This window comes from Trachurus trachurus (genome assembly GCF_905171665.1).
Source record: "Trachurus trachurus genome assembly, chromosome: 7".
Taxonomy (NCBI): domain Eukaryota; kingdom Metazoa; phylum Chordata; class Actinopteri; order Carangiformes; family Carangidae; genus Trachurus; species Trachurus trachurus.
In genome coordinates this window covers 33,474,348-33,618,526 of record NC_139901.1, presented here as the reverse complement: position 1 = coordinate 33,618,526, position 144,179 = coordinate 33,474,348, and the positions used below count along the sequence as shown (strand labels likewise).

Sequence of the window (144,179 nt, the reverse complement as noted above, 5' to 3'; positions counted from 1 at the left end):
TTTTTCTGACATTTGCAGGAACCTTCCAGGGTCAGTTCACCGGTGGGATGCGCCATGGTTACGGCGTCCGTCAGAGCGTCCCCTATGGGATGGCGGCGGTGGTGCGCTCGCCGCTCCGTACCTCGCTGACCTCGCTGCGCAGCGAGCACAGCAACGGCACCGTGCTGCAGCAGGACGTCCCCGTCATCACCACCACCAACGCCGCCGGCGAGGAGACGCCCGTGGCCACGCCCACCCAGCTGGGCCCGTCCCGCGGCGGCTTCGCCCTCACGCTGCAGGTAGGGACGGGACCATTTACCATACTACACTGCAAAAACTCTAAATCTTTCCAAGAATATTTGTCTTGTTTCTAGTCAAAATGTAATTTCTAGTCAAAACAAATCTCATTATACGTAAAATCACATAAAAGGTAGCTTCTTTCTAGACACTTTTTACTTCTTTCAAGCATCTTTTTTACTTGAAATAAGTAGAAAAATCTGACAGTGGGGCAAGTTTTTCTTTCTTATTACAAGCACAAAAAACTTGCTTTCACTGGCAGATTTTTCTACTTATTTCAAGTGAAAATGTGTTTGAAACAAGTGAAAATGATCTAAAAACAAGTTCATTTTTAGGTGATGAGTCTTATTTTAAGTGGAAAGAGATTAGTTTTGACTAGTAATGAGACATTTTGACAAGAAATAAGACAAATATTCTTGGAAAGATTTTGAGTTTTTGCAGTGTATCGTCAATCGCGATGAAAAACACCCACAATTATATAATCGTGCAGAATTTTGAATATTTTGATAATCGCCATAATCCTGAATTTATTGTCCATTTTCCTCCTCCTGGCTAAACTCCCTGTGCATTGTGAGCTCAGATAATTTAGAGGTGAATATCACCGGCTAACGTTAGCTCACGTAGCTAAGTAAATTGATTTGCTTGTTGTGTTTTTGTTCTGATTTATTTTGTTTTGTATTTATACCTTTTATATTTGTCTACTGTATTTGTTTTTATGAGACCGAAATAAACATACTACTACTACTACTACTACTACTAAATGTCATGTGACGACGAGAGTCGAGTGAGTCGACCAGCTTGCTAATTAGCTGCTGCTAACATAAGCTCGCTAGCCAATATTGCCCCATTGTTTTCGTCACGGACAATGAGCTCACAAAATCACAGCTAATGTTACGGCCAGGCGAATCCCTCCTCTGTCGCTCACCCAGACATGTTTATCCTTGGAAAGTAGCAGAAAAAAAGAAAGAAAGCCAGCGACAGTGAGGGAGAGTCACGACTTCCTGTTTCTATCAAATTAAAAGCCCTAAAGCTTTTAATTCAGTCATGGCAGAGGCTGTAACTGTTACCCCGCTTCTAAAAGGGTTAAAGGGACAGTTCAACATTTAGTCAAATTGGCCCATTGCCATAGCAGTAGGTTCGTTACCTTTAATTGTCGGTGCAAGCTATTTTTAGAATGGCGGAGCAGAGCCGTGAGCTGCTCAGAGCTACGCTACGGAGGCTCATTATGGGATTTCTTGGTTTCCCTCATCAAACTCATCAAATACACAATCCAACAACTCCACAACGCTCTGGTGGACAAGTTGTGAGCTGCACATTCACCACGCTATGAGATAATAACACAACGAGCCGGTGCATATTCTCATTTGCCCAGGTCATAGTATTTCAAAGGAGGTTAAATCGAAAGCAACTGGACTTAGTTATTTGTCTAGGAAGACGTTTCACCTTCATCCAAGAGGCTTCATCAGTTCATGTAGCATCTGACCAGGCTGGGACTGGTCCAACTATCTGGTGTTTAACCTCTGGGGGGGGCGTTCACACCTGGGTCTCCACACTACACTAACTAAGTCCAGTTGCTTTCGATTTAACCTCCTTTGAAATAATAACACAACGTTACCAGACAGAGTTGTTTTAGAGGGAAATTCATGCAAAACCACTGATGCACGTTGCCTTCAGGGACAGTTTTTCATCATCAGTCTCTGTATTTGCCTCGAAAAACGGCTCTGTTTTGTAACGTTCCGTTATTATCTCATAGCGTGGTGAATGTGCAGGTCACAACTTTGTCCACGAAAGCGTTTTGGAGTTTTGGGATTTTGTGTTTGATGAGTTTGATGAGGGAAACCAAGAAATCCCATAATGAGCCTCCGTAGCGTAGCTCTGAGCAGCTCACGGCTCTGCTCCGCCGTTCTAAAAATAGCTTGCACCGACAATTAAAGGTAACAAACCTACTGCTATGACTATAGGGATTATGGCAATGGGCCAATTTGACAAAATGTTGAACTAACCCTGTAAGTCTGATGACTGGAAAGACAAACAAGACGTTGACAACCCGACCTCTTTACTATCGCGATAATATCGTCAATCGCAACTATTTTGGCCACAATAATCATCATCACATGAAATGTTCATATGGTCCCATCGTCTCTCACGCTGCAGGTGGACCCGGACGCGGTGAAGCCCAAGAAGAAGGGTCTGTTCCGCCGCGGCTCGCTGCTGGGGAAGCTGAAGAAGTCCGAGTCCAGCACCTCGCTGTCCAGCCAGAAGAGCAAGATCAGCTTCCTGCGCACCGAGTCGGCGCTCAGCTCCAACGCCAGCGACACCAACTCCACCATCAGCCTCGGCGGCGACGAGAGCCTGGCCGGCGCCGAGGACTTCCCCCCGGTCGAGGCCGACATCGACGCCACCACCACCGAGGTCTACATGGGCGAGTGGAAGAACGACAAGCGCTCCGGCTACGGCATCAGCGAGCGCTCCAGCGGGCTGAAGTACGAGGGCGAGTGGCTGAACAACCAGCGCCACGGCTACGGCTGCACCACCTTCGCCGAGGGGGGCAAAGAGGAGGGCAAGTACCTGAACAACATGCTGGTGAAGGCCGTGAAGAAGAGGGTCATCCAGCTGAAGGGAACCAAGATCAAGCAGAAGGTGGAGCGGGCGGTGGAGGGGGCGCAGCGGGCCGCCGCCATCGGGAAGCAGAAGGCCGAGATCGCCGCGTCCAGGTGAGACCACAGCAGCTTTAAAGGGATAGTTCAACATGCTGGCAACCAGTAGGTTCGTTACCTTTGATTGTCGGTGCAAGCTGTTTTTAGAACGGCGGAGCAGAACCGTGAGCTGCTCAGAGCTACGCTACAGAGGAGGCTCATTATGGGATTTCTTGGTTTCCCTCATCAAACTCATCAAATACACAATCCAACAACTCCACAACGCTCTGGTGGACAAGTTGTGAGCTGCACATTCACCACGCTATGAGATAATAACACAACGTTACCACACAGAGTTGTTTTAGAGGTAAATTCATGCAAAACCGCTGATGCACGTTGCCTTCAGGGACAGTTTTTCATCATCAGTCTCTGTATTTCCCTCTAAAACAACTCTGTGTGGTAACGTTGTGTTATTATCTCATAGCGTGGTGAATGTGCAGCTCACAACTTGTCCACCAGAGCGTTGTGGAGTTGTTGGATTGTGTGTTTGATGAGTTTGATGAGGGAAACCAAGAAATCCCATGTCCCATGTCTGTAACACCATCTATTGCACGTCTGTCCATCCTGGGTGAGGGATCCCTCCTCTGTCTCTCACCCTGAGGTTTCTCAGATTTTTCCCTGTTACTGTAAAAGGGTTTTCTATGGAGTTTTTCCTCAGTGGATGTGAGGGTCTAAGGACAGAGGATGTTGTTATGATGCCATGTAAAGCCCTTTGAGACAAACTGTTTGTAAAAATGGGCTATACAAATAAAATTGCCTTGCCTAGCTCTGAGCAGCTCACGGCTCTGCTCCGCCGTTCTAAAAACAGCTTGCACCGACAATTAAAGGTAACGAATCTACTGCTATGACTATAGGGATTATGGCAATGGGCCAGTTTGACAAAATGTTGAACTATCCCTTTAAACAGAGTCATGGGTCTGTCTCTGACAACATCTTTGGATATTTACATATAAACATTTTTATCCTGTTTCTCAACATTGCATAGCTGTTGAAATCTGGATTTTTCTTGACATGTAAAACTTAGGATAGATAGATAGATAGATAGATAGATAGATAGATAGATAGATAGATAGATAGATAGATAGATAGATAGATAGATAGATAGATAGATAGATAGATAGATAGATAGATAGATAGATAGATAGATAGATAGATAGATAGATAGATAGATAGATAGATAGATCCTTCTTGTGTCTGTGACCGTACAAGGTGCTGGTGTTTTCTGACCTGAGTTCAGTGTTTACAGCTCTGAGTCGTGATGAAGCACAGACGTCGTCCTGCAGACTGAAACCTAAACACTGAGCTGTGAGGAGAAGCACAGTGATGAGACCAATGTGCTGCTGTTCACTGTGTCACTCTCACACACACACACACACACACACACACACCAGTATTTACATACAGGAGGCGTTCAGGGACACGCCGGTCCAAACATACATCTTGATACAAACTCCTGAGTATAAAACACACGACACCAAAGTACAACAGAGTCAAAGGTTCAATGTCAGATTTCAGTCTTACACGTCAAATTCTGTCTGTCTTTATAAAACACGATGCATTTTATATATTAAACCACAGAAAAGCTCATTTTATTTATCCATTAGAGACATCTAGTGACAGATAAGAGTAAAAAGAAATAGTTTTAAAAGCATCAGATTTGTTCAAATGTACTTTTCGTATTCATGTCATTTGAACCATTTTTAAGTTTAAGTTTAAGTTTATTGTTGTCATAAACTTAAACTTAAACTTAAAGCAGAAGTAAGCGATATTTTTGTGTTACGTAATCTAAGTCTTAAATAGTTGTATCTTCCGACAGCAATCACTTCTATAGAGTGTTTGGTCTGAAACACGGGTCTGTTAGTCACTCTGCTCTGCTCTGAGCCCAGGAGAAAACTTTTCTCGTATCCTACAAGTTTTATCCAATGAGGAGAGAGAACGGCATAAAGGGGCAGTCCTCTCTGTGTGTGCAGCCAAGGGATGCGCCTGAATGTGGTGACGTAGGGACGAGGACCAATAGATCCATGACGAGGGCGGGGGCTGCTAACTCCATCGGCTGACAAGACGTTATGGTGCGTTCAAGGCAACTCGTAACTTGTGTTTTTCCGACCTGTGAAGTGGTACCAGTTCGATCTGGTACGAGTTCACGGGTCAGAAGTTACGAGTGGCCGTTATAGTGACTTTCACAGGTAAAACAGGTCGGAAAAACACGAGTGGGTTGCCTGGAACGCTACAAAGTCGTAAGTCGTGACTTGAAGCCGTAATTTACGGTTTCAAAAGCCTGCCTGGAACGCAGCATTAGCCAAAACGACCGGATCGCTTACTTAAAACTTAAAAATGGTTCAAATGACATGAATACGAAAAGTACAACCAAAGTCCGACTGAATGTCCCTGAAAATGTCAAATGGTTTGACCACAAAAGAATGATCAATATTAAATATCTGATCCACCTACAGTGGATTTAAGTGAACTCATACAAACAATATATTTCCTTCTGAAAACATTTAATTGAAATAGATTATTTGCTGTGTTACTATATTAAAAACACTGAGCAGGACTTTTACACACAAAAAAAAACTTTTCCTCTAAATAATGTGAAGAGTTGTGCCAAATTTGTCAAGAAACATAATGTTGCATTGTGAAAGCGAATTAACATTTATTCCACATTTGATTCCAGATTTATTTTCCTGTATGAAGTCAGATTTTTACACCAGTTGACATCGACCCACAAACACAACACTGAGTCAAACATTAGCAGCTAAAATGATGTAAAACAGTTCTTAAAAGTAGATATATTATCTGTATTATTAGGCAAGGCAAGGCATCTTTCATTATATAGTGCATTTCATACCAAGGCAACTCAATATGCTTTACTATTATTATTATTATTATTATTTATTGAAAAAAGTTCAAAAATGAGTTCATCAGAATCTTTTTTATTATTTATTTAGTCCTGTGACCCTGTGAGCTTTATTTTGAAGGAGCTAAACTCCACTGGACTGAAACTGTGTAAATAGAAGTTTAAACTAAAGATGCTGCAAGCACACAGATGCATCAGTGTTAATGATCATATTTTTTAGATAATATACTATATTTTCTTTTAGTGCAGTGTGTGTGTGTGTGTGTGTGTGTGTGTGTGTGTGTGTGTGTGTGTGTGTGTGTGTGTGTGTGACCTCTGACCTGCAGCAGCTACTGAATATTACACTGAGTTGTTATCTAAGCAGAGGAGACATGACACATCTGTTCCTGGCAGAGCTCAGCCGGGGGTAAAAATACAACCTGTGTGTGCGTGCAACCTGTGTGTGTGTCTCTGTGTGTGTCTCTGTGTGTGTGTGTGTGTGTGTGTGTGTGTGTGTGTGTGTGTGTGTATGTGTGTGTGAGGTCAGACCTGTCCGGTGTTTCCACACACACACACACACATACAGAGAGACAGACTGAGTGTGTGTGGACGTTGTTGTGCAGCGTGAACTGGACGAGGAGGAGGAACCAGTGTGGCAGCTCGGGGTGTAATTGACGCACACAGACACACAGACACACACACACACACACACACACACACACACACACACAGAGAGAGACACACACCCCGTGGTCACAGAGGAACCCTGACTAAATATGGACACACTCACTCTGCTGTATCACAATCACAGGGGAATGCAACAGCTGATTATCCTCCTCCCCCCTCTCCCCCTCTGCCCTGTCAGAGCCTCACACACACACACACACACACACACACACACACACACACACACACACACACACACACACACACACACACACACACACACACATTGTTGGACTTTTCCCTCTGTTCGTCTCTTTTCCAGTTTTAGCGGATCAGAGCGAGTCCTCTTCCTCCTGTAGCTTCAGCTGCTGCGTCGCCTCCGAACACACACACACACACACACACACACACACACTGTGAACACGCACACACACACACTGAACACACTGTGAACACACACTGTGAACACACACTGTGAACACACACACACACACACACAGAGATCGGGGTCCGTCTTGCGTCAGCACCGGTGTCAGATGGTTCCAGCTCAGATATAAATATGACACGGCTCCTCAGCCGGTCAGTGAGCGGCCTGGTGGGGATAAAGGGTTAGTTAGGGTGTATAAATGTAACACACCAACAGCTTCAGTTGTGCGTCTGCGTGTCACACACTTGTCGCTGCTGCAGCTGGACGAACATCTGTAGAAGAGTTCAGTCACTGATTCACAGAGAGAAAACACCAGAGAGGAGGAAACAGAACAGAACAGTTCAGATAGTTCAGTTTCATTTCTGTTTATTCCATTCATGGTTTTTATACATTACATGATTACACAACATAATTCAAATGGAAAGAAGAACAATGAAGAAAAATGATGATACCTGCCCCTTTCTATAGTTATACTTTATAGCTTAGATACCAAGCATTAAAGGGATAGTTCAACATTTTGTCAAATTGGCCCATTGCCATAATCCCTATAGTCATAGCAGTAGGTTTGTTACCTTTAATTGTCGGTGCAAGCTGTTTTTAGAACGGCGGAGCAGAGCCGTGAGCTGCTCAGAGCTACGCTACCGAGGCTCATTATGGGATTTCTTGGTTTCCCTCATCAAACTCATCAAATACACAATCCAACAACTCCACAACGCTCTGGTGGACAAGTTGTGAGCTGCACATTCACCACGCTATGAGATAATAACACAACGTTACCACACAGAGTTGTTTTAGAGGGAAATACAGAGACTGCTTGATGAAAAACTGTCCCTGAAGGCAACGTGCATCAGTGGTTTTGCATGAATTTCCCTCTAGGTAACGAACCTACTGCTATGACTATAGGGATTATGGCAATGGGCTAGTTTGACTAAATGTTGAACTATCCCTTTAAACTGACATTATTCTTGTACAACTTTTCAGTTCCTTGCTTTACAGTATGAATGCCAGAGTTTTACACCTGCAACAGAAAAAAACATTTGTTTGTTTAACGTTAGCCTTGCAAATGTCCAGTATGTTTAAAATGAAGCTTTAATCTGTTCTCCTCTGTCCTGTTCTTTGCTTTAAACATTATTTTTAAAGTCTGGACATCTACTAGAACGACACTTGATTAGAACAACAATCCTAAACAGAGTAAAAGTAGAAGTAGCCTATCAAAAGAGTATAATATATAGTATATAAGTGAAGCTGCTGCTGATGAGACGTGTGTGTGAAGCTGTTTGTGACGTGACCTCCCACCAATGCTGCAAATAATGAGGCTGCAATTAGCACTTAATGTATATGTGTGTGTGTGTGTGTATGTGTGTGTGTGTGTGTGTGTGATTCAATTACAGCACGAAACATTCAATCGTCTTTTTATAGAGGCTAAATCAGTCTCTCACATGCCTGAGTGACAGAGCATCAGCAGCTCCAGACCAGACACAGAACAGACGTTAGTTAGAGGAGTCTGTCCTGCAGAGAGAGGACAGAGAGGACAGAGAGACCGGAGAGACCGGAGAGCCGTTATGTGCTGCAGGTGGTTTCTCCTGAGTCTCCTGTCTCCTGAAGGACCCTGAAGGCATCACGAGTATTTAGGTCACAGTGTCAAATGTCACGTTTGGTTGCAGAGAAACAGTGAAGAGCAGCAGCAGCAGCTACAGAGACTCAGAGACGCTCTGCATTTATACAGTTTACACACGGAGTCGAATTATAATGCGTGTAAAGAAATCTACAGGTGCTTTTAATCAATATTTAATGTTTACACAAAGCTCCATACAGTATAAAGGTAGATGTTTGTGTTAAAGCTCCATACAGTATAAAGGTATATGTTTGTGTTAAAGCTCCATACAGTATAAAGGTAGATGTTTGTATTAAAGCTCCATACAGTATAAAGGTAGATGTTTGTATTAAAGCTCCATACAGTATAAAGGTAGATGTTTGTGTTAAAGGTCATACAGTATAAAGGTAGATGTTTGTATTAAAGCTCCATACAGTATAAAGGTAGATGTTTGTGTTAAAGCTCCATACAGTATAAAGGTAGATGTTTGTGTTAAGGCTCCATACAGTATAAAGGTAGATGTCCATGTGTAGTGTGATTATAAAGCAGCTCTAGGTTCTATATTAATACTGTGAAAGTATCAGAGAAATGCACACAGCCTGGATTCAGAAACTGAGGGCCCTAGTCTCGTAGACCGCGCGAAGTCTAACCTCAGCGCAGCTTCGCCGAGTCAACGGGGTGTGGTCCAGGTCCATTTCGCAAGATTGGTGGGCCGCGCAGTCAGACTTAGACCAGCGTAAACCCGCCCCTCGTCCCTCCCACCGGCGCAAACGGCAAAGAGGGAGGAGAGAGGGCGGGAGGGAGACAGGAGGAGGAGAGAAAGGCGTGGAGTGGGTTTGACACAGCCGAGTCAGATCTTCACCAATCAAATGAGCTCCTCTCCTCACCTTTAACTGCGCGGAGGGCGATGCGCGCTGCAAGTTTGTCATTTTATACTTGGACATGGACGGAGGAAACAGCGATGCCAGAGGCCGAACCTCTCCCCGGAGGAAACAGCTGTTTCCCCGGAGGTCCGAGCTCAGAGTGACCAACAATGAGTTTACTAATACAAATATCCTTAATCAGGTTTGATCTGATACACTGAGAACCCCTGCCCAATGAAAGAAACAACAACTAATAAACTAATAAAGAAACTCACATTTATTCAAACCCTGTGCAAGATGATGAGAGGTGTAATCACAACATAAACAAACACCATGCGTAACGGATGAAATCCGCGTAAAGGACGCTCTCTCTCTCTCTCTCTCTCTCTCTCTCTCTCTCTCTGTCCTCCTCTCTCTCTCTCTCTCTATCTGTCCTCCTCTCTCTCTCTCTCTCTCTTAATGAATTAATAAGTAAATAAATGAATAAATAAAGTGGATCATCACAAGGGCAGAGTGGTATCTCAACACAGCAGCGACATGCAGTCATCCACCCTCAGTCCTGCTTGGGACATCCACAGCTGCTTTTCAGTGCCAGTTCGTCCCTGCTGTGTTAATTCAGGTGGAGTTTCCATTACGCGTGCCACAGCCTTTGATCTCTGCTTTGATCTGACGTCAGATGTGACGGGACAATCTATATAGATATAAATTCACGTGTTGATTCCATTAGTTGCATTAAATAGTGGTTATTGTGGATATTTATTGCATTGAAATGTGTCTGAAACTGTGGAGATCTGCCTGTGAGGTCTTGGTGACGTGTGTGCACTGCAGGTCAGTCAGCCAAACTTCCACTGCACCTGCTGCGCTCCGCCCTGCGCTGAGACTAGACCTGGTTGGAGGTGGCGAGCTTTCAGCGCAACCTCGGCGAGACATTTTCGCACAAAACTTCCACTGCACCAAGCTGAATCTGTGACGCCTCCCCCTGCTGCGCGGCCACGCCTATCTCAGCACAGCGCAATCTACAAATCTCCCAATCTGACTTTGCGCTAGGCTGCGCTGGTCGAAACTTGCATTAGACCGGCTGCGCTACCTTGCGCCACCTGCGCTGCGCCAACAAACTAGGGCCCTGAGCCTTAAAACCAGCCATCAGGACTTCCTGTCACTTTGTGATGTCACAACTAAGCCCCGCCCCCTCACCACCTGGACCCACCATCCAACAACGACTTTGCAGGATTATGTTTCTCTGATTGTTTTACTCTGAAATCTACTCTGTTTTGATTGGATCGCTCAGAAACCCAGAGCTCATATTGATTATTATTATTATTATTATTATTATTATTATTATTATTATTATTATTATTATTATCCATCCATCCATCCATCCATTGTCCGCCGCTTATCCGAGTCCGGGTCGCGGGGGCAGCAGTCGGAGCAGGGATCCCCAGACTTCCCTCTCCCCGGACACTTCCTCCAGCTCTTCCGGGGGGACCCCAAGGCGTTCCCAGGCCAGCCGAGTGACGTAGTCACCCCAGCGTGTCCTGGGTCTTCCTCGGGGCCTCCTCCCGGTGGGACATGCCCGGAACACCTCACGAGGGAGGCGTCCAGGGGGCATCCTATACAGGTGCCCGAGCCACCTCAGCTGACTCCTCTCGATGTGGAGGAGCAGCGGCTCTACTCCGAGCTCCTCCCGGGTGGCAGAGCTCCTCACCCTATCTCTAAGGGAGCGCCCCGCCACCCTGCGGAGGAAACTCATTTCGGCCGCTTGTATCCGGGATCCTGTCCTTTCGGTCATGACCCAGAGTTCATGACCATAGGTGAGGGTGGGAACGTAGATCGACCGGTAAATCGAGAGCTTTGCCTTTCGGCTCAGCTCCTTCTTCACCACGACGGACCGATACAATGACCGCATTACTGCGGCCGCCGCACCGATCCGCCTGTCAATCTCGCGTTCCGTTCTCCCCTCACTCGTGAACAAGACCCCGAGATACTTAAACTCCTCCACCTGAGGCAGGAACTCTCCCCCGACCTGGAGGGTGCAAGCCACCTTTTTCCGGTCGAGAACCATGGCCTCGGACTTAGAGGTGCTGATTCTCATCCCAGCTGCTTCACACTCGGCTGCAAACCGCTCCAGTGCATGCTGAAGGTCCTGGCTCGAGGGAGCCAACAAGACCACATCATCCGCAAAAAGCAGAGATGAGATCAAGTGGCTCCCGAACCGTACCCCCTCCGGCACTTGGCTGCGCCTAGAAATTCTGTCCATAAAGATAATGAACAGAACCGGTGACAAAGGGCAGCCCTGCCGGAGTCCAACACGCACCGGGAACAGGTCTGACTTACTGCCGGCCATGCGAACCAAGCTCCTGCTCCGGTCATACAGGGACCGTACAGCCCTCAGCCCTCAGCCCCCATACTCTCGGAGCACCTCCCACAGGATGCCACGTGGGACACGGTCGAAAGCCTTCTCCAGATCCACAAAACACATGTGGACTGGTTGGGCAAACTCCCATGCGCCCTCGAGCACCCTGCGGAGGGTGTAGAGCTGGTCCAGCGTTCCACGGCCAGGGCGAAAACCGCATTGTTCCTCCTGAATCCGAGGTTCGACTATCGGCCGAATTCTCCTCTCCAGCACCCTGGAATAGACTTTCCCCGGGAGGCTGAGGAGTGTGATCCCCCGGTAGTTGGAACACACCCTCCGGTCCCCCTTTTTGAAGAGAGGGACCACCACCCCGGTCTGCCAGTCCAGAGGCACTGTCCCCGACTGCCACGCGATGCTGCAGAGGCGTGTCAGCCACGACAGCCCCGCAACATCCAGAGACTTGAGGTACTCAGGGCGGATCTCATCCACCCCCGGTGCCTTGCCACTGAGGAGCTTCCTGACTACCTCAGTGACTTCAGCTTGGGTGATGAATGAATCGACCTCTGAGTCCCCAGCCTCTGCTTCCTCGATGGAAGACGTGTCAGTGGGATTGAGGAGATCCTCGAAGTATTCCTTCCACCGCCCGACGATATCCCCAGTCGAGGTCAACAGCTCCCCTCCTCCACTGTAAACAGTGTTGGCGGAGCACTGCTTCCCCCTCCTGAGGCGCCGGATGGTTTGCCAGAATTTCCTCGAGGCCGACCGGTAGTCCTCCTCCATGGCCTCCCCGAACTTTTCCCAGACCCGAGTTTTTGCTTCCGCGACCGCCCGGGCCGCCGTCCGCTTGGCCTGCCGGTACCCGTCAGCTGCCTCGGGGGTCCCCCAAGCTAGCCAGGCTCGGTAGGACTCCTTCTTCAGCTTGACGGCATCCCTTACTTCCGGGCTCCACCACCGGGTTCGGGGATTGCCGCCGCGACAGGCGCCGGAGACCTTACGGCCGCAACTCCGGATGGCCGCGTCAACAATGGAAGTGGAGAACATGGTCCATTCGGACTCAATGTCTCCGGCCTCCCTCGGAATCTGGTCAAAGCTCTCCCGGAGGTGGGAGTTGAAGACCTCCCTGACAGGGGATTCTGCCAGACGTTCCCAGCAGACCCTCACGATACGCTTGGGTCTTCCAGGTCTGACCAGCTTCCTCCCCTGCCAGCGGATCCAACTCACCACCAGGTGGTGATCAGTTGACAGCTCAGCCCCTCTCTTCACCCGAGTGTCCAAGACATACGGCCGGAGGTCAGATGACACGACTACAAAGTCGATCATTGACCTCCGTCCTAGGGTGTCCTGGTGCCACGTGCACTGATGGACACCCTTATGCTCGAACATGGTGTTTGTTATGGACAGACTGTGGCTAGCACAGAAGTCCAATAACATAACACCGCTCGGGTTCAGATCGGGGAGGCCGTTCCTCCCAATCACACCTCTCCAGGTAACACTGTCGCTGCCCACGTGAGCGTTGAAGTCTCCCAACAGAACGATGGAGTCCCCAGTTGGGGCACTTTCCAGCACCCCTCCCAGGGCCTCCAGGAAGGTCGGGTACTCTGCACTGCCGTTTGGCCCGTAGGCCGAAACGACAGTGAGAGACCTATCCCCGACCCGTAGGCGCAGGGAAGCGACCCTCTCGTTATGCGGGGAGAACTCCAACACATGGCGGCTGAGCTGGGGAGCTATGAGCAAGCCCACACCAGCTCGCCGCCTCTCACCATGGGCAACTCCAGAGTGGAAGAGAGTCCAACCCCTCTCAAGGAGTTGGGTTCCAGAGCCCAGGCTGTGCGTGGAGGTGAGCCCGACTATCTCTAGTCGATACCTCTCAGCCTCCCGCACAAGCTCAGGCTCTTTCCCCCCCAGCGAGGTGACATTCCATGTCCCTAAAGCCAGAGTCGTCATCCGGGGATTGGGTCGCCGGGGCCCCCGCCCACGGCTGCCACCCATATCACACGGCACCTGCCCCTTATGTACCCTCCCGCGGGTGGTGGGCCTACGGGAGGGCGGGCCCACGTCGCTCGTTCGGGCTGCGCCCGGCCGGGTCCCGTGGGCCAAGACCCGGCCACCAGACGCTCGCCTGCGAGCCCCGACCCCAGGCCTGGCTCCAGGGTGGGGCCCCGGTAACGCCAGTCCGGGCGACGTACACGTCCTTGCTGTTACTTTTTTCATAAGGGGCTTTGAACCGCTCTTTGTCTGGCCCGTCACCTAGGACCTGTTTGCCTTGGGAGACCCTACCAGGGGCATTAAGCCCCGGACAACATAGCTCCTAGGATCATTCGGGTACTGAAACCCCTCCACCACGGTAAGGTGGCGGTTCAAGGAGGAGTATTATTATTATATTGCATAATAATAATAATAATAATAATAATAATATATAATATTATAATATTATTATTATTATTATTATTATTATTATTATTATTAACAATTTAATGTAGTTGATATGTGGTTGTGTGCCATTGTAACACTGTGGACGATGTGACTGGTTGTTGAAGGGTTAAATCAGATGGTTGTAGCTCATCTCTGAGGTTTCTGCTCATTTATGGAGCTGAGCTTAGACGACGCTCAGTGGGAGTGAATGAAGAGACTAAACATCTGTGTCTTTGACTAACTGAACAGCTTCACCTCCTCTCAGATATGATATTAAAATACTTAATTTTCATACACACATCTTAGCAGCACTGATTTTATGAATGAGATTTTCACTTCCTGGAGTTTTCCCTCTGTTTTGTAGGGATGATGTGATGTTCAAATGAGCAACTGCAGTGTAGAGTTTAAAGCCCCAGTGTGTAACTTATTTTGCTTTTTATTAGCAAAAATCAAATATTGCTTTCATAAATACATCTAGCGTCTGTTGTCTGTCTGACGTCTGCCCGATTTCACGTGAATGCAACATCAAGAATACGTTCCGATATGCAACCGCACCGCTAGATGGGGGGAATTCACACATGTTATACCTTTAAAGTCAAAGTTCAGGTCAGAAACTCAGATGTGCTCAGAACTTAGAAGTTAGACTTAGAATAACTTTTTAACATTTCATCCCAAATTGGGCAATGGGCTCTTTGCACAGCTCCACTACTTCCGGAACTTAATGCTGCTCCTTTATTTCCCGTCTTACATCATTGGACAAACTGATTAATCCAGGTGTGTCTGAGGAGTCACAATGGTCACACACCTGGATTAATCAGGTTGTCCAATAATGTAAGACAGGAAATGAAGGAGCAGCATTAAGTTCAGGAAGTAGTGGAGCTGTGCAAAGAGCCCATTAGGTTGCAAAAACAAACACAAAGACAGGACAACACATAATTCATCAATTCACTCTGTCAGTGACATGAACCAGAGAAAGAGAAAGCAGCAAACACAGGAGCCAATGGTGCAGTGAACTTCTCTGAAGTAAATAAATAGATACATGAATAAATAAATGAATGAATAAACAATATACCTGTGTCTCTAGTAGCTGTCCTCTGCAGCTTTTAGCATAATGCATAATGTATGGAATGTAAAGCAAAGCAATTGTTCCTGTTGTAACTGAAAACCATATGTTGTTCTTATAACTCTTCAACTTTTAGAAGATTCAGTTTGAGAGGACAGGTGAGGACAGGTGAGGACAGGTGAGGACAGACAGGTGCAGCTCATATAGAAGGACCTCAGAGCCTCAGAGCCTCTCTACTACTCTGTTACTACTGTGGTTGTTGCAGAGGCAGCGAGGTCGGTGCAGTGAACCAGTGAACCAGGAGGCTAAAAGCAGCTCAGGCTAAAGTTACAGAATGTGAAGTATCCACAGAGTAATCACAATCAGTAATTCTCTGAGCCGCTAACGTGGGACACACATCAGAGACAGAGTCCAATGTCTCAGCAGCTTCAGAGCAACAAACCGCTTCAGGTTCTCACAGTTTAGACTTTTATCACAGAGATCAGCATTCACATATCCACAGTAACTTTGTACCGTAACTAACAACTAATTCATGTGAAGGAAAAACTGAATATTCAATAAATAAACACATATACTGCATATCCATATAAGTTACATTATTTATGCTTTCAGACGGGTCAAATGTACGTTTTGTTCAGGGATTATTGATCTGATTATCATGACATTTAGTCAAAATATTGATGGTTTCCAGATGTTAAACTTTACTGGTTTACCGCATCAATATTCTTATGTTTACACCTGATCACATGACTAAGTGCATGTGAAAGGAAATGTGACAAATCTCCTCAGACTCCATAATATATTTGTTTAGTTTTAAAAATGCGTAACTCTACTGATTAATGTAAAAAAAAATCTAATATTCTCTCTCCTGAACTATTATATAATGTGTTATTTATTTATATTACTGCATTAAATGTTTGTATTAAAGCTTCATACAACAAATTCATGAAAAGGGAAAATACATTTTCAGAAAATCAACATATAAACTGCATATCCATTCACTGTTTATAGTAAAGTTGCATTATTTATTTTTAAAGTTAAGACAGGTCAAATATACATTTTATTGATGCGATTAACATCTGTAAAATATCAATATTTATAGAATATTTCATATTAAACGTTACGGTTTCTGTTGATAATTTGACTTTTCCTTTTGCACCATGATGAGGTTTATTGTTTATTGTTTATTGTTTATTGTTTATTGTTTATTGAGGATCCCCATTAGCCGACGAACAAACGCCAGGCTAGTCTTCCTGGGGTCCTTTTCAAAAGTACAAAATAAAATAATAATACACAGATCCAGTTACAATAAAAAGAAAGGAAAAAGGGAAAGAAAGTGAAAGTTCTCAAAATGATAACATGAAAGATTAACTCTTAAGTCTAAAAAGTGACTTTACATGTTTCTTAAATGCTTTTTTACTGGGAATGGTCCTAATATTTAAATGAAGAGTATTCCATAACGAAATGCCTCTATATACAACAGTGCTTTTCATTGAATTAGTTCTTGGTCGTGGTAATGCAAGTAGACCTTGAGTTGAAGCTCTGGTACTGTAGTGGTGAACATCAGCATTATAACCAATCTGATTAAAAAGATCTGTAGGATACTTATTATGAACAATGTTTCATTATTATTCATCACTACAGCCGTTCACCAGACTGACATGAAATATTGTAAAGTGTAAAGATGTGACTCTTGTGAGTGTAACTACAGGTGGATCTTTCCAGACGTTGTTCTGACTCTGTTGTGTGTCTGTTGTGTTGTTGTTGTTGTTGTTGTTGTTGTTGTTGTTAACTGTACAACAACAGTAAAAACATTCAATCATGTATTTATTTCTGTCTGAACAACAGAAGACGACACCTGCTCTAATAATAACCCATAATAATAACTGATGGGTCACGTGACCAGGATCGTTCCCACAGCACTGATGTGTGTGTGTGTGTGTGTGTGTGTGTGTGTGTGTGTGTGTGTGTGTGTGTGTGTGTGTGTGTGTGTGTGTGTGTGTGTGTGTGTGTGTGTGTGTGTGTGTGTGTGTGTGTGTGTGTGTGCAGGACGTCCCATTCGAAGGCGAAGGCCGACGGCGCCGAGCAGGCGGCTCACGCCTCCAACGGCGAGTCCAGCATCGCCAGACTGGTCGCCAAGGAGCTGTCGCCGACCTTCTACCAGCCCGGTGAGTCTGAGTCTGGTCCTGGTCCTGGTCCTGGTTCTGGTTCTGGTTCTGGTCCTGGTCCTGGTTCTGGTCCTGGTCCTGGTCCTGGTCCTGGTTCTGGTCCTGGTCCTGGTTCTGGTTCTGGTCCTGGTTCTGGTCCTGGTTCTGGTTCTGGTCCTGGTCCTGGTCCTGGTTCTGGTCCTGGTTCTGGTTCTGGTCCTGGTTCTGGTCCTGGTTCTGGTTCTGGTCCTGGTCCTGGTCCTGGTTCTGGTCCTGGTCCTGGTTCTGGTCCTGGTTCTGGTCCTGGTTCTGGTTCTGGTTCTGGTCCTGGTCCTGGTTCTGGTCCTGGTTCTGGTTCTGGTCCTGGTCCTGGTCCTGGTTCTAGTTTAGTTTAGTTTATTAGTTTAATAAGGGACAATGTGCAATTACATTAATCATTTAAAGGGAAAAAAATGAAAAGATGGTTGCACCAGATTTAACTCCCGGCTAATTTCCATCTGTAGTCCCTACACATAACATAAAAGTAATAAAATACACAGAATACAAGCTACTATACAAAGATGAGGCATAAACAGACACAGATTGACAAGGGAATGGTATAAGCAAAGTGCAAAGTGCTTGTAGCAGCAAGATGTTGATTGTCATATACTGTATGTGTGGTGGACACATACAGTATCAGTACAGTAACTGTATGTGTAGAGGACAAAGTGCAAAGTGCTCATAGCAGCATGATTATTCATAGTATTGATAATAATAAATAAAGTAATAATAAAGATAAAACATGAAAGTGGCCACAGTGGCAGATGTAATACCAACGATGGTAATTCTCAGTTACAAAAAATAAAAAATTACCAGCTATGGTGATGTGACAGATGTATCTGTGGATATCAGATGAAAACAAAGACAAGAAGTGCTAACGAAAAAGAGAAACAGCCTAATGAGTCGGACAGAGAGTTCTGGTTCTGGTTCTGGTTCTGGTTCTGGTTCTGGTTCTGGTTCCGGTTCTGGTTCTGGTTCATATGGATCTTGGACCAGGGTCGTCACATTTACCGTCTATAAACAGCATCATCGTGTCTTTGGGTCGAAGGATCGGATCAGTTTCATTGAGAGTCCAGTAACTCACACTCACACATTCACACACCAACACAGCTGCTGCAGAGCACAGGGTTCACACACACACACACACACACACACACACACACACACACACACACACACACACACACACACACACACACACACACACACACACACACACACACACACACACACACACACACACACACACACACACACAGTGAACATCCTGCACAGACTGGATCTACAGACGCGGGACAAAGACGTACACTGCAAAAACTCAAAGAATATTTGTCTTATTTCTTGTCAAAATGTCTCATTTCTAGTCAAAACTAAACTCTTTCCACTTAAAATAAGACTCATCACCTAAAAATTAACTTGTTTTTAGATCATTTTCACTTGTTTCAAACTAATTTTCACTTGAAATAAGTAGAAAAATCTGCCAGTGAAAGCAAGTTTTTTGTGTTTGTAATAAGAAAGAAAAACTTGCTCCACTATCAGATTTTTCTACTTATTTCAAGTGAAAATCTGCTTGAAAGAAGTAAAAAGTGTCTAAAAACAAGCTGATGAGTCTTATTTTAAGTAGAATGAGATTTGTTTTGACTAGAAATTAAATTTTGACTTGAGTTTTTGCAGTGCAGACACAGACTCACCCAGCTGTCACTCAAACCGACGTGCCCTCAGTTAAACACAACTTTAAACCTGGGTTAAATTTAAACATGTGAGTTAAATATAAATGATATAACTTTTTGGTCTGACGCCTTTTTTCTGAGGCTGTTTAGTGGAGACCTGATGGAGGTTTTCCTGAGACTTTATGCCTTTTCATCTAAAGTCTGAGGCTGAAGCCTGACACCTGAGGATGTCCTAAAATATACACCGTAAGATTGGAGTAGATCATGAGGATCCTTTGCACACCGACAGACTGAAGCAGAAATCATTAGGAATCAAATCGTTTTGAATCGAATCGTAGCCCCAAAAATCTGAATTGAATCGAATCGTGAGATAGTAAAAGATTCCCAGCCCTAATCATCAGTAGGGGAGAGTGGGGTAAGTTGAGCCACTTTTTGTATTCAGGATCACTACATCAAGACAATTATAGTTTTGTTCCTAACTAACACATCTGCATATATTTCAGGATGTTTTGCATCCCTACAAATTAACAGAATGAGTGTAAATATAACTGTTTTTAAAATATAGCATGTTCAAAGAAAGTGGTCTTGTGACTCAATTTACCCCATGAATGAGGTAAGTTGACCAGAGGAGTGAGGTAAATTGATCAACCCCCCCTACTTTTCTTCCATCCATCTCCTACCTCCCCCTTTACTTAATATTTCACCCGCCCAGGTTACAGGTGAACACAAACTGCAGGGACTTCCTGCTGAGCCACCAACTCACTGAGATTTGGGGAGTTTTGTGATTACGTGGCATCTTGGGAAGAATCCCAGAGATCTTTCTTTGAAAGTAAAGTTTGGCCTCACTATAAACAACTTTTCCTGTTTATAGGAACATACTTACTGTAATCACAAACATACCGAATCTTGATTTAATCATTTGGACATATACAGCCAAAATACATTCATTAAGTGTATAGGATAGGTGGCTCAACTTACCCCACAGCTACCTTAGCTTGGGTTTATTGCTCTCACAGCTAAAATGGTGCAGTTTCATGCTAGGTTTACTACCTCATGTTGTAGCTCATAGATACCACAACCCAGGTATAAAACACATTTGCAATCATCTCTTTTGGTCTAAACACAATTCTCATGAAACTTATGATCGACAAAATTCACTCTCGAGAGTGAAAAATGATTTTTTTGGTCATAAATGTAAAACCACTTTACTCACGTGGTTCTAATCTTCACAGACTCCATGAAATGATGCCTGCCTCCCAAATATTTGGTCACATGCTAACTTTTTCCTATAGTTTCCTAGAAACAAGGGGTGGGTCAACTTACCCACTGGCTCATCTTACCCCACTCTCCACTATTGCCCTCCTCCCCAGGTCCTGAGTACCTGAAGAAGCGCGCTCTGCAGGAGGTTCTGGACGGCAGCGAGAACACCGACATCGTGATGCACGAGCCGCTGCTGGCGGAGGAGGAGCCGCTGCCCACGCCGCCCGACAGCCCCTTCATCAACGAGCTGGACGGCCTGATGCCGGGCTGCTCGCCGGGCCGCACCCCCTCCCCCAGCAAAGACCCCCACCTGCTGGGGCCGGGCGGCTGGACCGAGGACCGGACAGGCAGCAGAGGGGGCAGCAAGGGGGGCAGTAAGTCCAGCAGCCGCCCCACCACCCCCTCAGCTGCCCCTGAAGCAGGAGGAGGAGGAAGCAGCCGTGGCCCCTCCCGGACCCCCAGTCGCCACAGCAACAAGAACGAGCAGGGCTCCGACCTGGAGATCAAGGCCCTGCAGAAATTTGACTCCGAGGGAAAAGCTGCAGACGTGGCTCCGGCTGCTGCTGCTGCTGCCCCCCCTCTAAGGAACAGCCTCATCTCTGCAGGTAAGTTAGAGTTGATTTGCACAGAAGGTTTTATCAATTTATGGTCACTCAACATGGGACACAGTCACTACCGCTGGTCATAAGAGAAAGTACAACAACTTCTATCCACCACTTTATTTTCCCATGATCCATTGCGTCACACCACAACGGAAATCGGTTTTCAACTTCCGTTTCACCCCGTAGTAGCATAGAGAGCCTAAGCGGAAGCAGGAAGTAACGTCGCCATGGGAGCTCAACTCTGAAAAACTCTCCATGCAAGTGAACGGGACTCCGAGATTTATTTTGTGATCCGATTGAATTGCGCCATGAGATAAAAAAAAGTCCTCTACCTGTTTAAAACATCACGTTTCATTTAGAGAAATCAGCAGTTTATCATAAAACGGCAACAGATGAATGTATTTAGTGTAAAGACCGCTCCACGGACTACAGATCTGTGTCCCACAAAAAATACGTCACCAACTGACACGGTTTGGTGTGTGACGTCACCACACGACCTGTAGTCTTTCTGGTTACAGATTCTTCTGAATTTTATTCTACAATAGTTTTACAACAAACTGCTGATTTCTCGGGATGAAACGTGATGTTTTAAACAGGTAGAGGACATATTTTTTTCTCATGGCGCAATTCAATCGGATCACGAAATAAAACTTGGACTCCCGTTCATTTGTATGGAGACTTTTTCAGAGTTGAGGTCCCATGGTGGCCGTTACTTCCTGCTTCCGCTTAGGCTCTCTATTCTAGCGAGCGGCTAACTGGTAGCGTTGGCCACCGGTGTAGGTACCAAATGTGGGGGCTCCGGGCTGCCAAAACCGCCCTGACTAATCTGATGTTTGTTAAGTCTAGAAAACGAATTACCGAACAAACACCACCACTTCTGTGTGCACGCCTCTGCAACTAGTCATGGTTATCGTAGTTGTTAGCTTTGCTGCTGCTGACAGCTAACAGCAGCAGCAAACTAGCATCAGGACGTCAGCTGTCAAAACCCTCCCGTTGTCGGACACGACATGAAACTACTCCAGTTAGCTCAGTCATGTTGTAACAAAGATATCCGCTGGAAAAAATATTTTTTTCATGGGCCGTTTATTGAGACACTGCTAACGGCTAACAACTAATGGTTAGCCCAGCTAACGTTAATCTAAAATGTAATGAATACGTGTCATGGCGACACCCAGCGTTGTTCTCTGGAAAGTGGTGGATAAGCTTTGGATAGCTTCCTCATGGACAGCAATTCACATACCTACACAATATGATCTATCGAAATCAGCGTTTCCCGCAGCGCTTTCCTGTTAAGGCGGCCGCCTTAACAAAGTGCTGCCCCCTAAAAAAATAAAAATGTAGCGATATTCCCCCCCCCGCCGCCCCCGCCGCCGCCGCGAACCTAGTTGCTTCTATACTGAAAAACCCTGACACGTCAAGCTTTAGGGTGTTTGAGGACTAATTTATCCGTCTAGCCATCATAACTATGACACCTGAAACGGTAAACACAGCTGATCGATCGAAAAAATTACGCCGGAGTGAATTTTTTCTGTCACTGAAAACAGCTGGTTCTTGAACGTAACTCGGTCAAAGTAAGACATATCCTCAATATGTTCAGCAGTTCTGTTAGGTCATACTACATGCTGACAAAGTTATACATGTGAAACTTGTATGGGCTCGGAGAAAATCGCTTTGTTACTCTCGTTCCGCACCCGGCTCTCCCCTTAGTGCAGCAGATTAATTGCATATTTCAAGAGAATCGTTCACTTTGGTATAAAAGCATGAAATTTGGCACAGATACTCTCTAAGGGTCACTTTTTGGGAAAAAAGATGTTGGCCGCAAAAATTTTAAATGGCGGCCATTTTTTCAAGATGTTCTGTATTTAGTCTAGTAGGAAGAGGGGGGTATCATGTATCCCCTGAAAATATACTTCAAAACAGTGTTTCTACATTGGAAAAAATGTGTAGAAAACGATGAGCTATGTTAAAAAGTTGTCAGAATGTCCTATGTATCATTTTTATGCAAATTAGTGCCGCCATTATCGAAAAAACCTAATTTCACTATATCTCAGCCAATACTGCAGATATCTGAACAAATAAGGTGTCTAGACCCATGTTTTGAGGGTCAGAGATCATAATAAAACTATTCATAAAGTGATCACATGTTGGTGCCATGCTATTAAGCAAACCTAACCCTTTTACCAATTACAAGACGCCAATATTGGAGATACCAAATAAGGTGTCTAGACAGAGGTTGTTGTGTGTTTAACCAAGGTTTATTTGGATCAAACATCATAATAGAACTCTTGTTGATGTGACCACTCTTCTCTTTCCCATGCCAGATAAACAGTCAAGTAAATGGTTCTCCACTATGCATCACTCATCATCGTTTTCACTGAAATCTTCAAAGTTAAACTCATCCTCTCCTTCCTCTTTCTCCTCCTCTTCCTGTTCATGCTCTCCAGTGTCATGGGGATCAACCAGTGAAATTGGTAGGATAGGACCACAGGACCACACCGGTTTCAACACTCCTTCATCAGTCTTCATCCATCCCTGCCCCTCATCATAGGGTTTTGGTTTTTCCAGAATCGGTTCATCAGCTTGCTCCAACTGCCTCAGCATCTCAGGCTTTACACTCTAGCAGTCACTGAGTTGACTGAATACGTGAAACCTGGGATTCTTCTTCAAGGGCCCCACCTTCCATCTCCCTTTGATGGCACTGGTACAGTCTTCTCCACTGAACACATAGAACTCAAGAAGAGTGGCGCGGTAGTCTTCTCCCAGGGATTCTGCAAGCTCAGAGATGTTGAGAAGTTGTTGGTGTTGGGTTAAAGAAGCTTCCTGGATCTTCACACTGTAGGGGTCTGATGAAGTCAGCTTTAGCAGCCTTGCCCACAGCTTCTGCTCGTACTGTAACACGTCCATCTCAACATCAATGGGGACAGGTGCACCGGAAGCCAGGCAGTAGTAGTATTGCAGAATCCCTAGGAGAAGACCACCGCACCACTCTTCTTGGGTTCTATGTGTTCAGTGGAGAAGACTGTACCAGTGCCATCAAAGGGAGAAGGAAGGTGGGGCCCTTGAAGAAGAATCCCAGGTTTCACATATTCAGACAACTCAGTGACTGCTAGAGTGTCAAGCCTGAGATGCTGAGGCAGTTGGAGCAATTCACCTGTCTGATGTCTGGACAGAGTTGTGAGTCTTCAGTGGATGTTGTCCGTGCCAAGTTGCTACGCAACATGGTAGGGGAGGACAAGAAACTCACTTGCAAGTCTAAGGTTGACCTGGCTCGCCTTCCTCCATGCCACTCTGCTCTGAAGCCACATGCCCGACGTGTGAACTACCGTGTCGCCTTGTACAAGCGAGCTGATGAACCTATTCTGGAAAAACCAAAACCCTACGATGAGGGGCAGGGATGGATGAAGACTGATGAAGGAGTGTTGAAACCGGTGTGGTCCTGTGGTCCTATCCTACCAACTTCACTGGTTGATCCCCATGACACTGGAGAGCATGAACAGGAAGAGGAGGAGAAAGAGGAAGGAGAGGATGAGTTTAACTCTGATGATTTCAGTGAAAACAATGATGAGTGATGCATAGTGGAGAACCATTTACTTGACTGTTTATCTGGCATGGGAAAGAGAAGAGTGGTCACATCAACAAGAGTTCTATTATGATCTTTGATCCAAATAAACCTTGGTTAAACACACAACAACCTCTGTCTAGACACCTTATTTGGTATCTCCAATATTGGCGTCTTGTAATTGGTAGGTTTGCTTACTGGCATGCCACCAACATGTGATCACTTTATGAATAGTTTTATTATGACCTCTGACCCTCAAAACATGGGTCTAGACACCTTATTTGTTCACTTATCTGCAGTATTGGCTGAGATATAGTGAAATTAGGTTTTTTCGATAATGGCGGCACTAATTTGCATAAAAATGATACATGGGACATTCTGACAACTTTTTAACATAGCTCATCATTTTCTACACATTTTTTCCAATGTAGAAACACTGTTTTGAAGTATATTTTCAGGGGATACATGATACCCCCTCTTCCTACTAGACTAAATACAGAACATCTTGAAAAAATGGCCGCCATTTTTAATTTTTGCGTGGCCAACATCTTTGTCTCAAAAAGTGACCCTTAGAGAGTATCTCTGCCAAATTTCATGCTTTTATACCAAAGTGAACGATTGTCTCACTAATCTGCTGCACTACCTGTATCTACGCCACGAAAATCTGCTGATTCCTGCCAAAATGGCGTCGCTGTCAGTTTCGGGGCTGCGTGACGTCAGCGTGACGTCAGCTCCCGGAGCTCTATACATTCAAATTAGGGACAATGGCGTGAATTTGTGGAAATATTGTAGAGAAATTTATGGAAAAAAGTGTACAATTTCTCCAAAAACGTTTAAACATTTCTAGAAAAATGTGGTAAGAATTCAACAACAACAAAAAAGTTGTTTTTTTTTTATTCTAGAAAGAAGTGGTAAGATTTCTAAAAAGAAAAAAAGAAAAAAATCTCAAAAACAATTCCAGAAAAAAGTGTTCAATTTCTCAAAAAAAGTTTTTTAAAAAATTCTTGAAGAAACTGGTTAAATTAAATAAATAAATAAAAATAATAATAATACAAAAATCTAAAAAAATTTAGAAAAAAGTCGTAACATTTCTAGAAAAAGTGGGGAACGCCTTGGACCCTCTCAAGGACCCCTTGGGGTCCCCCGACCTCACTTTGAGAACCATTGATTTAAGAAACACCTAAAAACATGGTTCAGTAAAAAAAACAGCTCTGTTTTTTTATTTTCTTCTTTCTTTTTATTTAATTTACAACAATAGGCACTTTAAAACTATCATTTTATGACAGATACAGCCTGATGATGCACTTTAGTGAATCTCAAATAGCACTTTTGTCAGATAAATGCACTTTAATATCTCACCTCTCTTGTTCATTACGACCATTGTGTGATGTATTGTATGTTTTGTATGTTCATGAATATGTAGAGTCCCATTGCAAATAAACTAATAAATGAAATTAAAATGCAGATGAAGAAGAAAAAGAAGAAGAAGCACCACGGCGGCCCAACCTCAGAGCGCCCAAAGCCGTGACGCCCGAGCCCAGACCTGCAGAGCCCAGACCTGCAGAGCCCAGACCTGCAGAGCTCAGACCCGACCGAGCGCCGTCGGCCCACGAGAACAGGGTCGAGTCCCGGGAGGCGAGCCGGCCGTCCAGCAAGACCGAGACGAGACCGGCGCCGACCCCGAGACGACAGCCCAGCCCGGCTCCGTCCCCGAAACCGGCTCCCAGACCAGAACCTGCAGCTGCACCGAGACCAGCGGAGCCCAGACCTGCTGCTGCTGCTGCTGCTGCTGCCAAACCAGCAGCCAAGGCCGAGCCCAAAGCAGAAGCTCGACTGAAGAACATGGTGTCGATCCCCAGCAGCTTGGTGACCGCAGAGTCTGTAGAGATGGAGGTGAACATAACAACAACCATGTTTGTGTTAAAGCTCCATACAGTATAAAGGTAGATGTTTGTGATAGTTCAAGTAGTCCTCATGTGGACTAAGGGCTGGGAGAAGTTTCAGAGTCCTCCGTGGCTTCTCTGAGTTACAGCGGCTCTCCGTGCAGCACTGCATGTCCATATGACGGTTGAGAACGGAGCTCACTTTTCTTCGTCCAAGAAGACACACCAAAAAACATCCAAATACTTCCTTAGTGCTCGTCTGTAATGTCCCTCTGGTATTGAAGCCCCAACATGAGAAATTGTGCAAATCTCGCGAGATTTGGACGGAGGTATTTGGATGGTTTTTGGTGTGTCTTTTTGGATGCAGAAATTTGAGAAATTTGAATTTTGGGTGAACTATCCCTTTAAAGCTCCATACAGTATAAAGGTAGATGTTTGTGTTAAAGCTCCATACAGTATAAAGGTAGATGTTTGTGTTAAAGCTCCATACAGTATAAAGGTAGATGTTTGTGTTAAAGCTCCATACAGTGTAAAGGTAGATGTTTGTATTAAAGCTCCATACAGTATAAAGGTAGATGTTTGTGTTAAAGCTCCATACAGTATAAAGGTAGATGTTTGTGTTAAAGCTCCATACAGTATAAAGGTAGATGTTTGTATTAAAGCTCCATACAGTATAAAGGTAGATGTTTGTATTAAAGCTCCATACAGTATAAAGGTAGATGTTTGTGTTAAAGCTCCATACAGTATAAAGGTAGATGTCCATGTGTAGTGTGATTATAAAGCAGCTCTAGGTTCTATATTAATACTGTGAAAGTATCAGAGAAATGGACACAGCCTGTATTCAGAAACTGAGAATTAAAACCAGCCGTCAGGACTTCCTGTCTCTTTGTGATGTCACAACAAAGCCCCGCCCCCTCACCACCTGGACCCACCATCCATCCATCCATCCAACAACTTGCAGGATTTTTAGTTTCTCTGAGTGTTTTATTCTGAAATCTGCTCTGTTTTTATCGGATCACTTTATAAAACAGTCAGCCAATCAGAAGAGAGAAGTTTTTCATGGATCAACCCTTCAAAATAAAAGCCAGAGAACTTTTAGAAGCTACAGTCTGACCTTCATGTTATTTCTTGTTTTTTCTCCCAGGGTCCAAACACCATCATGATCTGCATGGTGATCCTGCTCAACATCGGCCTGGCCATCCTCTTTGTGCACATTTTGTCATGAGACGTCTTCCACCTCTCAGGTAACGATGATGAAGTTATCATGCTCTGATTAAAAAAAACTTACATTACAGAGTTTTAAAGGGACAGTTCAACATTAAGGCCCAATCCCATTTCTCTTTTTTACCTCTACCCCTTGCCCTTTGAAACGGAGCTACAAGGGGTAGAGGTTGAAAGTCAACCCCTACGAATTGGGACACCCCTTCAACAATCACATATGTCATCACGTAGTCTCCACTGGCTTTTACTTAAGCTGATGTGGCGAGCTTTTGCCAAAAATCAAATAGCCGTGTACCATATAACTTCATAAAATAAAATGTAATGCAGACTGATCGGTTCATTGTAAAATATTTATTTATTTTTGTAAATGTGGTGGTTTCTGTACGTAGGCTACAGAGCCCCGAGGCAGCGCTGCTCTTCTGTCCAATACACATGAATCTTCACTTTTCATTCAAACAAACAATGCTACTGCCACAATTGTTGGATTTCATCGTTGAGACCAACATTTATCTCCTAAAAATAATTTAATAAGCCGGTAGTAAACCTCTAAAAACCTGCGGGTAAGTTAATTAGCGATCGTCTTCTCTCCCGGGATGACGAAGTAGTTTGGCCGGTGGTGCAGCTCTGCAGACCGGCTGCTGCCTCTGTGAGGAGCCGCTTCCTCCTGGAGCTTCACTTCTCCGAAAAAACGTTGGAGCAAACTTCTAACCAGCCGTCATTTGGATAAACTAACCGCACATTTGGGACCTAAACAGTTACTTTCTCACATGAAAAAATATTAAAACTTAAAGCAGAAGTGAGTGATATATTTGTGTTAATATAAGTCTTAAATAGTTATATCTTCCGACAGCAATCACTTACATAGAGTGTTTGGTCTGAAACACGGGTCTGTCAGTCCCTCTGCTCTGCTCTGAGCCGAAGAGAAAACATTTATCGTATCCTACAGTTTTTATCCAATGAGGAGAGAGAACGGCATGCAGGGCTGTGTGTGCAGCCAAGGAACGCCGTGAATGTGGTGACGTAGCGACGAGGACTGTTATGGTGCGTTCAAGGAAACTCGTATTTTTCCGACCGTGAAGTGGTACCAGTTCGATCTGGTACGAGTTCACCGGTCGGAAGTTACGAGTGGCCGTTATAGTGACTTTCACCGGTAAAACAGGTTGGAAAAACACGAGTGGGTTGCCTGGAACGCTACAAAGTCGTAAGTTGTGACTTGAAGCTGTAATTTACAATTTCAAAAGCCTGCCTGGAACGCAGCATTAGCGAAAACGACCGGACCACTCACTTCTGCTTTAATAAAGTGACATAATAACAGCGCTACAGTGAGAAATAAAACAGCTTTTTGTTTCACAGCCACCGCTGCCGGCTGCCGCAAGATGCATTCTGGGAAAGTTTTCATATCCCTCTGTTTGAAGTGTGCCTCTGAAAAATCTCCATTTGAAGGGGTATGTAGCCCTACCACTTCCCCCTACCCCTCTGTCCTAACGGGAATTGGGACACCCCTACCCCTATAGTCTACTTGCCAACAACGAGTAACCGGAAATGTTGAGTACCCTAAAGTTTTATGTCAGAAATATATAGTATGGGTCCCCAGTATTCAGAAACTGCCGGATGCTAACTTGTATACATTGGGCAATTAGCATTATTGACATAATTAGCATTATGCTAATTGTCCAATATATATAAGTTATCATCTGGCAGTTTCTGAATTCTGGGGACTCATACTATATATTACTTCAAATACATGAGTTATATGTCCAACCAGCATCTTCTAAAACTTAGGATTTGGCTTAAAATCCATCAAAACCGGCCCACTGGCGGTTAAAATCTGGTCACTTCCGGCTTAGACAGCGATTTCGATTTTTGAAAATGTCAGAAATGGATTCAGCATCATCAATAACCCCTAAAACCACACTAATATTGCCCAGATCAGCCAAGCAGTTGTTGAAATCCGGCAGTTTCTGAATACTGGGGGACCCATACTTATACATATTCCGGGTTCACAATGGGGCCCTATGGGCTGGCAAGTAGACTACTACACGTGAACGCGCAAAATGGAGGGGTAAGTGGTAAGTGGTAGGGCCAAGGGGGGAAATGTGATTGGGCCATATATAGTCAGATCCTCCTCTCACCATAACCCCTATAGTAAAACTTACCCTTTAGACTAAGACTAGGGCAGAGTGGGGTAAGATGAGCCAGTGGGTAAGTTGACCCACCCCTTGTTTCTAGGAAACTATAGGAAAAAGTTAGCATGTGACCAAATATTTGGGAGGCAGGCATCATTTCATGGAGTCTGTGAAGATTAGAACCACGTGAGTAAAGTGGTTTAACATTTATGACAAAAAAAATTTTCACTCTCGAGAGTGAATTTTGTCGATCATAAGTTTCATGAGAATTATGTTTAGACCCAAAGAGATGATTGCAAATGTGTTTTATACATGGGTTGTGGTATCTATGAGCTACAACATGAGGTAGTAAACTTAGCATGAAACTGCACCATTTTAGCTGTGAGAGCAATAAACCCATGCTGAGGTAGCTGTGGGGTAAGTTGATCCATTTGGCCAGGGGTAAGTTGAGCCACCTATCCTATACACTTAGTGAATGTATTTTGGCTGTATATGTCCAAATGATTAAATCAAGATTCAGTATGTTTGTGATTACAGTAAGTATGTTCCTATAAACAGGAAAAGTTGTTTATAGTGGGGCCAAACTTTACTTTCAAAGAAAAATATCTGTGATTCTTCCCAAGATGCCACGTAGTTGCAAAACTCCCCAAATCTCAGTGAGTCGGTGGCTCAGCAGGAAGTCCCTGCAGTTTGTGTTCACCTGTAACCTGGACAGATTAAATATTAAGTAAAGGGGGAGGTAGGAGATGGATGGAAGGAAAGAAGGGGGGGTTGATCAATTTACCCAACTCCTATGGGGTAAGTTGAGTCACAAGACCACTTTTTTTGAACATGCTATATTTTAAAAACAGTTATATTTACACTCATTCTGTTAATTTGTAGGGATGCAAAACATCCTGAAATATATGCAGATGTGTTAGTTAGCAACAAAACTATAATTGTCTTGATGTAGTGATCCTGAATACAAAAAGTGGCTCAACTTACCCCACTCTCCCCTATATGGGGTAGACAAAAATATCATGTTTTTATTCTACCAGGCAGTGCTCGAGAGTTTAATCAGATATGGGATGTCATCATGGCAACCTCTCCACAAAACTAAAGACTAAGCTTGCTCGCCTAGTAAACACGGCCATGAAGGTCATTGGGAAAAGCGACAATCAGACTCTGCAGTCCATGTACGAGCAAACGGTTTTTAGGCCCTGAGGATAGTGAATGACCCCTCCCCACATCCTTCACTCAGAGTTTGACCTCCGACCCTCAGGTAGACGATACAGAGTCCCTCGCTGTAAACTCAACCGTTTTAAGAATTATTTTATCCCAACTTCTATCAAATTTCTTAACGAGTCTGTGCAATAATTCTTATAGTGCTCTTACCATGGTGAATTTATGAGGTGTATGTATGTGCTATGTTGTGGGATGTCTGCAATATGTGTTATTTCATTTCATTTCATTTCATTTTCCTTTATTTGTTCGAGAGGGACAGTGTACATTAATGAACATTTTAAAAGGATAAAATGTAAATGCACCCAATTATAGCCAATAGGCTAATTTCCGTTGGCAGTCCCCCTGCCGGATGGAGCATGGCAATGAGACCTATAATAAAGGTAGCAAATTACATTAAGACAAATAGCACAATATCTACAACAGCAACATTACACTTTAACCCCCACCCCTCCCACCCATACACACACATGCACAAACACCATCCAATCCACAACCAGTAGCCTACTCCCTTTACCCCTCAACCACACAGTTATGTATACATCCCCCATTCAGACAGGGGAATATTCATATCAACAACAAGAACAACAAGTACATGTCAAATTACACTTAATTAATTAAGCCATGTACTACAGTTCAGGGACTAATGTTCACAAATTTGGTTTTCTATTCACCATTTCTTTAGATTGGCTTTAAATGCACCGTATGAAATGGACTCTCTTATGTTTTGTGGTATTGTATTCCACTCTTTGCCTACAGGAAAACACTGACTGACCAAATAAAGTTTTTCTAAAATGGGATGTTATGGGATTTTTCTAAATGGGATGTTATGGGATGTGTGCAATATGTGTTATGTTATGGAATATGTGCTATGTTATGGGATATGTGCTATGTTATGGGATGTGTGCAATGCTGTTGGATTAATATGGCTGAGGTGTATTGTTCTTTTGTTTTTTGTTTTTGTCATTGTGGCCATCGAGGCATCTATGGTGCAGCTACAGTGTCCAAGACAAATTTCCCTGAACGGGACAATAAAGTTTATCGTATCATCATATCGTAATGATCTGCTCATGTCCATCATCACCTGTCCCACCGCAGGTCGGCAGCAGTCCTGCAGCGTTGGAGAGAGAGACGCCTTCCGTCCGTCCTCCTCGGTGAGGCCGAGCGGAGACACTGAGGAGTGAAGCTTCACCAAGCAGCTGCAGCTCTTCTCCACTTCCTCCAGGTTGTGACTGTGTGAGGCTCAGAGAGGCTTAGACTCAAACTGACGGGACTTAGAGACGACTGAAGCTCCAGAACATGTGATGATGATGATGATGATGATGTTGGTATGTTAAAGTGCAGAGGAGGAGGAGATGTGTGGATGGTAGAGAAGGTCTCTTACAGCCTCATCATCACAGCCAGTCAAACATTTACGGCTTTGACCTGAATCCTGGATCGGACTCACACTCAGCAGAAGATTATTATGTATTTGTCACACGATGTTTTGTGTGTTTGTTTGTACTGTATGAGCTGAAGGTTGAATGCTGATTTACACATACTGTATACAGACGACTTAAAGGATACTTCACCCAAAATTCAAATTCCACTCATGATCTCCTCCCCCTCATGTGGACTAAGGGCTGGGAGAAGTTTCAGAGTCCTCCGTGGCTTCTCTGAGTTACAGGGGGTCTCGGCGTAGCAGTGCATGTCCATATGATGGTTGTGAATGGATACCAACTGTCTTCGTAACAAAAAGACACACCAAAAAACATCCAAATACCTCCATGCTGCTCGTATGTAATGTCCGTCTTGTATTGAAGCCCCGAAATGAGAAATTGTTCAGAAAAAAAATAAATAAGTCTATATTTCATGTTTTGTAGCGGAAGCTCCTCTTCCCGGTTCGTCAAATTCTGATGCTTCCGCTACAAACAAGCTTGAAATATAGACTTATTTAATTTTTTTCAGAACAATTTCTCATGTTGGGGCTTCAATACAAGATGGACATTACATACGAGCAGCATGGAGGTATTTGGATGTTTTTTGGTGTGTCTTTTTGTTACGAAGACAGTTGGTATCCATTTGCAACCGTCATATGGACATGCACTGCTACGCCGAGACCCCCTGTAACTCAGAGAAGCCACGGAGGACTCTGAAACTTCTCCCAGCCCTTAGTCCACATGAGGGGGAGGAGATAATGAGTGAAATTTGAATTTTGGGTGAACTATCCCTTCAATATTTTCTCCACGCTGACGGTTCAGACACGAGGACACGATGAGTCCTCGCCGGTGTTGTTGTTGTTACAAAAGTTAAAACACGATTAATGAAGCAGGAGTCTGAGGCCTTTAACGACCCTGTGTGTGTGTGTATTTGTGTGTGTGTGTGTGTGTCACTCACTCTCCACATACTGCTGAACATTGACAGAACTGTAATCTAACACTCTGTGAAACGCTCTGTGAAGCCGACTTGGCTGATGACGCATCCTGCAAAAAACAAACCAAACCAAACCAAACAGAGAAGTTAGAAGTGTATTTGAGACTCTGGTGTTTTACACTGTGAACATGTTTTCCTCCTATGCATCTATATATTTGTCATCCTGCTGCTGTTGGTTTGGGAGCCGATCAACCACATGCAGTTAGAGAAGAGAAGAGAAGGAAGTAGGAAGCGTTAGAGCAGAGTGTCACTGCTTTTGTGTAAAGTGTTTGTTCCTGTGGTACAGGTGGATTTAAAGGGAAATGAGCTGTGTATGTGTTTGCAATAGAGAAAAATGACGGCTGGGGTTTATCTTTTTTTTTTTTTTTTTTTTTTAAACAGTCACTGTATGTTGTACACTGCAAAAACTCAAAATCTTTCCAAGAATATTTGTCTTATTTCTTGTCAAAATGTCTCATTTCTAGTCAAAACTAATCTCTTTCCACTTAAAATAAGACTCATCACCTAAAAATATACTTGCTTTTAGATCATTTTCACTTGTTTCAAACTAATTTTCAATTGAAATAAGTAGAAAAATCTGCCAGTGAAAGCAGGTTGTTTTGTGTTTGTAATAAGAAAGAAAAACTTGCTCCACTATCAGATTTTTCTACTTATTTCAAGTGAAAATCTGCTTGAAAGAAGTAAAACGTGTCTAAAAACAAGTTACTTTTTATGTATCTATGTATTTTAAGTATAATAATAGGTTTGTTTTGACTAGAAATGACATTTTAACTAGAAATAAGACAAATATTCTTGGTAAGATTTTGAGTTTTTGCAGTGCAGTTTGCTCAGTCTGAAGGTTTCTATCCACTCATCAGCAGCAGGAGAAGGATGATGATGATGATGATGTTGTGTTTAAGCTCCTGTTGTCGTGTACAAACTCCCCACACTCTTCCACTGCAGAATATTCAGGGCTTTTGCTTTTAGAGCCAAATATGAGTTCAACTTTTGTACGCATGAGGGCACTTTGTGTGTATGGATCTGTGTTTTTGTACCTTTTTTTTCTCTTTTCTTTTCTTTTCTTTTTTTTGAAGTGCACAACTTTTCAGCATTCAAAATATTCTGTAGCAGCAGGATTTTGCGACCCCCGAAAATGTATTTATTTCCCCCAAAAAATAAGGAGGAGTGGGTCTGCAGGTTTCCTCTGGACTGTGAGACGGAGACAGAAACAGACTGAGTCATAACTCCATGTCTTACACTGAGAAGAGCACTGGTCCCATGTGCTGTTAATGATCCTCTGCTGCTCTTGTTTTAGCCCTGAATACAAGGGCTTTTATTTTGAAAGAACAGCGAGGAGGAAGGTTGAAGCTGAAACTGTTTCACCTTTGAGTTTTGCAGATAGAAACAAACCGCCGCAGAGTGATAAACGATCTCCCATGATCTCATCCAATTGGCAGATGGACTCAATGGTACGTGCAATAAAACAGGTGGTTCATGCAGGTCAGTGTAATGTAACGTGGTAGACGCCATTTTGTTTCGTCAGTTTTAGTGCATTTAATTTAATAAAATGAAAAAATCTGCTGAATGTAAAAAAAAAAAAAAAATTAAAATGCATTTGTGTGGCTCCAACGTGGGCCGAGACTACAAAAGCTCAGATTAAATAAAAACTTTTACAACACTTGTGAATGTGTTTGAGTCCCAGATTATTATAACACCACTCCCATTTCTGTTTTTGTTTAATTTTTTTTAACAGGTTGTGTCTAAATGTATCTGCAGATCATTTCTTCATCCAGCAGAGATCCAGGCTGCTCGCAGGCAGCAGAACTAAGTATTTTTAAACACCACCTGTCTTGCCAGCGTGAGACGTCCCCCTTCCTCCTCCTCCCCCGGGACAGTGAATACCACCGCTCCCTATTTTAGACCGGGCCGAGGCGAGACGAGGCGAGGCGAGGCGAGGCGAGGCGAGGCGAGGCCGGCCTCCTCAGACACTTCACACACACTGAAACAAACAATCACACCTTAAAATTAGAGAAGATAAAACCAGACAAATGAAACGCTGAGGACATCTGAGCCGATAACATGAGTTACACATTTCTCCTCATCAGGAACAAGTTATGAATCATCTGATTCACTCTGTTTACGCTCAGTTTAGTCCTGTTTGTATGTGAGGAAGTGGCAGACAGAGATGCAGACAGTTTGAGAAGGAAAAAACTTCATTTATTTTTGCGATTGCTCTGCCTGCTTTGCAGTTAAACTCATCACACTTAAATCATGTTCATTGTGCGTCTATGTAGATAATCTTTCATGCAAGTTGTCGGTGCTAATGTAATTTAGTTGTTAGCTGTGAGTTGAGTTAGTTCATGGCTACGAAGAATGTTACAACTTACTACAACCCAAATTTGAATTACATTTATGCTTTGTGCACTGCAAAAACTCAAAATCTTTCCAAGAATATTTGTCTTATTTCTTGTCAAAATGTCTCATTTCTAGTCAAAACTAATCTCTTTCCACTTAAAATAAGACTCATCACCTAAAAAATTACTTATTTTTTAGATCATTTTCACTTGTTTCAAACAAATTTTCAATTGAAATAAGTAGAAAAATCTGCCAGTGAAAGCAAGAAAGAAAGAAAAACTTGCTCCACTATCAGATTTTTCTACTTATTTCAAGTGAAAATCTGCTTGAAAGAAGTAAAAAGTGTCTAAAAACAAGCTGCTTTTATGTGATGAGTCTTATTTTAGGTATAATGAGATTTGTTTTGACTAGAAATAAGACAAATGTTCTTGGTAAGATATTGAGTTTTTGCAGTGTTTGAATTTCAGTGGCCGAGGTCCTGAAAGAAGTGGTTATAGTGTTTAGGTTAGGATCAGACTATGGCTAGACTCTGACACACACACCTGTTATGTAATTTAAGTGTTGAATAAAAAGCTTTCAACATAAAGTTTTTGTCATAATACTTATTTACTAATGTTACATTTCACCCCCGAGTGTGTAACAACAACAACTAACCCAGACTTTGGGGTGAATTGTAACATTTCACTCCTCGTGTTTGAGACTAAACCGTGCGTTTCCTGTTTGTGTAGCAGAGATAACAGCTACGTTATTTAATACCAGACACATGGAACTAGTTTGTGTCATATTTTGAACACACTGGCTTAAAAGACACGGGACAGAAATGTGAAAAATGTTCCAACCATCCTCTGGTCTCTGCCTGTCTCAGTGACAGGTGAGCTGCAGCTGCTGTGGAGTCAAACCTCCTGCTGGACGTCAGCGCCCCCAAGTGGCTAAACGGACCAACTGCAACACCAGCTCTCATTACTAACATTAGATAATATCCTAGTTCTTCTTTTCCTGTTTTAACTGTGGAGCATTATAAGTTACACTGTTAACATGGAAGGTGGTTATAAATACAACTCATTTAAAACCACATTATGATGCTAGATTAGGTGTTGAATGCGCACTAACCAACATTATGTGTAGTGTATACTTGAGTATGGGAAGTTAGTTATGCGTATAGCCTACTTGTAAGCCCTTTTTACTTATATTTTATTGTGCATGTATTTAAGTTGTTTTCCCCCTCTCTCCATTTCTCAGTCATTTACTTATGTGGCTGTTTTGTTATGTTTTAGTCAAAGGTGGGTGGAGGGATATTCTACATTGTTTGGGGTAGTAGTGTTATGTCCCCACAGTTAGATACACTGCAAAAACTCAAAATCTTTCCAAGAATATTTGTCTTATTTCTTGTCAAAATGACTAATTTCTCTTTCCACTTAAAATAAGACTCGTCACCTAAAAATTAACTTGTTTTTAGATAATTTGCACTTGTTTCAAACTAATTATCACTTGAAATAAGTAGAAAAATCTGCCAGTGAAAGCAAGTTTTTTGTGTTTGTAATAAGAAAGAAAAACTTGCTCCACTATCAGATTTTTCTACTTATTTCAAGTGAAAATCTGCTTGAAAGAAGTAAAAAGTGTCTAAAAACAAGATACTTTTTATGTGATGAGTCTTATTTTAAGTAGAATGAGATTTGTTTTGACTAGAAATAAGACAAATATTCTCGGTAAGATTTTGAGTTTTTGCAGTGTATGCATGTTAATAAGGTCTGGAAATAAAGATATTGCTGGAAAACATTAATGTCCGGTTGAACACAGCTCGGTTTTTAGCATTAATGAACTGCTCCGTGTGAAAAGCTCTGATCGACAGAGCAACGTCACCTCTGCTGAGGACTTAAGTAAATGAACGAGATGGAAACAGTAAAGTCGAAGAAGAACAGACTTTATTTTGACATTCATAAGAAAAGGCACAGATGAGACCAGAGGGAATGAATGCTGTTTAAGTTTAATACTCCTCTCCTTCATCGTCGTCATCTCCCAGACTATCTGTTCCCACCTCTTCGTAATCCTTCTCCAGAGCGGCCATGTCCTCTCTGGCCTCGGAGAACTCTCCCTCCTCCATCCCCTCGCCCACGTACCAGTGAACGAAGGCACGCTTGGCGTACATCAGGTCAAACTTGTGGTCGAGGCGCGCCCAGGCCTCGGCGATGGCGGTGGTGTTGCTCAGCATGCACACGGCCCTCTGCACCTTGGCCAAGTCTCCTCCGGGAACCACGGTGGGGGGCTGGTAGTTGATGCCCACCTTGAAGCCGGTGGGGCACCAGTCCACGAACTGGATGCTGCGCTTTGTCTTGATGGTGGCGATGGCGGCGTTGACGTCTTTGGGCACCACGTCGCCACGGTACAAGAGGCAGCAGGCCATGTATTTCCCGTGGCGAGGGTCGCATTTGACCATCTGGTTGGCCGGCTCGAAGCAGGCGTTGGTGATCTCGGACACCGTCAGCTGCTCGTGGTACGCCTTCTCCGCCGAGATGACGGGGGCGTAGGTGGCGAGGGGGAAGTGGATGCGAGGATACGGCACCAAGTTGGTCTGGAACTCGGTCAGATCGACGTTGAGGGCGCCGTCGAAGCGCAGGGAAGCGGTGATGGAGGAGACGATCTGGCTGATGAGCCTGTTGAGGTTGGTGTAGGTGGGACGCTCGATGTCGAGGTTCCTACGGCAGATGTCGTAGATGGCCTCGTTGTCGACCATGAAGGCGCAGTCCGAGTGCTCCAGCGTGGTGTGGGTGGTCAGGATGGCGTTGTACGGCTCCACCACGGCCGTGGACACCTGGGGCGCCGGGTAGATGGAGAACTCCAGCTTGGACTTCTTGCCGTAGTCGACGGACAGACGCTCCATCAGCAGGGAGGTGAAGCCGGAGCCGGTGCCTCCTCCGAAGCTGTGGAAGACCAGGAAGCCCTGAAGACCGGTGCACTGGTCGGCCTGACGACAGAGACGGAGAGAGACACGCCGGTTCAATATGGGAGACACAGTAGCTGTGTTCAAAATCATCCACTCATTCACTCACTCCCTATCCACTACATCATGTATACACTGCAAAAACACTAAATCTTTCCAAGAATATTTGTCCTTTTTATTGTCAAAATGTCTAATTTCTAGTCAAAACTAAACTCTTTCAACTTAAAATAAGACTCATCAACTAAAATCGATCTTGTTTTTTGATCATTTTCACTTGTTTCAAACTAATTTTCACTTGAAATAAGTAGAAAAATCTGCCAGTGAAAGTTTTTTGTGCTTGTAATAAGGAAGAAAAACTTGCTCCACTATCAGATTTTTCTACTTATTTCAAGTGAAAATCTGCTTGAAAGAAGTAAAAAGTGTCTAAAAACAAGCTGCTTTTTAATGTGATGAGTCTTATTTTAGGTATAATGAGATTTGTTTTGACTAGAAATTACATTTTAACTAGAAATGAGACAAATATTCTTGGTAAGATTTCGAGTTTTTGCAGTGTATGATATAGTGCACTTAATCATGTACATGTAGCTACACGATGTAGGGAATGACGGGAGGAGAATTCGGACACTACATGGTAACTTTCTGAACGTGGTTGCGTCAGCTGATGCTCCAGCTGTTAGCCTACTGCTGTGACGGAAGCAGACTCACCGAGAATCATGTAAACAAACCGGACACATAAAAATAAAATAATAAAAACCGAACACTTGCGGGACACTTGAGGATGTGATTCTGAGTGGTTGTGTTTCTCAGACAATAAACTGTTGAAATATCGGAAGTTTGGTTTGGTCGACTATTGTTGCGTGTCCCGACCGTGAGCCTAACGGCTCTGTGGCTACTAGCTTAGCTCGTTAGCGCGTATTTACTACATATTCTACTACAGTTTCTTTATTAGATTGATGTAATGCTGCCTGTTATTGTTGGGATGCTGCTGCCCAACTCCTGCTGCTCAGGCAAACGGAGCGAAGGCAAATACATCTGAGGAGTTTACTGCTAAATAACCTAAAGAAATCCTAGCTAACATGCTAATTAGCTTGCTCTTCTTCTCTAGCAAAACACAACCACATTGCATTGTGGGATACGGGAGTAGAAAGTAGTGCACATCGCTTGTTCACTCAATTTTGCGGTGCATTGTGGGTGTTTTGCCGTCCACTACATAGTGGATGAAATTAATTGCGGAGAATTCGAACAACACTACAAAATGGCGAGCACACTAGTTAGTGCACTACATCCGTGATAGGGGGCGATTTACAACACAGCTAGTATTATCAAGTCAAAGTTAGTAACAAACTTCTGCTGATAGAAAGTTACGCACCAGTTTGCGGATCCTGTCCAGAACCAGGTCGATGATCTCTTTGCCGATGGTGTAGTGTCCACGGGCGTAGTTGTTGGCAGCATCCTCCTTACCGGTGATCAGCTGCTCAGGGTGGAACAGCTGGCGGTAGATCCCGGTGCGGACCTCATCTGCAGAGAAACATCATTAATTGAATGTTATGTAACCAAGGGATACACCAACATTTTTTTTCGTATCTTGCCTGACTCCCGAATCCATGACCAGCAGATAGACACCATCCTTTCCACTGTGCGTGCAGTAACAAGGGAGATAGAGCCGTATCGCCCGTAATTAGCTTAGCTCAACAACACTGGAAGTGCATAGGTAGTGTTAGCCTGCCTCCACCTAAAGTCGCTAATTAGCTTAGCTCAAACACTGGAAGTGTATGGGTAGTGTTAGCCTGCCTCCACCTAAAGTCATCAGAGAAACTCTTCAGCAACTCTAAACGGAAACCGGCGGGCCGATCTTCGTCTCAGAGCTGACAAAACTCTCCGGTAAGGCATCTTGAGCGGTCAAATGCCGCTAACGGGACGAGATCGGTCAAAACGGAGGGTTCAAGCAAAGACGCTTAGCTTCCTATTTCAAAGTAAAAGCACAAAATCTATCATCATGGTTTTCTGTATATAAAGGGCAACGGGTGTTTTATTTACGGGCAGAGCTGGCGCACCACTAATTAGCTTAGCTCAACCTCTGGAAGTGTATACGTAGTGTTAGCCTGCCTCCACCTAAAGTCGCTAATTAGCTTAGCTTAAACGCTGGAAGTGTATAGGTAGTGTTAGCCTGCCTCCACCTAAAGTCGCTAATTAGCTTAGCTCAAACGCTGGAAGTGTATGGGTAGTGTTAGCCTGCCTCCACCTAAAGTCGCTAATTAGCTTAGCTCAAACACTGGAAGTGTATAGGTAGTGTTAGCCTGCCTCCTACCTAAAGTCGCTAATTAGCTTAGCTCAAACACTGGAAGTGTATGGGTAGTGTTAGCCTGCCTCCACCTAAAGTCGCTAATTAGCTTAGCTCAAACACTGGAAGTGTATGGGTAGTGTTAGCCTGCCTCCTACCCGAGCCGAAATCAGCAGTCGGAAGCTGATTTCATTTTAGCTCTAAACTCTGTAAATATTTCACTTTATCCACATTTCAAACATGTTTAGGTGAGAAAGTAGCCGTTTAAATCAGCAGTGTGTCGTTAATTTAAATACCAGCTGTTAACAATTTTGTTCGGATGAATTTGGCGCTACTCAAGCTAGCCATTGTGACCAACGCACGTCTGGTTACTTTCACAAAATAAAACACCCGTTGCCCTTTACATACAGAAAACCATGACGATTTTTGTCAGCTCTGAGACGAAGATCGGCCCGTCGATTTCCTTTCAGAGTTGCTGAAGAGTTTCTCTGATGACTTTAGGTGGAGGCAGGCTAACACTACCCATACACTTCCAGTGTTTGAGTTAAGCTAATTAGCGACTTTAGGTGGAGGCAGGCTAACACTACCTATACACTTCCAGTGTTTGAGTTAAGCTAATTAGGGAATTTACAAAATATTTTGTGAAAGTAACCGGAAGTGCGTTGGTCACAACGGCTAGCTTGAGTAGCGCCGAATTCGTCCAAACAAAATTGTAAACAGCTGGTATTTAGACAAATTAACGACACACTGCTGATCTAAACGGCTACTTTCTCACCTAAACATGTTTGAAATGTGGATAAAGTGATATATTTACAGAGTTTACAGCTAAAATGAAATCAACTTCTGACTGCTGATACGGCGATACGGCGATACGGCTCTATCTCCCTTGTTACTGCACGCACAGTTGAAAGGATGGTGTCTATCTGCTGGTCATGGACTCGGGAGTGAGGCAAGACACGAAAAAAAAATGTTTGTGTATCCCTTTAAAATGTCTTTAAATGCTCAGGGAACAGTGAGGACTCACCGATGACAGTGGGCTCCAGGTCCACAAACACGGCTCTGGGGACGTGTTTTCCAGCTCCGGTCTCGCTGAAGAAGGTGTTGAAGGAGTCGTCTCCTCCTCCCAGAGTCTTGTCGCTGGGCATCTGTCCGTCCGGCTGGATCCCATGCTCCAGGCAGTACAGCTCCCAGCAGGCGTTGCCGATCTGGACGCCAGCCTGACCAACGTGCACCGAGATACACTCACGCTGCGGGAAGAGAAAGAGAGAAGTCGACTCTTTAAAAAAAAGTAATTAGGTGCCAAAGGCTCATCACATGTTGACAACTTGTTCTGGAGCTAATGTGTGATCCGAGCTGGAGGGAAAAAGGGCTCTTTTGTGAAGAACCAGATGGGAGAAGATCATGACTGGTGTCACCTGACACATTCAGTCACACAAAGGACTCGACTTGAGGAGCAAAACTTTAATATATTAGAGTTCAGTCTGTGGTGGAACAAGCCAAACACAGCTGTAGGTTACAACAATACAACAATGGGTCTCTCCACAGTGGACATCAAACATCAAAGATTAGATATTAAAAAGCCCCATAAAGCCTCGGGTGAATGGGTTTTGTTTGAAAAGCCTGTGGGTGCAGTTTCACAGAGGCCAGCAGGACTCAGGATTACTGAGGCCTGACCCCTCCCTGTCCACGGGCTTGTTCCTCAGCTTTTAGGGACTTTTAACATTTATTAACTTCTTTTTTACAGAAAAGTAAAAACAAAAAAAGCCCAAAAACACAAAAAACAAAAACTCTATGATCATTCCTGCTGCCTCTCTGAGCTCAGCCTCTTTCTGGTCCTATTCCCCTGGTGTCGGAGCTTCACAGCCGGACACACAGAGGAATGTTTCAGCCTCACAGAAACATGACCTTCTCTAAGTGGGTCAATCTGCAGAGCAGGGAAAAAAAAAAAGCAGGAAACCAGCAGCCATGACTCAACCTGAATCACTGTCAGGCTGCGTGTTGCTCTGGTTTTCAGCTAAATTAAACAAACCAACCCTTTAAAAAAGTGACATTTGTGACATTGTTTAACTTTATCTCTGAGTTTAGGCCAAAATATAAAACACTTTGTTGCCTCTTGGAGTTGGTGACAGTTAAACCTGAGTTGGCACATCACAATAAGGAAAAATACATATTAATAATAATAATAAAAAGTAGTTTTTTCCAAACACTCACCATGTTTGCAGAAGAAGTGGAGTCTGAAGGAGGTTTGGGCTGAAGGAAGGAGGAGGACGAGGTGACGTCAGCTCTCACAAGTCGGGCTTTATGAGTCCTGTGTAAGAATGAAGTGCTGGACTCACTAGGCGCGGTGCTTTATACTCTGCTTTAGAGCTGCTGCAGCTGATTGGTCAGCAGCGCATGACAGCTCTTCTCTGATTGGTCAGAGCACGACAGGCACCGGCTTCTGCGGGACGCCACGCGCTCCGTCTGCCGTGATGCGTTCACGGAGCCGGGCAGAATGGGAAGAACAAGAACAAAGAACAAAGAAGTCTTTTTATCAGAAGTGTGTGCACATTTTTCTGATGCTAATACAAACCGTGTGTGTGTAGAGTCTGTAGACCCACTAACATGGAAATTTCATTTCATTTAATTTTGATTTATTCCATTCATGGTTTACATACTACACATGGTTGCACATATTTACATAATGTACACTGGCTGCCCCTGTCAATTGTTATAATTGCATTGGCTTAGTATCAACACCAATATTACACTCAATTTCAAAAATATTATTAGAAGTGCATACACATTTTTCTGATGCTAATACAAACCGTGTGTGTAGACCCACCAGCGTGGAAATTTCATTTAATTTCATTTTGATTTATTCCATTCATGGTTTACATACTTCACATGGTTGCACATATTTACATAACGTACACATAGTCACCATAAATGAAAAGGAGCAGGATGAAGAAAAAACTTATAGTACCTGCCCCTCTCTATTGTTATGATTGCATTGGCTTACTATCAACACCAATATTATACTCTATTTCAAAAAATATAATAATAACAAGAAAACAAACAAGCAAAATAGCAGTGGACACCACTCGTCTATCTATCTTTTCTTCTTTTTCTCTTTCTCCTTCTTCTTTTTTGTATGTTGGGCTACCAGAGAAAATAAACCCCAGGACAGAGGCTTTAGGTAGATCTGTAATGTAGGGGAGACTGGGGACAGTTGCAACAAGGGACGGTTGCAACAAGCCTTATTTCTCCAATCAGAAACATGCTAGAGTGATGACACTCACACTGCACATTCACAGTTAGACCCTCTACCCACCAATAATAGAAAAGACATATTCAGCATCTGCTCCTGCTTGTACTGAGACAAAGTTGTTTTAAGGGTATGAAAGTAGCTTTTTTCATGAGCTGTATTTTTGTCATACTGTCCTGACCTTTTGTATGAATTAATCCAAACCTACCTAGTTTGAATCACTGTTTTGTTGACTATCAAATGACATGGTCAGCATGTGTCAGTGTCATTGTGTCTAGCTAGTACATGATGTTTTGTCATGGCTGACAGGGTGGGGACGGTTGCAACAACTGCCATTTGAATATGGAAGCACTATGCAAATGCAAATGTATAAAATGAAACATTTTTAGCTTAAAATAGGCACAATATATCTATTTTTTCCCTCATGATGAACAGAACAGCCAATTATATTAAACCATGAGAGACTAAGATTTCAAAATAATTCTCCAGATAACTTCCTATAATGAAATATGCAATTTGTAGTTGTATCTTATTCAATGGGACAGACGTATAGCCACATATATTTTCCTTTGAAAATTAGAGAAAAGTACATTTATTTGATGTCATACAGTGAATAAATCATCTAAAAGTAGAGTACATGTCCATCCATCGAGGACAGTCCGATAAAGTACCTGGGGAAGTGGTTCAATGCATCGCTGACAGATGGCACCAACGTTGCTGAGGCTGTGAAGCAGACTGAGGAGTGGTTGAAGAAGATTGACAAATCTTTACTTCCGGGCAAGTTCAAGACCTGGCTGTACCAACACGGCCTCTTGCCCAGGCTCCTTTGGCTCTTCACCGTCTACGAGTTCCCTATGACTGCTGTGGAGGCCATTGAGAGGAAGACAAACAAACATCTACGGAGATGGCTGGGTATTCCCCCAAGTTTCTCCTCAGTGGGCCTCTACATCCGGTCTGGGCAGCTGCAACTCCCCCTGTCATCAGTCGTGGAGGAGAACAAGGTGGCAAAGTGCAGAGTCGTACTTAGCCTGAAAGATTCCAACGATGACCTGGTAAAACAAGCAGGGGTTACAACTAGGTCCGGGCGCAAATGGGCGGCTGACAAAGCTGTGGAGCAGGCAGTGAGCTCACTAAAGCTGCGAGACATCATCGGCAACCAATGCGTCCGGCAAGGCCTCGGCTCTGCTCACTTTCAATCGTGGGGAGGAGCAAGTGCAAGGACCAGACGAGACATGGTGCAGGCGGAGGTTCGGAGCAGAGAAGAGGAGAAGCGGACAGCTAGGGCAGTGGAACAAGGTTCCCAGGGAGCTTGGACAAAATGGGATCTGCCCAAGCGCAAGGTCACGTGGCAAGAACTGTGGCGACTGGAGCCCTATCGCATCTCCTTCCTCTTGAGATCCGTGTACGATACCTTACCTTCGCCATCACATCTGCACACATGGGGACTGAGAGAGGATCCACTTTGCAAACTCTGCGGTCAGAGGGGGACTCTGGCACACATACTGTCTGGGTGTAAAACAGCTTTAACCCAAGGGCGGTATAGGTGGCGCCACGATAAAGTCCTCCTCTCACTCGCTGACACCATAGAGCGGGAAAGAGTCAAGAAGAGGGCAGCAGGTACAGCTACAGGGAGAACAATCACCTTTCTTAGAGAAGGAGCCAGGCCCACTCCAACATCAAGAAGGAAGTCCAACATCCTTCAATCTGCAAGCTCCTGGGAGATGAGGGTTGATGTGGGAAGGAGGCTGCAGTTTCCGGAGGTGGTCCAAACAACCCTCCGGCCTGACATCGTGCTGTGGTCAACTAAGGACCAGAAGATAATACTGGTTGAACTAACCGTTCCATGGGAGGAAGGCTGCGAAGTGGCCCATGAGAGGAAGGCCTTAAAGTACCAGCCCCTTATCCAGGATTACAGAGACAAGGGCTGGCAGGCATGGTTGTTTCCCGTGGAGGTTGGGTGCAGGGGCTTCCCAGCCAAGTCGGCATGGCGCTTGATGTCAGCTCTGGGCGTGGACGAGCGGAGCAAGAAGCAAGCGGCCCGGAGGATCGGGGAGGAGGCGGAACGCGCCTCGTGTTGGATTTGGAGTAAGCGTGAGGAGGAAAGCTGGAGGCCAGGGGCAGGTGGGCAGTGAGCTGGCCACTCACTGCCGGCCCACCAACCGGAGAGTGTTGTGGTTGAGGGCCGAAACACTCAGTGAAGGTTGTGCACCACCTGATGACATCTGCTCCTGGCCTAAGGCTACAGCTACCTACTAAGGTAGCTGAAGAAGGCACCCACAAGTGTATGTAAATAGAATAGATAAAAGTTTCTTGTATTGCAAATAGTTTCATTCTTCTTGTCTCACACTGAGCTATTGAGTTTTATTACCACTGTTAACCTCTGCACAATGACTCAAGGCCTATGTTCTACGCAAAACAAAACTCCAACTGTTCTCTGATAAATATTACTAAATAACTAAATAATACTATAGTATTATTGTAAGACAATGCATATTTTAGGAATACTTTGCTTATTGAGACAAAAATCAAAAGTTAATTAGTGAAATTGAATGTTTGTTTAATATGTTGCAACCGTCCCTGATCCGTGTTGCAACTGTCCCCACGTTTGGGGTCAGTTGCAACGTCTGGATTCTTCCATTCAAATGAACATTGTGATTGATGTGTCATATGTAACCATCTTTAAATGGTATGACTAATTAGCTGACAAATGTATGTTTAATCTATAAAAGTTTGGTGAGCCTAGTCCAAATAGTCTCTGAGTAACTGAGAAAAATGTAAAAAGTGTTGCAACTGTCCCCAGTCTCCCCTACCGGGCCATCACAATGTGGAACATGTTACCTGGTATAATCACTACTATAGGCTACAAGATTTAAGAATTTGTTGAACTTATGATAATAACAACATTATTGTATATTAAATGAGCAACTGCACTCACTAAAACGAACAAGATATTAATGCATTCATTTTTTATTGGATTTTGTTATGGAAATGTTTGTAATTAAATGTAAAAAAAATCTTTTATTTCCCTACATTCCAGGGGCCTCATTTATCAAAGAGGGTGTAAAACTGCTACTAAATATTTGCGTACGGCGAAAAGACGAAAATGGCGTACACCCTAAATATTTACACCTTTTTCAGATCAATCAAACTGTGCGTACGCACAACTCTCCGCAATAAATCACACAGGACTCAAGAATGGTGCACACGTGAACACACCTCTTACTCCGCCCCCGGAACGCCTATATACAACTCTATATGGTCAGCACGTGCATATTTAATTAGCCATGTGCTCTCTGTGGCGCAGCAACTTTTGTGACAACAAAGTGACAACGGAGACAACCGGCGGAGGACGGGGGAAAGAAGCGGAACTTCTCCGCTTCTCCGAAAGCAGATACACGGGCAATAAATCAGTCAGAAAAATGATCTTGCATTTTAATAAGCTACAATAAAAACAAAAACCTCCCAAATCTCAACAAAAGGGAGCAGAAAGAAGAAGAATCTTATGTAATCTGCCCGTTTATCCCAGAAAATCTTTTTTTTTTTCTTTTTTTTTTTTACCTAGATGTTAAAACAATGTAGGAAGCAGGACGATAGTTACCATTACTTTGCACGCCTTCCCACTACACAGTTACAGCTCTACAGCTCTACTGGACTCGGTTTAGGTCATTTTCCATTACAGCTGAGTCCTTCACAGTTCCTCCTCGGGGCCGCGTTGTCTCACTCTTTATTCTCTCCTCTCGTCAGCTCCAAACTCACGTGCACCTCATTAACTCAGGTGACAGAATAATAACAGTCTCAGTAGCTGCAGATCAGTGTGCGCTGCTGCCGGTGTGTTTTTAAACTTGGATGGTTTGATCCTTGTCGGACGTCACATAGCCTAATCAAAAAATAAAAATCCACAATCCGCTCTGTTTATCAATTAACCTAAAGCCTAGTGTTATTATAGAGCGGGTTGGATTGCCAGCATCAACGGTCCACCACTACCACAATTACTTTAAAAAATCCTACTGTGCTCTTCTAAATGTACTCCGCTCCTCTCTCCCTCTCACACTGCAGTTCTCTGACTCAGCAACGGTGTCGCCAATTCCTCCTGTTCCTCAAAAAAGGCGTACGCCAGGGTCAAAATGGGTGTAAATGTCCGCACTTTTCCCCGTCAGGTTTTGGCTTGATAGATCCCAAATTTGGCGGAGAAAAGTGCGTACGCACAAAACGGGGGGAAAATGGCGTAAAAAAAGGTGTATCCACAATGATAAATGAGGCCCCAGACCTCTTTGTCTATTTTTGTTCACTCTATCATGTTGTAGATGCATTTCTAAATGAACAAAACTGCCATTGTTGCCCTACACTTTCTTTTTTGTTCTTTACAGCTGATTCCTAATGTAAATAAAGTCGGTACAGCCTGGTGTGTCGGCCGGTCATGAGGACTGTTGGGTGTTTGCCTGACGGTGTTTGGAGTTCTGCCAAAAGAGTTCAGTTTTTTCTTTCTTTCTTTCTTTTCTCAGCAGCAGACCAGATAATCTGTTTCCTCATGATCTCAGATGTCCTTGGAGTAACCTTCATTAACACTTCAGTCCTTTGTTCCACCATTTAAAAAAAGAAAAAAAATCTATATTTGAAAAATAATGCTTTTATGGCTGTCTGATCATCTTAGATATAGATTTATTGATTGATTATACTTTATTTATCCTCGAGGGGAAATTCGTTCATGACAGCAGCCTTAAAAAGAAGAAAAGCAGGACAAATTATACAAAGAATAAAATACACAATTCATAAAAATAATAAGAAGAAGATACTGTGCTCTCTGTCTGCTGGGCAAAAATAACAGATTAAAAAGTGCTTGCTGGTAGACAAATAAATCAATAAAAACAATTTAAAGTACAGTGATTTAAAAGTGCGACAGACATTACAAACTAAATAGAACTGTAAAAAGTCTAACTGACATAGTGATAAAAGACCTTTGAAAATGTTTTGCACATTGTCCCTTTCTGAATGTGGCATCTATGTTGTCGGCCCAGTCCAGTGTGTTGTTGAGGTGAACACCAGATATCTGTAGGATGATACTGTCTCAATGTCCATGTTCACCTGTGTTGTTGGAGGCGCCTTTCTCCGGAAGTCTATGATCATCTCCTGTGTTTTGCTGGCGTTCAAGTGAAGATGGTTTAGTTGTCAGCAGTTGACAAAGTCCTTGATGACCTGCCAGCAGTGTTGTGCTAGTTACTGAAAAATAGTAACTAGTTACAGTTACTAGTTACTTCATAAAAAAGTAACTCAGTTAGTAACTCAGTTACTTAAACCAAAAAGTAATGCGTTACTGAGAAAGTAACTTTTTCGTTACTTTAAAAGTTTTTTTTTTTCCAATGCTCCCATTAAATAAAGGTTGATTGAATTCCCCTCTAACCTCATTTCAGTTCTGTAGCCTACTGATGCTGATGAAGAAACACGTGTTTTTTTTCTGTACAATTTTACCATCATCATCATGCTGCATGATGTCGGCAGCAGCTTGACCTAACTGCAAAAAAATCTCGAGTTACGTTTAAGACTGTTTTCAGTGACGGAAGTAAATTCACTCCAGCGGTATTTTTTTTATCGATCGATCAGCTGTGTTTACCCAGAGCGATCAGCTGTGTTTACCGTTTCAGGCGTCATAATTCGAGTCCGTCTGTCGGACTCTAACCGCTGCTGCTCGGTGGAGTGGGTGCTTGTGTCTCGCTGTGACTCAAGCTGTGTCTCAGTTCAGGGGCTGCAGCCTGAACTGAGACACAGCTTCGGTCTCGGATGCTGCGTTAGCAAAGTTACCTTAGCTCGCCGTCATGCCCTGCCCAGAGAATCGCTCTGACCTGTCCAGTCCTCTTCATGTAGCGTGTTTGATTACGTGTGGGACGCTAGAGGGCGGCCACCAACTAGTGCTTAGTGTCTGTGCTCTGTCTTTCTTTCAATTCAATGAAACTTTATTGATCGCTGAAATGTTGTAGGAATGTTGTGTGCCGCTGTAAAATCCTCACCAAAAGGAACGGAAAGGAACGGAGTAACGCAGCGTTTGGTAACGGGAACGGAGTTACTGATTTTAAAAAAACAACGCGTTACGTTATTAGTTACTGAAAAAAGTAACGGCGTTACGTAACGGCGTTACTAATAACGCGTTACTACCCAACACTGCCTGCCAGTACTCCTGTTCATTTCCTTCAGATACACACCCAACAATGAATGAATGAATTTTTTATTTTCGTGTCATGCCACCACTGTGTTCCATCCCATATGAGATTACAAGACACATTTAATGACAAATACAAAAAAAAGACTAGACAGTCCTTCCTGTTGGTGTTACCTGCCACACAGGTGTGACATTAATAAACAATTTCAGATGACTTTCAGTACTCAACTATATATCGCTCTTCGTCTCATTGCCCAAGCCTTTTCAAGAAATAAAGAAAATGCAAAAATATTCAACTGAAAAAGATGTTTTATCTTCTCAGCATCGTCTAACCACACAAATTCGTTGTTTGGATCTACCTTACTAAACAATTTGTGTCTTATAGAGTCATAGAAAGGACAGTAGAACACAAAATGAATTTCATTCTCCACCTCTTGGATGTCACATAAATTACAAATTCTATCGTCTTCTGCTGTGCCGACATATCTGCCTGTCTCCATATGAAGACCAAGAATACCAGCTCTCATAGAGCTCACAGGGATCTTTTCTTTTTAGACAAATTATACAAAACATAGTTTTCTGGGCCAAATACCTGTTTTATTTCACAGTAAGTACGCAGTTTTGGTTTACCCCAAGTATCTAATGCCCATCTATCTTTACTTTGTTGAAAAATAATTCATTTTAATATGTTAATCTCCACTTTGTCTCTGTTATAATAATGGCCGTATCATCTGAGAATTTCTGTAGATGGCAGTTGTTGGTATTGTGATTACTCGGTGTGTTTCACCGGTCTTGATTGCACCACCTGTGTATTGTTCCTTGTTCTTGTTCCTTGTATTTAACCCCAGTCCCTAGTTTGTCTTGGTTGGATCATCTGCGTTTCTGTCATGTTCCCTGTTCCAGGAACTGGACAAAAGGTGGAAACAAACTACGCATGACTTGGAGTTTTTAACAAAAAGAATGTATTAATGAATTCAAGAAACTGCTGTCAGTAATCAGGATGTCGTGTGGCATGGGTGCGTGTATGTGTTAGGATTGAGACTGTGTGTGTATGAATGAATGTGTGTGAAAAAGCCTAAACCAAAACCAACACAAACCAACACAAACAACTAAACAAAGAAACAAAGGCCCCAAAAACCCCACAGGTTGTGCTGTAGGTCCAACCCGGCCGGAGTGCAGAGAGAGAGTGGCTTCCCAGAGCTGAGCATTTAGGTATTCACAGATCTTTGTTACTGTTTTCTCCTTGTTCAGATTAATTAGATTTTCTGCCATCTAGTGGTTATTTTTTTCCAAGAGTGTGTGAGTTCTGTCTTTCACCAGGTGTAAAGCACAACTTAAGAAATTTTCATTATTGGCCCAAAATGTGACCCACGGGGTGGGCGTTTTTCTCAAAAATGGCCTGTGTGATTTTTTGTCATTTTCTCCAAAACCACCGGCCCGATTTCAACCAAACCTCGTGCCTTGGACTCCCCTCGGACCCCCAGATGATATATCCGAGTTTGGGGAGAATATCTTTGCTAGTTTGAGACTGGTGCAGTTGTCATTTTTCCTTTCAGCACATAATACCAAGTTGTAGATTTTACCAACAAAGGCCTGATCTTAAGTTATTGGTACAATATTTCACCATTGAAGCTGTACAGAAAAGAAAATAGGATTTGATTCCACTGTGGGTCTTAACATTAGTGTAATTACTCATCTATCAGACAATGGAGCCCAAACTTTGTGCAAAATTCTATTTTCGAGTAAATCCAGGATGAAAATGTGTTGTTGTTTTTTTCCGCATTGGATAATGCAGGCTAATTGGGATTACAGTAATGAAAATGAAGAGGTTTCCTGTCCAAAATTTTAACAGCCATTTGAAGAGAGACTTGATGGGCTTTAATATGCTTTCTGCTGTGTGTGTCCACGTTGTAAAACAATGATTTATGTGTGAGAATATCATGGCATGCATATAGACTTTAGCCATCTTGGAGGTAAGAAATGGTCTTATATGATAAAAACAGGTTGAATTTACTGATATTTGTGATTTAAATGATAAGTTTGTGTCAAAGACCACTCCAAGATATTTAAACTCTTCCACTACATCGAGGCTCTCTCCATTGACCACTACAGATGGTTGATTGCCCTCTGCTGACTGACATACAGTCTTTTTAGTATTGAGGTGCAAGCAAGATTCATTCCATGTAAGCCAGTGAGATACAGGTGCCAGAGCTGCTGATCGTTTTACAGAGGCTGTGTGTTTTGTTTTTGCTTGTACATATGGCACTGTATCATCAGCATATAATCGCAAATTAACATTTGGGCAAACTTTAGGTAGGTCATTTACATAGAGACTGAACAGAATTGGTTCCCCAGTTGAGCAGCTGAGGTAATAAGGTGAGTTTCCAATCTGAACAGTCTGTTTTCTATTTGACAGATACGATCTCATCCAGCAGAGTGCGCCATCGGTAAAGTTAAAAAGGGACAGTTTTGAAATAAGTACATTATGGTTTAGTGAATCAAAAGCTGCCTCTACATGCTTCGGAAGTGGCAAAACCTGCAAAATTGGCAGTGCATCAAATATGTTCATACGTTCTCCCCACTGTATATATATATAGTATGTAGTATATTATTAATATACCATTTAGTGAACATGTTGTCTGTACACACTGTTGTTCAACTTTGACTGCATATCCATCCACTGCTTAAAGTAGTCCCTATACCAAATTAACTGTTTAATGAGTGTTTACTCAGAACTAGTTTTTCTTTTCTTTTCCCTTTTTAGTGTTTACTTGAACTTAATTCATCCAAAATGTTGTTATTTCTATACCTTGCACAAGGTATGTGATTATTATTTCTTTACTGTGCTTCAATTATTTGTTAGATCAAGGTGAGGTCATGTTAGAAGCCTTTCGGGTTTCAGACCTCACCTGCACATTTCTTTTTGTATCTTTCTTACTAGTAAGAGAGGTAAGTAAATGTTTTGTTTTATTTTATATGTGCAAATAAATAAAGTAAAAAGTCTAACTAGAGTGAAGCAGCTTCACAGATTAAATAAGTTCTTCTAAAGAGTTTCAGTCTTTTCACTGACAGCCCAGTATCATTCATTATTATTGACCAGCTCCTCCTCGTGTGATTGAATCCCAGCTAATTAAAGTGATCAGTGATGAAATGATCCGGTTCAGTCGAATCTGAAGAGTTTCACAGAGGAAACTTCCGTCGCTGTGCGTTTGGTGGTTAAGGTCACTCAGCGGGCCCCTCGGTAATTAGAGGCTCCGCCAAACGACGCAGCAAATTGAGGGGAAGCAAACAGATTAGTGAGGGAGGGAGGAGAGAGGGAGAGAGGGAGGAGGAGGAGAACATATATTGGTGAGAGAAAGAGAGATGCTGTTGAGAAACTCGTCTTCTCATCTGTCACAACAGCTCCATCTTCTCTTCTGCTCTGCTCCTCATACGGGAGGCGTTAAAGAGGAGAGAGAGGGAGGAAACGTGGAGACAGGAGGAGGCAGAGGTCACCGTCAGAGCACCAGGAGGAACACACACACACACACACACAGAGAGACACACACACACACACACAGACACACAGCATGGATGCAGCTTGTGTGTGCAGCAGCAGCAGATCAGGTTGTCCAGGCTCCTGCAGATTCTTGACGGGACGCTGAGGACGAAGACGAGGACGAGGACGAGGTGAGTGAGTCGTCTTCTCCTTCTCCTTCTGCTTCTTCTGCTTCACCAACACGGGAGAAAAATTATTAAAGGGACGGGGAGGAAAACGAGCTGACAGGTGAGACATAACAGGTGCGTCGTGTATGTGTATGTAAGTTTAGACTTAAGAAAACATTAGTACAAGTTTCTAAAGATGGATTCCTGACAAAGACGATGAGATGAGATGAGATGAGATGAGATGAGCCGAGTGCTTGAGGATGATTTCAGAAGTCTGGACGCTTGTGGAGCAGCAGGTGTCGGCTCGTCTAAGTGGATTAACATACCGGAGACACGTCAACACACCGTTGTTGACTCGGATCGGACTCTGCAGTGTTTTCAGACCAGATCTTCTTCAGGCTGCTCAGACTCAACATCCAGACATTTAATTTCCTGCACATCACGTCACTGTTCCTGAAAAAAAAGGCATAAAAATCATTAATTAATATTTTTTTTCTTCTGTTGAACTTCATAACTCATCGGCTGCAGCTCGTTTCCAGTCGTGTATCCGAGGCAGAGTTAAGGTGGAACCAGTCTAATGAGGCTGAGGTCGGATGCTGAGTGCAGCTTTCTGCTTCCATCTATGGTGTTAGGGTCAATTCTGACCCGTGTTTTATATCAGCTGTAGAACACACTAAAACATTTTTTTTTCATCCAATCTGTTTTTCTTCTCTTGGTTACATTGTTAGGCTTCCTTATCCATGAAAATATTGGTTTTAACATTTTTTGGTGTGTGGGCCCCTGGGCCTTTTTTGTCAGTATAGCCCTCGGCTTCAATTCCTCTTGTGTCAGCTTTCTGCTTCCATCTATGGTGTTAGGGTCAGTTTAGATCTGAGTCTTAAATCAGCTGTAAAACACATTAAAAACAATTATTTATCATCCCATGTGTTTCTCATCTCTTGGTTACATTGTTAGGCTTCCTTATCCATGAAAAGGTTGGTTTTGCACTTGTGATTTCAGTTTGAACTCTCAATATTGTTCTTATCGTTATAACCGGATCAAAATCCCTACAACCCTAACAACACAAATGTCATCATTTTAACCAGAGCATTTTAGAAATTTGTGGAAAAAAAAAAGTTTTATTTTGTTAAATTGAGTTTCCTGACAAAGGCAAAAAGCCTTGATGCTATAAACAAATTTATGTGGTACTTGTATGCATTTAAAACCTGAAAACGGGTCACTGGTGACCTGAACACAAGAGAGACGTTAAAGCAGAAGTAAGCGATCCGGTGGTTTTGGCTAATGCTGCGTTCCAGGCAGGCTTTTGAAACCGTAAATTACAGCTTCAAGTCGCGACTTACGACTTTGTAGCGTTCCAGGCAACCCACTCGTGTTTCTCCGACCTGTTTTACCTGTGAAAGTCACTATAACGGCCACTTGTAACTTCTGACCCGTGAACTCGTACCAGATCGAACTGGTATGACTTCACAGGTCGGAAAAATACGAGTTACGGGTTGCCTTGAACGCACCATAACAGTCCTCGTCCCTACGTCACCACATTCACGCGCATCCCTTGGCTGCACACACAGAGAGGACTGCCCCTTTATGCCGTTCTCTCTCCTCATTGGATAAAACTTGTAGGATACAAGGAAAGTTTTCTCCTGGGCTCAGAGCAGAGCAGAGTGACTGACAGACCCGTGTTTCGGTCCAAACACTCTATAGAAGTGATTGCTGTCGGAAGATACAACTATTTAAGACTTAGATTAACACAAAAATATCGCTTACTTCTGCTTTAACTCTGTAGTATTTCCACCTTAACTCAGCTCCATGTGTCCCTTGTCTCTAGTTCTGGTTAAACCACTGCCTTGTAACTAGTTCCAGGGAGAATGGAGCGTCTCTTGGCTGAAAACCAACCTTGTAAGATCAGAGCCTCCGACCCGGTGTCCCAGCTCTCGTCTCCATGGCGACACCGCCACACAAACGTAACGTGCTAACCCGTAACCCGTAATCTCTTGTTGATGACAGATAAGACTACACAGATATCACCATGGTAACATGGTAGATGATAAATAACCTTATCCACCGCTCCGTGGATTGGTTTCTCACCGGCTTCGTTGTTGGAAACAGATGAAACACATGGAGGAGAGGAGGGTTAGAGACACAGAGGAGGAGACACCACACCTGGAGAAGACAGAGTTAAGAGTTAAAACCCTCCTGCAGCAAGAATGTAAAATATATTAAAGCAGAAGTGAGTGATATATTTGTGTTAATATAAGTCTTAAATAGTTGTATCTTCCGACAGCAATCACTTCTATAGAGTGTTTGGACTGAAACACGGGTCTGTCAGTCACTCTGCTCTGCTCTGAGCCGAGGAGAAAACATTTATCGTATCCTACAGTTTTTATCCAATGAGGAGAGAGAACGGCATGCAGGGCTGTGTGTGCAGCCAAGGGACGCCGTGAATGTGGCGACGTAGGGACGAGGACTGTTATGGTGCGTTCAAGGAAACTCGTATTTTTCAGACCGTGAAGTGGTACCAGTTCGATCTGGTACGAGTTCACGGGTCAGAAGTTACGAGTGGCCGTTATAGTGACTTTCACAGGTAAAACAGGTCGGAAAAACACGAGTGGGTTGCCTGGAACGCTACAAAGTCGTAAGTTGTGACTTGAAGCTGTAATTTACGATTTCAAAAGCCTGCCTGGAACGCAGCATTAGCGAAAACGACCGGACCACTTACTTCTGCTTTAAATATATAAAACATATATGTGAGAAGATAAAGATAAGAAGCGATCCTGCAGAAACATGGAGGAACAACAACAACAACATGAGGGCCTGGTTGTGTTTTATTGTGAAGGGGTCACGAGGCAAAGAAAGGCTGAGAAACAAAAGTACGAAAGTGTGTGTATGTGTGTGTGTGTGTGTGTGTGTGTGTGTGTGTGTGTGTGTGTGTGTGTGTGTGTGTGTGTGTGTGTGTGTGTGTGTGTGTGTGTGTGTGTGTGTGTGTGTGTGTGTGTGTGTGTGTGTGTGTGTGTGTGTGTGCGCTGCTGGTCAAAGAGTTGTGACCTCGGTAAACAGGGGCCTCTCTGCATGCCTCTGCGATTGTGTGTGGTGAAGTGTAAGAGTGTGTGAGGGAGTCCTGTCAACATGTTTCACGTCTCATTGTCTCGCAATTAATGTGCTCACGAAAGCTTGACCCTACACATAAACACCGTTTAACTTCAGCTGTGTGTGTGTGTGTGTGTGTGTGTGTGTGTGTATGGGATGCTTCTCGTTTTTGTGCTGGTTTAACGGTGAAATACAAAAATGGTCTAAACAAAAGTCAAAGTTTGTTCCAGAATCATTAGAGTGCAGATTTAAACTCCAGAAAAAGTCAAATGTCTCTGTGTCTCTGTCTCACTTTGGTTTCAATAAGATTCAATAGGTTCCAGATAATTCAAATAGTTGTAGCCTACTAAAGTATCTGCTTGTGTAACCATGGTAACAACTTGGTGTCACCATGACAACAGTGGGAGGAGACTTCAGCAGGTATTTGTCTTATTTCTAGTCAAAAAGTCACTTGAAATAAGTAGAAAAATCTGATAGTGGAGCAAGTTTTTCTTTCTTATTACGAGCACACAAAAAAAACTTGTTTTCACTGGCAGATTTTTCTACTTATTTCAATTGAAAATGTATTTGAAAGTGAAAATGATCTAAAAACAAGTTAATTTTTTAGGTGATGAGTCTTATTTTAAGTGGAAAGAGATTAGTTTTGACTAGAAATGAGACATTTTGACAAGAAATAAGACAAATATTCTTGGAAAGATTTTGAGTTTTTGCAGTGCAGTTTGTAGGCTAATCAAAACATTGAAACTCAGCCCCTCCTCTGGGGCTAATCTGTGTAGCCTCCTGCCCCAGACAGCAGCGGTTGTCATGACAACAAAGGAAAGGAAATACAGTCTGAGTGAAGCTCTGGAGCCGTGGGCCGATAGCCGACCGTCACCAACACCGGGAGCCTCCGGTGTTGTGTTGTTATGCCGTTGTGGTGAGCTGGGAAGACGGTGTTAGCGGCGGATGCTAACCGCTACCGCTAGCCGAAGTTAGCATCGAGCTAGCTCACCACAACGGCCCTAATACTTGTTACCAGCACTGTTCCCTCTAAGGTGGTTTACTGTGCAATTGCACACTGCTCCCCACCTCTTTGCCCAGAAGACAAAAAAAGTTGCACACTCAAATAACCCCGACTAGTTTACTGTTTATTTCTCCCTAATGTGCACTTCCAACTGTGAAATTTATGACCTTAACCGTGGTCTGTAGTGCAACTATACGATTTAAGTTTTTCTTGAGAATTATTATTACTGTTCATATCAAGATGCTTCTGTGCCAAGAGTTGATGACACCAACTTGATGTTAGTTATTTTTTTCATATTGCAATAAATGCAAAATCTATTTTGCCAAAACAATATTGTATTTTGTTATCATTTACTGTAACTGACCTAGATATGGAGCAGCCTAGGTAATGTTGTCAAAATAATCTGTTATTAATCATAATAGTAATAGCCAATTGTATTGATATTTGGAGTTGGAGAGGTCAGGCCATAGTTTCGACCATAAACAGCGATTCGGCTGCGTTATTCTCATGACTCGCCGGGCAGCGTCCGCCAAACCAAAAGTATGGAAACACTGGTCGGCTCGCCCAGCATTTCCACCACCACTAATAATAACAAAATAACAGATATAACGATATATTTATCGAAAATGAGCCCATTAACAAGTGTGGGTAACGTAGATTCATCCACATTAATATGAGACTTTTTTATTGTCGCGGAATTTTTTGTTTTGCCGACGGAGAAACTCCTCGTTGTCCCTTTAAGTTGGTTTTTATTCTAGCTTATTTGCACATTTAAATGTTTTTTAATTCCCTACTTGCCGCATAATGTGCTCCCTTGTTTGAGAATTAATATGTGGATAAACATTTTTCTTGTTAGGTCGGTGACTGTAAGAATTTAATTGTCCTTCTGGGACAAATAAATCATTATGACTCTGAGGCTGAATGTGGATGTGGATGTGAGTAGCAGGAGGACATGTTACCGTGGCCTGTACATGCTGATTAAACTCACTGACTGAGCTGCCGACGAGGCAACAATACGTCCTGTGATGGTTCCTGGCAACATGGAGGAGACGTGCTCACAAACGATGGGAGCTGCTAATTGGTGTTTCACTCACTAATTGTGGGGAACAATCAGACAGTATCAACAGTAATCAACAGGCAGCGGTGGAAAATCATCGTGACCTGGGGTACGTGTGCGTTACTGGAGTAGCTACACTGTGTGGGACTGAAACACTCAAGTAGCTCTATAGTCCAGTAATTTTAGGCCAAAAAAGGGGTCAACGTTAAACTAATTGCAACAGAAGCAAACTCAACTGATTTTGTATCCTCAGCGTCTCCTGAGTGAGAGAACAAAAGCCCCGAAGAATCCCATTAGGGGAAAGTTTTGAAAAACACCCAAACATATCCCATTTATACGATTTTTTTCACGTGAATAGGGTCAAATTTTTAACCTTTAGATATCTCCATGAAAATTACTGAGTTGATTACTTACATTAAGACAAACAAAAATGAAGTACAAGTTTTTAGAAATTCTTTGTTAACATGAGCAAATTTGCATAAATCTGCATAAATTTGCATAAATTCCACCGTTTTGACGGCACATACATATATGAAGTTGCTGTGGTGGTACCGGCATGAAAATTGGAATGAGTTGACTCCATTGGTCAACCGACAAGTTGACCACTTTAAATTTCAAAGTGGACAAAGACAGCCACATCCTTAGTAGAGCAGGTATGACATGAGCCAACAGTGCATAATCCAATTACATATGGCTAATTTGCATACATACAGCACTTGATCTAAACATTGGGTAGAGCAGGTGAAAATGTCTTGTTCAATCTTGTTAACATATTACAGTTAAAAAACTTAAGGAATGGAACCAATTTAGGCCCATGAGCATTAATAGAGACCTTTTACAGTCTATGATAGAGACGGAGCATGTCATACCTGCTCTACTAAGCATGTGGCTGTCTTGAAAAATTGCAGTCATCTTGAAATTTAAAGTGGTCAACTTGTCGGTTGACCAATGGAGTCAACTCATTCCAATTTTCATGCCGGTACCACCACAGCAACTTCATATACATGTGCCGTCAAAACGGTGGGATTTATGCAAATTTATGCAAATTTGCTCATGTTAACAAAGAATTTCTAAAAACTTGTAATACATTTTTTGTTTGTCTTAATGTAAGTAATCAACTCAGTAATTTTCATGGAGATATCTAAAGGTTAAAAATGTTACCCTATTCACGTGAAAATTTTTCTTTATATGCGTATAAATGGGATATATTTAGGTATTTTTCTAAACTTTCCCCTAATGGGATTCTTCGGGGCTTTTTTTCCCTCACTCAGGACATGTTGAGGATACAAAATCAGTTGAGTTTGCTTCTGTTGCAATTTGTTTAACCTTTTCTCATAAAATGACTGGACTACTAACCATTGGTCCTCAGACGGCAAAAACCCTTTCATAAAATAGGCTATTATTTGTATTAAATGTGAGATGTCAGCGTGAGGAGGAGTTATCAGTTCTATCATTGGATGTGTGACTCCTTCACTGTGTGTGTTTTGGTTTGGTCGGGCTGTGATCCAAATGCCAACGACATCTTTACTTTCGCTTTTGAAGCAGTTTCCTCATTTCTTGTGTCGTTTGTGTCTGTATTTAAAAAGAAAGAAAAGTGTTATTTAACCACCCTGATTATATGCAGGGGTTGTGAATGTATTGTATTTATTTTCTTCATTTGAATTTACGTTAAAACGAAAGAAAAGTTTTGTTGTTGAGTATCTATTTGATTTTTTTGTTCAAATGAAAAGGACATTTCATTTTTTTTGGTATGTATTTTTTGTTCTTGTTGTTTTTATGAAAAGGACATTTTGGTTTCTCTAACCACAACACAAAACCTCCTGATATATTTATTTACCTGTGTAAATTTGGACGTGAATATTTGTTCAAATTAAAAGTACTTTTCTACTCTACACCACAGTATTGTTCAGTTGATTTGTCGAGGCTTCACCGACTAATAAACAAACCTTTGACTCATTGAAAGATTTCTGGTAACACTTTACACTAAGGTACACAAACACTAGAGTAGTTACTGAGGAACTAAGGTACACAAAATTACAGTAGTTACTCATTTTGATGTCTCACTTTACTCTAGGGTTCATAAAAAGGGTAACTAATGATTGAGTAATAGTTATTTCCTCATTAGTTCCTCAGTAATTTGATTAGGAGTTACTGAAGAACTGACCATTAACAAAAGGCGCGTTTCCACTGCAGGAACTTCGGGGTAATTTTCCGGGGCCAGCCCCATTAGTGCGTGTCCCCCCCACAGGGCTGAACTCTATTACTCTAGTAATCTATTACTCTACAGGAACTTTTATGGGGCCGAACGAGATTTACTCTGTGCCGATTGGTCAGAGTCAAAGCAGGATAATGTGACGCTAAGAGAAAAGCCCCAAAATAAGATGCAATTTTACAACCCAACGTTACTAAAAATGGAAGAACGGCCGGAAAAAAGAGAATAACTCAGTGAAAGACGAGAGTAGCAGCAGGCCTGGTAAAAAAAAAAAAAAAAAGAGTGGTAAATAGGCGACGCGGGATTACGTTGCGATCAAGACGGCATTTTTTTTTAAGAAAGCGTCTCTATACTGACAGAAAAAAACAACAAGAGCAGTAAAAAAAAATACGACCACGCAATAATGGAAACTGTTGCACGTCGCCACAAGACCCCGGTGGGTCCTGTCTGCAGTGGAGACACGGCCACCTGTACTCTAGTACTCTATTACTCTAGTCCTCTAGTAATCTAGTACTCTGTCTGCAGTGGAGACACGGCCACCGAGAGAGAGGACGGTTCCCGGAGAAGCTCCTACCCCCTCTACTCCTTTTACCAGGAACTCCTGCAGTGGAAACGCAGCTTAATAGTCAGTTCATCATTAGTTTCTCATTAAAGCAGAAGTAAGCGATCCGGTGGTTTTGGCTAATGCTGCGTTCCAGGCAGGCTTTTGAAACCGTAAATTACAGCTTCAAGTCACAACTTACGACTTTGTAGCGTTCCAGGCAACCCACTCGTGTTTCTCCGACCTGTTTTACCTGTGAAAGTCACTATAACGGCCACTCGTAACTTCTGACCCGTGAACTCGTACCAGATCGAACTGGTACGACTTCACGGGTCGGAAAAACACGAGTTACGAGTTGCCTTGAACGCACCATAACAGTCCTCGTCCCTACGTCACCACATTCAGGCGCATCCCTTGGCTGCACACACAGAGAGGACTGCCCCTTTATGCCGTTCTCTCTCCTCATTGGATAAAGGTTGTAGGATACAAGGAAAGTTTTCTTCTCGGCTCAGGGCAGAGCAGAGTGACTGACAGACCCGTGTTTCGGTCCAAACACTCTATAGAAGTGATTGCTGTCGGAAGATAGAACTATTTAAGACTTAGATTAACACAAACATTCACCTTACTTCTGCTTTAACTACTCTACCTTATTGTACAGTTTTACCAGATGAGTTTATATTATTTTCTGACTCCTGCTCTGAACTTCCAGTAGCTACCGGAGTGGGTGGAGTAACTCTCCTCTGTGTTTACCTCCCGTCTCCTAGGCAACATGTCAGTCTCCATGGCGACAGAGCCGCCCATCGACCGGTCGGTGGTGTCCGTGGCCCCGGCGGGCTCCAACGCCACCGGCTGGCAGCGCGACGCCGTGGTGGCGGCGGCCGAGGTGGTGATGCTGTCCCTCATCCTGGTGATGGCGTTGCTCGGCAACGGGCTGGTGCTGGTGGTGTTGCTACGGCGAAGACGACATCACAACCCGCTGCACCAGTTCATGCTCAACCTGTGTCTGGCCGACCTGGTGGTGGCCTTGTTCCAGGTAACACACACACACACACACACACACACACACACACACACACACACACACACACGGGTCATTATCAAAAGGGTTAGGGTTTTTCTGATTTTCTGAGTCAAAAAAGTTGAACATTTTGGTAAGACTTTACTTGCTTTTATAAAACAGTTACCAATGATGACAATATGAAAGAGGAATACACAATCAATTTCATGTAGTTTCATTCAACCAGAAATACATATTATCCAATAAAAAACTAGTCCCTTGTCTCCAGACGTTAGCTCCAAGTAGCTCTGTCACTGCTCAGTCCCCTCTACCATTGTTAACCCTCTGGAGGTGAAAGTTCACCTTCAACATGTCAATTACACTACTTTACTACATTTTTTAACATCGTAAAAACACAGACTGTCTTTTGCTACGGACTAGAGGCTGACATTTTCTCGGGATTCCCGTGTGGGAATCCTGTGATTCGGGAGTCAATTTATTTTTAATCACGTGATTGGGACATGACGGGAAAAAATGTAAACGGGAGTGAACGGGACCAGGAGTCAAAGCGTGACATTCAAAGAAGCACAAGCCAGGCAGGAGGCTACGTTAAGAACCCGGATGGTTCAGTGTGTGGACTGATGCACACTTAACATCCTCAGTGATCACTGTCGTGGCTCCGTAGCGGAGTAGGCTATAACCTGTGTAAATCAACATACCGGTAGGCAAATGTTTTCCGCCAGTAAGAGGAGTCAGCTGATGCGGCGGCGGCGGCGTAATCCATGGGTTCCGTACCTGTCAACACAATCGTTTACATGATGACTGTGTTAATAGAAAAAAACGGGAACAGGACCGGATCGGGAGTGATTTATTCAGGATTTGAACGGGACAGGATTTCTTTTTGACTTTGTCACGGGACCGGGACGGGACGGTAATTTTTTTGCGGGAGCAGGACGGGACGGGATTGAAAAAACACTCCCGTGTCAGCCTCTACTACGGACTGCAACAGTCCGTTGTCATGGATACATGACAACAACTGCCATTCATGCCATTCATACCAGTCATACGTGCCTGAGGCGGAGTAATATCCTACGCTGTGATAAGGCTTTAGAATAGTAGCCGTGGTATATGCTCATTATACCACGGTTAACAACCAATCAGATCGCCGGATTTCACCTTTCCGTTTTATAAAATGGTATTAAATTACATACAGGTGTTACCTCAGCTGGTCTGGGACGCTAGGGGACGCTTCCCGGGACCGGACGTCCTGTGTCGTCTGGTCAAGTACCTGCAGGTGTTGGGGATGTTCGCCTCGTCCTACATGATCGTTGCCATGACGGTGGACCGTCACTACGCCATCTGCTGCCCACTGCAGGCGCATCGCAGCGGTGCCACGCAGCGCTGGAACAGCTTCATCCTGCTGGCCTGGGGTCTGTCGCTGCTGCTCAGCCTGCCACAGGTAGGACAGGACAGGACAGGTAGGACGGAACAGGTAGGACAGGACAGGTAGGATAGGACAGGTAGGACAGGTAGGACAGACACAGGTAGGACAGGACAGGTAGGACAGACACAGGTAGGACGGAACAGGACAGGTAGGACAGGACAGGTAGGACGGAACAGGTAGGACAGGACAGGACAGGACAGGTAGGATAGGACAGGACAGGACAGGTAGGACGGAACTGCTGTGCAACTCTGCTGAAGAGTGACGTTGTGGAGAGGCACCCTGTGATACGGTTAACTATCTAGTCTTCAGTGGCTTCCTGGGAGGCTTCTTTAAACGTTGAACTCTGCAAATGAACAATGGACCCAGGAAAGGCCCACTGCCACACAGAAAACGTACCCACACCCAGGTTTCAACACCAAAAATAAGAAAGGCAAAATAACAAAGTGGCAAGAGTCTCTCTCTGCCCGACAACTACCTTACAGGGAACTCTCAAGCAAACACAGACAGGCAATTATATCACAAACCATCTTGAAAAGAAGACTACTACACCACACAACAGCTACAAACCTTCACTTCACCTCATGGTTGTTCAGATCCCGGACGAGCCCCCAATTGTTACGCCCCAGAACTTTGTTGGCCCGGAGGGGCATAACAATGGACCCAACCAATGACCCCAAACCAAACATAAAGACGCTAACTTAAAGGTTGACTATGTAGAAATACAAGAACAACAACAGAAAAAGAATTCCAGCAGTCGATTGCCAGACCGTTGCTAGGTAAAACGGGCCGTTGCTAGGGACTCCGCTCTGATCAGAGGACAGCAGAGGAGGAGAACTAAGCAGGATATTTACCTTATGTTTCATTTTTACCGTCATTAACAGCATAATAAATGACTTGTAGCTTGTTACAGGGAGAGTGGAGGCTCTCTGCCTTCCACACCGCTGCTGCTCAGAGCCTCAGAGCCTCCGCTGTCACTGCTCTCGTCAAGTTGGAAAAAAAAAAAAAAAGGAGCTCCGTGGCACCGAAAGTCCGCGACGATAAACGTGTTTATGACAGATAAGACTACACAAATACACCCATCCTAACAAGTATATGATAATCCATTGATCCACCGATTGATTATTAAAAAGGCTTGGTTGGAAACAAACGCATACGACCGGGAGGAGGCAGGAAAACAGCGGAGAACTGAGCCACATGTCGGCTACGGGTACGAATGTAAACAGAACGTTGACAGATAGTCAGTTGTCGAGCCCGTCAAAAAAATTAAAAATAATAATTCAGACTAAAAAAATTTTTTTTGTGGAAAAGCAATACTTTCATTCTGTACCCCTCTAAAGGCCCCATGGATGTATTATTTTTGAAAAAATATAGCTTTTAATAAATATTCTACATATTCAACCTTTAACTAAAAGAGGATTTAATCCACAACATAAAGGTACAAAGACGATAAACATAAGCTAACACAAACAAAAGCCATGATGGGAGGCAGGCAAGCCCAGCAGTCCCCAGCACTGCCCCCTCTTCCAGTGTCAGCTGCAGGGTATTTAGCTCAGTGGACCAGGTGAGCCTTGTTTCGCTGATTGGGACCTGGGTGGAGCTGTGGGGGAACAAGGAGGGGGAGAGAAAGACACAGACACACACAAGGCCGAACCCCTTCCGGCGGTAACAACCATCTCAAGAATATAGCCAGAATCCGCCCGTTTCTCTCTCGGTCAAACACCGTAAAGCACTTTGTGTTGCATTTTTATATGTATGAAAGGTGCTATACAAATAAATAAAGTTTGAAGTTTGAAGTTTGAAGTTTGAAGGACAGGACAGGTAGGACAGCACAGGTATCTATGCTGTATTTCTTATTTCTTATTGTTTACCTTGAGTTTCATGTAATTCTGATGGGAGTGGAATTTCGTTCCCTTCTTGCACTGTTTTTATGTGCTAAATAAAATAAAAGTAGGACATGACAGGTAGGACAGACACAGGTAGGACATGAAAGGTAGGACATTACGAGTAAGAACATGGTCCTTTCACACCTGGAATTCAGGTTCGGATCAAACTGAGTCCAACAGTCCAGACCAGAGGAGAGAGGCCGAGGTGTGAAAGTGCCACAGATCATGTGATCAGCTGCTCTGTCTGGGTGAAGCAGCAGGATCCAGACCAGTAGTGAGACTGTAAACAGGAGTAGAGTTACTGCACCACACACAGAGCTGCTGGCCTCCTCCTGCTGCTGCTCCTCCTCCTCTCTCCTCCTCCTCCTCCTCCTCCTCTCTCCTCCTCCTCCTGAGGTCAGGACTCAGCAGCTGGTAAACACTTCTGCTGCCAGCTGATCACTCAGTTACAGCTCCGGTCTCTCACACTGATGTTATCACAGGGAGGAAACCACTGTTTGGTCTCTCAGCTCCTGGAACTGCAACAATGAACAAGGAACACTGCTTTATTAAAGGGATAGTTCACCCAAAATTCTAATTTCACTCATTATCTCCTCCCCCTCATGTGGACTAAGGGCTGGGAGAAGTTTCAGAGTCCTCCGTGGCTTCTCTGAGTTACAGGGGGTCTCGGCGAAGCAGTGCATGTCCATATGACGGTTGCAAATGGATACCAACTGTCTTCGTAACAAAAAGACACACCAAAAAACATCCAGATACCTCCATGCTGCTCGTATGTAATGTCCCTCTTGTATTGAAGCCCCGAAATGCGAAATTGTCCCGAAAAAAATTAAATAAGTCTATATTTCAAGCTTGTTTTGTAGTGGAAGCTTGTCGAAGCTCCTCTTCCTGGTCCGTTCAAATTACGAACTGGGAAGAGGAGCTTCCGCTGAATTGCAGGGGACAGTTAGAGAATAAAATTAAAAGCCATTATTTTATCCTTTACACTTTCTACAAATCAAGATTGAAAACTTAACATAAACTAAACTAAAATTGCTAAATCACTTGTTGAACTAACTTTTTTACATTCAGTGGCAGCGTGAGGAGGAATGGAGCGTTACACTGATGCTGCATTCACCTGCAGTCGGGCAGACGGCCGTCGCTAACAAACCAGATGTCATTTTAGTCACAGAAGTCCAGAGAAAGCCGGTAAAACAATACCACATCGCCATAACAACATATTGTCATGTGTATTGTTTTGCCTCGTGCTGACGGACCACTTGTTTACATAGAGGCTTGTTTATGCCGTTACTCTGCCGTCTGCCCAATTTCAAGTGAATGCAGCATGAAAAATACGACTGAGTTGCTTGTGATATACAACCACAACGCTAGATGGGAGGAATTCCTACACAATGCACCTTTAAAACACCAAATAAAAATAAATACTAATGTACATTTTAAAACTATGATAACCTTGATCTGAAAACAAAATGCACATGGAGGAGAGGAGGGTTAGCGACTCAGAGGAGGAGAGTTCACAGCTGTTTTCCTCCTCAGGTGTTCATCTTCTCGCGGTCGGAGGTGGCTCCTGGTGTGTACGAGTGCTGGGGGAACTTTGCAGAGTCGTGGGGCCTGAAAGCCTACGTGACCTGGATGACTCTGGCCATCTTCATCCTCCCCGTCCTCACCATCACCGTCTGCCAGGTAGAGAGACTGTTCACAGAGACAGAGACAGAACATTTTATCTATCCTTTTTTTTTTTATTTGCATGAACATATAATTTAAAACAGCATGAACAATCATCATGACTGGGATGCGCAAAGGGGAGGTATGAAACCCAAAAGGGCTTAATGTGACAAGTCTTATTTGAAGTATAATGAGATTTGTTTTGACTATAAATTAAATGTAAAATGTAAATGTACTTTATTTATACAGCCCTTTACAACAATCCTTTCGGAGTACCAAAGTGCTTTACATAGTGTAATAATAAAAAGAAAGAAGCAGAAATAAAAACAATTTAAAAACAATAAAAACAGTGAGAGCAATAAAATACAGCAAAGTCAAATAAGTTAAAATAAAATAAAATAAGATAAAAGTGCCATCGTGCTACTGGGTATTAAAAGTCATCCTAAATAAGTAGGTTTTTAGCCTGGATTTAAAAAGGCCCGGGTCCGAGATGAGACGCATCTCGGTGGGGAGCTTGTTCCAGAGCCTGGGAGCAGCGACAGAAAAGGCTCGGTCACCCCAGTGTTTATATTTTGATCTGGGCACTTCCAGTACAAGTTGATTCGTCGACCTCAAAGCTCTACCTGGATCTCGGATGGTTAAAAGCTCGGATAAATATAATGGGGCAAGGCCGTGAAGAGCTTTAAAAACAAACATTATAAGTTTAAAATCAGTTCTAAAAAGGACAGGAGTGAAGGAAGGGAGTTAAGAACAGGGGTAATGTGCACACGTCTGTGAGTGTTGGTTAAAAGACGGGCCGCGGCATTTTGCACGAGTTGAAGGCGACTGAGGGAGGACTGAGAGAGGCCAACATAAAGTGCATTACAATAATCTAGCCGTGAACTAATTAAAGCATGAATGGCTTTCTCGAGGTCGTGGCGGCTTAAAAACATTTTAACTTTAGCTAAAAGACGCAGCTGGAAAAAACTGGTCCTGACAACATTACTGATTTGTTTGTCGAACTTGAGATGACTGTCAAAAGTCACACCCAGATTTCTGACAGTTGAACTGAGCTTTGGAGACAGGGTGCCAAAGTCAGCTGACGCAGTATCTCCAAACACAATACATTCAGTTTTTTCATCATTTAAGTTAAGAAAATTTTGAGCCAACCACTGCTTAATATCAGCAATACAGTCAAATAAAGAACATTGTGCACTGTTACTGTTTGGCTTCACTGGCAGATAGATTTGCAGGTCGTCTGCATAACAGTGAAAGGAAAGGTTGTGCCTGGCTATAATTGACCCCAGTGGTAACATGTACAAAGAAATTTAAACTAAATTATTTTTAGTTTAAATGACAAATATTCTTGGTAAGATATTTGATTTTTTGCAGTGCTTTGATTTTGGAGCAGACGTTTACAATTTTATTTTGACAGTTCCCGTCCTTCACGTCCAAACTGTTGAACCAGCAGATGAAAGTAAGGAGGCTCTAAATGTAGCGTACACAGAAGCAAATTACGTCAGTAGTAGCCTATGATAATGTTTGACAGTTTAATTACGTCGTAATGTCTAGAAATAGCCCAGAAAAAACAGTAAATTTTATAGTAACATCATGTTTTTCATGAAGGTAATAGATTACACGTGCTTTTCATGCTTTGAACTTTTTGGGAAAGGCCAGAATTCTTCTCCACCAAGTCCTTGCAATGGACCGTTACTTCTACACAATATGACACAATTAATTGTTATTTCTTGTCATATCACATAATTTACGGCCTGTAAATTAAAGGGTTGGACACACTTTAGGTTTTGTTTTGTCTAGATATTTGTCCTACACTGCAAAAACTCTAAATCTTTCCAAGAATATTTGTCTTATTTCTTGTCAAAATGTCTCATTTCTAGTCAAAACGAAACTCTTTCCACTTAAAATAAGACTCATCACCTAAAAATTAACTTGTTTTTAGATCATTTTCACTTGTTTCAAACTAATTTTCACTTGAAATAAGTAGAAAAATCTGCCAGTCAAAGCAAGTTTTTTGTGCTTGTAATAAGAAAGAAAAACTTGCTCCACTATCAGATTTTTCTACTTATTTCAAGTGAAAATCTGCTTGAAAGAAGTAAAAAAAAAAAAAAAAAAGTGTCTAAAAACAATGAGGTTAGTTTTGACCAGAAATGACATTTTGACTGGAAATAAGACAATTATTCTTGGTAAGATTCTGAGTTTTTGCAGTGTAGCTACACTAAGGGGCTTCTTACTTTCACTTTCACCTGCTGGTTCAGTGTGATGGAAGAACTGAATAATGACATCATCATTACATCATCATCATGGCCGCTGTGTCTCCTCCCCCTCAGGTGCGAATCTTTAAGGAGATCCACAACAACCTGTACTTGAAGTCAGAGCGCCGCCTGTCCCCCTCCTCCCTCTCCCCGTCCCGACGGGACAGTCAGAGAGGAGGAGGAGGAGGAGGAGGAGGAGGAGGAGGAGGAGCAGGAGGAGGAGGAGGCAGCAGAGCGAGGTCCAGTCTCTCCTTCTACGTGTCCCCTCTCATCTACAACAACCCGCTGAGCGCCGGCAGCTTCGGCTCGGAGCAGCTGGCCATGGCCCCGCTCAGCTCCGACTGCCACGTCCACTCCTACACGGCTGCTGCTCATCCAGGTGAGGCGACGCTGCCGCTCCACACTGACCCTGGACCACCACAAATATTTGTTCTAAGACTGAAAGGGATAGTTCACTCAAAATTGAAATTTCACTCAGAAGTTTCAGAGTCCTCCGTGGCTTCTCTGAGTTACAGGGGGTCTCGGCGTAGCAGTGCATGTCCATATAACGGTTGCAGATGGATACCAACTGTCTTCGTGACAAAAAGACACACCAAAAAACATCCAAATACCTCCATGCTGCTCGCATGTAATGTCCGTCTTGTATTGAAGCCCTGAAATGCAAATCTCAGGCTTCAATACAAGAGGGACATTACAGACTAGCACTATGGAGGTATTTGGATGTTTTTTGGTGTGTCTTTTTGTTACGAAGAAAAGTGAGCTCCGTTCTCAACCGTCATATGGACATGCAGTGCTGCACGGAGCCCCCGTGTAACTCAGAGAAGCCACGGAGGACTCTGAAACTTCTCCCAGCCCTTACTCCACATGAGGGGGAGGAGATAATGAAATTTCAATTTTGGGTGAACTATCCCTTTAGCATCACAAAAGCAGTGGAATATATGAATAAAGTAATAGATAAGTGTAGAATGAACCTACTGCTATGACTGTAGGGGTTATGGTGACTAAATGTTGAACTGTCCCTTTAAACCGTCCTTGTGTTTCTCTGACCAGCCGAGCTGCAGCCTGACGTGCTGCCTGGCCCTGCAGCCCCCCCGGGCCACCCCGGGCCCCCTCCACCTGCCCCCCCGGCCGCGGCCCCCCGGGGTGGGGAGGTGTCGGCCGCCATGTCGAAGACGGTGAGGATGACTCTGGTCATCGTGCTGGTCTACTCTCTGTGCTGGGCGCCGTTCTTCAGCGTCCAGCTGTGGGCGGCCTGGGACCCCGACCCCCCCCAGAACGGTGCACACACACACACACACACACACACACACACACACACACACACACACACACACACACACACACACACACACACACACACACACACATCCTTGTAAATCTATCTTTGTGAGGACATGTCATTGACATAATGTATTCTCTAGCCCCTTACCCTAACCTTAACCATCCAAAACAAATGTCTAAACTTAACCATTACTCTAAACCTCATTTAAACCTAATTATAACCTAACGTCTTAACCCTCAAACAGCCCTTGGAAAAAGTGAAGACCGACCAAAATGTCCTCTTTTCCCAAAAATGTCCTCACTCCGTTGGTTAAAAAACTCGTTCTGGTCCTCACAACGTAGCATGTACAAGAACACACACACACACACACACACCTCACTGATGTCACGATTACAGATTTTCTTATGATTATTGTCCGAGAAATAATCACGGTATTACGATTATCACGATTATTATGCATCAATTAATTTCAAACACTATTAATGTGTAAACATAGTCAAAATATAATTACATTACTAATTATTTCCACAAAGTATCTATTAAAATATGACCAATTATTAAAGTGTTTGAAATATATAAGTCATTAATTGTCATCTATATCGAATGTTTAAGTTAATTTTATTCTTTTTTTTATTATTACAAATGACACTGACTCCAGCATTTCAATTCCTACCAATTCAGTGTTACGTATGGACCAGTATCTGTGCATTCACCTTTACTTTGGTGCACATCTGCAAATATAGTTCCGACATAATCTTTTTTGGAAAGTAACGGTATTTAGGAATCTTTACAATCAATTAATTGCGGCGTTTAATACCGCGATTAATTGTGAAAACAAGTAATTGTGACATCCCTACTACATATCGCTGCATAACCTCCCTCCTTTTCTCACACCCAGTGAATGTGTAGCTAATCCTATGATCCATCATGATTGTTTTAAACCCATTAAACAAGTATACAAAAAAGCCATTAAGCTCTATGATCAAACCCCCAGTCTCCCCATCTCTGTTACATATATACCTTTATACCTTTGAGAATTTCAAGTTATTCAAAAGGTCTTGTCTCATTTAAAGGGATAGTTCACCCAAAATTCAAATGTCATGATCTCATTATCTCCTCCCCCTCATGTGGACTAAGGGCTGGGAGAAGTTTCAGAGTCCTCCGTGGCTTCTCTGAGTTACAGGGGGTCTCCGTGCAGCACTGCATGTCCATATAACGGTTGAGAACGGAGCTCACTTTTCTTCGTAACAAAAAGACACACCAAAAAACATCCAAATACCTCCATAGTGCTCGTCTGTAATGTCCCTCTTGTATTGAAGCCCGAGATTTGCAATGACACCAGCAGAGCAATTATTTTCTGAACAATTTCTCATGACGGGGCTTCAGTACAATTTTAAGTTCAATTTTTAGTGAACTATCCCTTTAAAGGTCACTGAACGGGCTGGCACTGCCGCCCCTGTGAGATTTTATTAGAAAGAAAAACAGTGTGACAATAACAAGATCAGCCACCAGGGGGGGAGAGACCTCTTCACAATGATCAGTTCCTCTGGTTTTACTATTCATAGCTGTGTGTGTTTGAGTAAAATGAACTTTTGTTTCAATCTATAACCTACTGACAACATTTCTCCCAAATTGGAAATAAAAATATTCTCATTTAGAGCATGTATTTATTTGCAGAAAATGGCAACAGGTCAAAATAACAAAAAAAAAAAAAAATTCAGGTGTTTTCAGACCTTACAGTAGCCTACCGTATAATGCAAAGAAAACAAGTTTATATTCATTTTAAAACAACACAACACTACTTTTTAAATTTAGGAAGAGTTTAGAAATCAACATTGGTGGAATAATCCCAATTTTTAATCACAGCAGTGTTTTTTTTATTTATATATAATCTTTCTTCCTCATTAAATATGATTAGGTTCAGGTGATCAGCTAAGTAGAGTGAGGTGCTTTATTGCAGTTCAATAGACACTCGATGGCTGCCTTATAGAGAAGCTGATTTATTCATGGGTGCAGATCCCGGGGGGGACATGTCCCCCCAATTTCTGAAAAACATGAATTGTCCCCCTCAATAAAAATACCCCAAACTATTGAAAATTTAACAAATGTATTTTCAGACTTCACATTCTTAACATCTAAAAAGAAATGATTGAAATGGTGGAACAAATAATTTTTGACAAAAATATTTCTGACTCCACATCCCATCTCTGGTCTCCTCCACTACGATGCAAATGAACGGGTAGTTTCTTACACAGACGCTGATGACATCAGCAGGCTTTAAAAAAACGACCCCCTCAATCTTACAGTAGGGCTTCATTCATATCAATTAATCATGCATAAAGTTCCATAGACTGGGAGAAAAGGAAGATGGTGAGAAGAACTGGGGATCTGGGATCTGGGAGGATCGGTGGGAGGTGAAAGATAAGAACGTGAGTAGATATTACATGTCTGAGATCCTTTAAAGGCCCCATGGCATGAAAAATGTGATTGTGGTTATTTTTTGGTGCTTGGGGAGGTCTCTGGGCCACGTATATAGATGATATAGATGTATATAGATAGATGTATATACTGCCCCGTGCATCAAACTGGTCATAAACGGAGAAACACACGCCGCCCATTTGTAGGAACTGTCTCTTTAAGACGAGCAGATAGCACTTCCTCCTTTCTGTGATGTCACACACAAGGGAACTCCGCCCACCTTGACCAGTTTTTTTTTTTTCAATTTTTATGAATGCAGCTTAGGTTTCAGTTACTTGCCTGTGATTGGCCCGACCACATGCCACTCAAAAACAGTGAGCCAATCAGAGGAGAGGTTCTCATTCTCTCTTCTGATTGGCCAAATGACCTGTGCCTGCTAGAGCTCCAGAAAGAGGCAACAGAAATGGGCAGTAGAAACGATATGAAGCAGATCACAGGTACTAAAAACCAATGATACATCTTGTTAGAGAAATCAGCAGGTAAATAAACCCAGAGAAAAGTGCACAGCATGAGGCCTTTAAATTATAATTTACTAGAAAGGTAAGCACAATAAATAATTCCCTGTGCAGTACTTTTTGAATGATATGCCGAGACTTTGCGGAGTTGTGATTTATGGCGGCATGGTATGAGCTGCATACTGGTAAAAAAAAAAAGAAAAAATCACTTTTGTGCCCCACCCCCCCAATCCTGGCATTGGATCTGCTCCCCTGGATTTATTAACAACATTTTGGAGTCTCTTTATGTTTTCCAGAGCTGAAGGTTCCTGTGTGTGTGTGTGTGTGTGTGTGTGTGTGTGTGTGTGTGTGTGTGTGTGTGTGTGTGTGTGTGTGTGTGTGTGTGTGTGTGTGTGTAGGTGTGGTGTTCACCCTGCTGATGCTGCTGGCCAGCCTCAACTCCTGCACCAACCCGTGGATCTACTCTGCGTTCTCCAGCAGCGTTTCCCCGGAGCTCCGGCTGCTGCTGCTCTGCCGCGGTCCCGGTCCACGCCGCGGCTCCGTGCCCAACGACTCCACCGCCACACACACCTCCAACTCCTGACCACACACACACACACACACACACTGTCTCTCTCTCTCTCTCTCTCGCTAGCCTGACACTGTCCAAAGATAAAAACATCAACTTCATTCTAAAGCTAAATGAATTTATCCTTTGTTCAACCTGAACATTATTATGTTCCGTTTGGAAAGTGACAAATTCAACAAACTACAAAAAAAGTGTCAATTAGTGAAAGATTTTGTTACATACTTTTATTTTATTTTCTTAATTTATGTACCCATTTATCAATTTGGAGCCGTTGCTAAAGGCAACCATGAGAGACTCGAGCTACAGCCGTTCTCCAGGACATAGCCGGGTTCATCGCCTCGTTTTAAAACAGTGTTCCCACTCTTTTCTTGAAATGATTTTCCAGCACTTTTCCAGGACATTTTCAGCTGCTGCAGTCTGACGGACGTCACGCCGACACATCCTCCGTCCCATTCATGCTTTGGAGAAGTCTTTTCCACAGTTGTAGCTTATTTTGTACATTTAACCAGTTTGTTTCTATGTGTATTCCTCCTCTCTCTATCTCATCTCTCTCCCAGAAGTCTGATTTAAAAACATGCAGTCTATGGCTCCAACTTATCTATCACATAATATCTTAGAAATTAAGACAATTTTATCATAGAACAAGGCAAAAACATGTTGTTTTTGTTTGACAACAGGTCCAACACTGGAAAAACACTCATCAACTCAATGTCGATAGTTTTCTTGCTAGGAACGTCTTTGGGAAAGAAATCCTCGGTGTGGTCTGATAAAGTCAAACTGAGCTCTGGCAGCTGCTGTCATGATGGGATCAATACTTTTCCAGGACAACTCAAAGCTTTTCCAGGACATTTGACTATTTTTTCTCAATTTCCATGTGTTTTCTTGGTTTTCCAGGACGCGTGGGAACCCTGTTAACACAGTGGTGTCTTGGTTTAGTTACAACTTGTTTTTGTGTTTGTGTGCGTGGCTGAAATAAACTAAATGAAACATTTTAATCAGATACAGGAGTTTTTCATTAACACACTGGTTTGTTTCTGTTAGAGCCACATTAACAGTTCCACAGTCATGATGCTGAGTAGCCGTGAGTAGTTTCCTGTTTCTGATCCCGACTAAAACACACTCTGGTTTCTCTAAATATTGTCACAACAACAACAGCATCAACCTGCCATAATAAACATATTATAGTGATGATGGAGAATCTGTGTCTTTATTTTCAGAACAAAAACAAGTGGGAGGAGTTTTGTTTTTAAAAACAAGTTTATTCATTCATTCACCAGTCATGTACACCTCACACACACAGAGCCGAGCCGACACGACGTCGACTCCACTGTACAAACATAAAAACTAAAAATCTACTGCAACTAAAAGAAAAAAAAAGAAGAAAACAAATTGTTATTTTCCAGAAACTTCAAAACAGATTTGTTCTTTTTGTTTTAAACACAGACACGACTGTGCTGTGTGACTACAGTACCAGAAACGCTCTGTCGTCGTTTCCCAAGTGCCAACAGTTCGTTTCAATTATTCATCTCAAAGGCAAAAACAACTGAAGGTTTGTTTTATTTTACAGCACTGCAAAAACTCAAAATCTTTCCAAGAATATTTGTCGTATTGTCTCATTTCTAGTCAAAACTAATCTCTTTCCACTTAAAATAAGACTCATCACCTAAACACTAACTTGTTTTTAGATCATTTTCACTTGTTTCAAACTAATTTTCACTTGAAATAAGTAGAAAAATCTGCCAGTGAAAGTAAGTTTTTTGTGCTTGTAATAAGAAAGAAAAACTTGCTCCACTATCAGATTTTTCTACTTATTTAAAGTGGAAAATTTGCTTGAAAAAGTAAAAAGTGTCTAAAAACAAGCTGCTTTTTAATGTAATAAGTCTTATTTTAAGTATAATTAGATTTATTTTGACTAGAAATGACATTTTGACTAGAAATAAGACAAATATTCTTGGTAAGATTTTGAGTTTTTGCAGTGCACCACGTCTGTCCAAACCCAACCACATTTAGACGACAGCTTATAATCCTGTAAGTAAATGTTTGAAACTATAATACTTACATTTGGTCGTGGTATAATAATAATTACCAAAAAAAAAAGAGCTCAGTCCCTCTCTCTCAAAAAACAAAATAAAATAAAATAAAATAAAATAATAATAATGATAATAAACACAATAGTCAGTGTACAGAGTAAACACACTAATGAACTGACTGTCGCCTCGCTGCCTCGGAGCAACTGACCACACAGAAACATTTTATCTTTCATTTCATCACAATTGTCTTCACATTATAAAAGATGAAGTTGATCATGTTCTAGATTTTTGTTTTTTATAACAAATCCCATTATGAAATCATTTTCAAAAAGACCAAAACCTTTAAAAGTTATTCAAAAATGAATATAATTCTTGAAAATATTCTGCGTTCACATAAAACCGGTCGAAGCCGCTTTAATGTGGAGCTCTGCATGTTTTCTGGGAACATGTGATGAACAGATTTACAGATCAAGCAAAGCAGTCGGTGGATTATTTGATAGTTTTTTTTTTTTTTTTTACACACATCAGTCTGAAAGATCCATTCATTGTTAGTTTTGGTCTTTTTTTCTCTTTTTTTAAAGGGATTTATCGATAATAAAAACTCAGAACATGGACTGACTCGTCCTTTAAAGTGTTTCAGGACAACGAATGATCACAGTCTGTAGTGTTAAAAAAAAGCTAAAAGCAAAAAAAGGAGAAACAAGTGAACAACAAGTGAACAACAAGTGAACCGTCCTTCAACACCACCGCTACATTCTCTCTGATCCGTCCCCAAATATTATTGAATTGTTCGTTGTTCTGCTCCGGTGACGTTGATCTGTGGTTTAAAAACACTGAGGGTCTGATATGAAACATTCAGTTCAGCTCAGAGTCAAACTGCAACCCATGAAATGATGAAAACACACACACACACACACACACACACACGCACACACACACGCTCTCTCTCTGTTCTGCTTACAAAAGATACCTGCTGTCAGATTGTCCTCTACAATGAGCTAAAATAGACTTTAATCACAAAGTTGTATTTTGTTTGTTGTGGTTGTAAACGACAGTGAAAAGATCCAAAAAATTTGACAAAAGAGTGAGATTTAATACATTTTCCTATTTTGGCAACACTCAGGGCTGGTCAACACACACACACACACTCACACACACACACACACCCGGACACACACCTACAGTCCTGTGCAAAGGTTTTAGACACTTCAGATGTTTAGATTATTTTCCATCATGCAGAGGCTTCTGATCGGCAATGACCCAAAAGTTACAGCCAATGTCAAATATAACTATTTAAATTCACAAGAAGACTCAGTCCTGCAACAGATGGTATATATATATACATTTTTTTCCCTCACATTTTGTGTCATTGTCTGTAATTTATTATTTTTGAGTATTTTCACTTTCCTCATAATGCCTACACTACAAAAACTCTAAATCTTACCAAGAATATTTGTCTTATTTCTAGTTAAAATGTAATTTCTAGTCAAAACAAATCTCATTCTACTTAAAATAAGACTCATCACATACTTATTTCAAGTGAATATTTGTTTGAAACAAGTGAAAATGATCTAAAAACAAGTTAATTTTTAGGTGATGAGTCTTATTTTAAGTGGAAAGAGATTAGTTTTGACTAAAAATGAGACATTTTGACAAGAAATACGACAAATATTCTTGGAAAGATTTAGAGTTTTTGCAGTGTTAAACCTTTTGCACAGTCCAGTGTGTGTCTGTTCTCTCCACCAGCAGCGTGTGGTGTGAGTTCACTCTGACCCGTCTCCTCCTGCACTGGCACTCACATTTTTATTTTATTTTATTTTATTTAATGATTCCCGCTGCGTGTGTGTCGTCTCTGTGGATAAAAGTGTGTGTGATGAGCTGCTCTGCTCTGAGGGAAATATGACACAAAGTTACACACATGTATGTACAAGCACGCCGTGGTTAACACACACTGACCTCTACACTGCAGGTTTAGTCTATGTTTGGATTTCCTACGTTAGTTAGTTCCTCTGTTTCCATCTCCATCTCCTCCTCCGTTGTCCCGACACGTTTCATGTTGTTAAACGTTTCTCTGTTGTTTTGTTTTATTGAGGTGACTTCACCTTGTTGTTTACAACTACTTCCTGGTAGAAAACCAGCATGAGAACAATAGTGACGGACGAGAGTTTCACTATATTTATCTAATTTTTCATGTCACTATTTCACCGTTTAGACTAATCTGATGTTTGTAAAGTCTATAAAACCAATGATTGGACAAACATTACTATTTATGTGTGCACGTTTTTGTAATTAGTCATGGTTATCATAGATTAGCCGGGCTAACGGTTAGCTACCTGTTTAACTTTAATAACTCAGTGACTCAATAAACGCTCCATGAAAAAATATTTTCTCCAGCGGATATCTGAGTTCCAACATGACTGAGCTAACTGGAGTAGTTTCATGTCGTGTCCCACAACGGGAGGGTTTTAACAGCTGACGTCCTGATGTTAGCTTAGCTGCAGCTGTTAGCTTAGCTACTGTTAGCTTAGCTACCGCCGTTAGCTTAGCTACCGTTAGCTTAGCTACCGCCGTCAGCTGAGCCACTGATGCTTCTAGAAACTGTGATTCCCTCAAACTGAATAAATACAACACATAGCAACACGAAACACACACACAGAAATAGTAATGTTTCTTCAATCATTTCAGATTTGTCTAAACGGTGATAGGGCGTGAAAAATATGATATATAGCTAAACTCTCGTTCGTTACTATTGATCTCATTCACATTACAGCTGGTTTTCTACCCGGAAGTAGAATGTAAACAACAAGGAGATTCGGTCTATAAAAGGTAAAAGTGTGATGGTGAGCTACCACTGTGGTTGTTGTGTGTCCTTTAGATTCATGTCCATGTCCAGCCCTTCAGGAGTGAAACCGTGGCGACGGTGGCGGTGGCGAACAGCATCTCTGCGTACTGTAAAGACCCTGAGAGTGAATCCTCATCAGTCCGACTGCACTACGACTCTGACAGTCTGTTGTGTGTCTGTTGTTGTTGTGGTGAGTGATGATGATGATGTTGTGAGGAGGACGAAGGCACGTCAGACGCTGCTCAGCTTCAGGTTGGACCGGTCAGTCTGGACCGGACCGTTCGTTGCTATGGCTTCAGGGTTGTGTAGCTGTGTAGCTGTGTGGTTGTGTGGTTGTGTAGTTGTGTAGCCGGGGTTTGATCTCTATATATAAAAGACACACTGCAAAAACTCAACATCTTTCCAAGAATATTTGTCTAATTTCTAGTCAAAACTAATCTCTTTCCACTTGAAATAAGACTCTTCACCTAAAAATTAACTTGTTTTTAGATCATTTCACTTGTTTCAAACTAATTTCCACTTGAAATAAGTAGAAAAATCTGATAGTGGAGCAAGTTTTTCTTTCTTATTACAAGCACAAAAGAAACTTGCTTTCACTGGCAGATTTTTCTACTTATTTCAATTGAAAATGTATTTGAAACAAGTGAAAATGATCTAAAAACAAGTACATTTTTAGGTAATGAGTCTTATTTTGAGTGGAAAGAGACATTTTGACAAGAAATAAGACAAATATTATATAATATATAGTCAAAAGTAATCTCTTTTCACTTAAAATAAGACTTGTCACCTAAAAATGAACTTGTTTTTAGATCATTTTCACTTGTTTCAAACTAATTTTCACTTGAAATAAGTAGAAAAATCTGCCAGTGAAAGCAAGTTTTTTGTGCTTGTAATAAAAAAGAAAAACTTTTTCTACTTATTTCAAGTGAAAATCTGCTTGAAAGAAGTAAAAACTGTCTAAAAACAAGCTTATTTTAAGTAAAATTAGATTTATTTTGACTATAAATGAGACATTTTGACTAGAAATAAGACAAATATTCTTGGTAAGATTGTGAGTTTTTACAGTGTACATTGTGTGTGTTTCTGCCGTGTTGTGTGTCCTTCTCCAGTCCGTTTTGTTCTGTGTTTCGTTTCCTACACCGTGTCCTCGTCCATCTTGGCGACGTCGTCCAGCGTGACGGCGGCGGCGGCGGCGGCCGGGGGGAGGCTGTTCTCCTCGCCGTCCGTGGACTTGGCGGGCGAGGGCGGGGCCAACATGGCGGCGCGCTCCTCCTTGGGCTCGTCCCGCTCCCGCCGCTCCTCCTCCTTCCTCTCGCGCTCCAGCAGCTTGTAGTTGATGCCCATCCCCACGAACAGGAAGACGCTGGCCACCATCAGGATCACGCCGCACGTCATGTAGGTGTAGTTGTAGTGGTTGTAGTAGTTGTACAGGGAACCTGCAGCAGGAGGAGGAGAATCTAAGTTCAGAATACAGACGCCACCATCACTGGTTTCACTGTTAACCGCCATGTGAAACGCCACGGTTCATTCATCTTAAACACTATGAGATAATAACACAACGTTACCACACAGAGTTGTTTTAGAGGGAAATACAGAGACTGATGATGAAAAACTGTTAATTTGCCAAAATGTTGAACTATCCCTTTAAAACCAAAGTAAGTCTCTCCGTACAGTAAATGTCTTGAATGATCCTGCACCACTGCTCCAATGTTGGAGGATCTAGTTTCAACCATTTACTGGTTTTATAGCTTTCCTACTTCTTGTCAAAAGCATCTTCAATAAGTATTTCTCCTTCTGTTGGACTGTTTTCCAGTATTTTACCAAGATGGTTTCCCTCATCAAACTCATCAAATACACAATCCAACAACTCCACAACGCTCTGGTGGACAAGTTGTGAGCTGCACATTCACCACGCTATGAGATAATAACACAACGTTACCACACAGAGTTGTTTTAGAGCAGGGCTGGGCAATTATTTTTTCCAGAGGGCCACACTGACTCCGATAAAGTGAGCGAAGGGCCACACAATTCGAAATCTAATTGAAACATTTGATATTTATTGCTGAATTATATTAAACTACATATATTTGGTGGGCATATTGCTTTACAATAGGCTATTTGACAGACCACAATCGATATAACTGCATTTTCAACCTATATCCAGCACAGATCACTGAAGAAACATACTGTATTATGATTTAAATATGGACTCAAGGCAGATTGTTTTACTATCATCAAAACTTACTGAGCATTAAGTAAATGACTGCATCAATGAATAATATTCACAGACACCTTATCAACTCAGATCCTTTTCAGTTCTGATTCAGTGAGACTGTTCTGTTTCTGTAAATAACCCAAAGTTTAACAGACCTGCATCACTTAATGAATTCAGAAACTCTGCTGTGGAGAAAACCTGCACCAGAGCGGCTCCTCTCTCTCCTCCGCCGGACCTCCGGTGTCTGACAGAGTAAGAGACTGAGCAGCCTGTCCTGCAGGAGATCTTCTACCTGGCGGAGGTTTCTGTCTGCGATGTGTAGGCTACTGCCCCGCGGGGCCGTCACTGTTTCAAACAGCTGATTAACGCGCATCAATAAACGCATCTTTTCTTTTCTTTTTTTTCTTTTTTCTTTGTGCACGTCGCGGGCCGGATTGAGATGGTCCACGGGCCGGGTTCGGCCCGCGGGCCGTAAAATGCCCAGGTCTGTTTTAGAGGGAAATACATGCAAAACCACTGATGCACGTTGCCTTCAGGGACAGTTTTTCATCAAGCAGTCTCTGTATTTCCCTCTAAAACAACTCTGTGTGGTAACGTTGTGTTATTATAACCAAGAAATCCCATAATGAGCCTCTGTAGCGTAGCTCTGAGCAGCTCACCGCTCTGCTCCGCCGTTCTAAAAACAGCTTGCACCGACAATTAAAGGTAACGAACCTACTGCTATGACTATAGGGATTATGGCAATGGGCCAATTTGCCAAAATGTTGAACTATCCCTTTAAGTGTGTTGCAGATACAGATTTGGTGTGAACGCCCTCTAGTGGACGAGGGACGTAATAATAAACTGGTATAGGTGGAGATAAAATAAAAAAAAACATGAATAATTTGAATATAATTTGAATATTTTACATAAGAAGCGTTTAAATCTTTTTTGGGGGGAAAGTTTGACAGCCATACTTAATTCCTACCGATTCAATGTTACATTAGGTGCCTGAACCAGTATCTGTGCATTTACCTTTATCCTGGCGCACACACTGCAAAAACTCAAAATCTTACCAAGACTATTTGTCTCATTTCTAGTCAAAACAAATCTCATTCTACTTAAAATAAGACTCATCACATTAAAAGCAGCTTGTTTTTAGACACTTTTTACTTCTTTCAAGCAGATTTTCACTTGAAATAAGTAGAAAAATCTGATAGTGGAGCAAGTTTTTCTTTCTTATTACAAACACAAAAAACTTGCTTTCACTGGCAGATTTTTCTACTTATTTCAAATGAAAATGTGTTTGAAACAAGTGAAAATGATCTAAAAACAAGTTAATTTTAGGTGATGAGTCTTATTTTAAGTGGAAAGAGTAGAAATGACTAGAAATGAGACATTTTGACAAGAAAAAGGACAAATATTCTTGGAAAGATGTTGAGTTTTTGCAGTGCATCTGCCGATTCGGTTCCGACATCATCTTTTTTGGAAAGTGACGGTATTTAGGAATCTTTACGGTCAATTAATACCACGATTAATTGTGACATCCCTAATACACATATGTGACCCGATCCATCAAAATGAGTCACAGTGACCCAAATATCAAAGTTGAGATTTTGGTATCAATGGAAAGATTAGAAAATAAGCTTTAAAATGATTCCCTAGTCACAGTCATACATTTGATGGTTTTCGAGATGTGGCCATTTGAATTACGATCTCCTACTCTCTTATTCTGTTCTAAAACCTGAGAAAACTGCAGTTAAAGTTTTTGCCAGTGACTCTGGCATCTGTTCCTGTACCACGTGATTACACGCACCCTATACGGTCCCTTGTTGTCATAGAGGCAGCATTCAATGAACCTCGGAAAGCAGAGAATCTCACAATTCAGATGCTTTTCACAGCTCGTCTCTATCATAAACGGTTCAGAAGTTGTCATGTTTTGTTGACATTTTGTAAAACACGTGCAAGTGTGTACGTTCGGTTTAGCATCGATGCTACGCTCTGTTAGCATCGATGCTACACTCTGTTAGCGTCGATGCTACTCGGTTTAGCATCTGTTTCTTTACCCGTCCCTTCTCGTCATAGAGGCACCGTTCAATGACCGTCGGAAAGCGGAGAATCCCGCGATTCAGATGCAGTTCACAGCTCGTCTCTATCATGAACGGTTCAGGAGATATTTCATGTTTTGCACCGATGCAACACTCATTTTCAGAGGGTTTAAGTTGCAGGTCAAATTTAATCATCATTTTCGTGCCTTTTCTCAATTATCTGGACTGTGAAACTTTGGGAGATTGTTTTTGAATGTCATTGCTTTGAAATTAGGGTAAAACATTTTTTTTGATTTTCTATGGGTTTTCCACGTTATCAGCTGATTATCTAAAAATAGAACGTTGCGACTTCCGACTCATTTTGATAGAACGGGTCACATATTCAAACACACACACACACCTGTGAGCGGCGGTCCGAGCAGCACGGGTCCACACTCCACGATGGTGACGAGCCCGACGGCGGAGGAGAAGCGCTGCGTCCCCACCAGGTCCATCAGCGTCTCGAACAGCACGGCGCTCAGCCAGCCGAAGGCGAAGCCGAAGAAGATGGCGTAGATCACGAAGCCCGTGTAGTCCACCGACAGCGGCGCCAGCACGTGGCACACGCCGTTGTACATGACGGCGGCCGCGAAGAAGTACTGCACGCGCGGCCGCACCCACTTGGTGTTGGCCAGCAGCCCCATGGACGGGCGCGCGAACATGTCCACGAAGGCCAGCACGGACAGCAGGAAGGCCGCCTTCTCCTTGCTGATGTCCTTGCTCTTGGCGTAGTTGGAGAGGAAGACGAGCGGCGCGAACAGCCCGAAGAACATGATGCAGTTGCCGAGGAGATAGAGCAGGAAGCCGCGGTGCTTGAACAGCGTCAGGTCGATGAAGGAGTTGATGGTCTGCAGCACCGTCTTCTTGGGCGCCGGCTCCACAGCGTCTTGTTTGCCCTCGCCGGCCTCAGAGTCGCTGGGTTTCTGCTGCGTCGCCGGTGGCTGCGGTGTGGGGCCGATGGGGCGCATCACGGACCCGGCCACGCAGCAGTTGAGCAGCAGACCCCCCAGGATGAGGAAGCTGCCCCGCCACCCGAACTGGTCGAACAGCCACGAGTTGAGCGGCGCCAGCGTGGACAGGAACACGGGGCTGCCCGCCATGGCGATGCCGTTGGCGATGGGCCGGCGGTGGAAGAAGTACTTGCCGATCATGGTGAGGGCCGGGTTCAGGTTGAAGGCCAGGCCCAGACCTGGAGGAGGGGGGGGGGAGAGGGTTTAAGGATTTCTCTTTTCCATTATTCACTTATAACTAGGGCTGAAAATAACGATTATTTTCATCATCGATTAATCTGTCGGTTATTTAAAGCACTTTTTTTCCTTCCTTTTCTGTATTGTGTATACATATGTATCTCAATTTCATACAATGGTGTGTACATAATACATTTATGTATACAAACTTTGTGCAATATTGGACACACATCTGCATGTGCAGTCGTGTGCTATGGGATGGAGCAATTTAAGTCGATCCTGCACTTTATTGGGGCATCGTGCAATCAAATTAAATTCAATCTTGCACTTATGCACTCGTCACTTTAGAAAACAGCACTTTAGCACATAGCACTTTAACTAGCACTGTAGCACTTTATAACTTCTCAGTAATCTTCTGGTCCCCTTACCCACTCTTTTGGTCAGTTAACTGGTGGTTTATGTTTGTTGTTCATATATGTTTTGTGTAAGATGTCAAGGTGTTTTATTGTCCTAGTCCTGCCTCTTGTACTTTTTATCGTCATTGTTTTTATGTCTAACATCAACCTGCCAATGGGACTGGGGATGGAAATCAGCCACTTGGCTACAATCCCACATATTTACATGTCAATGTCCATCAATATGTACTGTTCCCATTTTTACAAAAATAAATAAATCTGAAATCTGAAATTGTTCGATTAATTGTTGTGGCTCTAATTCATACCCACAAATACAAGGAATTTCTAATTTTTTTCAGTTAAAGATCAGTATTTCAGCTGAGATTTGACATAAATAGGAAATGGTTGAACAAAAATGTCCAAATGTTTTAATACCCCAGTGATACCAAGACAAACAGCCATAGGAACAAACCGTTCTCTTTAAGGGTATAAAGTGTTTAAAATTATTTTCACTGTCTCTGGGGGTTTTTGACCAGTTTTCTGACTATAAAAGTTGACTTGATGTGACATTCAGGTCATTTTCATGGTGGATGAGCTGACATTACATTAACGCCACAAGCAGCAGCGATGTGTGACTGACCTCCCACCACGCCGATGAAGAAGTAGAGCTGCTGCACCGTGTTGCAGAAGGACGCCGCGACCAGGCCCGAGCCCGCCAGGCAGCCGCCCACCATGACGATGGGACGGCTGCCGTACTTGTTCACCAGGATGCTGCTGATTGGACCTGAGGACGGAGAAGGAGAGGCAGAGAGGAGGGAGAGTTGGTGAATTAAAACAAACTCACAACATGAACAAAGTAGAATCAGAGTCTCAGTCCAAAGGTTTTCAGTTTGCTGTCATAATAAAGAAATAAAAAATAAAGAAATCCTTTTATTTTAGAGGCAATAACCAGGAAATGTTGCTTTAAAAATGAAAATAAACAACAGTTAATTATCAAAAGAGCTCCTGATTATGTTCCTGTGGCTCCAACAACCAGATCAATAATCGATTATTTGGTCGACTGTAAACTACTCTGATCTTCTTTTAATGAAGAAAACAAAACAACTAAGAGAGATAAATGATAAATAGACTGCTCAGATTGAGACAGAGTCCGATGATCGATCAAATATCAGACTAATTAAAGAACGGTGTAACCCTTTAATTTACAGGCTGGTAATTACGTGATAATGTCTAGAAATAAACTAGAAATAACGGTCAGTTTCATAGTAATGTCATGTTTTTCATAAAGGTAATAGACTTTGAATTTTTTGGGAAAGGCCAGAATTTTTCTCCACCAAGTCGTTGCAATCAATTGTTATTTCTTGGCTAAATTTCATGACATTACAATGAAATTGACCGTTATTTCTAAACATTATGATGCAATTACTTTGCTGTTTCTTCACGTAATTAACGTCCTGTTAATTAAAGGGGCAGCAGATGATGATGAACAGGTTTTTATTAAGGTTTTTATTCTGTTTTTACTTGTGTCATTCTGTATCTATTTGTTGTTTGTTTTATGTTTTATGTTAGGCTAAACTGTGTTTTTATGTTTCTTTTATGCGCACGTATGCACACATTTAAGAAAAAATTCCACTGCTAAGTATGTGCAGGGGACAATAAAGGTTTTCTGAATCTGAATCTGAATCAGTAAATAGTAAACTGCATCGCTGCTCTGAACTGAACCAGTCCTGTTGTTACATCAGCACAGTTTCCCTGTTCCACCAGCAGGTGGCGCAGCGACAGCAGAAACACAACCAGGACAGAGAGCGATTGTGTAACAGCATCTGATGCTTGAGGTTAGTGGGAGAGGGGAGGGGGGGGAGAGAGGAGAGAGGAGGGGGGAGAGGGGGAGGAAGAATGTATGGGAGAGGAGGAGGAGGGAGGTGGTGCAAGGTACAGAGGAGAGGGAGGAGAGGGGGGAGAGGGGGGGGGGGGGAGGAGCGGTGACGTCCATGTGTGGGTCTGCCAGCCTGACTGAATGGATCCACAGTGACTCTGCTGGACGTGAACAGAGTGAAGCTGCTCTGAGATCAGCTGTCTGCTGACGAGGCGTTCGAGGCCCCTCGGCTGCGTACGTCACTCTGAGCGCCGCTGGTGTCGGCTGGTGACGCTGCTGTTCAGTCCAACAGCTGACTATTAATAATAATTAACTAAAGAGTTAAAGAGCTGTTGATCAGTAGACCTATTGATAATGAAAACTATTATTACGTTCAGTGTTAACTATGTGTGACAGACACACACACACACACACACACACACACACACACACACACACACACACACACACACACACACACACACACACACACACACACACACACACACACACACACACACACACACACACACACACACACTATGGCGGCTTTGCCCTTGAACACTTGGCAGTGGTCCAGTGAGGCCGGGGGCTCTGGACTCTGCAGCTTCACTCACAGTCACTAAATACCTCAGTGGACAGCGAACGCCTCGTCTGGCACAGTCCAAGTCTCTACAGAGTCTCTACAGAGTCAGAGTCTCTACAGAGTCTCTACAGAGTCTCTACAGAGTCTCTACAGAGTCAGAGTCAGAGTCTCTACAGAGTCTCTACAGAGTCTGAGTCTCTACAGAGTCTCTACAGAGTCTGAGTCTCTACAGAGTCCGAGTCTCTACAGAGTCTCTACAGAGTCTCTACAGAGTCTGAGTCTCTACAGAGTCTGAGTCTCTACAGAGTCTCTACAGAGTCTGAGTCTCTACAGAGTCTCTACAGAGTCTCTACAGAGTCAGAGTCTCTACAGAGTCTCTACAGAGTCAGAGTCTCTACAGAGTCAGAGTCTCTACAGAGTCTCTACAGAGTCTGAGTCTCTACAGAGTCTGAGTCTCTACAGAGTCAGAGTCTCTACAGAGTCTGAGTCTCTACAGAGTCTCTACAGAGTCAGAGTCTCTACAGAGTCAGAGTCTCTACAGAGTCAGAGTCTCTACAGAGTCTCTACAGAGTCTGAGTCTCTACAGAGTCTCTACAGAGTCAGAGTCTCTACAGAGTCAGAGTCTCTACAGAGTCTCTACAGAGTCTCTACAGAGTCTGAGTCTCTACAGAGTCTCTACAGAGTCAGAGTCTCTACAGAGTCTCTACAGAGTCTGAGTCTCTACAGAGTCTCTACAGAGTCAGAGTCTCTACAGAGTCAGAGTCTCTACAGAGTCTCTACAGAGTCTCTACAGAGTCAGAGTCTCTACAGAGTCTCTACAGAGTCAGAGTCTCTACAGAGTCTCTACAGAGTCTCTACAGAGTCAGAGTCTCTACAGAGTCTCTACAGAGTCTCTACAGAGTCAGAGTCTCTACAGAGTCTCTACAGAGTCTCTACAGAGTCAGAGTCTCTACAGAGTCAGAGTCTCTACAGAGTCAGAGTCTCTACAGAGTCTCTACAGAGTCAGAGTCTCTACAGAGTCTCTACAGAGTCTCTACAGAGTCAGAGTCTGTAAAGACTCTGATGCCTAATTCCAATTCTATTTTTCATCCCTATCACGTTAACTTAATAAAAATAAAATAAAATGTAATGCTGACTGATCGGTTCATTGTAAAACATTTATTTATTGATGTAAAATGGTAAATGGTCTGTATTTATATAGCGCTTTACTATACCTGAACGATACCCAAAGCGCTTTACAGTACATCACATTCACCCATTCACACACACATTCACACACTGATGGTGGAAGCTACCATGCAAGGCGCGAACTACGACCCATCAGGAGCAAGGTGGGTAAGGTGTCTTGCCCAAGGACACTACGGCAGCAACCGGGACAGAGCGGGATTCGAACCGCCAACCCTCTGATCATTGGACGACCCACTCTACCACCTGAGCCACTGCCGCCCTGTAAATGTGGTGGTTTCTGTCCGTAGGCTCCAGAGCCCCGAGGCAGCGCTGCTCCTCTGTCCAATACACACATGAAGCTTCACTTAACATTCAAACAAACTAATGTGACTGCCACAATTGTTACATTTCATCAATGAGACCAACATTTATCTCCTAAAAATAATGTAACTACCCGGTGGTAAACCTCTAAAAACCTGTGAGTAAGTTAATTAGCGATTGTCTTTTCTCCCCCGGGATGACGGCGGAGGTTGGCCGGCTGACCAGCTCTCTGGACGGGTGGTGTCTCCGTGACGAGCCGTTGATCTGCTCCACAGGTGGAGCTTCACTTCTCCCAAAAACATCGGAGCAAACGTCTAAACAGCCTCATGTGGATAAACCGACCGCACATTGTGGATCTAAACAGCTACTTATTAAAACTTAACAAAATGACGTAATAACAGCGCTACAGTGAGAAATAAAACAGCTGCCGGTTGCCGCAAAATGCATTCTGGGAAACTTGCCATAGCCCTCGGTTTGTAGTGTGCCTCTGAAAAATCACTGTTTCGAGATAGCCCTACCACTTCCCCCTACCCCTCGTCTGAACCAGAACCAGGACAACACCACTTCACGTGAACAAGCAAAAAGAAGGGCTAGGGCCAAAGGGGGAAGTGGAATTCAGCCTGAGTCTTTACAGAGTCCGAGTCTCTCCATCAGCTGACTGCGTCGCTCTGAGTTCGTTGCAGCCTCAGTAAACCAGTAGTGAACTTTCACCAGGACACGACTGAATCTGCATCAGCATCACTCACACCGACTAATGAGTAGTGACAGTGTTTCTCGCTGTGGCTCAGTGTTCTCTTCTCACAGATATTATATAAACCACTCCTCCTCCTCCTCCTCCTCCTCCTCCTCCTCCTCCTCCTAGAGACAACAACACTGAACCACACAGAGACAGTTCAGCTGAGACTCTGTCAGTCATTAGTTCTTCCTGAGCTCTGGTTTAACCACCGGTTACTGAGTCAACGCTGCTGTTTGGGTCCAGACAGGTCGGTGTCCATGTGAGGGAGAGAGGGAGAGAGGCAGCTGCTGGTGAGTCAGAGCCACTGGAGACACAACAGCTGATGGACCGGTCCAACACAACACAACACAACACAACAGAACAGCTGATGGACCGGTCTAACTAACCCTGAAATCTGTCCCTCCTTCACTGCTCCTCTCTACAGAGTGAATTCTATATAGTGGACTATATAATGAGCTCACTGTTAAAATGAAAAAACACTTTTGGACACGACTCCACTGCACCAATAATTAAAGCTATCAGTAAGTGATCCGGTGGTTTTGTCTAACTTCCTGTCAGCAGATGGAGTTAGCAGTCCCCGCCCTCGTCCCTACGTCACCACATTCAGGCGCATCCCTTGGCTGCACACACAGAGAGGACCGCCCCTTTATGCCGTTCTCTCTCCTCATTGGATAAAGGTTGTAGGATACAAGGAAAGTTTTCTCCTGGGCTCAGAGCAGAGCAGAGTGACTGACAGACCCGTGTTTCAGACCAAACACTCTATAGAAGTGATTGCTGTCGGAAGATACAACTATTTAAGACTTAGATTAACACAAACATTCACCTTGCACCTGCTTTAAGTATATAATGAGCTCACTGGTAAAATGAAAAAACACTTTCGGACACGACTCCACTGCACAGTTGATTAAGTTTTTACGTTGCAGATCAATGCCGACGATCCCCGACTGCAGTGCATTATGGGATAAAGGGCTCGAGCCCTTTCTCCCATAATCTGGAAATTTGAGACAGTGCAGGTACATTTTTCATCTACTTGTGCATGTGCAACCAGTGAATTTGCCGTTTTTTTTGTTTTTTTTCCTGGTGAAACATGGACGGGACGATTTAAAGAATCTGTCATTACGGGTGTCAGGTCAATGTGCGTGAGGATCAGCGGAGCAGAGACGTGAGCTATGCACATTATTTCCACTTCTCCCCTCATCAAACTCATCAAATACACAATCCAACAACTCCACAACGCTCTGGTGGACAAGTTGTGAGCTGCACATTCACCACGCTATGAGATAATAACACAACGTTACCACACAGAGTTGTTTTAGAGGGAAATGCAAGACACGGCTGCTGGGCGGAGGGATTTCAGAAGAGAAAGTAGTTCAGAGTATTTGCTTCATGTGTCGTAATGTTACATAATGTTACATAATTATCTCATAGCATGGTGAATGTGCAGGTCACAACTTGTCCACCAGAGCGTTGTGGAGTTGTTGGATTGTGTATTTGATGAGTTTGATGAGGGAAAGGTGGAAGAGCTCACGTCTCCGCTCCGCCGTTCTAAAAAATAGCTTGCATTGACAATTAAAGGTAACGAACCTACTGCTATGACTATAGGGATTATGGCAATGGGCCGATCACTGTGATGAACCACGGACTGCACCGGTCAGACACCGGGCTGTGGAGATGGACGGCTGTTGCTCGGCGACAGGAGGAAGTGAAGAGGACATAAAGCTGATTACAGCACCGGTGAGTTGTGTCGTGTTCAACCTGATCTGATCTAATGTTGTTGTGTTTTTTTTTATTCATCTGCTGCTCAGACGGACATGAATCCAACCTGTCTGTCTCATCATATCAGTGTCTCACAGCCACAACACTTATTGCATTAAGACATTAAGATAAACTGCTGCTGCTGCTGCTGCTGCTGCTGTTAAAGCTGCTGCTGCTGCTGCTGCTGCTGCTGCTGCTGCTGCTGCTGCTGCTGCTGCTGCTGCTGCTGCTGCTGCTGCTGCTGCTGTTAAAGCTGCTGCTGCTGCTGCTGCTGCTGCTGCTGCTGCTGCTGCTGTTAAAGCTGCTGCTGCTGCTGCTGCTGCTGCTGCTGCTGCACACTCATGCATTCACACACAGAGAGACAGAGAGAGATATGTTTCTGCCTGTCACAAAAAAAGAGAAGAGCTGCTCAACATGAGCTCCTTTTAAGCTTTCTTTTAAATCTGTTAAATCATGGAACAATCTTCCAACTAATCTGAAACTTTGTACAGACTTCAATGTTTTTTCCCGAGAAGTCAAACAATGGATCCTAAGAAATCAGTCATGTCAGCATTAATCATGAGCCTAAATTATTCTTAACCTTGGCAAAGTGTGAAGTATTTTAATAACTGTATGTTTTGTTAACTGATATGAAATATGTCTTGAGTGTTTGTGATGTGTGAGAGGGTGTATTATGGGGTGTATTATGCACATGTGTATGGATGTTTAGAACGCTACGTATGTAAATTGATCATTCTTACTTTTCTATTGTTCTTATTCACCTGCCCAGGGACCACGGATGGAAAGTAGCTAGTGAGATAAATCTGGTACAAGGCATCTCTTCTCATTTCGAGACTAATGTTATTTTGTACATTGTCCCTGATACAAATAACCCTATTAAACTAAACTAAACTCTACATGAGCAGCTGCTTCTGCTCCTGTTGAGTTTTACCTGCTAAATGATATCTACACTCTTTGTTCATTAGTATCTTCTTTATTATTATATGTTTACTGTGTTATTATACCATTTTTGTAACGCTTTGGCAATATTGTACTGACAGTCCTGCCAATAAAGCTTGTTAAATTGAAAGTGAATTGAGAGAGGAAGTCAAACATTGACTCCATTGATCCACAGTCAGAACTAAAAGAGGCCGAGGACGTTTTTTACTCACAACATAAATTCCTCAAACCTGAGCAACAACACTGTTAAACAACGTGTGTGTGTGTGTGTGTGTGTGTGTGTGTGTGTGTGTGTGTGTGTGTGTGTGTGTGTGTGTGTGTGTGTGTGTGTGTGTGTGTGTGTGTGTGTGTGTGTGTAATTCCCCCACACCTCCAAACAGCCAGGAGGATTTGGCTCATGTCACGGCCAACTCTGTTTCACAATCCTCTCGTTCAGCTGCTGCTGCTAATAACACCACAGCTGTGTGTTAAAGGATTTCATCTAGTTCAGTTTAAATCTAATCTCATTAATTTTCCGTCCGGGGTCAGTGAACCGATCTGTCAAACATCAGCAGCTCCACGGTGACGACGGATCCACGTTTCCCTTCTGTCTGAGGGTTTTTTTTTGTTTAGTTTTGGAACCAGAAGTGGAACCAAGTTGTTCTAGGTTTCGGTGCCAGAGTCTCGCAGCTCAGGAAGATTTCCCACCGAGCGGAGAGCCAGGAGTCTGAGACAACCAGCAAACTCACAGAGATGAATGGAGCGACTGTGAGGAAAACCTGACGGAGCTCTGATAGCTACGTCTACATGGAGAACAAACACTGGGAATAAAGGGCTCGTTAGAATAAAACAGCGTCAAAGGGTCAAAGTTATTGTTATCGTTAACAGTTAAAGGGTTAATCATGTTCATCCCTAGCAGGAAAAATCATGATGATGAAAAATTGAGTCACTTCTGTGTTTGTTGGTTTGTTTACAGCTCAGGAGGAAGTACGACTTCTTCTTATGTGGTTGTTTTAGGGGAATCAAGATGACTCTGCGGATGTCAACATGCTGCTATTCTGAATGAAACTTGGTGCATGTTTACACAGATGACAATCAGATTATTTGATTCTGTGCCCAAAGAAACAGTAGATTCAGATTTTCTAATCCCTCAAGTTTTTGATCTGATTAAGACATTTTGCAGATGTAAACATAACTAACGAGTTACCTTTACAGGTAGCCTGACCATCCAGACTACATCATTAACATGTCTAGTGTGGCAACGACCGGTAGACCTCGGCTCAATCCAGGGGGCGGGATGAAGGCTGTCTTTCAAACTGCCTCTGCACCAATAGGGTAGCGCTAGCTAGCGCTACGACCAATCAGAGCAAAGAGCAGGATGACGTTAGCCTGACTAGCCAATTAAAGTGTATGTCGTCATGGCGTTAAGCCGCCCAACGACTCTCTAAACAGATAGAGCGCTGTGATTGGTCAACACAAACGGTGTTGGAGACTCAAAAAGTTCCTATGGCTCGTTTCTAGACCCACCTACGGAGCAAAGAGATTTGCTGCTGCTAGGGTGCAGCTGCAGCTAGATTTATAGGATACGTTTACAGGTGCATTTTGTTTACAATCTGTTTAATCATTCTAACTTCACTGTTCACATGCACATTTAATAAATTGGTCTGATTAAAACGTGTGTGTACTTGCATCAAGCAGTTAATCTGAATAAATCCACTGTGACATATTGACTCAGTGAAGTGTTGTTGGTCAGATATAAACCTCTCTCTCTTCCAGCCTGTTGCCTCCTCTCCTCTACATGGACCTGTACATCCTGGTAGCAGCAGTTTCTCCTCCTGCTGCTGTGATCGGAAAGACATTTATTTACCAATGAGCTCATTTTCCAATCGACGCAGTTTTATTCAGATCAGCTCTTATTCCTATTTCATTCAGATTATTTGTGTCCATGTAAACAGAAGACAAACCCTCTGTTGATCTGAACTGCTGCTGCTGCGTCAGAGTCTCTGAACGCTGTTTATCTTTACACACACACACACCACTTCATCCTGTATCACAGCTCCAGACCTCATCCTGAACTCTAGACCTCATCCTGTATCACAGCTCCAGACCTCATCCTGAACTCTAGACCTCATCCTGAGCTCCAGACTTCATCCTGTATCACAGCTCCAGACCTCATCCTGAACTCCAGACTTCATCCTGTATCACAGCTCCAGACCTCATCCTGAACTCCAGACCTCATCCTGTATCACAGCTCCAGATCTCATCCTGTATTAGGGCTGAACGATTTTAGGAAAAGATCTAATTGCGATTTTTCTGGCAGATATTACGATTTCGATTTGATTCACGATTTTCTTCAAATCAAGCTTCAGTGCGATATTCATAATGTACAGTAACATTTACAAACATGACAGAAAATTACATCAGACCATTAAAACATTAAATGCTATTGCTCTAATGCAAGAATGAAAACTATTATTATAACCTTTATTTATTCTCGAGAGACAAACTAAAGTTAAGTAGTGGGGGCGTATACTAGTGGTGGTATAATCTAATTCCCATTAACATTTAATGTTACTTACATGTGAAACGCTGGGTGTAATGTCACATGAACATATGTATGCAGATGGTGAAACACTTTCTTTTTTTTTTTCTTAGTTAATTAATGAGAAACACTGGTGTAGTGGAAAAGAGCCATTTGACTGTCTTAACTGTCTTAACAACAGATCCTGGGTCGGTCAGGAGCACTGCAAAAAATTTGCAGCTTTCGCGATCACATGATTGCGTTGTCTAAAATCGCAATTTCGATCAGAAAATGCTAAATCGTTCAGCCCTATCCTGTATCATATCTGAGCTCCAGACCTCATCCTGAACTCCAGACTTCATTGGAAGAGTTCAAACTCACAGGTTCAATGAGCAGAACCATCATCAGGTCTGAAGGTTCATGCTCCTGCTGCAGCAACCAGAGGGTTAAATCCTGGAGTCTCGGCTGTGACTAACAGATGAGTGATCGGTGTGTGTGTGTGTCTGTCTGAGCCGCTGGACTTCACACAGTTTCCAACCAGAGCAGCAGAATAAAGACGGGAAGCTGCAGGTCGGTGAGAAGCAGCGGAGCAGGAAGGAGGAAGGAGAAGGAGGAAGGATCTCTGCTTTCCTTCCATCAACCAGCCAGTGTTTTTATACAGAGTCATCATGACTCAGTGAATTATCTTTATCACAACACACTGCACTTCTGCTGCAACACACACACACACAACGCTACACAACTCTGTAAGACCCAGATCAGAACAAACTGTGGAAAGATTTAATTTCCTGAGAAAATGTGCAGGAAGAAGAAGTCTGTTTGTCTTCCAACACGTTCAGATCTTTATCTGAGTTACACAATAAAAACCCATTGTAACTAATAACACATCAGTGTATTGATCGTGTCCATAGTGAAGACATTAGTCCAACAGGTTCAGAGTGAGGAGGAGGAGAGAGTTCAAGCTGCTGCCACTAGTGAGAAAACTGAAAAACAGCAGAACATTTTCACAGACAAAACCTGAGGGAAGCGAAGCAGCTGAGCAGCTTCAGAGATAGAAACACATTATCATCGTCTCAGGTTGTCTAACACGCTGTAAGACCATCTTAAATCCAACATTTACAGAGTGTTTGATCATAAAGACTGAAGATTACACGTGTTTATGTGATATTATATGATGTGATGTTATCATTGGCAGAATGCGTCGGTCTGTGTTTACGACTTGGATCAAGATCAGATCAAAGTTTTACGACTCGTTCGTTTCTCTTGGCAGCTGTGACTCACGGCGCCTCCTCCAGGTTCAGCTCACTTCACTGCTTTATCTTTAACACCACTTATGGTTATAGTTCAGTTTAAAAAAAGGAAAACTGAATAAAAAACTACAATGAACGATGCAAAACGGACTGAAACTGAAGTTGAAGTGCAGATAAACTTTGCTGCCCTCCTGTGGAAACAGCCTCTCAAAGTGAACAGAGGGAGAAAACCACAGAGGAACCAGCTGCTGCAAACGTTTGGCAAGAAGAAGATTAACTTATTTTATCTTAGCTCAGCTTAGCTTAGCTTAGCTTAGCTTAGCTTAGCTTAGCTTAGCATGCATTTTATGATCGGCTAGAAAAGAGTTAAAGCTGCAGGAAGACAAAGAAACTGGAGGCGTTCCTCCTCCTGAGAGCTGCAAAACTGAACTGAACTGAACTGAACTGAACCTGCTTCATTACGAGTTCAACAAACTCAAACTAAACTGCAATATAAACAAACTAAAAAACTAAATAAAAAAATTTAAATATATAATATAATATAATATAATATATTAAACACTTAAGCCGGTGCATATTCTCATTTGTCCAGGTCATAGTATTTCAAAGGAGGTTAAATGGAAAGCAACTGGACTTAGTTATTTGTCTAGGAAGACGTTTCACCTCTCATCCAAGAGGCTTCATCAGTTCATGTAGCAGCTGACCAGGCTGGGACTGGTCCAACTATCTGGTGTGGAGACTCACTATTTAACCTCTTGTGTGGGCGTTTCACAAGGGTGATGATGTCACTGGTTCCCTTTTGTGCTCCAAGTGCCAACGACAGTCGTTGGAGTGACAGTCGTTGGTGGGAAGTTGGTTTCGACTTCGTTAGTGCCCTATTGTGTTCTAACGACAGTCGTTGGAGTCACTTGCCACTTGTGGACAGTGGTTGTTCTTTGAGGCTAGATGGTTGAGTCTCCTGGGAAGGGATGAAAGGGCAGCATTGTAAATTGGAGATAGGTGGTGTCTCAGACCTCCTCCCCTGTTGAGGGATGGTTTTTCTACTTTTACAAAAATGGCTTCTTTAACTCCTCTTTCAAACCATCTGTCCTCTCTGTCTAGGATTTGGACATTGCTGTCCTCAAAGGAGTGGGCTTTCTCCTTGAGATGTAAATGAACAGCAGAGTCCAGTCCTGAGGAGTTTGCTCTCCTGTGTTGGGCCATGCGTTTATGCAGTGGTTGTTTTGTTTCTCCAATGTAGAGGTCTTTGCATTCCTCGTTGCATTGGACTGCATACACCAGATTGCTTTTGTGGGTGTGATATTAAACACTTCTCTTCTCTGTCTTCTCCTACGTGCAGAGCATCATGTGCATCGACACTTACTGAGACGTCACCGAACCACAAAGAAACTAAATGAGTGTGTGTGTTCTAGCTCAGGGAAGTCCGTGTGTGTGTGTGTGTGTGTGTGTGTGTGTGTGTGTGTGTGTGTGTGTGTGTGTGTGTGTGTGTGTGTGTGTGTGTGTGTGTGTGTGTGTGTGTGTGTGTGTGTGTGTAACCAGTGATGATGCCACATGGTCCGATGCTTCAGTCTCTACAACAGAGTTACTGCATCGTTGTGTCTTTTTACAGAATGAATTATTGTGAAACTAGTGAGAAAGTAAGAATAAGAAGAATAAACGGCTTCAACATCTGGCTGCAGCTGTTACACAACTTCTCTCCTCCCCCAGTTTCCTCCCCCCCTCCTCCTCCCCCCCTCTGAATAAAGGCCTAACCGTCTGCAGGCTGGCACGCAGCAGCTCTGCAGAGCATGAATGAGTAAGTGGAGGGAAGAGAAGAGAAGAGAAGAGAAGAGAAGAGAAGAGAAGAGAAGAGAAGAGAAGAGAAGAGACACCATTTTTAGACACGGAGATTTAAAGTGAGAACACAGACAAAGCCAGAGACGCTGAGCGGGACGGAGGTTTGAAACACAGAGCAGCTTTGTGAAGCAGCGGAAGGAGAAGGAGGAGAAGAAACCTGAACTGAAACCTGAGCGGAGCTGAAACTAGGTCTCTCTCTCTCTCTCTCTCTCGTAGCTAATAAAAAGAGACTGTTGTTTAAGTGTTGAGGCCAACGAGTTGTTTCCAAATGATGAAACCTGGCTCGGTCTGTTCCTCTGTCGCCTCACGCAGCTGTTACACTGAATGTAATAGAATATAATAGAATACTGTGTCATCATGCAAAAGTTTAGACACCAAACGTCTGTTAATGTTAAAACAGTTCAAGTGGAAGATGAAATGATCTCCAGAAGACATAAAGTTACAGATGATCACTTTACATTTTAAACTATATATATACACTATAAATGTCTTGTCTGATAAAGTTCTCTGAGAGCTCAAGCCTCCTGGGTTTTCTCCCATTCTTCTGCTGCTGTTTTGTTTCCCTTTTTCACTCTGAAACTGTAGAAAACTACAATAATACACTGATGTTGATTAAAATATTGAAAAAAAAGAGTGTTTCTTGTCTTTTGGAGATCATTTCATCTTCCACTGGATGAACTGTTTTAACATTAACATTTGGACCACAACATTTGCATGATGACTAAGTAAACTAAGGCTAACGAACACATCGAGTATAAAAGTTATTGATACATTTAGCAGTATTTAATATTAAATAGTGCTTAAGCCAACAGCTTAGGGCCAACAGTTTATCTGTAACAGTTATAAACTGTTTTCTTGTCTGTAACAACATCTCTGTCCTGGGTGATGATCCCTCCTCTGTTGCTCACCCTGAGCTTTCTCCTGGTTTTCCCTGTTAAAAGGGTTTTCCATGGAGTTTTTCCTCAGTGGATGTGAGGGTCTAAGGACAGAGGATGTTGTTATGATGGGATGTAAAGCCCTTTGACACAAACTGGTGGTAAAAACAAAACAAAACAAAAAAATACAAATAAAATTGCCTTGCCTTGCCTTAAAGTTATTTTTTAGGGAATGCATTTATTCTCCTTCTTGCAGAGTTTTGATGAGGCGCTGGTTGCTAACGTAGCTTAGCTTAAAGTCTGGGAAGAGTCCAGACAGGAAGCCAGGTTTCTCCAGAGTGATCAAACTTTGTCTTCTAACAACTTAACAACTCATCACTCGTCCAAACGGAGTCTTAAAAACTTCAACTTGTCATTTTACAGGTGTTTGTATTTGTTATTTCTCTACTAGAAAGCTAACTGGCTTCATCTTTTCCATGTTCAAACTGACAGAAACTCACTCTGAAACTATAGAAAACTAAAATAATACACTGATATTGATTAAAAAAGAGTGTTTCATGTGTAACTTTACGTCTTTTGGAGATCATTTCATCTTCCACTTGATGAACTGTTTAACACATTAACACACAGTTGGTGTCTAAACTTTTGCATGATGCCTCTGTATAAACAGGATTACAGTGAATCGACTGCATCATTGTACAGATGATAATTTTGATTTTGATTGATCATTTCGCCTATGATAAAATAGAATGAGAAACGGAGGTCAAGCTTTGTACATGTATGTAAATGTAAATGTAAATGTAAATGTATAAAAATATACATCAGTAGGCCTACATTCAGTTCATGTGGACCCGGTGGTCTACGTGTTTGTCTCATCAGGGGAAAAATGTGGAAATCGTGCTCGTTAAGAAACGACTCATTTCAAAAGCAGAGATGATCACACACACAAACACACACACACACACACACACACACACACACACACACACACACACACACACACACACACACACACACACACACACATACCAGTACAGTCAAATATTAACCAGGAACAACCAAACACACCTTTTCATAAAGTGGCTGCAGCTTCTGTTTTTTTTTTTAACTTCTCGTTTGTATGTAATGATGTTGTAATGCTGACTGTTAACCTGCTGTCAAACTGAATGTAATCTGTAATCTAGTGTGTGTGTGTGTGTGTGTGTGTGTGTGTGTGTGTGTGTGTGTGTGTGTGTGTTGTAGTCAGATTACAGCAGAACAAACATCCTCTTGTTTTCATGTCTCAGTTTCCCACATTGTGTCCAGACTTTTCTTTTCTCTGCTGTGAGAAACAACTGCTCCGGAGCGGAGGAGGAGAGTAAAAACAGAAAGAGAAGGAGGTTTATTTAGCTTCTTTAGCTCCAGTGAAGAGTGAAAAACGAGGAGCTGCCAGGGAAAGTGCTGCAGGTCTAAAATAACTGGAGCTGCTCACACGTAAATATGAAGGAAGCCTCCACTGTAAACAAACACCAGACTGAAACTAGACTTCAGCAGACAAACTGATCCCAGAGCAGCTACGGCCACAGCAGCATCATCATCATCAGAGCAGCTCAGAGACTCGGGGCGTTTCCACACCTGAACCCAGGTTAGACCGGTCACAGTCATGAAGTTTGACTTGACCATTAATTTCCATACAAATAAGTGTGATTAACGATTTAATTGTCATTTTCTGATCAATTATTGTGTGTTTCATGTGTATTATTAAAGGTATAGTACGTAGGAGTTCCCCCCATCTAGCGGTGCGGTTGCATATCTGAACGTATTCTTGATGTTGCATTCAGGTGAAATGGGGCAGACGTCAGACTTTAATTGCAGTAGAAGACTCTCTGCACTCCTCCCGTTAGCAACGCCAGCCCATAATAGCCCTGCCCAGAGATTTACAACATACAGTGTTGTGAACAGACCCAAAGAAACGGCCTATTTTCACGGCCTAAAAGAGGTTTTACCTGAAAAAAAAAACACAGTTCCATTGTTCACTATAATATAATTTTTTCCAGGAAAAACACAGTTTTTATTTGGACCGAACCAACTGCTGATCGGCGGGCGCTAACCCTGGGCGGAGGGATACGTGAGTTGGTTAGGTCCAAATAAAAACTGTGTTTTTCCTGCACTTAGAAGGGCTGGAAAAAATTATATTATAGTGAACAATGGAACTGTGTTTTTTTTTTTCAGGTAAAACCTCTTTTAGGCCGTGAAAATAGGCCGTTTCTTTGGGTCTGTTCACAACACTGTATGTTGTAAATCTCTGGACAGGGCTATTATGGGCTGGCGTTGCTAACGGGAGGAGTGCAGAGAGTCTTCTACTGCAATTAAAGTACTTAGGGGCTATTTGTAGATCATACAACCACACTTTAAAAAAAAAATGCTACTATCCCTTTAATGAGCTGCAGGACGGAGGAGGGTGAAGAGGAAACCATTGATTTATTAATTACAACCGTCGCTGGCAGAGTTTACTCAGCTGGAGATAATCAGCTGTTGTGTGTAGAGCGTCACACACACAGACACACACACAGACACACACACACACACACACACACACACACACACACACACAGACACACACGTGCTCGTACCTCCGGCGTACATGACGGCCAGCATGATGGAGGAGATCCAGGACACCTGGCTGGGCGTGGCGTCGAAGATGGCCTCGATCTCCTTGAAGAAGACGGTGATGGACTTGGGGAAGGCGTAGGAGAAGCCGATGGAGATGAAGGAGCCCACCACCACCACCCAGCCCCAGCCGCCCTCAGGGGGCGTGTAGCCCTGAGGCCCGCCCAGCGCCGGGGGCATCGCTGCTGCTGCTGCTGCTGCTGCTGCTGCCGGGGCAACGAGGAGGAGGAGGAGGAGGAGGAGGAAGAGGAGGAGGAGGATGGAGAAGAGGAGGAGGAAGGTCTCTGTTGGTCAGTGGATCAGGACTGGAGACAGGAGATCTGGGAACAGAGAAGAGAAAACGGGTTCAACCAACTGAGACTGAAACTGATCCAGGGTCATTATAGTTCACTCAAACTAAAACTAAAACGAGCTGTGAAAACAAAATAACTAAAGGAACTAGGGTTGCAAAATTTCCGGGAATTTTCAAAGTTGGAAACAGAATTAACGGGAACATATGGGAATAAACAGGAATAAATCCAAAATTTACAAAATTGAAAGTAGGCCCTTAAAAGACAATTCCGGGCAAATTCACCTCAGGCTGTATGTTCCTAACATTTTAGGTCTAACAGAAGGAATCTGAAGATTTTCAGTTTAATATCTCCTGTTTTGCGGTAGTTGTGTCTGTCCCCGCATCGCCACGGCAACAATGAATGGGAGCGGGTTGAAGTTCTGCTGCTTAGGCTGTTTCCATCCCTCAAAGCCACAGACAGCGTCAGACGGCGACTCAAACATGCACCCAGAAGTTTATTTACTTCAACAAGCCGACATGTTTGTAAAACTAGATCTAATTCAAAGTCTGGCGGAGTCGAGACCCAAGTTGCCGCTCGGTGTGTTCAGGTGCAGTGGGAAGCTCCCGTTTGTGTCAGAAACACAGGAATATCAACTCTGGACTTGCTTCAAGTAAACATTTTTTTCCACAGACAGAGTCAGGTGGCGACTCAAACATGCGGCGAGAAGTTTTTATTACTTGTTTGTAGTGGAAGCTCCTCTTCCCGGTTCGTCAAATTTGGACGAACCAGAAAGAGAAGCTTCTGCTACAAAACAAGCTTGAAATATAGACTTATTTAATTTTTTTCAGAACAATTTCTCATGTTGGGGCTTCAATACAAGAGGGACATTACATAGGAGCAGCTTGGAGGTATTTGGATGTTTCTTGGTGTGTCTTTTTGTTACGAAGACAGTTGGTATCCATTTGCAACCGTCATATGGACATGCACTGCTACGCCGAGACCCCCTGTAACTCAGAGAAGCCACGGAGGACTCTGAAACTTCTCCCAGCCCTTAGTCCACATGAGGGGGAGGAGAGTAGATAATGAGGGAAATTTTCATTTTGGGTGAACTATCCCTTTAAGAACCTGGACTGGTTTAATTGGTGGAGAAGAGGCAGAATACGTCTCCTTTAATATGAGACGTGAAGGAGCAGAGGGATGAGAGGAGGAGAGGAGGAGAGGAGGTGGAAGAAACTAAATATTAGTGTTTGTGATGATGTTATAACAGCAGAGCACCGGGCTGCAGGCCAACATACCAGCAGAGTTTAGCCTGCAGCCCAAACACAGGGATTAGACCGAGCCGAGGTGAACTAACCGTCAGACCGCTGTGAAGACTGCAGCTTAAAGAGGAGCCTTAAAGGGATAGTCCAACATTTAGTCAAATTGGCCCATTACCATAATCCCTATAGTCATAGCAGTAGGTTCGTTACCTTTAATTGTCGGTGCAAGCTGTTTTTAGAACGGCGGAGCAGAGCCGTGAGCTGCTCAGAGCTACGCTACAGAGGAGGCTCATTATGGGATTTCTTGGTTTCCCTCATCATCAAACTCATCAAATACACAATCCAACAACTCCACAACGCTCTGGTGGACAAGTTGTGAGCTGCACATTCACCACGCTATGAGATAATAACACAACGTTACCACACAGAGTTGTTTTAGAGGGAAATTCATGCAAAACAGCTGATGCACGTTGACTAATTTTACTATTTTCATTGTTTATGAAGGTTATATAATGTGCAAATAAAAAAAATAAACTTCAGGGACAGTTTTTCATCAAGAAGTCTCTGCATTTACCTCTAAATTTACCTCCTGCTGCTGCTGTCTGGACTGACTGGTCCTGTGCAGATTATTAAACTGTTACTGAAGCTAAAGTTAAGTTAAGTTAAGTTAAGTTAATTTAATATAATTATTGCATTAAGAGTCTGTGATGCCTTCACTGACCGTCCACTCTCACCACATGTTCACTAAGAACACACACAGAGTGAATGTAGAAATTAGGGGTGGGAGAAAATTTTTTTTATTTTATTTTAAATGTTTTAAATATTGTGCAATGTGTATTTGTTCGCCTCTTTTACATACAGGGAGTACAGGCTTTGAAAAGGGTTTAAGTCACTTTATAATGGAGTATGTTAATTTATAGGCTTCTACAGTATTTGTGTGCAGATAAATGTTAAAAATGCTAAAGACTAAAAATCGAGAGAATCGGCAATATCGTAGAATCACAATTTAAATCAAATCGCCATCCAAAAAATCCTAGAAGAATCAAATCGGGAGAAAAGCGTATTGTCCCAACCCTAGTAGAAATAACACACTGGTCCCTGAAGGCAGCACACCGACTGACTGACTGACTGACTGACAGACAGCTGTAACCATGGTAACGTCTGTCAGTCAGTCTCCTCCTCAGCCTCTTCTTCTCTTCTCTTCACCTCCGTTCACTCGTCCTCGTTTCCACCGACGACGCAAATAACCTGAGCTATTTCTGTTACGCTCTGACATCACCACTGGGCCGTAAAGTATACCCCCGCAGCCCCCGCGAGGCGGGGGGGCCCCGCATGCCGTGGGGGCCCCGCCCCCGCCCGTTAAGCCGGGTTTCCACCGAATCAACCTTTTTTTTTTTTTTTTTTTACACCGCAACATATGGTTCACGTCATGATAACTTCTGTATTATGGCCATTGAAGCTTCCACAGTCCATAGTTCTCCTCTTTGTTTGATATTTCAAGAGACTTCCTAACCATGGATAGCTCCTAGGCAGGATTGCTCTGCTGTGTTGTCGCCGTCACCCCCCCCCCCCCCCCCACCACCGTCATCACGGCCATCGCCCCGCCGCCGTCAACCCCCCCCCCCCCCCCCGCCCCCCTCATCGCCGCCGTCATCCGCGGCGGACGGCCGCGGGGGGGCCCCGCACGGTTACGTTACGGCGCTGCATCACCACCATCATCATCCTCTTCTCTTCCTCTGCTGCTGTTTGTCCTCAACTCCTAATAAACATTCTCCAACACTCAGCTGTGTGTGTGTGTGTGTGTGTGTGTGTGTGTGTGTGTGTGTGTGTGTGTGTGTGTGTGTGTGTGTGTGTGTGTGTGTGTGTGTGTAGTAATGACCGGCGGCGTCACGTTGCCCTACATGGCGTTTAGTGTCTCCGTGCTGTAAACAGCTCCACTTCACCGTCAGCAGCGTGTTACTGTCACTGGTTAACTCTCTCTGTGTCACCGCTCACACACACACACACACACACACACACACACACACACACACACACACACACACACACACACACACACACAGCTCACAACTTCACAGCTCAGTTTTCACTTCCCTCTGCAGAAACCAGCACCAGGATGAACACACACACACAGGAAGTGTTTAGACCTGGACCGGACTAACTCGTGTCTTTCTTATGAACTGTGTAACTACTGTACATGTGCAATAACATGCGATATGTTTTTAACTCTTAGTTTGTATGAATATATTTGTTATTGTTCTTTCAGCCTTGAATTGCACTTTATACTTTTTATATTTGATCTGTTTGCTTTTTTACTGCAGCTACATACTGTCAGTGCTACTGCTGAGGAAACCCGATTAATAATGTTCTATCTATCTATCTATCTATCTATCTATCTATCTATCTATCTATCTATCTATCTATCTATCTATCTATCTATCTATCTATCTATCTATCTATCTATATCTACGTATATCTATCTATCTATCTATCTATCTATCTATCTATCTATCTATCTATCTATCTATCTATCTATCTATATCTATCTATATCTACGTATATCTATCTATCTATCTATCTATCTATCTATCTATCTATATCTACGTATATCTATCTATCTATCTATCTATCTATATCTATGTATATCTATATCTACGTATATCTATCTATCTATCTATCTATCTATCTATCTATCTATCTATCTATCTATCTATATCTACGTATATCTATCTATCTATCTATCTATCTATCTATCTATCTATCTATATCTACGTATATCTATCTATGTATCTATCTATCTATCTATCTATCTATCTATCTATATCTACGTATATCTATCTATCTATCTATCTATCTATCTATCTATCTATCTATCTATCTATCTATCTATCTATATCTACGTATATCTATCTATGTATCTATCTATCTATCTATCTATCTATCTATCTATCTATCTATCTATCTATCTATCTATCTATCTATCTATCTATCTATCTATCTATCTATCTATCTATCTATCTATCTATCTATCACTGAATTGAAGTGGTCACTGTGACCGACCCTGTGCAGCAGCTGGACGATGACATCACACTGAGACCAACCAATCAACAATCAATAATGATCAGCATGAAGAGAGTCAATCAGTCTCACGCTCTGGAAACGCTGCACATGACCAACACACTTTGTTTTGGCCGACTGTACTACACTACACTACTACACTACACTACACAGTAGCCTACTCTACAGCAGGAGTGGCCAACCAGCCAGGGTCTAAGAGCCACATTGTTTACGGTGGTGCTGCAAAGAATATACAAATATGAACAGTTTACCATGTCACAAGTGTCACACTCCTCACTATGAAACAGGAGATTGTCAGAAATGGTCTTAACTCATCCCAACACTAAAGGCCGGCCTCTTTCAATACATTCACACATGTTGCTGAGCCAGATTCACATCACACTGCTGCTGTAGTCCTCTAACATCTGCAATAGCATCCAGAAAACAGAATATGTGAGAAAAGTTTTTTTTTGTTTTTTTTCCTACCTCATGTTTTTATTGTCTATGTTCATTATGCTTTTAAATGTACAAAGGACGTGTCAACAAAAAAGGAAGCATCCTCCCAGTCCTCAAGAAGTGTCCTGTTCTTCATATTTGCTTAGCTTTGCATTCAGCCATTCTGGTGAATGAATCACAGCTTGCCGTGGGAAAACAGTGCCGGTCGTTAACTGATTAATAACCATTAACTGAAAAGATCCGACGCCAGTGGCAACGCGGTCCTCTATGGGAGATTTCTATTTTATTACTATTTACTATTTACTATTATTTACTGGCACCTGATGAAGACCACACATGGTTCGAAAACGTTTGTGCTAAATAAATCACTGTGACCTCCTGTAAGAGTGTGCGGGCCGGGCAACCCTCTCTTTTTCTACGTTACTTTTTATTGCCCTGCACCTCAATAGCCTACAGCATGATGTGCGTATAAAAACCTCCTTTTTCCAGATTTCTATTTTATAAAACACACGAGCTGTGGAGCCGCGTCCACTGAGCTCTGTCTCAGCTGGAGGTTAGATCTTCACATGTTGAACTCTTTTCACACAAAGCAGCCAAACACCAGGCTCATGTTTTAATATGTGGAAAAGAGGCAGAATGTGTCTCCTTTAATGTGGATCTACTGATCTCAGCGTATTGTGAATGGATTTATTAGATGGTCCTAACACTCAGATCTGCACTGACACTGATCCACGGCTTTAAACTCACCGAGTTAAAGTTTATTACAGCGGCTGATCTCTGATCAGCTGAGACACCTGGACAGGAGTCAGGACGTGTCACAGCTGATCACTGGTCAGTCTGTGTGAAGCAGCCACACACACACACACACACACACACACACACACACACACACACACACACGCTTCATCCACACCGACGCTGACAGAGAACAACTGGCCCATATTAGGGCTGATCTGGAGTCAGGCTGCTGGTTATGTAACTGCTGCTGCTCTGCTCTCGCTGCTTTTCACTGTTCAACACTTATTTAAGCCGGTGCAGATTCTCATTTGTCCAGGTCATAGTGTTCCAAAGGAGGTTAAATGGAAAGCAACTGGACTTAGTTATTTGTCTAGGAAGACGTTTCACCTTCATCCAAGAGGCTTCATCAGTTCATGTAGCATCTGACCAGGCTGGGACTGGTCCAACTATCTGGTCTGGATCACTAGTAAGTGACTCCAACGACTGTCGTTATAACAACACAGGGCACTAACGAAGTCGAAACCAACTTTCCATCAAAGACAGTCATTTAAAGCAGAAGTAAGGTGAATGTTTGTGTTAATATAAGTCTTAAATAGTTGTATCTTCCGACAGCAATCACTTCTATAGAGTGTTTGGTCTGAAACACGGGTCTGTCAGTCACTCTGCTCTGCTCTGAGCCGAGGAGAAAACTTTCCTTGTATCCTACAAGTTTTATCCAATGAGGAGAGAGAACGGCATAAAGGGGCAGTCCTCTCTGTGTGTGCAGCCAAGGGATGCGCCTGAATGTGGTGACGTAGGGACGAGGACCAATAGATCCATGACGAGGGCGGGGGCTGCTAACTCCGTCGGCTGATAAGACGTTATGGTGCGTTCAAGGAAACTCGTAACTCGTGTTTTTCCAAACTGTGAAGTGGTACCAGTTCGATCTGGTACGAGTTCACGGGTCAGAAGTTACGAGTGGCCGTTATAGTGACTTTCACAGGTAAAACAGGTCGGAAAAACACGAGTGGGTTGCCTGAAACGCTACAAAGTCGTAAGTCGTGACTTGAAGCTGTAATTTACGGTTTCAAAAGCCGGCCTGGAACGCAGCATTAGCCCAAACGACTGGATCGCTTACTTCTGCTTTAAACGACTGTCGTTGGCACTTGGAGCACAAAAGGGAACCAGTGACATCATCACCCTTGTGAACGCCCACACAAGAGGTTAAATAGTGAGTCTCCACACCAGATAGTTGGACCAGTCCCAGCCTGGTCAGATGCTACATGAACTGATGAAGCCTCTTGGATGAAGGTGAAACGTCTTCCTAGACAAATAACTAAGTCCAGTTGCTTTACATTTAACCTCCTTTGATACACTTATTTAGTGTAATAGCCCTTTAAACACACAGCTGGTTGGTGTGTCCAGCTCCGACAGGTGACATCATCACTAACGACCGTGTGCTGCTGCTGCTGCTGCGTTATCACATCACTGCACACGGGAAAAACATGTGACACACGCACATGTTTGGTGCTTAGTGGACAGGTTACATGTGTGTTACATTACTACACACACACACACACACACACTGAAACAGATCTGTGCACCTGCTACAGCTTCTCACACACACACACAAACACACACACACGGTGAAACGCTGCAGCCTGACTCATCTCGACTGTGAAGACTTTTTTTTTTGTTTCCACACGTCTGATGCAACATTAAAAGAGAAAGTTGTAATTCACCCAGAAGACAAAGAGTTTCACCAGACTGAGACTGACACACAAAAGTTTATACACAACGTATTTAAAAAGTTAGTTTTAGTTTTATGTGTCCTGATCCAGCAGAATGAGTCACAGTGACCCACATTACAATATTGAGATTCACCACGCTATGAGATAATAACACAACGTTACCACACAGAGTTGTTTTAGAGGGAAATTCATGCAAAACCACTGATGCGCGTTGCCTTCAGGGACAGTTTTTCATCATCAGTCTCTGCATTTCCCTCTAAAACAACTCTGTGTGGTAACGTTGTGTTATTATCTCATAGCGTGGTGAATGTGCAGCTCACAACTTGTCCACCAGAGCGTTGTGGAGTTGTTGGATTGTGTATTTGATGAGTTTGATGAGGGAAACCAAGAAATCCCATAATGAGCCTCCGTAGCGTAGCTCTGAGCAACTCACGGCTCTGCTCCGCCGTTCTAAAAATAGCTTGCACCGACAATTAAAGGTAACAAACCTACTGCTATGACTATAGGGATTATGGTGATGGGACGATTTGCTAAAATGTTGAACTATCCCTTTAAATCAGTGAGTTGTAACTAGTTCCAGGGAGAATGGAGCGTCTCTTGGCTGAAAACCAAACCAACCTTGTAAGATCAGAGCCAGCTCTCGTCTCCATGGCGACACCGCCACACAAACGTAACGCGCTAACCCGTCACCCGTCACCTCTTGTTGATGACAGATAAGACTACACAGATATCACCATGGTAACATGGTAGATGCACTGCAACAACTCAAACTCTTACCAAGAATTTTTTTTTTTTTTTTTTTTTTTTTTTTTTTTTTTTTTTTTCAAAGGAGGTTAAATCGAAAGCAACTGAACTTAGTTATTTGTCTAGGAAGACGTTTCACCTCTCATCCAAGAGGCTTCATCAGTTCATGTACGCAGCTGACCAGGCTGGGACTGGTCCAACTATCTGGTGTGGAGACTCACTATTTAACCTCTTGTGTGGGCGTTTCACAAGGGTGATGATGTCACTGGTTCCCTTTTGTGCTCCAAGTGCCAACGACAGTAGTTGGAGTGACAGTCGTTGGTGGGAAGTTGGTTTCGACTTCGTTAGTGCCCTATTGTGTTCTAACGACAGTCGTTGGAGTCACTTGCCACTTGTGAACAGTAGTTGTTCTTTGAGGCTAGATTGTTGAGTCTCCTGGGAAGGGATGAAAGGGCAGCATTGTAAATTGGGGATAGGTGGTGTCTCAGACCTCCTCCCCTGTTGAGGGTTGGTTTTTCTACTTTTACAAAAATGGCTTCTTTAACTCCTCTTTCAAACCATCTGTCCTCTCTGTCTAGGATTTGGACATTGCTGTCCTCAAAGGAGTGGGCTTTCTCCTTGAGATGTAAATGAACAGCAGAGTCCAGTCCTGAGGAGTTTGCTCTCCTGTGTTGGGCCATGCGTTTATGCAGTGGTTGTTTTGTTTCTCCAATGTAGAGGTCTTTGCATTCCTCGTTGCATTGGACTGCATACACCAGATTGCTTTTGTGGGTGTGTGGTGTTCTGTCCTTGGGATGTACCAGTCTCTGTCTGAGTGTGTTGCTGGGTTTGAAATACACAGGGATACGGTGTTTGTTAAAGATCCTCCTGAGTTTTTCTGATACTCCAGACACATATGGAATGACTATGTTTTTTCTCTTGTTTTGTCTTTCTTTCTCAACCACTTTGCTGGTTTTCTTTCTGGAAGCAGCTGCAGTTTTCACAAAGGTCCAGTTAGGGTAACCACAAGTTGTGAGGGCGCCTCTCAGGTGCTTGTGTTCTGCCCCTTGGGCCTGTGAGCTGGTGGGCACGTTATCAGCTCTGTGTTGCAAAGTTCTGATAACACCAAGCTTATGTTCCAGAGGGTGGTGAGAGTCGAAAAGTAGATATTGGTCTGTATGTGTGGGTTTTCTGTATACCCCAATGTGGAGGCTCCTGTCCTTTTTCATATGGACGTCACAATCTAAGAAAGGCAGACTATTGTCCTTGACATCCTCTCTGGTGAACTTGATGTTTTTGTCCACTGAGTTAATGTGTTCGGTAAAAGCTTGCACTTCTTTGGTTTTGATTTTAACCCATGTGTCGTCCACATACCTGAACCAGTGGCTCGGTGTTGTTCCTTCAAAGGAGTTTAAAGCCTTGTTCTCTACCTCCTCCATGTACAGATTTGCCACAATAGGGGATACTGGTGAACCCATGGCACAGCCGTGTTTTTGTCTGTAAAATTTGCCGTTGAACTGGAAGTATGTGGTGTTCAGGCATAAATCTAGAAGCTGGCAAATATGTTCGGGTTTGAGTTTTGTTCGGTTTTGCAGGGAGTTGTCTTGTGTGAGTCTTTCCCTTACTGTGGCCGAAGCCTCCATAGTTGGAATACAGGTAAAGAGAGAAGTCACATCGTAGGATACCATAGTGTCATCTGGTTCCATTTGTATGTCCCGGACTTTACCCACAAAGTCTATAGAGTTTTGGATGTGGTGTGGGGTGTTCCCCACCAAAGGAGCCAAGATATTGGCTACGTGTTTGGCTATGTTGTAAGTGACCGAGTTTATGCTGCTGACGATGGGCCTGAGAGGGGACCCTTCTTTATGGATTTTGGGGAGTCCATATAGGCATGGGATTGAATCCTGGGGATAAAGCCGGTAGTATTGTGTTTTGTCAATGACCCCTTCTTTTTGTAATTGTTGTAGACATTCTATCACCTTCTTTTTATAGCCACTGGTCGGGTCTCGTTTCAGAGTTTCATAAGTGTTAGAGTCGCTGAGTAGTGTAGATATCTTAGCCTGGTAGTCAGTTGTATTGAGCACAACTGTGCATCTACCTTTGTCTGCTGGGAGGATTGTAATGTTTTGGTCTTTGCTCAATGCCGTCACTGCTTTCCTCTCCTCAAAGGTGAGGTTAGAGGGGGGGACCTTAGCCTCGGCCACCGCCGCTGACACTTTTAACCTTAGCTGATCTGCCTCAGTTCCGGTTAAGTTGTTTTTCCTTATAGCAGATTCTGTAGCTGTAATCAAATCCACTATAGGTAGCTCTTTCGGTGTCATGGCGAAGTTCAAGCCTTTGGCTAGGACCTCTTTCTCAGGTTGGGTGAGTTCTCTGTCAGACATATTCTTAACCCATCTGTTTTGTGTTTCTTTCTGTGCTGAGTGGTCAGTTTTTTGCCCCCATGTGAGTATTTCTGTGTTATTGTCAACATGTCTAGATTGTAAATTGCGGAATTTCTTGGTTTGTCTCTCTTTGCTTTTGTTATGTTGTGATAGTTGTGCCTTTTGGGTGAAATCCACAACTTTCTCCATGATGGAGCCAGGTAAGAGTGTTTTCAGTTTAAGCAGTGAGTGGTCAGTTTTCTCTTTTAGCCCCTCGATAGTGAAGTTGACCTGTCTTATTCGTTCGTTAAGGAGTTGGTTTTGAGCCTTTTCCATGATTTTCTCCACTCTATGCCCTCTCATAGTAGAATTCAAGCGTAGGCTAGTTGGTGTAAGCCTTTGTTGTCTGCATCTCAGACTGAACCGTAGGTGGTTCCTGTAATCTGCAATTTTCCGAGCCAACCTTTCATATTCCCGCACCATTCTAAGGGTAGCCACCCCAAATTGTTCTGCAATAAGCCGGTGCATATTCTCATTTGTCCAGGTCATAGTATTTCAAAGGAGGTTAAATCGAAAGCAACTGAACTTAGTTATTTGTCTAGGAAGACGTTTCACCTCTCATCCAAGAGGCTTCATCAGTTCATGTACGCAGCTGACCAGGCTGGGACTGGTCCAACTATCTGGTGTGGAGACTCACTATTTAACCTCTTGTGTGGGCGTTTCACAAGGGTGATGATGTCACTGGTTCCCTTTTGTGCTCCAAGTGCCAACGACAGTAGTTGGAGTGACAGTCGTTGGTGGGAAGTTGGTTTCGACTTCGTTAGTGCCCTATTGTGTTCTAACGACAGTCGTTGGAGTCACTTGCCACTTGTGAACAGTAGTTGTTCTTTGAGGCTAGATTGTTGAGTCTCCTGGGAAGGGATGAAAGGGCAGCATTGTAAATTGGGGATAGGTGGTGTCTCAGACCTCCTCCCCTGTTGAGGGTTGGTTTTTCTACTTTTACAAAAATGGCTTCTTTAACTCCTCTTTCAAACCATCTGTCCTCTCTGTCTAGGATTTGGACATTGCTGTCCTCAAAGGAGTGGGCTTTCTCCTTGAGATGTAAATGAACAGCAGAGTCCAGTCCTGAGGAGTTTGCTCTCCTGTGTTGGGCCATGCGTTTATGCAGTGGTTGTTTTGTTTCTCCAATGTAGAGGTCTTTGCATTCCTCGTTGCATTGGACTGCATACACCAGATTGCTTTTGTGGGTGTGTGGTGTTCTGTCCTTGGGATGTACCAGTCTCTGTCTGAGTGTGTTGCTGGGTTTGAAATACACAGGGATACGGTGTTTGTTAAAGATCCTCCTGAGTTTTTCTGATACTCCAGACACATATGGAATGACTATGTTTTTTCTCTTGTTTTGTCTTTCTTTCTCAACCACTTTGCTGGTTTTCTTTCTGGAAGCAGCTGCAGTTTTCACAAAGGTCCAGTTAGGGTAACCACAAGTTGTGAGGGCGCCTCTCAGGTGCTTGTGTTCTGCCCCTTGGGCCTGTGAGCTGGTGGGCACGTTATCAGCTCTGTGTTGCAAAGTTCTGATAACACCAAGCTTATGTTCCAGAGGGTGGTGAGAGTCGAAAAGTAGATATTGGTCTGTATGTGTGGATTTCACCCAAAAGGCACAACTATCACAACATAACAAAAGCAAAGAGAGACAAACCAAGAAATTCCGCAATTTACAATCTAGACATGTTGACAATAACACAGAAATACTCACATGGGGGCAAAAAACTGACCACTCAGCACAGAAAGAAACACAAAACAGATGGGTTAAGAATATGTCTGACAGAGAACTCACCCAACCTGAGAAAGAGGTCCTAGCCAAAGGCTTGAACTTCGCCATGACACCGAAAGAGCTACCTATAGTGGATTTGATTACAGCTACAGAATCTGCTATAAGGAAAAACAACTTAACCGGAACTGAGGCAGATCAGCTAAGGTTAAAAGTGTCAGCGGCGGTGGCCGAGGCTAAGGTCCCCCCCTCTAACCTCACCTTTGAGGAGAGGAAAGCAGTGACGGCATTGAGCAAAGACCAAAACATTACAATCCTCCCAGCAGACAAAGGTAGATGCACAGTTGTGCTCAATACAACTGACTACCAGGCTAAGATATCTACACTACTCAGCGACTCTAACACTTATGAAACTCTGAAACGAGACCCGACCAGTGGCTATAAAAAGAAGGTGATAGAATGTCTACAACAATTACAAAAAGAAGGGGTCATTGACAAAACACAATACTACCGGCTTTATCCCCAGGATTCAATCCCATGCCTATATGGACTCCCCAAAATCCATAAAGAAGGGTCCCCTCTCAGGCCCATCGTCAGCAGCATAAACTCGGTCACTTACAACATAGCCAAACACGTAGCCAATATCTTGGCTCCTTTGGTGGGGAACACCCCACACCACATCCAAAACTCTATAGACTTTGTGGGTAAAGTCCGGGACATACAAATGGAACCAGATGACACTATGGTATCCTACGATGTGACTTCTCTCTTTACCTGTATTCCAACTATGGAGGCTTCGGCCACAGTAAGGGAAAGACTCACACAAGACAACTCCCTGCAAAACCGAACAAAACTCAAACCCGAACATATTTGCCAGCTTCTAGATTTATGCCTGAACACCACATACTTCCAGTTCAACGGCAAATTTTACAGACAAAAACACGGCTGTGCCATGGGTTCACCAGTATCCCCTATTGTGGCAAATCTGTACATGGAGGAGGTAGAGAACAAGGCTTTAAACTCCTTTGAAGGAACAACACCGAGCCACTGGTTCAGGTATGTGGACGACACATGGGTTAAAATCAAAACCAAAGAAGTGCAAGCTTTTACCGAACACATTAACTCAGTGGACAAAAACATCAAGTTCACCAGAGAGGATGTCAAGGACAATAGTCTGCCTTTCTTAGATTGTGACGTCCATATGAAAAAGGACAGGAGCCTCCACATTGGGGTTTTCTGACACCACCTATCCCCAATTTACAATGCTGCCCTTTCATCCCTTCCCAGGAGACTCAACAATCTAGCCTCAAAGAACAACTACTGTTCACAAGTGGCAAGTGACTCCAACGACTGTCGTTAGAACACAATAGGGCACTAACGAAGTCGAAACCAACTTCCCACCAACGACTGTCACTCCAACTACTGTCGTTGGCACTTGGAGCACAAAAGGGAACCAGTGACATCATCACCCTTGTGAAACGCCCACACAAGAGGTTAAATAGTGAGTCTCCACACCAGATAGTTGGACCAGTCCCAGCCTGGTCAGCTGCGTACATGAACTGATGAAGCCTCTTGGATGAGAGGTGAAACGTCTTCCTAGACAAATAACTAAGTTCAGTTGCTTTCGATTTAACCTCCTTTGAAATACTATGACCTGGACAAATGAGAATATGCACCGGCTCTTACCAAGAATATTTGTCTTATTTCTAGTCAAAACAAATCTCATTCTACTTAAAATAAGACTCATCACATTAAAAAGCAGCTTGTTTTTAGACACTTTTTACTTCTTTCAAGTCTATTTTCACTTGAAATAAGTAGAAAAATCTGATTTTTTTTTCTTTCTTATTACAAGCACAAAAAACCTGCTTTCACTGGCAGATTTTTCTACTTATTTCAAGTGAAAATTAGTTTAAAACAAGTGAAAATGATCTAAAAATAAGATTATTTTTAGGTGATGAGTCTTATTTTAAGTGGAAAGAGATTCGTTTTGACTAGAAATGAGACAAATATTCTTGGAAAGATTTGGGGTTTTTGCAGTGTGATAAATAAACTTATCCACCGCTCCATGGATTGATTTCTCACCGGCTTCGTTGTTGGAAACAGATGATGCACATGGAGGAGAGGAGGGTTAGAGACACAGAGGAGGAGACACCACACAGAAAACTTTATTGCTCAGAGTTAAAAGCAATAAAGTTACATTAAAAAGGTGTTTAAATGATGTAGAGAATCCACCACAGACATAAACACAGAGGTGAGAGGGGGCGGGGCTTATGTGACTGAAGTCAACACGTCTGCAGCTCTCAGCTCCACTTCCTGTTGGCGCTCTGCTGCACCGATCGATGACATCACACACCACACGCCGGCGCGAGCAAACAGCGGCGACCTCGAGTCCCCGAGCAAACGGAACAAAGTGAACAAACTGAGCTGGTTTCAGTCGGACGCTCGTCACATCTGAGGAGGAACAGGAACCGACTGTTGAAACCACAGATCTGAGGTCGGAGCAGAGGAGGCGTGGCCGCTCTGCGTGTGTGTGTGTGTGTGTGTGTCTGTGTGTTTACACTGTGACTCCACCTGATCCTGCACTGCAAAAACTCAAATATCCCACCTTACTTATAAGAATATTTGTCTTATTTCGAGTCAAAATGTCATTTCTAGTCAAAACAAATCTCATTCTACTTAAAATAAGACTCATCACATTAAAAGCAGCTTGTTTTTAGACACTTTTTACTTCTTTCAAGCAGATTTTCACTTGAAATAAGTAGAAAAATCTGATAGTGGAGCAAGTTTTTCTCTCTTATTACAAACACAAAACAACTTGCTTTGATTGGCAGATTTTTCTACTTATTTCAAGTGAAAATTAGTTTGAAACAAGTGAAAATGATCTAAAAACAAGTTCATTTTTAGGTGATGAGTCTTATTTTAAGTGGAAAGAGGTTAGTTTTGACAACAAATAAGACAAATATTCTTAGAAAGATGTTGAGTTTTTGCAGTGCGGGCGTCAGCTCAGACTAAATGTCAGTTACGTTCCTGCAGGTTGTTCAGGAGTTACACACCGACCCCCCTTGACCCCCCTCTGCCCCCCCGACCCCCCCCCCCTCCCCCTCTCTGACCTCACCCACTCTCTGCCATGTAAACCGTCACATGCTGCTCGGCCTCACACTGCTCCTGTTCTCTGTCTGGACACTGGAGCCATGTGTTCCTGTTCACTTTCCCTCGCTCTCTCACCCTCAGCCCTCGGTCACACGTCACGCAGGGAAAGTGTGTGTGTGTGTGTGTGTGTGTGAGTGTGTGTGTGTGTGTGTATGTGTGTCATAAAGTGAACACACTCTGCCCCTCGGTTGTTCAGACTGCAGCTCAAACCTGACGTGGATCTGATCTCTGAGTCACAACGTTTACATGAGAAAACAGGGTTCCTACAGGTTCAATTCAAGTGTTTTTAAGACCTTTTATATCAAATATTAAAACCTATTTCATCCACAAACATATTAAAAATATACAGTATTTAATGTGAACATTCCATTAAAATGTGAAACTATGTTCTTGGGCAATATAATGTTTGAAACATGGAACATAAAAGATAAAAAACTGCTGACCATACTGTTGGCAGCTGGTAAGAAATGTGTCACTAGGAAATGGTTAAAAGTGGAACCTCCCACCTTCGACAAACGGATTTAAATTGTTTATGAGATTTATGTTATGGAGAAGATTTCTTTTTCCCTCAAAGTTGAGAAAGAAAATCTTTATAGGACCTGGACCAAATGGACTGAGAATGTAAAACCAATCAGATCTGATTATATCTGACTATACTTGTGCTTTGTGTGAACCTACCCTCTTTTATTCTTATTTTTTTGTGTGTGGTGTATTGATTACATGTAGGGGTGCGCTCCCCGGTTTTGTTGTTTTTGTGTTATTGCTTCCACCTGGAATGGTTTGGGTCCGTGGGAGAAAGCTCCAGAAGGGCAGTATTATATGTACAACATCATTGTATCCTTGACAAACTGAGTTAATGTATGTGTGAAGTGGTGTATGTGATGGAGGTCTGCCTTTCTGAATAAAAAAAGAATTTCAAAAAAAACAAAAACCTATTTCACGGCCCTACTGTGAAAAGAAAAATGATATCCTTGAATTTCAGAGCGTTTACTGTAGATCAACTGCATCATCCCACTATTTTTCTGCTCTTTCTTGTCTACGCAGCAATATCAAAATCTCACAACTCAAGCTAAGAGGTTTTGTTTGGATGGATTTGAAACAAAACTTATTCCACAGGCCTCGGCGTAATGTTCTTCCTGCAACTCGTTCCATTAAGTTATGCAAAGAAATTATACTCGAAAAATTAAATTTAGTTTGGATATGAAAAATCTATTTAATTCTTTACAAAGAAAAAGCATCAAAAAGGTCGAACCAACAACTCGGTCAAGAAACAACAACACACTTCCTGCTCGCCACAGCTGCACCAATTAGTGAGCAGCTTAAACGTCCTTTCACTCAGCTCACTCCTGCACCGCTGCAATGCATTGTGGGTGATTCCCCCCCGAGGGCGACTTGAGCCTCTGACCTGTGACTGAGCCTCTATCTGATCTGAGGTCAGACACAGCGCGGCTGAAGGAGCTGCAGCACAGATCAGTCAGATCAGACCTCAGACCAGTGTTGATGGACACTCAATAAAAACACTGAAGTGAGAGGAACGCAGTAAAGCACTTCAAGACTGTTGATCCAGCTGGTTTATGAATATGAATCTTGTAGCAGAAAGTAACTGACTAAGTAAACCGAGTCATAGTCTGTAATTCCTGGTGTGTTGTGCATCATAAATAAATAAATACATAAAGCTAGGCTCCTGTAAGCAAAAAAAAACTAAAAAAAGAAACTTTTAGACCGGTGTTGTCATGAGAAAACACAGACTCTCCACCAGGAAACGTCCACGTGCACAACAAAACAAACCAAAAGACCAAAATACAGGCAGGAGGAGACCCAGCCCCCACCACACAGGACTAGAAGCCCAGAGGTGATGATTAAGATGAATTTCATTTGTTTAAAGGGACAAGGAGGAGTTTTGTAAAAGCGAAGTGTCTTCACACTACATTTATGAGCCTCCGCACCGTGAAATTCTTTGACCGGTGCAAGACAGACTCATGTTTTCATTCATCAAGAATTAAAGTCAGAGGTTGGAAGACGATCACATACCGTCGTAGTTCCCACCATAAACGGAGATTCGGCGGCGTTATTCTCATGACTCGCCACGAAACCGAAAGTAAAGAAACGCTGGTCGGCTCGCCCAGCATTTCCACCACCACTAATAATAACAAAATAACCATAGAGACAAAACCATAGATTTATCTAAAATGGACCATTAACAAGTGGTAACGTAGATTCATCCACATTAATATCAGACTTTTTTATTGTCGCGGAATTTTTCGTTCTGCCGCTGGAGAAACTCCTGGTTGTCCCTTTAAGTCCAACGATTATTTTTGGGCACAAAACTCCAGACTCTACCTTTAAACTCTGTTGAAGCTCCGTGGAGATTAAAGATTAAAGACTAGAACAGTTGTTTATTAAAGGAGTGAATTAGAAGAACAAGAGTTTAGACTGTTGGATCTTTATGGTGGTGAGATGAGAATCATGTTAAACTCTCTGGTGTCGGTGTCGACGGCTGAGACCAGATCGGTCTGGACCTGGACCTGGTCTGGTCTGGTTTCAGGTTTCAGGTTTCAGCTCATGAGGAAAGTGATAAATATATAAACAAAACGATGAACACGATGTTTCAACAACAACAACAACAAGCAGAGTTTAGATGACGAGTCGACCTGAGAACAGACGTAAACACTGAACTGTAGATCAGAGAAGACAAATAACCAGCTGATTATTCTGTTGATTCAGACACACACACACACACACACACACACACACACACACACACACACACACACACACACACATCATGAACATTCAGGTCACCTCGTTTTTGAGCCACATGATGAAATAGGGCAAACACACACTCACCATGACGTGTGTCACTGGGTGTGTAAGTCACTGCTGTACCAACACACACACACACACACACACACACACACACACACACACACACACACACACACACACACACAAACACAGCAGGACGACAAGAAGAGCAACACAACAACAGATTAAAGTTCACACACTGTAAACGATCAGTGTGACTCCATATGAATGAAACTGGAAGTACTGCTTTCACTGTGTGTGTGTGTGTGTGTGTGTGTGTGTGTGTGTGTGTGTGTGTGTGTGTGTGTGTGTGTGTGTGTGTGTGTGTGTGTGTGTGTGTGTGTGTGTGTGTGTGTGTGTGTGCGTGGATCAAAGCTGTAGCCATGACAACAGACGATGCTGCAGGTTCAGAGAGATGAACTGTCAGTTACCACGGTGATGATGTCACAGCAGTGTGACCTTTGACCTTCACGGGTCACTGTCGTCCTGTTGGAGCTGCTCACGACTCCTCACGAGTTCTGAGCAGAAACATGTTCAGTGTTTCCGCTGGGATGTTATTAAAGGAATAGTTCACCAAAAAATGAAATTCATTCAGTCATCATTCCCTCCCCCTCATGCTGATGATGAATACTCTGGAGTAGTTTTTTATTCCTCAAAGGTCATCTGGAGACCCGTGAGGCCGGTTCCTAGTCCAACCAAAACTTTATATGAGAGTAATACTGTAGGGCCCGACACAAAAACCTCCATAAAATTACACAACAACCATTTAATATTCCTCCACACTGCTCGTCCACTGCAATCCAAGTGTCCTGAAGGGAGATAGTCCAGAGTTTGGACTGTTGAGGCTGTAAAAATGTCCTAAATGAGGTAGTTTCCAGTAAACTCTGGACTATCTCCCTTCAGGACACTTGGATTGCAGTGGACGAGCAGTGTGGAGGAATATTAAATGGTTGTTGTGTAGTTTTATGGACATTTTTGTGTCGGGCCCTATTACTCTCATATAAAGTTTTGCATATAAAGCATGAGGGGGAGTCACAAATGACTGAATTTCATTTTTTATTTGTCATTTCATGCAAAAAGGGGGCTGCCGCTTCACCCAGCTGGTTCTCTGCTAAGGTGCTGGAGGTATCAAAAGTGTCCAAACTGAAGAAAAAGATCTCCGCACACTTGGATCTATGCAATTTCACTTTATTGAAGGCTAAGCTTTCTGCCTCAGACAACCTTCATCAGAGCAATACACTGAGACAATGGACAGGCAGGTAGAAGAACACTGTCACAAAAAAAAATCCTATTCAGAAAAACTTTTTTTAGAGAAGAAAATCAGGATAGTAACTGGTAGATTATTATGGGGTGTCTGCCTCGATACTGCAGCAGTGGTGTTGTGACAGGCCGCCACAACAACATGCATGTAAGTGGAAACCCTGAGGTTGTGACCTTTGACCTCTGACCAGTGCCAGGACTCTGTGACATGTTTACAGAGCCAACAGACTTCAGGTTCCCTCCAGACCGGCCACGCCAGAGCTCATGACAACAAAATACACAACTACAGTCGGTGTCGTGGTCTAACTACTTTGACCTCCACCCCAATAACTTCAAATGTTAGAGTGCAAGCTGAATATTTAGGGCTGCACGCTGTAAACCGACCTGCAGAGCAAAGCAAAGCACGTTGGCCCGACACCCTGAGTCCAGATTCTCTGAGTCTCTGAGTCTCTGAGTCTCCCTCCACGTTTCACCAGGTCAAAACAAAGTGAAAGTAAATTCACTGGTTGCAGCTGAACAACTAGATGAACAGTTTACTTACACTGTCTCTGATTGTAGGGGTAAAATGTTTCAGTTTAGGAGCAAAATGTCTCAGTTTAGAAGCAAAATGTCTCAGTTTAGGAGCAAAATGTCTCAGTTTAGGAGTAAAATGTCTCCGTTTAGAGGCAAAATGTCTCAGTTTAGAGGCAAAATGTCTCCGTTTAGGAGCAAAATGCCTCAGTTTAGGGGCAAAATGTCGAGTTTAGGGGCAAAATGTCTCCGTTTAGGAGTAAAATGTCGAGTTTAGAGGCAAAATGTCTCCGTTTAGGGACAAACTGTCTCAGTTTAGGGGTAAAATGTCTGATTTTAGGGGTAAATGTCTCAGTTTAGGGGCAAAATGTCTCAGTTTAGAGGTAAGATGTCTCAGTTTAGGGGCAAAATGTCTCCGTTTAGGGGTAAAATGTCTCAGTTTAGGGGCAAAATGCCTCAGTTCAGGGGCAAAATGTCTCAGTTTAGGCGCAAAATGTCTCCGTTTAGAGGTAAAATATCTCAGTTTAGGAGCAAAATGTCTCAGTTTAGGAGCAAAATGTCTCAGTTTAGGGGCAAAATGTCTCAGTTTAGGGGCAAAATGTCTCGGTTTAGGAGCAAAATGTCTCAGTTTAGAGGTAAAATATCTCAGTTTAGGAGCAAAATGTCTCAGTTTAGGGGCAAAATGTCTCGGTTTAGGAGCAAAATGTCTCAGTTCAGGGGAAAAATCTCTCAGTTTAGAGGCAAAATGTCTCCGTTTAGAGGTAAAATATCTCAGTTTAGGGGAAAAACGTCTCACTTTAGGGTTCAAATGTCTGAGTTTAGGAGCAAAATGTCTCATTTTAGGGGCGTTTAGAGTCTGGAGCCCAAGGACGATTCAACATGCAGACAACAGGAGCGGGACAATGGAAATCGAACACCCACCGACACCGACCGAACGGTTAGCTCTGCCTCCTGAGACACAACTGAGGAGAAGGAGAAGAAAGAGAACTGTGTGTCCACCTAAACATGTGTTGGTGTTTTTGTCTGGAACAGAACTGTGAAAATGAATTTCCCCTCGGGGACAATAAATTATGAATCTTAATCTGAATCTAAACCAGACGGTGATAGTTGACCGAGGCCTCGTCATGTGCAGCAGCAGCATTAACAGCAGCAGCAGCAGCAGCAGCAGCAGAGACAACATGAGTCTAAATCTGACCTCAACACTGTGACATAAACAGACTCTGTCATGTTTTCCAGCAGAGAGAAAGATGAGCTTCTTCTTTATTAAAGCAGAAGTAAGTGATATATTTGTGTTAATATAAGTCTTAAATAGTTATATCTTCCGACAGCAATCACTTACATAGAGTGTTTGGTCTGAAACACGGGTCTCTCAGTCCCTCTGCTCTGCTCTGAGCTCAGGAGAAAACTTTCCTCGTATCCTACAGTTTTCATCCAATGAGGAGAGAGAACGGCATGCAGGGCTGTGTGTGCAGCCAAGGAACGCCGTGAATGTGGTGACGTAGGGACGAGGACTGTTATGGTGCGTTCAAGGCAACTCGTAACTCGTGTTTTTCCGACCTGTGAAGTGGTACCAGTTCGATCTGGTACGAGTTCACGGGTCAGAAGTTACGAGTGGCCGTTATAGTGACTTTCACCGGTAAAACAGGTCGGAGAAACACGAGTGGGTTGCCTGGAACGCTACAAAGTCGTAAGTTGTGACTTGAAGCTGTAATTTACGGTTTCAAAAGCCTGCCTGGAACGCAGCATTAGCCAAAACCACCGGATCACTCACTTCTGCTTTAAAGTCAGACAACAGAACGTAAACGTGCTGAACCAGGAACAAGCAGCAGCAGCCGCTCAGAGAAACAACGAGCGTCCGTTAGACTTCAGGACTGAACCGGTTCACTGAGCTCAGGTCAGAAACAGAAGTGGACTGTTCCTACAACCACCTGGACTGGAGCAGGAAGGTCGTTCAAGGAGAGAAACACGGTCGGTGCTGGGGGGGAACATGGAGGAGGGGGGGGGGCATAGTGAGGCCTGTTTTATTTTAGCAGCACTCACAGGACAAGACGTCCCAGAGCTCAACACAACACACACACGGCCTCTAACACAAAGACACTGAGCACATTATACTGAGATATATTGCTGCTGCCCTTATATGTATATAAATCCTCTCAGTGGGGGGGGGGGGGGGGGGGGGGGCACTTTCCCACAGTATTAAAGGTATTACTGTAAATATATCACACAGAGAGCAGCTGAACAGGTTCATATATAAAGAGTCTGACCTTTAATTCTGTCTCAATGTCTCTGCTGTAATTCACCTCGTACTTTTCTTTCATTGATTTATAATTATTATAATTATAATAATCCAGCTGTGATAAACTATTACAAATAATGAATCAGTTCAGAACACTAGTATAGTAACACATGTTAGTGTTTAACTCATTAGGAAGTTTCATCTTAGAAAAACAATCTAATAATCTAATAATAATCAAATATCCAGTCGTCTAATTTTAACTTAATGAGCTGAGCTAATTTTAGCCTAATAAAGTGATTAACCAGCTGACTGCACAAGTCAAGACCTCACAGTCACTAGGAAAACAAAACACAACACGCTCACCCTACAAATATACATATAGTAGGGCTGGGACGATACGCTTTTCTCCCGATTTGATTCTTCTACGATTTTTTGGATGGTGATTCGATTTAAATTGTGATTCTACGATATTGCCGATTCTCTTGATTTTTAGTCTTTAGCATTTTTAACATTTATCTGCACACAAATACTGTAGGAGCCTATAAATTAACATACTCCATTATAAAGTGAACTTAAACCCTTTTTAAAACCTGGACTCTCTGTATGTAAAAAAGGCGAACAAATGCACATTGCACAATATTTAAAAAAAATAATAATAATTCAATTTTTTCCCCCCCAAAAAAATCGTTTTTTGAAAAAAAAAATTGATTTAAAAATCATCAAAAAAGATATCGCGATATTTATGTGAATCGATTTTTTCTCCCACCCCTAACATATATGCATATATATATGTTTTTGCACTCCAAACTCAAGTATTTTATTATGACACCAACCAAGGCTTCACACCTGATGATGATGTCATCATCAGTGACGGACTTTAACACAGACAGAGCAGACTGGACCAGAGACAGAGGAGGAGGGTGTGTGTGTGTGTGTGTGTGTGTGTGTGTGTGTGTGTGTGTGTGTGTGTGTGTGTGTGTGTGTGTGTGTGTGTGTGTGTGTGTGTGTGTGTGTGTGTGTCAGTAAAGCAGGTCAGCTCCTGGAGGAATCATCATCAATGAGGCCGTTGATGCTGCAGCTTCCTGAGCTGCTGCTGCTGCTGCTGCTGCTTCCAGCTCCAACAACAACCTCTTTTCTCCTTCTCTCACTTCACCACAGAGTCAAACATCCTCAAGACTCCTCAAGACCGTCACTGTCCAGGAAACACATCCACAAATGAACTCTAAACTCTTGAGTGCATAAGTGCGTTCACACTGAGCAGTGTGCGAAAATGGCCGGTTGCTATGGTTGCAATCAGAATTTAAAAAAATAGAAGAAGAAGCTGTCGAGTCATTTCCGGTCAGTGCACAGCAGCCGTGTTTGATTTGAGACGTTACTAGCCTGTCGAAATTAGTGCACTGCCTTCCTTACAGTGTACTGTAAGAGAAGTGTGCGATTTGAGACACACCGTGGCTGCGTTCCGATCCACAGTTTACTTGGACAGAGCCCCCTACTCCCTACTCCCTACTCCCTGCACAGGGAATCTGCCATAGGAAACTTCATTTAACCGATATTACACCAATCGGAACACCCTGCAACGTCACAGCTGTTTCCGGTCGAGTTTAAAAATAAAGTTTTTAAGTTTCAAAATGTTTCACGCCACTATCACCGTTTAGACAGATCTGAAATGATTGAAGAAACATTACTATTTCTGTGTGCACAAGCAAAGCAGTTTTGTGTTACAATGCGTGGTATTTATTCAGTTTGGGGCATCAGGGTGTGTAGAAAGCATCAGTGGCTCAGCTGACAGGGACAGCTAACGGCTGTTGCTAAGCTAACGGCTGTTGCTAAGCTAACGGCGGCAGCTAAGCTAACGTAGCTAAGCTAACAGGACGTCAGCTGTTAAAACCCTCCCGTTGTGGGACACGACATGAAACTACTCCAGTTAGCTCAATCATGTTGTAACTAAGATATTCGCCGGAAAAAATATTTTTTCATGGACCATTTATTGAGCCACTGAGTTATTAAAGTTCGACAAGTAACGATTAGCCCTGCCAATTTACGTAACGCACGTAAACGGACCGCAATGGCTGATGGGTAATATGGGTTGTCAACATCCGGTGAACTGGGCGAAGTGAGGAACCGTTGTTCACTCCCTCCCTGCACAGTTCACAGTTCCCTTCAAACTGCTCCCTGCGGTTTGGAACCACACTGAACATGGCGGAACACCCTGTGTAGTCCACTGCGCAGGGAACTTCAGGTCGATCGGAACGCACCCATGTGATTGGCTGCTGTTTCCATAGATGTGGCTGCTTTGTTTTGAATTGCACTCTAAGACAAAGACTGCCTCGGATGTTTATTGTGTTTCTATCTGTTATTTATTTACCAGACAGAGTTGTTTTAGAGGGAAATTCATGCAAAACCGCTGATGCACGTTGCCTTCAGGGACAGTTTTTCATCAAGCAGACTCTGTATTTACCTCTAAAACAACTCTTTTTTTTAAAGGGAACTATCCCTTTAATAGATTTTGTGTATATAACAAGTAATGTAAATATATTTTGACTATATTTGATTTTACACATTCATAGCTGTGAAATAAATGAACGCATAATAATCCTGATGATGATAATAGTGTGTGTGTGTGTGTGTGTGTGTGTGTGTGTGTGTGTGTGTGTGTGTGTGTGTGTGTGTGTGTGTGTGTGTGTGTGTGTGTGTGTGTGTGTGTGTGTGTGTGTGTGTGTGTCCCTCTGACCTGCTGAGGACAGAGACACTGGAGCTCATTGAAAACTTGTGACCACAGAGAAGGAAGAGGAGGAGGGGGGGGGGGGGGGGGGGGGTCTGTATGAATGAGTGAGTTTACAGCTTCTACACAGTCACCATGACTCTGTGAAATACACACAACACACAAACACACAACACACACACACAACACACACACTCAGCTGCAGTGTAATGAGTCTCACTACAAACATGTTCCCTGTAATCCTGAGAACAACCTTCACCCTTAATGTATGCACACACACACACACACACACACACACACACACACACACACACACACACACACAGAGGCAAAGCTCCTTCTTGCTGCAACATGTGCACTTGTGCGTGACCTTTGCATGCTCACACACACACACACACACACACACACACATGAAGGAACCGGCTCAGAGACACAAAGTTGCACAGATTTAATTAGTCAGTTTTTTGCCTCGTGGCCATGAGACTCGTTAGTCCTTAAGAGTCTGTGTACGTGAGTTTATAGACGCACACACAGACACACACACCCTTGTTTTCTCACAGCAAACAGCCACTTCACATGGAAATATAACTGTCAGTCACACACACACACACACAGACACACACACACACAACTCTTGATGCAACATGTAGAAACCTGCTGCAGCTTCGTCTCTGTGTTTATTATTGAGACGATTCATCAATGAATCTGATGCTTGTAGCTCTGATGATGATGATGATGATGATGATGAAGATGTCTGGGTGTAATGTGAGTAAATCTCATCAGCGTCACTGAGCCAATGAGCATGCAGCATGTTGGGACCATGTCTCAGTTTAGGGGCAAAATATCTCAGTTTAGGGGCAAAATGTCTCAGTTTAAGGATAAAATGTCGAGTTTAGGGGCAAAATGTCTCAGTTTAGGAGCAAAATGTCTCAGTTTAGGAGCAAAATGTCTGAATTTAGGGGTAAAATGTCTCAGTTTAGGAGCAAAATGTCTCAGTTTAGGAGCAAAATGTCTGAATTTAGGGGTAAAATGTCTCAGTTTAGGAGCAAAATGTCTCAGTTTAGGAGCAAAATGTCTCAGTTTAGGAGCAAAATGTCTCAGTTTAGGGATAAAATGTCTGATTTTAGGGGCAAAATGTCTGAGTTTAGGGGTAAAATGTCTCAGTTTAGGGATAAAATGTCAAATTTAGGGGCAAAATGTCTCAGTTTAGGGGCAAAATGTCTGAGTTTAGGAGCAAAATGTCTCAGTTTAGGGATAAAATGTCGAGTTTAGGGGCAAAATGTCTCAGTTTAGGGGTAAAATGTCTCAGTTTAGGCTGACTGTCTGGGTGTAATATGAGTAAATCTCATCAGCGTCACTGAGCCAATGAGCATGCAGCATGTTGGGACCAGGCTGTGATCCGGCTGCTGATTGGCTCTTCATGAACACATAAGGTCACATACACACACAGGTGTTTATTAAGGGTGTAATATGTAGGAATTCCCCCCATCTAGCGGTGCGGTTGCATATCTGAACGTATTCTTGATGTTGCATTCACGTGAAATGGGGCAGACGTCAGACAGACAACAGACGCTGCATGTAACAGGATAAACAAGCGTCTATGTTTTAGTTGTTGAGTTGTTTTAGAGGTAAATTTGCTGGAAAAACTGTCCCTGAAGGCAACGTGCATCAGCGGTTTTACATGAATTTCCCTCTAAAACAACTCTGTGTGGTAACGTTGTGTTATTATCTCATAGTGTGGTGAATGTGCAGCTCACAACTTGTCCACCAGAGCGTTGTGGAGTTGTTGGATTGTGTATTTGATGAGTTTGATGAGGGAAACCAAGAAATCCCATAATGAGCCTCCGTAGCGTAGCTCTGAGCAGCTCACGGCTCTGCTCTGCCGTTCTAAAAACAGCTTGCACCGACAATTAAAGGTAACGGACCTACTGCTATAACTATAGGGATTATGGCAATGGGCCAATTTGCCAAAATGTTCAACTATCCCTTTAAACTGTGACGAGCTGCATTTTTAAAAAAAAAGAAGAGTTCATTTTCAAAAGCAGATAACTCCGTTTTTTTTTTAATATTTGAACATTTTTAATTATTATTTACACCAGGTGATATCAGTCAAACCAAAGTTGAGTGGCTTTGACCAAGGAGATGAGATGTACAAAAACAGATGTAACTCAAAAAAATAAAGCTTTATTGAAAACAACACTATGTAAAGAATAATTCAAAAGCATCAGCTAATTTTTTCAAAATGGCACTTATGGGCTTTTGCAAATGAACTCTTCAAAACAACACTGTTAAAGTAGAAGATGAATATTTTCAGACAAACATCTGTGTCTGTTTGAGTCGTCAACTCCTAATCAGCAGCACACTTCCTGTCTCACACACACAGGACACGTCTGGTCTCTGCTGCAGGACACTTTACACATTAACCTCTGCACTGAGAGTTAAACCAACATGGCTGTGATTAATTAATAATAACAATAGGTGATGAAGGTCGAGTCATTAGTGCAGGTAGAGGACGAGTCAGCAGCTCCTCAGTGAACAAGTCCAGACAATAAAGATCAGCTAAACAGTTACAGGTTGTTGCTCAACGTCAAGAGTACAAGACGCCGTGGAATTAATAAGTGGACAGGTTGGATCTTAACGAGGAGACAGAGGGCCTGTGCCAATTCTCCCCCTAGCCCTAAATATTTGCCTATAACCCTATATTTTGCACGTTCTCGTGTAGGGGTAGGGTGTCCCATTACTCTAGGGAGCAAGGGGAAGTGCGATTTTGCCCTTAAAATCAGCCCTCAAAATGTAGTGAGGTCCGATGCTTAAAACGAAGTGGAAGCTGAAATTACCCGTTGTCACGCTCGATCACCGTTTAGACAAATCTGAAATGCTTGAAGAAACATTACTATTTCTCTGTTTGTGTTTTGTGTCGATATGTGTGGTATTTATTGGGGGAATCACGGTGTCACATCAGTGGCTGCAGCTGACAGGGACAGCTAACGGCGGTAGCTAAGCTAACGGCAGCAGCTAAGCTAACAGCGGTAGCTAAGCTAACACCACGTCAGCTGTTAAAACCCTCCCGTTGTGGGACACGACATGAAACTACTCCAGTTAGCTCAGTCATGTTGGAACTCAGATATCCGCTGGAGAAAATATTTTTTCATGGAGCGTTTATTGAGTCACTGAGTTATTAAAGTTAAACAGGTAGCTAACCGTTAGCCCGGCTAATCTATGATAACCATGACTAATTACAAAAATTGTTTAGACTGAGATAAACAAACACAGCCAACGCAACAGGCAACACAACAGCGGATCCGTCGGCATTTCTCCTGAATGAAAATAGTAGCACGCTCCACCGGTATAACTGTAAACATGTGACGTATGTTATCACGTTCGCTACGTTCACTACACTAGTGGTGTCCCGTTTCCATAGGGACAGATTTTCAGCCACTTTCCCTCAACGAGGGGAATTTAGAGTTGAGGGCACTCAAAACCAAGTGGAAGTTTTAAGGGGGAGAAAAGGGACAGGGCCAGAGTGTCGATAAAGCTTTAAATAAAAACAACAACACCTTCATTTACCTGAGGACTGACATCTACAGGAAGTCAACCTGTCAGTCCCTCACAGAGGACGACGTCCACCACGCTGAAGGACGTTCAACATGACACCAGGTAATAAACTACTGTTCCCACCGGTCACCCTGACGATCAGACACACACACACACACACACACGCACACACACACACAACACACACACACACACACACACACACAACACACACACACGCACACACACACACACACACACAACACACACACACACACACACACACTCTTATTAATAGACGACGAGCAGCTCTCTGGTTGTTTCAGGACAATGGCGGCAGCAGCACGTGTGGCGGTCGTGTGAGGTTTCAAAGAGACAAAACTCACTGAGCCTCATGTGCACAACAATAGATGTGACACACACACCGCTCACACACACACACACACCGTTGCACCACACACACATGCAGAGGGACACACACAGCTGCACCACACACACACAGCTGCAGCCTCAAGATCACCCACCTCCTCTGGCTCTATGTGTCTGTGTGTGAGTTTACATTAACAGTCACAGGGACACGGAATATATAACAAAAATAAAGAATAAAATAGTAAATAAACATAATAACAGCATTATAAAATAACTGTGTTACTAACAGCGATACTTTTTCCAGTAACAAGTAATCAATCATAAAAGTTACTGTTACTGACAATAAATACAATGCTCCATTACTTGACTCAAGAAATCCTGACACTAAATAATAATAATACACCTGTTAAAGTGTACGTTACCTAGGTTACACATTATTATTTTAGTCCATCAACTAGCTGGAAAAAAGCCGTTAGATAAACGGAGGTTAGAGGGATGAGTCCAAGTTATTTGACATATTTGAGCATTTTATTTTAAAAAGGCTACTTGTCCTGGTAATTAGTTACTTTTATAATGTAGTAATTCAGTTACTACGGTGCAGTGTTTTTCAACCTTGGGGTCGGGACCCCACGTGGGGCCGCCTGGCATGTCTAGTAATTGATAAAAACAAAATTACTGATAAAAATAACTAATTATGATTCTAAATTATGATTAAAAACACCACCTTAAACAACTGGATTCTATACTTTCACTTTCTCGCGGAGGTGCTGCAGGGGGGTCGTGGAATATTTGGTTGATTAGACAAAATTAGTTTCATATTTTTTAAGCTTCTGCATTTATGTTTCAAATAAAAACGTCATTTTTGAATGGCTTGTCTATGATGACCATGTCGGGACGGCTACTCTACTCACTGTATACACGTTTAGAAAAAACATGAATATATCAACCTGTGTTGAATGCACAATATCAAGCTACATTTATACGTACTGGGCCTAGTGCAACTTTTTAATATACAGTAGTAGGGACAGGGTCCCTGCTCCATGTCTGTCAGTTTGGGGGTCCCTGGCCTGAAAAACGTTGAAGATGCCTGTCCTAGAGAACACTAAAATATAGCCAGTAGCACACATAGGCAACAACAACATATACAACATAGTAACAAGAAATTTGACATACAGCAGTGACATAGCTACAACATGGCAATAAATGAACTGACAGGAAACAGCGACATAAGACGACCACAGCATATAAAAATATCTGAGCTGGTGCATCTTGATAAACGGCCAGAAATGTGTGATGTCAAAATGGGGTCACGAGCCAAAAAAGGTTTAGGAACTGACTAGTAACGCGCCAAACAACACTGGTGATGAGATGAGATGTGTAACTAACTAACATCCATCCATCTCTCTCTAATTAGCTCTAATGGTGGTGATGGGGGGGGCAGGGGTTCCCCTACTCGGCCCCCGGACCCTGCGGGGTGAGGGTCCGTCTCTGCCCAGAGAGCGGAGTGGGGTTCGGAGCTCGGATCGCGGGGCTCAGATGCGGTGGATGTAAAAGTAGCGGCTGCAGCATGAAGCCTCCAGGTCTCCGGGGAGCAGCAGCAGCCGCAGCCCGGGACAGAGAGGGGGACCCCGGCCACAGAGCAGAGGACGCACCGGGAGCAGCCGGAGCTCCGCAGCCGCTCATTCACAGCAGCAGCTCCGTTAACCGTTCACACATCCAGCAGCCTCCTCTTTGTCTCCTCCGCTCCTCACTTACCGCTTCGGTTCGGCTCTGCAGCTCCACAGGGTCCAGTTCAGTTCGGCTCAGTTCGGCTTAGTTCGGTTTGACTCGGTTCGGCTCGGTTCAGTCTGCGGGGTGACAGAGTCCCTGTGCCCTTGGTCGTGATAATGGCTCCACGTTGAAGAGCATTCACACACACACGCTCTCTCTCTGGTCTCTCTCTCTCTGTGACACACACACACTCACACACGCACACACCGCGCAGCTCCTGATGAGGGAGGCTCTGCAGCTCCGCGCATGCGCAGCAGCACTGGAGGAATCTGGGGGGCACGCGCAGCAGCAAACAGGCCACTGAGCAACTGTTTATGTAGGAGAAGACAAACAACAGCAACGTTTTTATTCAATAAATGTTCTAGAATTTTTATAGATTAAAGGGTCAAATCAATTCAATATTGTTTTAACTGTACGGAAGACAAACAACAGCAACGTTTTTAAAGTTTTTTTTAGAAATATTTTAATATTTTATGTTAATTAATATGATTCAAGGATCAAATCAATAAGATATTATTATAATTATATCAAACATCTTAAATACAGAAGACAAACAACAGCAATGCTTTTTTAAAGAAATATTTTAATATTTTGTGTTTATTATTGATGATTAATATGATTAAAAATTCGAATCAAATAAAAAATATTATTATAATGATATCAAACATCAAAAATATAATTATCATCTTTACTTTTGTAAAACGTAAACTTTTAATTTGAGGTAATATCTCATGATTACTTAGGAAATTAAAATAGTCAATATTTCAACACTATATAATTTATATTCTATTTTGTAAATAACGGTACTCTTAAAATTATTTGACACATAACTGTACAGATTGTCTCTCTCTCTTTTGTTTTGTATTTATATTTATATTTTTCTTTTTTCTTTCTTTCACCACAGCACTGTTGTCATGGTGACGTTTGTTGTGTGTGTGTGGACACTGTCAGAGACGCGAGGTCAGGACTCGGTGAGCTGGACTCGGTGCTGTGGCCCCTCGTGGCCCCTGAAGGCAGGAGCATTGCAACCTCACTGCAGCTGTTGCCTAGCAACCACGACAACTTTTGGTTTGAACACAGGTTTGTTTTATGTTGTCGTGACGTCGGCTGTTGAACTGAACTGAACCGAAACACAACATTTACATTTCTAAGTGTTTCTCTGCCACTGTTGTTTCATTAATGGCTCACAATGCATCATGGGAAATGTAGGAACATGAAGGACCTGCATGCACCTGTCCGGTCTGGTCCGGTCTGATCCGGTCTCCTCAGTCGGTCAATGAAGCAGCGTCTGAAGAACCAGAGTGAAGAACCAGCTGCAACAGGACGTGTCACCAGAAACAACAGGAAGGGTTTAGACCCGCCAAAATAAAACAGGAATATATCCACCACTTTCCGGAGAATGACGCTGGGTGTGGCCATGACGCTCCATTCCACATTTCTTGATAGACATTGGCCGTGATTATGACTTTATCATCACGTAATTTTAATGAGAACAATACAGACGAGGTTTTAGCTTTATGTCACATTTTCACGTCACTATATCACCGTTGTGACTACTCTATGAAGTAGAGACTGTTTATGAAGTCTATAAATCGAATTGTTGAACAAACATTTTAGATTAGCTGGGCTAACCGTTAGCTGTTAGCCGTTAGCAGTGTCAATAAACAATAACTCAATAAACGGCCCATGAAAAAAATCATTTTTTCCAGCGGATATCCTAGTTCCAACATGACTGAGCTAACTGGAGTAGTTTCATGTCGTGTCCCACAACGGGAGGGTTTTAACAGTCGACGTCCTGATGTTAGCTTAGCTGCTGCTGTTAGCTGTCAGCAGCAGCTAAGCTAACAACTACGATAACCATGACTAATTACAAAAACATGCACACAGAAATAGTAATGTTTGTTCAATAATTAGTTTTCTAGACTTAACAAACATCAGATTTAGTCAAAACGGTTTTGGCAGCCCGGAGCCCCCACATGTGGTACCTACACCGGTGGCTAACGCTACCAGTTAGCCGCTAACGCTACCAGTTAGCCGCTCGCTAGAATGCTACTAAAACCCACTTCTGTTGTGGTGTGACGCAATGGATCATGGGAAAATAAAGTGGTGGATAGGCCTAACATAACCCACAGTATCGTAACACACAAATACACAGTACTACAACATCATGAAATGATTACATTCTGTGTAAATGTTTAAAGGTGTGACTCATTCTCAGGATAAAAATAATGATAACAATCTTCATCATCATTTTTAAAGACAGCAGATAAATCGTGGACCCAAGTTAACGAGCTGCAACCAGAGACGTTACCTCCGTCCAGACCTGGACCAGAACCAGGAAACACACCAGCTCACTGGGGACTTTTCTTTATTTCATGTCAGGGGCTTTTTTTTATCAGATTTCATCACATCAGTTCCTCAGTTTTTACAGTTTTTACACCACACCCTGCTAGGAGAGGTCGCCGGGGTCAGACTGTTGAAATCCTGCTGCTGTTCTCTCTCTGTCTCTGTCCGTCTGGGGAAGAAGATGAGAAACTGTTGCCCAAACTCAGAGAAGAGAGAAGACGTGACTCACCTGATGGACTCGGCTGGTCGCACTGACACAACAGGACTGGTGTGAAAACTCCGTCTGTAACAACTCTCATCTCACCGACAGTCCCAGACTCTTCTACCAGACCCTTAAAGTATTCATAACAAACCAACCGTAGCCAAGTGCTTCAGTTTTGCAACTTTCACCAAAATGTTGCCCCAATAGGCTACTTTAGAAACACTTTTTCCTCCTTTTCTTCCACAATTTTTGCTTAAATGTCACTAAATTTGCTGCGACTGCATCTTCAGACCGTCCTCCACTTAAATCCCAGCCTGGTGTTTGATATTTGAAACACTGAGCCTCCAGTGCATGAAAGGTTTGACTTTCAACATTGAAAGTTTGGCAAATATCAGCATTTTATCTCAAAAACTTAATTTTCTAGAACATTTTGAATTCTGCTCTCATGGGACAACTGGAGCCTGTAAGAGGCTTTTTAAAATTGTATTATGTTTCCATGGTTTCAGTAGTTGTTAGTTAGTTGTTAGTTACGCATAGATTACGGCAGCTGATCAACGACAAGCGACTGACGGCCAGGGACTTGGGATTTCTCATCTCGTTCGGAGCCCCACCAATTTTTTGCCTAAGCAATTAATCGCTCAGTCGCTCGTTTGCATTGACTTGACAAAAATAAAAGGTCCGGTGTGATAACGCTTGGCGCTTTTATTTTGACGGAAAGGACCTGTCTCTCTCTGGCCCTGGTTCTAGTTGCTGACCAAAACAGCCACTAAAGACCCCGGACTAACTTATTGTTCCTCTCTCTCTCCTCTACCCCTACATTACATGTGGAGGCAGGTGAGTCTGGTTCTGCCTCTTTAAGGACTTTTATCCTGTTGCTTCTTCTTTATAATAAACGCTATGGGTCAAAGTTCCTTCAGGTAACTTCTGTAGTGAGTTACTGTTGTGTTATATAGATAAAACAGACTCATCTCATCAGGATCACACATGTGAACCTGGTCTGTGTTTGTGCTGCTCTCCCTCTCTCTCAGCAGCAGCAGCTCACACATGCAGCGACACTGAATTAACATTCCTGCCTCATGCTCCACTAAAAAAAGAAAGGAGTCACATGCTGTGAGGCCCGTAACCGTGGCCACGACGGGACCTGCTCCTGTGATTGTGAAGCCCTATAACACCACCAGCAGCAGCACCTTGTCGTCGCCACAGAGCCTCGAACTCTCTGCTCTCTGCTCGGGACCTCAGCTCGGCTCCACCTGGATAATGTGCTGATAATGTGCCGTTTGTTCGTCCGTCTTGTGTCGAATGTTTCCAGCTCACAGCGCGTGAGGATGCTCTTGGCTCGGAGATGTGACAGTCGCTAATTGGAATATTCAGCCTGTTTCTGCTAATGAGGAGGAGGAAGAAGAGAAGAGGAGAGAAGAGAAGAGGAGGAAGAAAGAAAGGGGAGTGAGTTCAGTCTGGATGAGAAGACGAGAAGAGGAAGAGGAAGAGGAGGAGATCAAAGATGGTCGTTGTTCCTTTTTAATATTGTCAAGTTTGTAATTGTAACTGTATTTTGAAATATGTCCCCCCACCCCAATTTCTCTGTGTAGAGGCACACCCACCCACACACACATTCCCCTCATGGACATCATGCACTTACACACACTGACACGCACAGACACACACACTCACTGCACTCACTAAAGGGACCACAATGGAAATAAGCCGATGACTTTTTTGTGTTTTTATCCCTTTGGCAGCAGTTGTGTTTGTTGATGTATGTTTTTCGTTTTTAAAACATTTCGTCTGTTGTCAATAAAGATGTCAAAGGAGGAAGAGGAGGATGTTTGATGTGTCTCTACACTGCAAAAGAATATTTGTCTTATTTCTTGTCAAAATGTCTCATTTCTAGTCAAAACTAATCTCTTTCCTCTTAAAATAAGACTCATCACCTAAAAATTAACTTGTTTTTAGATCATTTTCACTTGTTTCAAACTAATTTTCACTTGAAATAAGTAGAAAAATCTGCCAGTGAAAGCAAGTTTTTTGTGTTTGTAATAAGAAAGAAAAACTTGCTCCACTATCAGATTTTTCTACTTATTTCAAGTGAAAATCTGTTTGAAACAAGTGAAAATGATCTAAAAACAAGTAAATTTTTAGGTGATGTTTCTTATTTTAGGTAGAATGAGATTTGTTTTGACTAGAAATGAGACATTTTGACTAGAAATGAGACAAATGTTCTTGGTAAGATTTTGAGTTTTTGCAGTGTATCTCTCATCAGGACCAGGCCGATGAGAGAGATGGACTCGGTTTAGTTCCCAGCAGCTGGACCGAGTCCAAGCGGCAGCGAGTGTTGGTCTGGCCCGACCCCGAGCTGTTTGGCCAGCGGGCGGCTCTGTCTATTCACTGGGCTCAAGACAATAAACAGTTGGGGGACACACTCCGGGTTTTTGTTTCAGCCCAGACTTCAGAGCCAATGAAGGGAGGGGGAGGAGGGGGAGGAGAGGAGGAGGAGGAGGAGAGGAGGAGGAGAGAGGGGGAAAGGGGGAAAACACTGAGGGAACCACAGGAGAAAACCTGGGAAGGAGGAACAGCTTTCCCTGCAGCGGGGGATTGTGGGTGACTGTGCGTGCTGTGAGTTAAAACAGTGTGTTTGGCTGTTTTCATACTACCGTACTGCCTACTACATACTGCGTTAGTATCATTATGTACTGTATATACTGCATACTGAATGTAGGATTCAGTCTGCTACTTCAGCAGACCGACACCGTTCACACCACAGTATGCAGTATATACAAGTTTCCCAGAATGCATTTCACGGCAACAGGTAGCAGTAGCTGTAAAACAGGCAAAAAGCTGTTTTATTTCCCGCTTTAGCACTGTTATTATGTAACTTTATTAAAGGGACAACGAGGAGTTTTGTTAAAGCGAAGTGTTTCCCACTACATTTATGAGCCTCCGCACCGTGAAATTCTTTGACCGGCGCAAGACAGACTCATGTTTTCATTCATCAAGAATTAAAGTCAGAGGTTGGAAGACGATCACATACCGTCGTAGTTCCCACCATAAACGGAGATTCGGCGGCGTTATTCTCATGACTCGCCACGAAACCGAAAGTAAAGAAACGCTGGTCGGCTCGCCCAGCATTTCCACCACCACTAATAATAACAAAATAACCATAGAGACAAAACCATAGATTTATCTAAAATGGACCATTAACAAGTGGTAACGTAGATTCATCCACATTAATATGAGACTTTTTTATTGTCGCGGAATTTTTCGTTCTGCCGCTGGAGAAACTCCTCATTGTCCCTTTAAGTTTTAATATTTTTTCATGTGAGAAAGTAACTGTTGAGATCCCAAATATACGACCAGTTTATCCAAATGACGGCTGTTTAGAAGTTTGCTCCGATGTTTTTCAGAGAAGTGAAGCTCCGTAGCGACCGTGACATCACAGAGGCAGCAGCCGGTCTGCAGAGCTGCTCGGCCGGCCAACCTTCGTCGTCATCCCGGGGGAGAAAACGATCACTAATTAACTTACCCGCAGGTTTTTAGAGGTTTACCACCGGCTGGTTCAATTATTTTTAGGAGATAAATGTTGGTCTCATTGATGAAATCTAACAGCTGTATCAGTAGCATTAGTTAGTTTGAATGAAAAGTGAAGCTTCATGTGTGTATTGGACAGAAGAGCAGCGCTGCCTCGGGGATCTGGAGCCTACGGACAGAAACCACCACATTTACATAAATAAATAAATGTTTTACAATGAACCGATCAGTCAGCACTGCAAAAACTCAAAAATCTTACCAAGAACATTTGTCTTATTTCTAGTCAAAACAGATCACATTATACTTAAAATAAGACTCATCACATAACAAGTAGCTTGTTTTTAGACACTTTTTACTTCTTCCAAGCAGATTTTCACTTGAAATAAGTAGAAAAATCTGATAGTGGAGCAAGTTTTTCTTTCTTATTACAAGCACAAAAAACTTGCTTTCACTGGCAGATTTTTCTACTTATTTCAAGTGAAAATTAGTTTGAAACAAGTGAAAATGATCTAAAAACAAGTTAATTTTTGGGTGATGAATCAAAAGACTTTAGTTTTGACTAGAAATTAGACATTTTTACAAGAAATAAGACAAATATTGTTGGAAAGATTTTGGGTTTTTGCAGTGTGCATTAAGTTTTATTTTATTTAGCTACTGTATATAACATGGTTACGGCACACGGCAAAAATACTTGACTCTAAACCATCTGTGGTTACGGTTAGACGTCAGGGACGCATTGCATTGTGGGATACAGTACACCATGTAGACTGGTCAGATACTGGAGATATTTTCCAAATCAGTACGACATCCGGGAATTTTTCGCATACTGCAGATTTTGCTTTTGTTTGCATACTGCACACTGCATTTTGGCCAAACCAGTACGTATTAGCAGTATAGTAAGTACTGTATGTGGTTTGGAGGATGTTTGTGCTTCTGCAGCTTCTCAGTGGTTCAACAGAAACAGTTCATTAATGACAGAGACACTTTGAGCCCATTAAACCATTAAAGCTGCTGCTGAGCAGAGTCCAGTCGCTCAGATAACACGTTTCCTCTCGTCCTCTCGTCCTTATCTGAGTCCAAACCATCCAACACTCACTCTCCTATTGTCTCCTAGTGTGTGAGTGTGGTTCACGCCCTGTCAGTCTACAGGTGGAGTGTGTGTTTGTTAAACCACTTCACTTTACCTCAGACACACACACATGAACACACATGAACACACACAGGACTCAGAGCTGCAGCTCCATCAGCCAGACTCTGACCCTGGTCTTCACTTGTTTCCCAACATGGTCTGTGTTTACTCTGAAGAGTTCCCAAGAAGTCCACACAAAACAGACACACACACACACACACACACACACACACACACACACACACACACACACACACACACACACACACATACAGGATACAGGATATCTTGCATGATCTAAATGATTCATTCATTCATCGGCTGCAGCAGTAAAAGCCCGACCAGCCTCTTACAGCCTCTCTGTGATGAACTAATAGCAACAATATAAATGGTTTTAATTGAACAGGCAGATAATCTTCCATCCCATAGAGAGAGAGAACACGGTGTAATAAACAGGTAGAGTTACTGTAACGTCAGCAGCTCTGGTGGAGCAGGTCTGAGTCCACAGGTCACTGAGTGTGTACAGAGTCATCAGACTGAGACCGTCAGTCAGGGTTCAGTCTGATCCACGACCGCCTGGTGCTGCAGCCGTCAACCTGGACACTACGCAACACTACACAACAGTACATAACAGTACGCAACACTACGCAACAGTACACAACAGTACACACTATGTACAGACTAGTATGTACAGACTATGTACAGACTACACCATCCTAACCTGACCTGCGTTATGAAAACCGTCCACTGCACCGTGTGTTTCAGGGTCCTGAGGCGACCAGGCGGTGCTGCAGTGACAGAGAAAGTCTCCTGTTCCTGCAGCGCTCAGATGTTTCAACAAACACTGTTCAGGTCAGATTTGGGTCAGACTAACCACTAACCCCTAACCCCTAACCCTTAACTCCTAACTCCTAACTCCTCACCCCTAACTCCTAACCCCCAACCCTAACCCCAAGGTCTTCAGCCGTATTGATCCAAATGCATCATGCTTTGTGCTGTTTGATCTTGTCCTACTTTTAGATTGTGTTACTGTGTTAGTTGTGTGTTTGTGCATCGTGTGTTGTGTTGTGGTTTTGCTGTCCAGTGTCTCTGTCGCTGTTTGCCTCGATGATTCTTTTTGTTTTTTGACCTGGTGGTAAATCAGTTATTTCCCCATGTGGGATTAATAAACCTAACCTAACCTATGTACACACACACACACACACACACACACACACACACACACACACACACACACACACACACACACACACACACACACACACACACACACACACACACACACACACACACACATACGTGAAGTATTCAGTCAACAGTCGTCCATGGTCCTTTGGTTTACCTTTACATTTACCTTTAATTTAGACTGGATTAGACTAGTTTTTTACTAGTTTATTCCAGTTTATACTGGAGTTTATGGAGTTAAAACTGGAGTTTTATCACCAGTTTATACTGGAATAAAATATCAACAAACAGCCAAGAAATAACGATGTCAGTGATGTGAAGTGATGTCATGTTTTCCATGAAGGCAAAAGATTACACACGCTTTTCATACTTTGAATTTTTTGGGAAAAGCCAGAATTTTTTTTTTCATTGACCGATATTTCTGACCTATTTCTTCACAATCAATTGTTATTACTTGATTATATTTCTCAACATTACTATGAAACTGACTGTTATTTCTGGGGTATTTCTAGACATTAACATTTCCATGTTTCCCACATTCTGTATCACAAACAATAAACTGTTTTCTTGTCTGTAACAACATCTCTGTCCCGTCTGTCCGTCCTGGGTGAGGGATCCCTCCTCTGTTGCTCACCCTGAGGTTTCTCCTGGTTTTCCCTGTTAAAAGGGTTTTCCATGGAGTTTTTCCTCAGTGGATGTGAGGGTCTAAGGACAGAGGATGTTGTTACGATGCCATGTAAAGCCCTTTGAGACAAACTGTTTGTAAAAACGGGCTATACAAATAAAATTGCCTTGCCATTATGACGTAATTAGTGGCCTGTAAATTAAAGGGTACCATTTATTCCAGATAAATTGGTTTATTCCAGTTAAAGTTGGTTTATTCTGGTTTATTCCAGTTCATACCATCAAACCATTTTTTAAGAGAAGACAGGGGGTTAATGCTTGTATGTATTTCATAAGTATTGTAAGTTTTGTGGCTTTGTTTTGATGCTGATGCATCAGTCTGAAGATTAGTCCCTTTGAGACAAACTGTTTGTAAAAACGGGCTATACTAATAAAATTGCCTTGCCATTTTGACGTAATTAGTGGCCTGTAAATTAAAGGGTACCATTTATTCCAGATAAATTGGTTTATTCCAGTTAAAACTAGTTTATTTTGGTTTATTCCAGTTCATACCATCAAACCATTTTTTAAGAGAAGAGGGGGGGTTAATGCTTGTATGTATTTCATAAGTATTGTGGCTTTGTTTTGATGCTGATGCATCAGTCTGAAGATTAGTCAGAGTTACATGGAGAACAACTTAGTCACAGACCGATCAGTCATCACTTTCTCCTCTATGCAACAACTGTCCGATCTGGTGGTGGCCACAGATAAACATTAGGATATGTGATATATATATATATTTAAGGGTTAATGCAGCGGTGACGACTGACCGACTTCCACCTGCAGATAAGAAGCCGGTGGATGTTTGTTGACGTCTGTCTGGACAAACATGGCCGCTCTGCTCTGACGTCGGTGCAGCGAACGGTCGGTTTGTTTCAGGTGAAGTTGAACCAGTTGAACCCCCGGTGTATTGATCTGTTGCCGTGCCGCCGACCTCTCTGTCCCCCTCACCTTTGTCCCACAGAGACAGAGAGTTCCTGTCCAACACCTTTGTCCCACTTCGCTCGCTTCACATTTAACCTACTTAGTTAAAGTCCAGCAGCAGCAGCAGCTTCACCTGAACCACCACGGCCATGTTGTTATTTATCTGACGTTGGCAAACGACAGGCGACGTCACTCTGATGCAAACAAACACAGATCAACAAACAGAGACAAGTTGGACCCATATTTACTCATACAGAATACAGCTTTACAGAAAACATCCCATTTAAACACCAGAGCTACTTTGAATTATGACATTTAATCACATTTATGTCAGAGATGATTAAAAACTGGGCGAGTTCTTGTGGTTGATAAATGATCGGATCGGTTTCAGTCATATAAATACCGGAGCGGCCGATCCGGTTCTAATTTGGCAGCAGAGCAGATTTTAAGGATTTATAAACAGATGCTTGAGATGTTTGGGAGGATGAAGATTAGATAATGATGAGAAAGTTACTGGAAGTTTTTCCTCCTTCAGTTGTTTCCAAATATATAAAAATGAAAAAAATTAAAGTACATATTTGGGAGAAGTTTATTTATATAATAGAAGAAGTGGAGTGTGATGAACTGCAGAAGATTCTGCCCCTGACAGTATAATAACTCAGATTTTAGATTAAAAGGGAAAATACTAAGTGTCTTGTTTGCAAATACACTGCAAAAACTCAAAATCTCTCCAAGAATATTTGTCCTTTTTCTTGTCAAAATGTCTCATTTCTAGTCAAAACGAATCTCTTTCCACTTAAAATAAGACTCATCACCTATAAATGAACTTGTTTTTATATAATTTCACTTGTTTAAAACTAATTTTCACCTGAAATAAGTAGAAAAATCTGCCAGTGAAAGCAAGTTTTTTGTGCTTGTAATAAGAAAGAAAAACTTGCTCCACTATCAGATTTTTCTACTTATTTCAAGTGAAAATCAGCTTGAAAGAAGTAAAAAAAAAAAAAAAAGTGTCTAAAAACAAGCTACTTTTTATGTGATGAGTCTTATTTTAAGTAGAATTAGATTTGTTTTGACTAGAAATAAGACAAATATTCTTGGTAAGATATTGAGTTTTTGCAGTGTATTATGGATGAGAATGAGCTGGTAGTTATTTCTGACTGAGGAATATAAATAAACTGCTCTTCATGTTAATAAACTCTATCTACTCTAGTCCAGATATATTTTTAGACTTATTACAACTGACTGTGTCTTTTCATAGATGCACAGTTATGGTACAAATGAGTGACGTGGCTGTGATATTAGTTACAGCTGCTGCCGGGGCAGTAGAGACACGGTGGACGTCCTCAACACTTCGTGTCCTCAGAGAAACTCCCCGGCTCTTTCTGGACGCTGCTTATTCAGGCGTGAAACCAAACCACACTGTCATCACTCACTGCACC

At 42.9% G+C, this 144,179-nt stretch overlaps 4 protein-coding genes across 5 annotated transcripts in view; 2 read left to right on the top strand and 2 right to left on the bottom strand.

Annotated features, from left to right (window-relative positions):
- jph2 (junctophilin 2) overlaps nt 1–32,461 on the top strand; it is a 40,007-nt gene extending 7,546 nt beyond the window's left edge. The window contains exons 2-8 of one of the 2 annotated variants that reach the window (XM_083975291.1): nt 19–278; nt 2,431–2,990; nt 17,236–17,354; nt 20,413–20,907; nt 25,929–26,356; nt 27,491–27,590; nt 32,013–32,461. In XM_083975291.1, coding sequence (XP_083831417.1) covers nt 19–278; nt 2,431–2,990; nt 17,236–17,354; nt 20,413–20,907; nt 25,929–26,356; nt 27,491–27,571 — 1,943 coding nt within the window. In that variant the 3' untranslated portion in view covers nt 27,572–27,590; nt 32,013–32,461. The remainder of the gene's footprint in view (nt 1–18; nt 279–2,430; nt 2,991–17,235; nt 17,355–20,412; nt 20,908–25,928; nt 26,357–27,490; nt 27,591–32,012) is intronic. The other variant, XM_083975292.1, reaches the window with a different exon arrangement.
- A 5,152-nt stretch (nt 32,462–37,613) lies between these two features.
- LOC310988660 (tubulin alpha-1C chain-like) lies at nt 37,614–43,184 on the bottom strand. Its single transcript, XM_083975342.1, has 4 exons — nt 43,091–43,184; nt 41,904–42,126; nt 39,968–40,116; nt 37,614–38,622 (listed from the first exon to the last, which is right to left on the bottom strand). The coding sequence occupies exons 1-4, from the start codon at nt 43,091–43,093 to the stop codon at nt 37,645–37,647; spliced, it is 1,353 nt and encodes a 450-aa protein (XP_083831468.1). The 5' UTR covers nt 43,094–43,184; the 3' UTR covers nt 37,614–37,644.
- A 19,404-nt stretch (nt 43,185–62,588) lies between these two features.
- LOC310988662 (vasopressin V2 receptor-like) lies at nt 62,589–74,855 on the top strand (the record flags this gene model as incomplete). Its single annotated transcript, XM_083975344.1, has 6 exons — nt 62,589–62,852; nt 64,030–64,275; nt 67,677–67,823; nt 70,133–70,436; nt 71,108–71,335; nt 74,671–74,855. 6 exons carry the CDS (start codon nt 62,589–62,591, stop codon nt 74,853–74,855), a joined length of 1,374 nt encoding a protein of 457 aa, XP_083831470.1.
- A 5,609-nt stretch (nt 74,856–80,464) lies between these two features.
- On the bottom strand, nt 80,465–132,980 carry LOC310988650 (monocarboxylate transporter 1-like). The gene is made up of 5 exons (XM_083975327.1): nt 132,752–132,980; nt 102,008–102,364; nt 86,216–86,359; nt 84,355–85,182; nt 80,465–81,148 (listed from the first exon to the last, which is right to left on the bottom strand). The coding sequence occupies exons 2-5, from the start codon at nt 102,222–102,224 to the stop codon at nt 80,847–80,849; spliced, it is 1,491 nt and encodes a 496-aa protein (XP_083831453.1). The 5' UTR covers nt 102,225–102,364; nt 132,752–132,980; the 3' UTR covers nt 80,465–80,846.
- Nucleotides 132,981–144,179: the final 11,199 nt, after the last annotated feature.

Bases quoted from the DNA above. Each gene is read 5' to 3' on its own strand.
- LOC310988660 (XM_083975342.1), bottom strand. The intron at 40,117-41,903 runs GTGAGTCCTCAC...GTTTCTCTGCAG, and splicing joins CCTGGAGCCCACTGTCATCG to ATGAGGTCCGCACCGGGATC. The intron at 38,623-39,967 runs GTGCGTAACTTT...CTCTGTCGTCAG, and splicing joins TGGACAGGATCCGCAAACTG to GCCGACCAGTGCACCGGTCT.
- LOC310988650 (XM_083975327.1), bottom strand. From the start codon at position 102,224: ATGCCCCCGGCGCTGGGCGGGCCTCAGGGCTACACGCCCCCTGAGGGC. The intron at 86,360-102,007 runs GTACGAGCACGT...CTCCGTCCTCAG, and splicing joins GGCCGTCATGTACGCCGGAG to GTCCAATCAGCAGCATCCTG. The intron at 85,183-86,215 runs GTCAGTCACACA...CCCCTCCTCCAG, and splicing joins CTTCATCGGCGTGGTGGGAG to GTCTGGGCCTGGCCTTCAAC.